The sequence below is a fragment of the Vulpes vulpes genome, chromosome 9 (genome assembly GCF_048418805.1).
Source record: "Vulpes vulpes isolate BD-2025 chromosome 9, VulVul3, whole genome shotgun sequence".
In the NCBI taxonomy this organism is placed as follows: Eukaryota; Metazoa; Chordata; class Mammalia; order Carnivora; family Canidae; genus Vulpes; species Vulpes vulpes.
In genome coordinates, this window is record NC_132788.1 from 108865586 (window position 1) to 108990122 (window position 124537).

The following is a 124537-nucleotide window of genomic DNA, read 5'->3' on the forward strand; positions in this document are numbered from 1 at the left end:
CACCCCGGGCATGTCCCCCGCGCAGAATGCCACAGCTCCGCCTACACCCTGGGCCACCTCTGCCTTTCCTACTGCCCTCCGAGGTACTGCAAGCACACCCAGCAGGCGGTGACCGGCGGGCCTGGGCGCCCGGCCACACCCGCGCTGCGCGTCTGCTCCAGCTGCCGCGCCTCCTGCTGCCCCTGCCGCGGCGGCTCGCCGCTCAACTGCACCGCCTGTCCCCCGTCGTACTCGCTGCGTGAGCGTCGGGGCTCCTGCTCAGGACCTGTGCCTCCCAACAGCCCCCCCCAGCCCACCGCAGTCGGCCACCCCAGGTGCCACCGTGGCCGCGCCCAGGCCGTGGTACTGACGCTGCTGGCCGTGGCCTTCGGGAGCCCCTTACTGTGCCGCCTCCTCTACAGGCTGCCCGCCGCCACGTGGGGGCCTCCCCGGCGCTGGGGCCACCCCCGCCACCCCCCCAGGTCCAGCTGCTGCCTGGAACCTAGAGACATCTGACTAGGAGGGAAACCAGTGCCTGGACCGGCACCGTTGTCCTGCTCCTTTGCTTCAGACTGGAACCGGGCTGGGGATCGGAGAACCTGCCCCGAGGAGGCCCGGCCGGTCACTGAGGCCCCCGGGCCGGGGGTGGCCGGCGTGGCATCCTAGACCCAAAATTGGCAGGTCCAGGGGAAACACAGAGAAAAGTCTCCTTACACAGTTTGGGGTGGGGTGGGGTGGGGTGGGCTGAGGTCGGGCGGTGACAGCCATCCCTTCCCAGCCCCAGAAGCGGGCCGGAGGAGCAGGGACAACAAACGACACCACCCAGGGTCTCAGGCACCACATCCGACCTCAGAGTTTGCAAATAAAGGTTGAATAGGAGGTGCCAAGTCTGTGGTCTCCTTTGGGGCAGGGGCAGTGCCCCGCCATGGCATGGTTGGGGGTTCCCGGGTGCCGGCTTGGGGACTGTCTTCTCCCTGACATCAGGCCCTGGAGGACCCAGTGGCCCACAGAGAAGGGGGCCAGCCCCGATGCCAGAGCCCAGCCGTGGTGGGGTTGGGGGCCAGGGAGACGGTTCCCAGGGCAGCCTGGCTCCTCGCAAGCCCCTGCCCGAGGCCGCCGGCATGGACATGTATGGATCCGTTCATCCATGGATGCAGTCCTCCCGCCGTCCTCCCCCCCCCGGCTGTTGTGGATCACACCGCTGCAGCCGTGTGTCCCGCAGGGCTTGGCCGCCTCCTTCCAGCCTCGGTGGCCTCATCCGTGCGATGACGCTGCATCTAGCACCTGCTTCAGTAAACGTGTGATCAGGAGAGCATCTCGCCCGCCCGGCTCACGGGGAGCACCCAGGTGTGCCTCCGCTCACAGCCTCCCCAACCCAGCCGCGGGGAGGAGGTTTCGGGGACCGGAGGGGCCACGCCGCCCAGCGTCCAGCGCCCCGGCCACCTCCCCGTGACCCGCACGGCCAGCCCGCCTGGCCACGGCAGCACGTGGGTTGTGTCCCCTTTCGGCAGGACGCCGGGAGTGGGTGCTTTGTGACGCGGCGAGGGCAGCCGGGACAGGACCCCGCGCCCACCCCGTGCTCTTCCAGGGACCCCGCAGCCAGCAGCGACACGAGGGCCTTGAGGGCGCGGCCCCTTTAAGAGGGGGCGTGGCCCCGCGGCGGGGGCGGGCAGGAGCCAGGGGAGGCAGGAAGTGTGCGTCACGTGCCCGGGGGCGGGGCTCCGCCGCGGCCGGAAGCGGAAGTGGCTCCTCGGCGGCGCCCGCGGTGCTGCAGGCGCGCCGGCGTGAGGAGGTAGCGGCGCAGGAGGCGTTAGCGGGGAAACTGAGGCAGAGGCGGCGCCAGGCGCCGGCCCCCGCTGGCCCCACGTTGTCGGTCCTTGGGCGGGCCGGGGGCGGAGCGAGCCCCGGGGGGCGGGGCGGGCTTCCCCGGGAACGGGGCTCCGGCGCCGTGTAGGAGTTCGCGGGGCGGGAGGCGGGGCCCGGGGGGGCAGAGCCGGTCAGCGCCCTCCCCTCTCGCCTCCAGAAATGGGCTCCAAGGCCAAGAAGCGCGTGGTGCTGCCCACCCGGCCCGCGCCGCCCGCGGTGGAGCAGATCCTGGAGGACGTGCGGGGCGCGCCCCCCGACGACCCCGTCTTCGTCGCGCTGGGCCTGGACGGTAGGAGCGGGGCAGGGGCGGGCCTGGGACCCGGCCCCGGCGGAGCGGCGGTCGGCGAAGCCCGCGAATTAGGAGCGACCCTAGTCCGAGCCCGGCTGTCTGCACGCGCGCCTCGGGGCGCCCGCCGGCCGCCGACAGTGCCGTCTTGGGGCGCCCCTGACCTCGGGCCGACGCTTCGAGGGTTCGGGCCCCGGGGGTGGGGGCTAAAGGGGAAAGACGGGTTCTTGGCTTGCAGCTGCGGGGTGAAGGTGGGGTCGCGGCGGGGTCCACCCCTTGTCCTGGAAGTCGGGCCGGGCGGTGTTGTCAGCCGGTTTTGTGTTCTGCTCCGAGCTGTTCGTTTCTCCGGTCCTTGGACCTTCCCGGAGGCCGCGTTCTGTCCCCGCAGGCTGCTGCTCAGCCCCCCCACCGGGCACACACTACCCCCGAAAGTGCCCGCCCTGAGGTCACTCTGGTGGAGGAGTGACCGTTAGTCTTGGGGGACCAGAGCTGGGGAGAAATGCGTTGGGGTTTTTTGGGGGGAAAATGAAATAATAGTAGGAATTTGGTGCTTTGCTCAACCTGTCTGTGTTTCGAGCGTCAAGAGCCCCTGGTATCAGAGCATCTGGAAGGTTCTGTTGGACGGAGCAGCCCCAGGACCACGCCCACCAGCGTTTCCAGGGAGGGGAGACTGAGGCCGGGCTGTGCGAGGACCCACGGAGGGGGAGCGCCTACCTGGACCTCATGTCCTGGCCGCCCCGAGCATCGTGTGGCCTGTGTCCCTCCTTAGTACCAACGCAGGTGATAGGGTGACTTCTCGTCAGGTCCTAGTTTCCCGGCCTGTCCCCAGAGCAGGGAAGCAGGCAGCGTGCATCCCGGCAAGTGCTGTTACGTGCAGCCTCCCGGACTGTCGGGTTTCACAAGGATGCATGGCCAGGGAGCAGGTGTAGGGAGGTGCAGTGTGGCATCTGGCCTGGAGAGGCTGGTAGGAGCCCGCCGGCCCTGTGACTCCGTCCGCCGCCCTCTGCGGCTTGGAGGCCGATACACACGGGGGCCTGGGGACGCAGGGGCGAGGCTTCTCTGTGATGTGTTTCCTCCAGTTTCCTGCTTTGCTGGGGCGACACACAGTGTCCTCTCCTTGCCCCTGCCTCACCGGTGTGCTGTGTCCTGTCCCCAGACTCCCCGGGCCTCTCCCAGCGGGCAGAGGACACGGAGGCCCAGCAGGAGCAGCTGTACCAGCAGAGCCGGGCCTACGTGGCCATGAATCAGCGGCTGCAGCAGGCGGGCGACGGGCTGAAGCAGAAGTGTGAGGACCTGTGGCGAGCTGGGGAGGAGCTGGAGCGGGATGTCGGCCAGGTGAAGCAGGTGGCACTGCCGGGAGCCACAGCTGCCTCCTTGGGCTGACTGGTTGGCCCGTGGGCTGAGCACACACACCGGGCAGGGTGCCCCCAGCTCCCAGACGCCTGACCCGGCTCAGCGGAGACCAGGCCCCCAGGGCCCCGAAGCACCCGGAGACCCAGGGGGACACAGCCTGCGTGGGGGGGACATGTGCACCAGCCTCAGCCCCGCCTGGCCCCCCTGAGGGTCAGGTCTGGACCATGTGGACACTGCTCCCCCCGGGGCCCGGGAGCCCACACTGGACGTCCACGGGCTCCCCAGCCCCCCAGAGCCAGGCCGTCCACGCGCCTCTCCCTGCCCCTGACGACCCTGCTTCCCCCATCGCCCCGGCCCCCTGGGCTGGTGGGACCCACTCTGCGGTCAGTGCCCGTGTCCGCCTGAACTGCAGGGCCCCGGGGTTCCGGAGGGGCCAGACGTGAGACGGGGCCTCTGGTGGGAGCCTCCCCCAGGAGGCCCTGGGCACCCTGATCCAAGGCCCGGGCGCTCCCCCAGGGCCGGGTAACGGGGTGCAGAACCGACCTGGGGGCTGTGGGGCTCTGTCATTGGTGGCCCTGTGAGGACAAGCTCACCCGTCTCCCACGTGAGCCCTTACTGGCTGCCCCCCACCCTGTGGGGGCATGTGGGCCCATGGAACAGGAGTGGCTCTTGAAAAGGGCTTTTCTCACCAGAAGACAAACTTTGGGAAGACCAGAGCCGCAGGGACTGCGAGAGGCATTGCAGAAGCCAGGCTGCTCGCCAGGGACCCCCAAGCCCCCCCTGCCTCCCCACCTGCCCATGCACAGTGCCTCCATGAGCTGCCCCTCTCCAGGGGTCCCCAGGGGCTCTGAAGCTGTCCCCAGGGCCTGGCACCATGACCCAAGCATCCCGGAGGTGTTTCTCTGAATAAGCTGAGCCTGCTTTAGCCTGAAAGACTCCGAAAACTGGAAACCGGAACGTGGCCTCCGGGGACACAGTGTACAGAGAACACAGGCCTGGCCCCCGTGAGGGCAGTGGACGCCGAGGCCACCCCGTCCAGGGCCCATTGCACACCCTGACCCCACTGCCGCCAGTTCACCTTTGGTGCTGGCACCTCACCCCTCCCTGCTTGGGCCCTGCGTGACCGCGGGGTGCTGTCTCCTCTCCGGGGCCCCCCCAGAGGACTTTTGGGAGCGGGTCAGAGTTGGAAGCCGGGCTCCCCAGGTGGAGGTCCCTCCCGGACCCTGGCCCGCCCTCAGCCCTGGAGACGGAGCCGGGGCAGGGCGCGATTCGACAGCTGTTGTTTATTAAAGGTGCGTGCGAGACGCCTGGGTCTGTGGCTTCCTCCCACTGGCGGCCGTGTGGTCAGTGGGGGGTGGGGCTGTATTTACACGTGTCCCATGGTGCTGCAGAGAGGCATGGGGACGGGCCCAGGCCACCAGGCTCAGGCCGGGTGACAGGTGGGAGCAGCGGGGGTGAGGTAATGCCATGCCAGTGGGTGGCCCCAAGGTCCACACCCGGCTAGTGGTGCCTCTGTCCGGCCTGGGGCCCAAAGTCACAGGCTTGGGGTGCCGGGCGTTCCCCTCGGCCTTGCCCCAGGAGCGCTCCAGAGGCACCTGGCTCCTTCACGGTCCCCCGGCAGGTGGCTGTGTTGGTCCTTTGGTCCTGAGACCTTAGGCCTCCTGCTCCCAACTCAGGTTGATTGTCCGGTAACCACCGCTCGCCACGGCCTCTAGAAAGCTCGTCCTGGGGCGTCTGTTGCCCGCCCGGGCTGGATGATGAGGTGTGGCTGTGCCCCCCGCGGCGGGGGGTGGGAAAGGCAAAAGTGGCTGCTGGGCATGGACGGGGCGGGCTCCGAGTGCTGCCGCGGTGGGGAGCCGCCTTGCGGCTCTGCCGGTGGAGAGGACGCCCGGGGCTGACCAGAGGCAGGCGGGAGGCGGCAGCGAGGGAGGGTCCCGCAGCACAGGTCCTTCCTCAGGCATGGTGGTCGCTCCGCTCGCCCAAGAGGTAGCTCTGGGAGTTCTCCCCACGGCCCACGTGGGGAAACCGAGGCACGGAGCGGCAGAAGCGCTGCCCAGGGTCTCACAGTGCACGGGTGCTCGAAGCCCTGGGTCCTGGCTGGGCGAGCCGGCGGTGGGGGGCCTGTCCTGTGGAGACGGGGCGTGGTGTCTGGGAGCCCCCAGGCCCAGGAAGGGGCTTGGAGGACCCCCGGTCCCAGCCCTTCAGGCTGCAGTGGGGACGGGGTTCTGGCGGCTTCTGAGGAGTGTCCGAGACAGCCCGGGTGTCCAAGGGGGGCTGCAGCCGGGTCATGCTGGCTCAGCCACCCTGCCTCCTGCCCGTGGGCCCTCCGGCCGGGCCCTGGCTCCTGTCGCAGGGGACGGGGTGTGGCGAGGGGCGCGTGACGCAGCGGGCGCAGCAGGTCGGCGGGGTGTGGGATGGCTGGGCGCCGGGCTTCCGAGGAGGTCAGCCGCAGGAAGCACCGGTGCGCGGGCGCGGGGGCCTTCCTCCGTGGGCTCCGGGCTGGGAGAGGCGCCCCTGCGAGGCTGTCCCGGCAGCCCCGCGCTCGGAGCAGCTTCTCCCCGAGCCTCCGCAGGAAAGAGGTCGTCGGCTCTTTCTGCAGGAGGCGCCCTTGGGGCTGAGGCTGGACGCACGCACACCCGCGGTCCCCGAGCAGGCTGGCAGGGAGGCTCGGGCTCGCCGTCCCTCCGTCTGTCCGCCCCTGGGGCAGCACCACCAGCACCCACTGGCCAGCGACCCCCGAGGGCCCGGCTCTGACTTGGCGCGGAGCCCAGTGCTTCCTGCGTTGGAATGAGGATGGAATCGAAAGGTGGGGCAGTAGCCTTCGGGGCCCCCCACACGCTCCCCCCAACCCCTGGGCACGCTCACAGCCCTGGGTCCCGCACCCCCACGCCCTCCCAGAGGGTCTCCCTGTGACACACCGGGGCCTCCTTCCCGTGGCCCCCGCCCGCCTCCAGGGCGCCCTCCCCGGCGGGCAGCCGTCCTGTCCCCCTGGCAGGGCCTCTGTCTACACCAGAGCGGCTCCGTGTCTGCGCACCGGCCTCCCTGCTCTTCGGGCCGCTGGGACAGCCCGCTCCGTGCGCTCTGCACCCGCTGGGCGGCGCGGCGCTGCGCTGCGTGGGGCAGGGGCTGCCGTGGGGCTCAGCCGCTCCCCGCCCTCACGCTCCCAGCTGGGGCTGGCAAGGCAAACAAACCCGCAAAGCCATCATTAACCAATTACCGGGCCTCCCAAATTACAGGCCTTGTCCCCGCGTAGGCCGGGACAGATGCGAGGCCCCCAGCTGCAGGCACGCGCTCCCCGGGCCGCCCTCCACAGCCCTGTCCCCCACCCGGGGCGGGCTGTCCCCTCCCCGCCACTCCCGAGAGAGGAGGGGCCTGCTGAGGCTGGGCCCCTGGAGCGCTGCTGGCGCGGCCCAGGCGGGGAGGGTGGTCTCTGCGTAGGGGTCGCCATGTGCTCCGGGCTGGGACCCGAGGTGCAGCCGGCAGCCCCCTCCCTCCTGAGCCCCCGCAGCATGGAAGCAAGCGTCTGTGCGTGAGATGTGAGGCCAATTCAGGCTGCAGTGGGGCTCCAGGGGCAGGAGCTCTGGTGGGTGGATGGACCCTGGGCCCCCGCCTCCCGGCAGCCAGACCAGCCCTTGGCCTGGAGAGGATGTTCTAGAAGGCCGGCCCTGGCCACTATTCCAGGAGGCTGGCAGGGGCAGCGGTGGGGGCTTTCTCTGCGGCCAAGTCAGTGGTGGCTGACACCATGGGGCTGGGCACGTAGTTGAAGGGGGGCACACGGGCCGAGCGGCTGGGGGAGCCGTGCCGGCTGGCGGGAAAGCCCCCCGCAGCCACCCCCAGGCCTTCGTGGATGAAGGGAACAGAGGTGGGCGCCTTGGTGGGACCAGGCCCGTCCACATCACTGCCCAGGAGGGCGGTGGGGCCGCTGACCGGGGCCTGGGGGGGGCCCCTGCTTTCCAGGCTCGGGGACGTGCTGGAGTTGGTCTTCGTGGCAGCGAAGTCCTCTGTCTGGACCACCGCGTCGCTGGTCTTGCGCTGCGGGGGGCCGCCGGGGCCCTCCTCGGGCGGGGCGCCCATCAGTGGCAGGGCGGTGGCGGGCAGTGTGCTCCGCAGGATGTGTGGGACGTCCTCGTCCCGGATGCGACGCCACGTGGTGCCCGGCGCCGCCACCCTTGGCAGTGGCCGCGCCTCCCCATCGCTGCTGCGGCGGGCGGCGTCGGCCGCGGGCCCTGGGGGGGCGGCGTCCGGCCTGCGGGCCACGCTGATGTGCGGCAGGGAGGCGTACCGCTTGACCGTCTCGGGCCGCGCGGCCGGCGTGCGCACGGGCAGGCGGGACGGGCTCTCGGAGCTGGGGCGCCGGGCGGGCCGCTCGCCGGGAGCGGGCCTGGCCGCGGGGGTCGGCTCGGGGACGGGCCCCTGCCGGGGGGCTGCCCGCAGCTCGTCGCAGCGCGAGGAGCAGAGGAAGACGGCAGGCAGCGCGGGGCGACCGCGCCGGGGGGAGCCGCCCTGGGCGGCGGGGGTCGCAGCCTCGGGGGTGGACAGTTCGGACCGGCGGCGGCGCAGCAGGCCCGGCGACTCCTTGATAAAGGTCAGCTGCCGCCGGAAGCCCGAGCGGTCGGAGGACTCGCTGCCGCTGGAGCGGGCGGACGCCACGCGCACCAGGCCCAGCCGGGCCCCCCGCGCGCCGGGGCTTCCCTCGGCTCCCGCCCGGCCCCTGGGGCCCGGCTCCGGGGCTGCCCTGGCCAACGGCGGTGGCCCCCGCCGGGCCGGCCTCTGCATGAAGGGGATCCGCACCGGTGACTTCTGCGTCTTGTGCTGCTTGGACAGCAGGGCCCGCGTGGGCGTCTGGGGCACCAGGGATGCCCCCGGGCCGGGTAGGGGTCCCGCGGCCTGGGGGCCCAGGGGCGGCCTCCTCGTGGGCGGCTGGGAGGCCGGGGAGGCGGGGGAGGAGCCGGAGGAGGGGGCCTTGGCCAGGCGGGCGGGCGGCGTGGTGCTCCTCTGCGGAGGGCTCAGCGCCGCCAGCTCCGAGATCTTGCCCGGTCGGTGCAGGCTCCGGGACCGGGGCTGCCCGGGGCTCGGGGTGTTGGCAGGCGCTGCAGGCTGCGCGGGACTCGGGGGGCCCATCTTCCTCAGGGCCGCGCGGGTGCCGGGGGCGCCTTTGGGCTGGGCCCGGGGGGCCGCGCTGGGCACGTAGATCACGGTCCGGCCCCGGAGCACGGCCGGGACCCTGCACGCGGGCTTCTGCGCGCCCCGCAGCTTCTCGGGGCCGCTCGTGCCGCGCTGCATCACCGCAGGGTCCCGGTTCTCCAGCCTCGCCGCCTGGCCCGCCTGGCCCCCCGCCTGCAGCCGCCGGCCCTTCCTGGGCAGGGTGGAGGCCCCCGACAGCCCCGACTCGGACGGGCCGGAGTCAGACCCGGACGAGGCCTCGGGGGTGGCCGCCGCGGCCGCCTGGTGCAGCCACGTGACGATGGAGTTGGCGCCCTCCTGGATGGCGCGCCACTCGACGCTGTCGAGGTCCGAGGCGTGGTCTGAGCCCGCGGCCTCGTCCGCCCGCTCCCGGGGCCCCTCCACCGGCCGCCTGTCCGGCTGGGCGGCCTGGGGCTTGCGGCGCCGCGGGGCTGACACCTGGAGCCGGCGCCGGGGCACCGCGGAACCGACACAGCGGCGCAGCGGCCCCGACTCGGCCCGCGGGCTCCGGAGGCTGTCGCTCGCGCCCGCAGCGCCGGGGGCCTTGGTGACAGCGGCCTTGGGAGCTCGGGCCCGGGCGGGCGGGTGCGCAGGGGGGTCCGGCTCGCTGAGCGAACTGGCGGAGGAGCTCAGGGAGTAGCAGGGCGGGGTCTCGTCGGCGATGAGGCTGGGCTGCGCGCGGGGGGCCTCCGCGGGCTGGGGCGCGGCCTGCACCCCCTTCCTGCCGGCCGGGGGCTCTCTCTTCACGGCCCGGGGGATGGCGGATGGTCGCCGCGGGGGCGCCACGGCCACGGGTGGATCCTCGTCGGAGTCGTCGTAGAAGCAGTACACGGCCTCCTCGGTGGGTGTCGTGAGGCACAGAGACTGCAGCGCCCCGTCCCCTCGGTCCCCTCGGTCCCCTCGCGCTGGGCTGGGGCGGCCGCTGTCCCGTTCAGTGCAGGCGCTCGCCGGCCGGCGAAGGGGCAGCTCCAGCCCCACCCGGCTGCGGCCAGTGCCCCACGCCCTGTGCCTGTGCCCGGTGGCCTGCCTGGCGGGGGCCTCCCGGCCGGCGGGCTTATGTCTGTCTGGCTCCTGGGGAGGCGCCTGCAGCGTCTCGTCGCTAAGTGAGGTGGCACTGGAGAAGGTGACGGGCGTGCCCTCGGCGGAGTCGTCCACCCGGGCGGGGGCGGGCACCAGCATGTAGACGGGCACGGGCAGCGCGCGGCGGCCGGGCACCAGCGCCGAGGCCACCTTGCGGAGCCGGGCGGGCACCGCCGCCCCCAGGCACTCACGCAGCAGCTCCAGCTCCTGGTCGCCGGCCGCCGGCCCCTCCAGGCAGCCGCCGGCCTCGTCCCGCCGCCGGTGCCCAGCAAAGTGCAGGCCGGGGCCGCCGCTGCCGCCGCCGCCCCCGCGCTCGGGGCAGGCGGGGGGCAGCAGCCGCAGTTCCACGTCCTTCTGCACGTAGTGCTCGTGCAGGGCCAGCGCGCTGAGGCTGGAAGCGCACGAGAAGTTCTCGTCCGGCTTCTCCACCGTGAAGCGCACGCTCCCGGCGTCCAGCTCCGACGGAAGCCGGCAGCGCTCGCGGCGGTCCGCGATGTCCAGGAAGCGCTTCACGTAGCTCTCCCACTGCAAGCTGAACTGGGTGCTCTCGCGCTCGCCAGGGGGCACGGGGGCCAGCGGCGGCGTCTTGCTACGGCTGGGTGGCATGGTCTGCCCGGGGCTGTCGGGCAGCTCGCTGGGGCTGACCGTGCCGCTGCCCAGCCCACTGCACGGCTCGCTGGCCACAGAGCTGGCGATGGACGGGCTCTCGAAACTGCTCAGGGAGCTCACCGAGCTGCAGCGGCTCAGCACCAGCGGCGTTTCCTGCACGCAGTTCTCCGAGGAGCTGGACGGCGTGGTGTCCTCAACGCCCAGGCCACGGCCCCGCTGGGGGGTGGGGATGGCCACGGGCAGGGAGACGGCCCCAGGCCCGAGCCAGGCCCCGTCCAAGTCTGCCTTGCTGGGTCCTGCCTCCTCTAGCCCCTCCAGGGAAGAGTCACTGTCCAGGTCCCCGGCCTCGCTAGGGCCTGGGCGGCCGGCCGAGGACAGCGAGGACAGGGAGCTGCAGCGGGACAGGCAGAGTGGCACCGCCTCTGCCGCCAGCTTCTCCGGCACCTTGCTCAGACCCTCTGCGGGCAGCCAGGCCTCCTTCCGGGCTCCGGGGGCCAGGGACCCCATGGTGGCCCTGGGGTTGCCCTCGAAGAGTGGGACGTGCTGGTAGGTGGGCGACAGCTTGATGGTACGCACACAGGCGTCGGCAGCAGAGCTGTCCCGGGACGCTGGCTCCTGGCCGCCTGGCAGATGGAGGTCGAGCCGGCTGGGCCGCGCCTGGCTGCACGGGGACCCCTCCCGGTGCTCCGCCAGCACGGCCAGCGGGCAGGGCCGAGTGTGCTCACGGGGACAGCGTCCGTCACCGGTGCTGCCGCTGTTGAGACTGTCATTGGAGAGGCTGGCCTGGGCGGCCTTGAGCCGCAGTAGCGGGTGGGCACGGCCGCCAGCCTCCTGCCGCCTGCCCTCGGGCCGCCGGCAAGGGGAGCAGGACTGGGCACGGCCCTCGCGCGGCGCCTCCTGCCCAGGGTCCCCGGAGCTGAGGCTGAAGCTGTCATCAGACGAGGTGTGCAGGGCTGAGATGTCCTCCACCAGCCTGTCGATCCGTGCCACCGCCAGCGCCAGCTTGGCCTTGGCCCTGGCCGCCACGGCCACCTCCCCGCCGGCCTCCTTCTCTGCCTCCGGGCCACCGCGGCGGGCCGGAGGGGCGCGGGCCAGCGCCTGCCCCTGCAGGAAGGGGCTCCCCAGGAAGAGGGACAGCACGGCGGGGCTGGCAGGCTCCGCGGTGGCAGCGGCGGCGGCCAGGGAGGGCGCCTCGTCGTCGTCGAAGCAGCCCGAGTCTGAGGCGTAGTCCCGGGCCAGCCCGTCCAGGTGCCGCAGGGGCGGCAGGGGCTTCTTGGAGGCGGCCTCAGCGTCGGCCTCGGCCTCGGGCAGGCCCTGCTTCTCCAGGTGGTCGAGCGCCTGCGCCAGGCGCCGCGTGTCCAGCTCGGCCTCCAGCGCCCGCTGCTTCCTCACGTACAGGCTGGGCGCGCAGGCGCCGGGGGACACGGCCGTGGTGGTGGTCTGGTACTTGGCAGGCCGGTGGGCCAGCAGGTTGCGCAGCGCGGCGGCGCTGCCCATGGCGATCATCTTGTGCTTGGAGTGCACCAGGTTGCGCAGCATGCCCACGGCCCCCAGGTCCCACAGCAGCTCCTGGTCGCGCGGGCTGCGGGCGGACAGGTTCCAGAGCGTGCCGCAGGCGTTGCTCACGATGGTCAGGCTGTGGGACGTCAGGTGCTGGAGCAGCGTCTGCAGGCAGTTATGGTCCCGGAGCACCTGTCTGTGGGCGCAGGGGTGGGGGGCGAGGGGTGTCAGGCCGTGCCAGGGCACCGCCCCTCCGTCCCTGCCGGGACGGGGCCAGACTTAGCAAACACAAAGGAGGTGCTCAGGTGGGCAGCCTGGGTGGCCCAGCGGTTTAGCACCGCCTTCAGCCCAGGGCATGATCCTAGAGACCCGGGATCGAGTCCTGCATCAGGCTCCCTGTGTGGAGCCTGCTTCTTCCTCTGCCTGTGTCTCTGCCTCTCTCTCTGTGTCTCGAATGAATGAATAAATAAATAAAATCTTAAAAAAAATTTTTTTAAAAAGGTGCTAAGGTAACTGAATTTCAGAAGATGAATAAATATTGAGTAAAATATGTATATTAAAATAATGAATTAGTAATGCTTTCTCTTAATGCAGAATTGACCTACATGTGCTGTGATAATTTGGGATATACTTATATTAAAGGTAAGTTTTACTATCTATTTTTTTTTAAAGGCTGAGTATTGTTAATTAGGATTATTTAGCAATAAGTGTTTCGTTGATTTTAATTAAAAAAAATCTTGGGCAGCCCTGGTGGCTCAGCGGTTTAGCGCCGCCTTCAGCCCAGGGCATGATCCTAGAGACCCGGGATCGAGTCCCACGTCGGGCTCCGTGCATGGAGCCTGCTTCTCCCTCTGCCTGTGTCTCTGCCTCTCTCTGTGTGTCTCTCATGAATAAATAAATAAAATATTTTAAAAAAATGAAAAAAAAAATCTTTAGCACAAGTATAGCCCATGCAATATTTGAGATATACTTACACTAAAAATAAACGTTAATGTATTTTCCTACATCAAAAGCATTACTATTATGTAATAAGTAGTACTTGATTTTGATAAAGAATGAGTACTTTTTAATACCACTTAGTAAAAAGTTTAATAAAAGAGTATTATGAATGGTATTTAGAAATACCAACACATATTTTTATTTTAATAACTTAGTTTCTGATTTAGTATAAGTATAGCCCCACAAAATTTGGGATATACTCACACTAAAATAATTTAGTCCTTCGGGACCAATCGGGAGCATCCAATCGCAGCACACACCAAGGCTTGTCCTGGGTTCACAGCCGAGTGGGCCCTGCCGTCCACAGCCCCAAACTGCGCCCGGGCGTCCACCTTCCCCCAGGGGCGCCCCCGCCCCGCCCCCCCGCGCTTCGTGGCCGTGGGGCGGGAGGGGCCGACCTGTAGTCCTCCCGCGTGGCGATGAGGCTGGACACGTTGCGCAGGATGCCGCCGCCGCTCTCGATGATGGCCAGGGAGTTGCTCTGGCACTTGTAGGTCAGCGTGCTCACCAGGAAGCCCAGCGCGCCGTCCACCTGGCAGATGGCTGCCTTGTTCTCCGTGCTGTGTGCCGACAGGTTCCACAGGGCGCTGAGCACGCTCTTCAGGGTGGACTCCTGGGCACAGGGGGCGGGAGGGGTCACCGGCTGGGGGAGGGCGCCGGCCCCGCCCAGGTGTGGACAAGGAGCCGGCGGGACAGGCCCCCAAGACGTTTTCCGGTGAAAGTAAAACGGAAGCCGGCGGCCGTCGCGGGGCCTGAGGGGCGTAGGGCTGGAGTCCCGGGTGCGGGCACCTGTGCGCAGCGCGCCGCTGGCTTGACCCCCGAGATGGGCCACTCGCCCTGCCGCACCTCCCTGCCCCGCGGCCGGCACTGGGCGGCCCGGCCGCTGCCTCTTCCCGGGCCTGGGCTGAGTGCCCCCCCCCATCCCCGTCCCCATCCCCGTCCCCAGCTGGCGCCCACCTTGGAGGCTCGCAGGACGCACTGCATCAGGGCGGTCATGCTCCCGACCTCCCTCAGCACCTTCTTGCTGTTGATGTCTGCCCGCCAGGACAGGTTGCGCAGGATGCTGGACACCACCTGGGCGGGGCGCACAAGGGGCGCGGTGGGCCTGGGGCCCGCACCCCCTCCTCAAGCCCTGCCCCAGGCGGGGCGGCGGAGACGCCGGAGGGGACGCCCGCCCGGGAGGCCCGCCGCAGCCAGGGGAGGGGGCCGTCGCGGGCAGGGAGGCTCAGGCAGCGGGACTCCCGCCGCTCTCCCCGTGCCGGGCCCACCCACCCGGTACCTGGTGCAGCTCCTCGCTCTCGGAAGCCAGCTGGGCCACGATGGCCTCCATGCAGCCCCGGCGGGCACACAGGGTGGCCTGTTGGTGTCACAGCGGAGCGTCACGGGGTGGGGCGGGGCGGGGCGGGGCCATGAGGGAGGCCACCTGCACCCCAGGGTCCCCACTTTGCTAACTGAGCGCCTACCCTGCCAGGGCTTGAGCCCGGCCTGCCCTCCCTGCCGCGTGCTACAGGGTGGGGAAACCGAGGCCCAGACCAGCACGGACACCCACCTCCCAGCCCAGAGGCCCCTTCTCTGCAGGGTGGGCCCCAGGGCAGCCAACGGGTGGTGGGTTGGCTGACGGCATCCGGACAGACGGCAGTCCCCTGGGCGCCCCCAGCCCTCCTGGGCCTCAGTCTACCCGCCCACAAGTCCGGGACAACTGTCTCCACCTCAGCGCTGCTTCAAGGCCAGCGGAGGTGCAGGCGGAGGTGGAGGGAGGCTCAGACCCGGGGAGTGCGACCTGCCCGCCCCACGCACCTTGTTGGCCACGTCGCCGAAGGTGAGGTTGGTGAGGGTCATGCCGGCGTATCGGCGCAGGGCGAGGTTGAGTGGGTCCCGCGTCATCTTGTGCATCTCGTAATCCACCTGCAGCAGCTCGGCCACGGCCTGCAGCCCACCTGCGGGGACACATGGGGGGGCTGTTCCCTCTGCCTGGAACGCCCCCCTGCTACTTGCCTGGGTGCTGGGCTCCTCCCAGCTCCAGTCGCTTGGTCAGGGAAGCCCCCCGAGTCCCACATAAGGGTCCCCTGCAGGCCCTGAGACCACGGCCCCCAGGCAGGGTCGGGCTGGCTCATGCTCCGCAGCTACGTGGGGGATTGTTGGCCACAGGGAAAGGAATCGGGGGAGGTGGGCGGCAGGAAGGGAGGGGAAGGGAAAGAAGTGGCAACGCGAGCACGAGAAGCCCTGCCTCCGTCTTCCCGGAGCAAAGATGACGGAGCCCATTCCAGCGTCCCCGCGGCAGGGCTGAGGTCCAGCACCCTCTGGGGAAGAGGTTAGCGGCACGTGGCCTGGAAGCTTCCAAAGTAAACCTGCCACATGTCCGGGCAGCACGGTTCACAGCAGCCAGAAACAACCCAAACGTCCCCTGGGGGACGTGGACGGAGGGGGGGACACGATGTGTCCGTCCACGTGCAACATTCCTCAGCCACAGAAAGGCGGGAAGCCCAGACACCTGCCCCACGTGGACGGACCCCGAGGACACGGGACTCAGGGAGGGGACCCAGACCCAAAAGGTCACCTCCTGCAGGACCCCACTCCCAGGAGGTCCCCAGAGGAGGCCCGTCCACACCCGGGACACGACCCAGCCCCAGGAAGGAAGGGGCCTGACACCTGCCCCACGTGGACAGACCCGGAGGACGCCTCCTGCAGGACCCCACTCCCAGGAGGTTCCCAGAGGAGGCCTGTCCACAGAGACAGAGAGGAGGGGGTGGGAGCTGGGGGCGGGTCAGGGTGCGGGGGGGTCAGTGTGGGGAGATGGAAGGTTCTGGAGATGGGGGGTGGGTGTGCAGCGGGGTGAGGGTGCTCCGTGCCCCGAGCTGTGCGCCTAGAGTCGGTCAAGACGCCAAATCTTTCACTTTATTCTACCACAATTCAATTTTTTTAAAAAGGAGGCTCCACACCCAGCGTGAGGCTTGAACGCACGACCTTCAGATCAAGGGTCACACACTCTAGTGACTGAGCCGGCCAGGTGCCCGCCAAGCGCCCCGAAAAATCCTTAATGTAAGTTTAAGTTATTTTGGGGGACGTTTCCAAGGCCTTTCATGCTCCCGAGCGCGGAAGCCCCGCTGCTGGAGACCCACAGGAAGGACCCAGACAAGGGTGGGGCCGTGCTGTGAACTCGGCCGCGGGGCTCTCGCTGGGCTAAGGGACCCCCGCGATGCTCCGCACGTTTCTGAGGACCCCAGAGAGATTCTGTTCCTGTGGGTGACGGCCGTCCGTGGGCACCCACTGGGCATGCGCAGGAAGAAGCCCTTGACCCCAGATCGTGCAGCCCAGTGGCCCCCCGGGCAGGAGTGTCTGGGAGAGCCCGCGGAGCCCACGGCCTGGAGAAGAGGGGGTGGGAAAGGCACATGACATCTCGTGTCCTTATCAAAGCAGTTGGGGCTGTGGGGACCTCGGAGGAGGGTCTCAGGACTCTCGGGGGCCCCGGGGCCCCACTTTGAGAACCAGTGTCATACGAAGTCGTATCTGTTCCTGCCACAAACGTTCAAGCTCAGTGCACGCCGAGCCGAGGTCCTTTCCTGCCTGGGGACGCGTCGCGTGCCTGCCTTCTGGGGCGCGGCGTGCAGGGAGCAGAGGACCTCCTCCCCCCGCGCCCGACGACAGGACTTAACAGGGCGAAATATGCCGCCGCCCGTGCCCGCCGCCTTACTACGGCCCCCGCGGGTTCCAGGTTTGGGGTTTTATCTGCGTCGCTTGCTTCCTTGTTTTCTGTGTCTTGCTCTGTAAACCCAGCCGGAGGGCAGATTCCTAGCTGGGGGCGAGGGCGGGGGGCGTTCAACACTGTGCACACCCGAAGTGCCCGCGGGAGCCAAGTGCCCTCCGGAAGTGCTGCAGCGGGGTGCTCTCCCCGGGGTACGGGCCCGCCTGCCCTCCGCTGCCCTGACCACCTGCCGGGTGAGCGGAGCCCTCGTCCCGTCATCACCAGAGTGAGGCTGAGCATAGTGAGCTTTGACCTCTGCTGCTGCCTTCCTCCGTTTGGGTTACTTCCCTCCGGAAGGGGGTATAGTGCCTGCAGCGCCCCCAACCCCAGATGTCACACGGTGGAGCCCCCACCGCCGCACTACCTGGTGGCTCCGGTTCCAAGAATTAAACTGGATCTTTCACCTTTGCTCTCGGCTTCCCGGGCAAAGCCTCGTCCCGGCGTCTGCGCCCCGGCAGCCCGGTGGCTAAGAGGCGGCGGGCAGGAGAGCAGCCCTCGGGCGGCGCGGGCACTCACCCAGCTCGTTCATGGCTCGGCGGTACTCCTCGTCGAAGGACAGCTTCATCACGGCGCAGGTGGCCTGGCAGATCTGGGGCTCGATGGGGACGGGGGCTGTGGGCCGGGGCGCAGGTCAGGGCCCTGCGGCTCCGGGGGGAGTGGGGGCCCCCGCCCTTCCCCACCCTTCCCCACCCACCCAGAGCAGGGCTGCTGCGCCGGCCGCAAAGGGAGAAGGGAGGGGAGGCAGCGCCTGCGGCTCAGTACCCTCGGCCGCGCTCTTGTCGTGTTAACTTTGCCACTGGCCGCAAAAGCCAGGCGCCCCCACTCTGCAGCCCGCCGGGAGGGTCCCCAGAAGGCCCGGCGCGCCCCCGCTCACCGCCGCCCGCGCCCCCGTCCGCGGCGTCCCGGGCCTGCAGCCAGTCCCAGCAGGTCTCACAGTAGGCGCGGATCTGCTCCAGCACGTGCAGGACGCGCATCTCCTTGCGCGCCAGGCCCTGGTCCGGCTGCGAGAAGACGATGTTGTGCAGCGCCGCGTTGGCCCGCATGCGCGCGTCCTTGGCCCCCGGCGCCCCGGGGGCTCCGTTGCGACCCCCCGCGCCAGCCTCGGCACCGTGCAGGATCTGCAGCAGCAGCGGCAGGCACCCCGAGCGGCGCATAGCCACGCAGCTCTCCGGGGAGCTGGACATCGCCAGCAGGGTGCGCGCCGTGTCCTCCTGGTCCCGCGTCGCCAGCATGGACAGCAGCCAGAAGACCACCTCCACCTGCGGGGCGGGGCATGGAGCGAAGGTGGGGAACCCCGCCCGGCTCTCGGGGTGGGCCAGGGGCAGCCCCGGACCCTGGGGTGGGGGGCGCCCAAGCACAGCGAGGCTGGTGGCCCCAGCCCAGGAGGCTCACCCGCTCACTCCTGCCCCCCTCGCCCTGCAGCCCCCTGGGGACGTGCCCAGGTCAGGAGGGCCGAATGCCCACCTTGTGGTTCCTCGCTGGTGACCTCCTAGTCTAAGGCTGGCGTGTCCCCCCATCACACAGCACAGCTCTCCCCACCCACCTTACAGGGCCCCAGACCACATGCTGGCCCTGCCGACCCTTCCACCCCTGGGGACACTAGGGAGATGGAGGAGAGAGGGGCCCCGCATCCGACAGAGACGCAGGACCCACTCCCCATGCACCTCAACCCCGCCGGCCCCCCCACACCTCTCTACCCACCCCCTGGCCCCCCACAAACCGGGATGCCCCCTCACCTTGCTGTTGCCCGGCTGAGGGACACCATCCTCAGGGTGCGTGGGGACCTCAGTGTCTGGGTCCTCGTCCACCGGCACTGACTTCACCGCCAGCAGGGCCTGTGCGGACAGCGCCAGGTGTGGGGGTTCGGCTGGGGTGCACCCCACTGAGCGCCCGGACTGATGCCGGCCACACCCCCATGACGATGTGGGTAGGGGCTGCGGGCCCACCCCGGCACCCCGGCCGCGGCCCTGGGGGCCTCCCCACCGCCAAGCCCCGTGGCCACCCCCCCCCAGTACCTGGGGCTCGGTCTGCTGCACCCGGTCCTGCGCCGACAGCAGCTCCTGATCAATCTGCTCCAGGCGCGAAGCTCGGATCTGAGCCCAGAGAAAGGTGCACGTCGGGCTGGCTGCCCGCCGCGTCCGACCCCCGCGCGCCCGCCTCCACCGGGCCCCACCCGCGCTCAACCCCGCCGTGTTCCGCCTCTGCCCACAGCCCGGACCCACCCGTGGTCCAACCCCAACCCACCCGGCCTGGCCCCGGTCTCGGCCTCTGCCCTCCAGCCCCTCCTGCGAAGGGCCCTCACTCTAGCTGTGCCCCGAGCCCGCCCGGCCCCACGGCACCCGCGGGGTAATGCCCGCGCGCACCTGCCCGGCCCGCCCACCGCCTCACCTGCGCGCGCTGCACCATCTCGTCCGAGGTGCCGAAGCGCTCCTCCATCAGCGAGCGGATGTGCTGGGCCTCGAACTCCAGCTGCTGCCGGATCAGGTCCATCTGCATCGAGAACTGCTGGGAGGGGGCACGGGCCGCGGTGAGGGTGCGGGCCCGGCCCCCCGCCCCCCTCCGCCCCCCCGTCCCCCACCCGCCGCTCACCGTCTCCACGTGCGGGAGCTCGTCCAGGCGCTTGGACAGGCCCTGCAGCTGCGAGTAATACCACAGCTTCTCCTTCTCCTCCTTCTCGATCTCGTTCAGCAGGAAACACCTGGGGGGGCAGGTCGGTGGGCGCAGGCTCGCAGAAGGGGGGCCGCGGGGCGTGCGGGTCTCGGGATGGTGGGGTCACTGCCCGGCAGCCTCAGCCCTGGCTCCGGGGCTGGGGCGGGCACAGGACTCGCGGGGGCGGCAGGGCGGCCGTGCGCCTCTCCCCGTCCCGCCTGCTCAGGCCCCTCTAGCCTGCAGACCAAGGCTGCTCCAGGCCCAGCGGTGGCCCCCCTAGCCCCGTGGGAGACACCGCTAGTCCCGTTTTACGCAGCCCCACTATTATGCTCTTTTCTCTTTAAATTAAAACTTATTGACTTTAAAGACGTTTGCCTGGTACCTATAATGACGGGGCGGAAGTGTGAGGCTGGGAGGGGTTAGGACACCGGCCCGAGGTCCCACAGCCCAGCGCGGACCTGACCCTGCGCCGCTGCTGAGCCGCCGCATCCGACCCCACGAGACCTGCTAGGCTGCGCGGGGCGCCCAGACCCTGCTCTCCTCCGCTGGCCACGGGCCCCTCACCCCACAAAGGCTGCCTTGAGTCCTCCTGGCCCCAGTCCTGACCCTGGCAACGGGCACAGCCCTGTCCCTGCAGAGGCCGGCATACTGGGGACCCTTGGGGACATCTCCCGGGAGCTTCCCTCTTTGCCAGGAACGCCCCCTCCCCTTTGTCCTCGGGAGGGCCACTGGACTGCGGGCACCGCACAGGCGGCGATGCAGGAGGCGGGCGGGCCACACGCCGTGGGCCAATCAGGGCTCAGAGACGGCTGGGGGCGGGGCCGCGCGGGAGGCGCTCGGCCAGCTCCGGGCCACCTGCCACCTGCCCACTCTCAGACTCTCACCGTTCCCGGTCCAGCTCCTCCAGCAGCCGGATGGTAGCCCGGCCCAGCTCCCCGAAGCTGTCCTTGGAGGGCCCCGAGCCGTGGACGGGGCTGCCTTCGGGAGTCCGGGCGGTGGGCTCCGGGTCCAGGGCCGGGGCGTGGAACTTGAGGTTGTACAGGCTGGTGATGTCCATCTGCAGGGCTGCAGGGGCGTGGCGGGGAGAGGGCAAGGTCAGTCCCCCCTCTGCCCCCCAGCTCCCTGGGCGGCAGGCTGGGGAGCACCCCAGCGTGTGACGGGGCCCCCAGCGGGGCTCCTCACCTTTCAGCTGCTCCAGCACCTCGGTCTGCCCCAGGGACACCAGCACTCCGGCCTCCTGCTCCAGCTTGCCTTGTAGGTGCTTGAGGACCTCCTGAAGCGGGGGGCAAACAGCGGCCCCAGCATCAGCCGGCCGCCCCGGGTGCCGCCACCCTGGGATGCCGCGGCCTGGCCTGCTGGCCTCCGGCCCTGTCCCCGGAACCCGTGTCCTCCCGCCGCCCCGCCCGCACCTTCATGCCAGATGTCTCCGTCTCCAGCTTGGACAGGTGGCTGGAATTGTCCCGCAGCTCCTGCCTCAGGTGGCTGTTCTCTGCCTTCAAGGCCTCCACCTGCCGCACCAGCTGCTCGTAGGGTGCCACGGAGCTCGCCATCCTCAGCTCCTGCAGCGCCTGCGGCCACAGGTCAGAAGGCTCACCCGAGGGGTGCCAGAGCGGACACGCCGCGTGGCCAACGGGGCGAGCGCCGGGCAGAGCCGTGGGACGGAGGTCCAGACGCGGCCCAGACACGCAGCTGACCGGCCCGCGCACGTGAGCGTCCGCACTGTCGGCTCCTGACCCGCGCGCTGACAGCGAGCCCCCCCAGCGCAGCTGCCGGAGGGTAGGCGACAGACCACCAGCTCGCCCCACCGACGGGCAAGAAAAATGCTGCGACGGCTGACAACGCGTCAGAGAGCGGTGGCCCGGCTGCTGGTGGGACCCCCACGGCTGGGCGGGCAGGCCCACCGCCATCCCCCGGGGGCCCCAAAACCTGGAGGCCCTGCCCCAGCCCGTCCACCAGCCGCTGGAGCGGAGCGGCTACCTGCCTGGCCCCATCCCGGCACCGCAGCGCCGCCGCCTCTTTGTGTGTGGCTGTGGCTGTCCTTTCTCGCAAGGGCCCTGCCCCCTGCGTGTCCAGCGCTGGCGGCTCCTCCCCCGCGAGGCCCTGCCCAGAGCTGCCCCCTCCTCCCCGCCCCCTTCCCTCTTTGTTCCCTTCCCAGCAGCACTCGCCCCCTCCCTCCGCCTTTGTCTGAGGCGCACCAATGGCAGCCCATGCTCCCGGCCGTCCCGGAGCCCCCTCCCCACGTCAGCCGCGGAGGTGCTCGCTCCCCCCCCCACCTGGCCACCTGCAAGCATCCACTTGCTCCTTCACTGTCCTCCTCGGCCCCGCCCCACAGCACCCGCCCCGCCCCCCCTGGGGTCAGCGAGGGCGCGGGGCCTGCAGTAGGGGTGCGGGGCTGGGGTCAGGCCATCCGCACCATCGGGAGGACCTACTGTACGCCTGACCCTGACGTCTGACTTGCTGGTCACTGTCCTGGCACCTGGGGACCTCCATGAGGCCGCACTCAGAGGAAGAAACTGAGGCCAGGGCGCCAGACGAGGCATGACAGGGACCCAGGAGTCCCGGCGGCGCTTCCTGGCCTCTGCGGGGCCTCGTTCGCCATCGGAGGCGAGAAAGACTCGCTGCGCGGCCCCTCCAGGCGGACAGAGGGACACGCATGGGAGTGGCCGCGCAGCGCAGCAGCCGGGCCAGGCAGAAGGGGTGGGAGGGTGTCAGGTAGGGGAGGCCAGCTGCCTCGGCCACAGCCTTCGCCTCCCGCCCCAACACCGATCCGCCCCAAGGCTCAGTCGGGGGTCCCCGGGCTGGAACTGGGGGTGCCTGCAGCAGGACCCCTGGGTCCTGGCTGAAGCCAACGCGGCCTGCCGATCCCTGCCCCCTGCCCCGGGCCTGAGCCCCACCTGGGGCTGGGCACCCCACCACCACCCCGTTCCCTTACAGCTGCCTTCTTAGGGGTTCTGGGATGGGCTTGGGATACCTTCACTCCACCTGCATCTGGTGGTCACTCCTGCATCGTCATCAGCCCGAGCTCGGCAGCAGGCCTACCCACCAGCCGCCGGTCATCCCGGCCCCAGTCCCCACCTCCACGCTCCCACCGGTCCCTCCCTCCCCCAGCTCCCACACCCCCCCTCATGCACGGTCAGAAGGAACCTCTGAAAGTCACTGGTGGCCTCCCTCCGACCCCTGCTCCCATACTTCCCATGGCCCCCCAGTGCCCTCAAGACCACCTGGTGGCCACACAGCAGCGCTCTTCCACCAGGCCTCTGCAAGTGCGGGCTTGCACCTGGACCACCTTTCCCTACTCCTGCCATCCCATTCCCAGCTTCCTCCAGGCAGCCCCCCGGCCTACCCCTCACCCCCTGATTGCACCGGGGCACTCTGGGGAGCCTCCCTGAGAGATTTCCATTGCAGAAAGGAAAGCATCAATATCTGGGGGCTGGTCTGATTGAGGGGTGAGTGGCCACATTCCAGGGCGGGTTGGCACAGATGTGGCCCAAAGGGGCCCCTCCTTCAACCCACACCCCACTTTACAGAGAGGGAAACTGAGGTCCAGGGAGGGAGGCGTAGGTGTAGGACTACCCCCAAGCACGCAGCAGGCCTGCCTGGGGACCGTGGGACATCCCAGTGTTGAACCCTGAGTGGGTGTGCGCGTGGGTCCGCGAGCGGCCATGCAGGCGCTCACCTCCCTGGTCCTCAGTTTCCCTCTTGGCTCCACCCTGGAGACACGGAGGCTCGGGAGGGTGCGCCCCCCGGCCCGCCCCCCGCCCCCCGCCCCGCCCCGGGGAAGCGCCGCTTACTGTACCTCCCTGGGCTGCGCTGGCGGGGCCGCGGGGCGGGGGCTCCGGTGCCGGCGGCGCGGGCGGAGGGCTGCGGGGCGGACAAAGCCCGGTCCCGGCCTGGCCAGGCGGCGCCGCCGCTCCCGAGCTGGGCGAGACCACCGCGAGCGGGGGAGGATGCGGGATGCGGGATGCGGGCGCGGCGGCCAATGGCGGCGCGGGAAGACGGGCTGGTGCCATGGCAACAGCCAATGGGGGCCCGGGGCGGGGACCGGCGGCGGCAGCGGGACGTCGGGCCTCGGGCGGGTTCAGGGACTGCGCGTGCCGGGGAGGGGGAGGGGGAGGTGACCCCCCTCCCGGGAAGGGGGCGCCCCGAGGTCTAGGACGCGGGGCCCCCGGCCGCTCCGGAGTAGAGCGGTCGTGGGAGCCCCCGGAGGCTGGATCCGGAGCCTCTGAGAGCGGACATCCAGTCTGGGATGTTACATCAGAACTGGGGGGGCAGGCCAGCCCCTCCCCACAGATGAGCGGGGCCTGGGGCAGACGGGGGAGGGCGGGCAGGGCTGAGGATGGCGGCTGGACCCCCCCCCCCCGCCACCAGGGAGGGGCACCGCCGGCTTGATTGAGTCCCCTGGGGGAAGGACGGCCCTGCTGAGGGGCACCTGGGACCCCGGCCGTCCTCGCTGTCCCCGGGGAGGGCTTCTCCGTGGGCACCTGCCGGGACGCCTGGCCACCCCCCGGTCGCTCGGTCTCTTTCAGTCTCTGTGTCCCTGTTTCTCTCATCACACCCCTCTCTCACCCTCCCAGCACATGAGGCAGAGGATGGAGGGGCCTGGGGTCCTGGGGTCAGGGCAGTCTCAGGTCCTCCAAGGGTCCCCAGAGCCAGAATTCTGCAGCCGCGGCCAGACCTTACTGCCTCAGGCCCACGCGTGCCTGGAGGGCGTGGGTTAGGGGCCCTGCCTCTGCCTTTCCTGGCAGGGAGGCCCGGGCACACTGTCTGCCCCAGGAGCCCGTGTCCCCCCACCGGGGACGCGGCTGCAGCCTTAGCGTGGGAGGGCTGGTGCAAGGAGCCCGGGATGGGCCGCCAAGGGCGCCGAGGGCACGGGGGCCACACTGCTTGCGGCGGGGTTCACTGCAGGGGGTCCCGGGTGCCCGCCGGGGCTGGTGATGCTGGGGGCCCCGACCGCACACAGGCCTGGCCCTCCTGGGCCTCCGGAGCCAGGCCCGGCAGCCCCCAGCCTGTGGGGCTTGAGGACGGGGTGCAACGGGCAAGGGGGCTCCTTCTGGAAGCTGGCAAGGCCGGCCAGGGAGACGGACACGAGCGCTTGGCCTCTTGAGGATGAATAGGGGTTGGCCCGGGAAGCGAGGAGGGGAAAGGCATCCCAGGCTGGGGGAACAGCATGTGCACCTTCGGACGGGAGACCAATGCCCTCAGGGGCTGCGGGTGTCCGGTGGGGCTGCTTCAGGTCCTGCCGGGGGTTTAGAGCGGTGGCCGTCCCCTGGAGGGGTCCTGGGCCGAGCTGGCCGGCTGGAGTGGGGGTGGGGAAAGGGCAGAGCCCTGGGCCCCAGCTTCAGCTCTACCTGGACACGCCTACGTGACCTTGGCCATCTCTCTCTCTGGCCTCAGTTTCCTGTTTTGCTGGCTGGGAGGCGGGCAGGAGAATCCTTGCCCCCATGGAACTGAGTCTGTCCGCCCCTCCCCGGGGTCAGACGCCACTGGTCCCCAGGCCCCTCTTGGCCCGAGTCTCAGGGTGGTCCAGTGGCCAGCCTCGTCCTCACACGCTCGGCCGGAGCCAGGGGCCACCCTGCCCAGTGCCCTGGGCTTCCCCCTCCGTGGGGCCTGCGGCGCTGGGACCCCAGGCAAGATGCCTCTGGAACGTCCTATCTCTGACGCCCCTGCCCCTCCTCCTCCTCGAGAATCCCTGACCCTGCAATTCTTGAGCCACAGACTCAGGCATCACGGGGAATTGGAGCACCAGAGAAGCCTGGGAAACCCCGCGGCAGCCCCGGACCCCAGCCCCAGGCTCTGCGGGGTGGTGGTGGTGGTGGTGGTGGTGGAAGACAGCGCCCATCCCACGTGCAGTTCCCAGGCCTAGTGGGGGGGCCTTCCCAGGGGCCCGGCCTGCGATCCTCCGCGCCCCCTGCCGCGGCTGGGCTCTCAAGGGCAAAGGTGAATCATGGGGCCGCGGTCCCCTTCGTCACCCTGAGGCCACCCCTGCCCCCACCCCCATCCCAGGGTCGCTCTCGGAGCGCCCTGGAGTCTTCGGAGCCTGACCTCAGCGTCAATTCCCACGTGACGCCCCGCCCTTCCTGCTGACCCTGGGCTGTGCTAGGGGCTGGGGTCCCCGGGGCGTCCCCCTGGGGCTGGGGTGGGGCGGAAGGAGGCAGGAAGGCTGCGGGCTGTCAGGCACCAGGGGTGGGGCGCAGGCTGCGTGACGGAGCAGGGCCCCGGCAGGCGGGGAAGGGCTGGCCCTGGAGACGGGGGAGCGGCGGGGCCGTGCCCCCGAAACCCGACGGGCGGTGGGCCGCCTGATTGGGTTCTGGGCCTCAGTTTCCCCGGGCGGGGCGGGGCGGGGCGGGGCGGGGGAGCGAGCGAGCCGTCAGCACCGCGGACAGCTCCCCGCCGGCCTCCAGGCCGGGCCTCCGGGGGCGCGTCCGGCCGCCCCGGCTCCAGCCCCGCTGGACGCGTGACCTTGGCCTCCGCGCGCCGCCCCGGCCTCAGTTTCCTCTGTCGGGCCGCGGCTTCGGAACGTCTGCGGAGGCCGGCGGGCGCTCAGCCGGTGGGACGCGGATTCCCAACCTCAGCCTGGGCGAACGTCGGGGTCGGCCCGACGCTGGAGCCCAGGGGGAAACTGAGGCCAGAAGAGGTGCAGGGCGTGGCCCCACCCTGGCCGCGCGTGCGGGGCGGTCCCCGTCGCAGTCCCACCGCCCCAGCCGCTCTGGGTGTCGGCGCAAAGGGGAGGGGTTCGGGGGACCCCGGAGCCGGGAGCCGGGCCGCGAGGCCGCGCGTGCGCACGCCGGGGTGGGGGCTCACTGCGACGCGGGGGAGGGGCGCCCAGCCCCCGGCAGCCGGGGCAGTCTCCCTGGCAACGGTCTCCACGGCGACTGCGCGAGCCCCCAGACCCATCGCGCCTCGTGCGCGTGCGGAGCGCCCCCACGCCCTACCTGGTCCCCGAAGAAGGCCGAGTGCAGCAGGCTCAGCAGCCCCCAGAGCCCCATGGAGCCGCGGCCGCCCCGACCCGCCGCGCCCCGCCCTCGGCCGCCGGGGAGGGGGAGGCACGGCCGGGACGCCGTGCGCCTGCGCGGAGGGCCTGCGGGGCGGGCTGGCTCCGCGGGGCGGGCGGGGCCGGGGGCGGGGGGCTCAGCCGGGCCGGGGACGCGGAGCGCGGGGTCCCGAGGAGGCTGCGGCTGTGGCGCGGGGCGGGCGGGGCCGGGCGGGGCCGGGGGGCTTGTAGGGCCGCGCAGCCACCCGCCGGCCGCCCCGAGCCAACGCCGACCAAGCCGCGCCTGTGCCGGGCCCGTGCAAGAGCAGACGAAGCCCCGCTCGTGGGAGACGGACGCGGGGAGGGGGAAGGGCGGGCCGCGAGTGGACAGTACGACGGCTGCGGCCGGCCCCGGAATCAGCGGGGGTGGGGGGGGGCTCAACAGACCCGACCCGACCGCCCGCGCCGGGCACGAGGAAGCCAGCGCGCGGGAGGGGGCAGGAGGCTGGGGCGCCGTGCGCGGGCTCCCGTGGACCTGGAGGGCTCGGTGCTCCGGGCGCCCCCCGGCGGCAGCGGGGAGAACGGGGCGGGGGGCGCCGGGGGGATCGCAGATGGGGGCGCTAAACGGCTCCTGCGGCAGCAAAGCTGAGCGGCGAGAGGAAGGGGCGCGGCCTCGGGGCTGGGGGCGCGGCGGGCCGGGCCTGGGGGGCCACTCGGGGACTCCAGGCACTATTCTGGGGCCCCCGCCGTGAGGGGGCGAACACCTACTTATTTCAAATTAAGGGACGGGTGAGAAACAGAGTGGTCAGAGGCGGGGCAGGCTCCGAAGGGGCTGGCCGGCTGGGCGCTGCCCCCGCGGTGGGGATGGCCAGCAGGGTGGGAGCCGCAGCCGGTGGAACCGGCCCTGAGGGCCATTCAGAGGGGCACAAAGGCAGTGGTGTGGCCGGGAGGCCCCAAGGCAGGGCCTGGGCCGGGTGAGGTTCCGGGGACCCTGCCCCACAGCCCGCCCAGAGGGCCCGTGCCTGCTGGCTGTGCGCCTCCGTCTGAGGACTTTCCTTTTGCTGGGAACACTAATGTGCGTTGTCCCCAAGCACACATAATATAAACTCAAACTGCAGAAAATTAAGAACAGTAACCACTGACCTCTCCCACCTTGAGGACAAGGTGGCCTGTGCTGGCCATGCTGGAAGCTTCCAGGGAGGCCCTCAAAGAGGGCAACACCAACACTTCATTGAGCACCAGAAACTGGCTAAATGAAGGTCCCGTGGATTTGGGTTGTGCTACCAAAGCTTTATTTGCAAACACACCCAGCACCGACCCTGTTGGGTTGGCACCCCGCCACCCCCACGACCCCCATGGGGAGAGCCTCAGACACCTGCCTGCACTGGTCTCTAGTCCTGCACACGGACCTCGTGGCTCAAACCAGTCTCATGTGCATCACACTTGGAGCAAAAAAACACTTTCCAGAGAAGGCGCATGTTCGCCCTGGGATGGTTGTCCCCCTTGCCAATCTTGTGTAGAAAACATTTATTCGGGCAAGCCCAGGTGGTTCAGCGGTTTAGCGCCACCTTCGGCCTGGGCCTGATTTTGGGGATCTGCAATTGAGTCCCACATGGGGCTCCCTGTGAGAAGCCTGCTTCTCCCTCTGCCTGTGTCTGTGCCTCTCTCTCATGAATAAATAAAATCTTTTTAAAAAATAAAGTCTAGGGATCCCTGGGTGGCGCAGTGGTTTGGCACCTGCCTTCGGCCCAGGGCGCGATCCTGGAGACCCAGGATTGAATCCCACGTCGGGCTCCGGGTGCATGGAGCCTGCTTCTCCCTCTGCCTGTGTCTCTGCCTCTCTCTCTGTGTGTGTGACTATCATAAATAAATTTTAAAAAATTTAAAAAAATAAAAATAAACTCTATTTAAAAAAATGCTTATTCTACTCAATTTCATTTTTTAATTATGGAAATTCTAAAACTAAGAAAAAATATAGATAAAAATAGGAAGGGGCAAATGGGGATCTGGGGTGGTCAGTTGGTGAAGCCTCTGCCTTCAGCTCAGGTCATCATCCCGCGGTTCTGGGATGGAGCTCCGGGTCAGGCTCCCTGCTCAGCAGGTAGTCAGTCTGCTTCTCCTCTCCCCTCAAATAAATAAAATCCATTAAAAAACAAAACAAAACAAAAAAACCCCGGGAGACAGAGGGTTGCTGGGAGGGGGAGAAGAGGAGGGACGGGGTCACCAGGTGATGGGCACTAAGGAGGGCACGTGATGGAACGAGCGGAGTGTTGTATCCAAGTGAAATTCTACCCCTGAAATGAGTAAAAACTTCAAAAATTGACAACTGAGACCACAGTGAGCCCTCACCTTCCTGGCTGGGCCGAGCGGGCCCTTCACTGGAGTCAAGGTCACACAAAGGGCAATAGGGCCGGTATCCACCAGGCTTTGCAGACAGCAGCTCGGACGATGGCCTTGAAACCACAAAGTGCTGGCCTGCCTCGGCCCAACTCCCAACACCTCGAGGCGTGGACTCAAAGTTTCTAGTTGGTCTCTCCACGGTCCAGCCAGGGTCCAGTAACTGTCCACAAGGGCCCCCAGTTCCTCACCTCTGCCGTGCCTCGGGTGCCCCTTATCAGCCTGCACAGCCTTCCCTGGCCCTCCTTCCTGCCGGGCCTCGACCCAATCCCTTGGGCACTGCGCTGTTGGGCACCTTAGAAACTCTCGAGTGGAAGAGTTTTGATTCCGCCTGTTGAGATACTCGGCCCCAGTTCCTTTTTTTTTTTTTTTTTTTTTCTCGGCCCCAGTTCCTACAGGGCTGTTCTCTCCCTTCGGGCTCCATAGGAGCTCGGGGTCCCAGGGTAGGAGACAGGCTGCACTCCGTTCCGGGACTCCACGCTGCGGTTCCTTTGCTGGAACTGGAGGAGCCTGTGCCATCCTGCTGCTGCTTTTACCACCTTCTACTAGAAACCATAAACTGCCCCAGCTTGCTGTTTTAGCAATTTAACCAACTCCAACCCAAGAGGTAACAGTGTGAGTGAATTATGCTGCTACCCAGAGATAAAGTCCAGGAAAAAGCAGCCGGAGGGGACAGCAGTCACCACCGGGTGAGGCAGGCTCCTTTGCATGCCGTCCCAAGTCCTTCCCCTCCTTGCCTCTGGGCCCCAGCTCAGCACCTGGCCATCCCTCCGCTCCCAGGGGTGCACACACCTTACCACTGTCGGGCGTACAGTAGGCACCTCACTTCCCACCTCCCTGCTGTCCCCAGGTCAGCTTCCTTGGGGCAAACCCAGAGCACCACCTCCTGTCACCCCACCTGTGATCCGTCAGTGAGTTACAGCCCCCACTGCCTGGACAGTTAGCACCCAGTCTGGGCCATCCACCACCTCGGGGTGCCCTGTGCCTGACACGGGGGGAGACACCTGAGCAGAAATACCCGCAATCATCGCTCCAGCTGTGGACCCACCCCGGGGAGGCAGAGGTGGGAGCGGCGGCCCCAGAAGGGCACGGCCCCAGGGCAGACACCTCCCTCGGCCCAGGGGATGCCAGGAGGCTGCCAACGACCGCAGCTAGGTGGGGCCAAGCCGGCGCCCGCGGCGGGAAACCAGGCGCCGCGCCCACCGGCAGAAGCAAGCTCAGACGCTGGACCACACGAGTCCGGGACTCGGTGCCTTTATTGGCCGACGGGCTACTTGAGGGGGATGAAGCGGGAGGAGTGCGTGGCCCCGATGCCGGGCCTGCCGTGCTTCACGGGCTTGTAGGTGATGGAGAACTCGCCCAGGTAGTGGCCGATCATCTCGGGCTGCGGAGGGCGAGCAGGGCAGGGCGTCACGGGGGCGCAGGCCGCCAGGTCGCCCCCCACCCACCCCCCGAGTGGCCCGGCAGCCCCGCGAACCTTGATCTCCACCTGGTTGAAGGTCTTGCCGTTGTAGACGCCCACCATGCTGCCCACCATCTCGGGCAGGATGATCATGTCCCGCAGGTGCGTCTTCACCACCTCGGGCTTCTCCATCGGGGGCGCCTCCTTCTTGGCCTTGCGCAGGCGCTTGAGCAGCGAGTGCTGCTTCCGCCGCAGACCCCGGTTCAGCCGGCGCCGCTGCCGCGCGCTGTACAGCTGCATGAGCTGCTCGCTGGGACGCGGGGACAGGCGGGGGCTGAGCCGGGGCGCCCCCCGCGCCCCTCCCGCCGCCCCCGCCCCCGCCCGCCCGCCCGCGCTTACTAGGACATGTCGAGCAGCTGGTCCAGGTCCACGCCGCGGTAGGTGAACTTGCGGAACGTGCGCTTCTTCTTCTGCTCCACCTCCGCCTGCGCGGGCCGGGCGCGGGGGCAGCGAGGTCAGGGGGGCAGCGCGGGTGGGAGCCGGCCCCACGGCCGCCGCGCCCACCCGGCCCGCAGCCCACGGGGCCTCGACGCGCCCGGCCCGGGAGCGCACACGCGGCTGCGGGCGGCTGGGGTCCGGCGGGGACCGGCCTCGCCCCGCGTCCTCCCGGCACGGACCGGGCCCGCCCCGCGCCCTCACGTCCGGGGCTCCCGCGGGCCTGGAGGCGGCTGCCGCATCCGGGCGGCCGGACCCGGGCGCTCACGGGGCGGCCAGGCCGCGGATGGCGTCGGATGGGCCGGGAAGCGTCGCGGAAGCCCAGGGTACTCACCATCTTGCCAGCTCCTCTGTGGGAAAGGCCGCCGCTCCGCGCCTGCGCGGTTATCACGTGCGCCCCGCGCGCCCCGCCCCCTCGCCGTCCGCGCGAACGCGCTTCCGCTTTCCGGGCGGAGGAGCGCGCCCCCTGCTGGCGGGAGGGCGGAGCGCAGGCGGGGGCGGGGCACCTGGGACCCTCGCTGGGCCCTGCGCATCCGCCTCCTCCTGCAGCCCTCCCCCAGCCCAGGTGCTGTGTGCGGGGTCAGGCTCAGCGCCGCGCGGGATGGGAGCTCCAGGGCGGGCGGCCGTGAGTCCCGAGCGCCCAGGAGAAGCCGGGGCGGGGGCGGGGCGAGAAGGCGCCCCGGATGGGGACCCGCCGGGCACCGCTCCGTTCCCTAACAGGTGTGCAGGTGACGTGTAACCGCGACTGGGCACAGGCACGGGCCGGAGCTGTGATGGAGCTGTGACCCGGGAGCCAAGGCTGGGGCTCCAACGGGCGCAGGTGCGCAGCAGCCTCACGGGGGGCAGGAGGGGAAGCACCCCGGTGTCCATCCAGGGGATACGGTCCAGCCCCGGGAAGGAAGGGGCCCGACACCTGCCCCACGTGGACAGACCCCGAGGACACTGGGCTCAGGGAGGGGACCCAGACCCAGAAGGACACCTCCTGCAGGACCCCCCTCCCAGGAGGTCCCCAGAGGAGGCCCGTCCACAGAGACAGAGAGGAGGTGGTGGGAGCCAGGGGTGGGGCAGGGGGGGCAGGGAGGTCAGTGCTTCCTGGGGACGGGGAAGGTTCTGGAGATGGTGGTGGAGATGGGTGCGCGGCAGGGTGAGCGTGCTCTGTGCCCTGAGGTGTTTACAGAGGGTTAGTATGATGAATCTTTTTTTTTTTTTTTTTAAGATTTTATTTATTTATTCATGAGACACCCAGAGAGGCAGAGACAGGCAGAGGGAGAAGCAGGCTCCCTGCGGGGACCCCGATGGGGACTGGATCACACCCTGAGCCGAAGGCAGACGCTCAACCGCTGAGCCACTCAGGCGTCCCACGATGGTGCATCTTAAGCTAGAGCAGCCTCTAAGAAAATGACTCAAAAGATATGAAAAAAAATCATTAAAAGAATTAAAATGCTACACTAGAAAATTCTCACGTAAAGCAAAAACCACAGAAGCGTACAGAAACAAGAACCAGCCGCACGCACGCAGAGAACAAGGTGAAGTGGCAGTGCTAACCCTGGGGGTAAGGGTCACAGCACTGAACACCGGTCAGGCGGGGTAGGAATGAGGCTGGTGCCTCTGCCCCACCCAGCTGACTGGGCTGGTCTCCGTGGGAACGGCAGCCTCCGGGCCTCCAGCCTCCTCCGGGCCTCAGGCCAGTTTGCTGGGTGGGGTTTGGCTTTGTGGGGAGCTGGGGCTGGCCTGGAGGGAACAGGAAATCCAAAGGAAGCGGGGACCCCCCCAAGTCATTTCCACAGTCCCGTGGGTAGGGCCAGTCAGACTCTACCAAAGAAGGGGATGTCCCTCCTTGTCCCCAGTGGAGAACAAGCACAGCTCTGGGGGCTGCAGGATGTGTCCTGGTGAGGGGAGGCTCGCCCACGCTCCAGAGCAAGGTGGGGTCCCGGGAGCCCAGGCCAGCTGCAAACCCCTGCATAGTTTGCACGATGCCTTTTTTGCCAGGGAATCTTAATTTTGCAGAGAATTTCACAAAAGAAAGGAGGTAACGTTTCACCCTGTGATGCCGTGCAGTATGGGCGGGCGGCAGGGCCTGAGGTTCCCTCCGGTGGCAGCAGCTCCAGGGGGCAGGGGAGGCCCTGGCAGGCTGAGGTGCACGGTGGGGTGTCGCCACAAGGGGGCATTTTGTGAACTGCAGAGGAGGCACCTCTTCTCTCTGGCTTGGAGCTGAACCCACCTTCCCCGCCCCAGAGCGAGAGCCGGTCTGGGCCGTGGGCGCCGATGGGGCTTTCTGGGTGTTTCGTCCATTACTTTATCTTCGGCACATTGGAAGTACCCGGTGCATTTTGGATGAATCATTTTCTTTTTTTTTTTTTTAGATTTTATTTATTCATGAGAGACAAAGGCAGAGACACAGGCAGAGGGAGAAGCAGGCTCCCTGCGGGGAGCCCCTCGTGGGACTCGATCCCAGAACCCCGGGGTCGCGTCCTGGGCCAAAGGCAGACGCTCAACCGCTGAGCCGCCCAGGCGTCCCTCCTTTTCTTTTTACATTTTAAAATCTTGTGGTCTTTCAAAGGACGGAATAATGGCCTCCAAAGACCAGGATCTGGGACATGTCACTTCCCACAGCAAAGGGGACTTTGTCAAGGCCCAGGGGGCCCAGTGTCCTGACCAGGTCCTCCCCAGAGGCAGACCCTGGGCTGCTGCTGGTGAGAACCCAGGAGGGGCCACGGGCCGGGGAGGGGGTGTTGCTGAAAGCACAAAAAGGCTAGAGCGGGTCTCCCTGGGGCCCCAGGGGGGGGTGACCAGCCCTGCCCACACCTGGGTTTTGGGACTTCTGAGCCCAGAACCATCAGAGCGTCAGTGTGAGCGGTTTAAGCCCTAAGTTAGGGCGCCTGGGTGGTCAGTGGTTGAGCATCTGCCTTTGGCTCAGGCCGTTGATCTGAGTCCTGGGATCGAATCCTGCAACAGGTTCCCTGCTCACGGGAAGCGTGCCACTTCCCTCTGCGTCCCTGTCGCTCATGAATAAATTCTTAAAAAGAAAAAAAAAAGCCCTAAGTTGGTGGCAGTTTGTGACCGCAGCCTTCAGGCCCCCATACAGTAGAACAAGGGAGGATTCACCCACTTGGTTCCTCGCTGAGTCCAGCCTCCCCTGGACCCAGGAGTCCTCCCGCACTTGCAGAGCCAGACCCCGTGTGTTGGGCAGGGGGGTGGCCACCGTGGGACGCTGCAGCTCAATCCCACCCCACGTCCCTGGCCGCAGGGTTCCTCCCTCCTGCCTCACCGGGGGTCCCCACCAAGTGCCCTTGAGGTGGCCAGCTTCAGCTGGGGGCTGCCCCCTACCGGCCCTCAACGTGCTGTCCTGGCGCCCACACCATCCGCGTGAACAGCCCGGTTTGCGGCAAGGTGAGTGGTCTGGGCGAGTCCTGGCCAGACCCCCAGATCCGCGCGGACCGGAGCTGCAGCTCCCACGGGGCCCCGGCCCTGGGCCACCTTACACTCACATCGGCTGCAATTTCCAGGACGCAGGCGCCCCGAGGCAGGGCCCTGGGCTCCCCGCTGGCTCTTCCAGGCTGGGGTGGGGGTCGGGGGGGGGGGGGGGACGCATAGCCGAGCAGGGAGGGAATAAAAGGACACAACGTGGGTTTCTAATCCAAACGCACTTCTCTTTATTCAAACCAGAGTCAAACTGGTCAGTGGGGACGCCCTGAAACCACGTGCGCGGGAGAGCGGCTGACGAGGCCCCGTCCCTGCTGCCGGGGCGGACGCGGGGCGGCGCCGGCAGAGGCTGGGCGGGCACGGCCCCCACAGCGCACCTGCACACAGAGCCGGGCAGGTCAGTCGACAAAAGCAAGGAATAAACAAAAAAACAAAACACGCTCAGTAGACTTCTGTAAGCTCCCAGAGTTTCTGGACCAACGAGCCCCAACCCTCAAAGCCAGGCGTGAGGCACCGAAAACGCCCCTCACTGCCACCAGTGCCGACGGAAACCCCGCTTTAAATTAAAAAATAAGCCAGTATACATCGTAGAAAATTTCTCTTAAAAATCTCACAATTTGTAAATGTATATTTTTTTCTTTAACATAAAAGTTTACAATATACGGTAAAACAAAAGGCTCAGGAAAATAATTTCAAAAAAAAAAAAAAGAAGAAAAAAGAAACCTGAAGTTTTGAATTAAAGCTGAAGACATTTTTTTTTAAACCCTGTTGTTGAACCAGTGACTTTTTTTTATTGTGCTGATGGGTTAGAGAAAGAAATATATTTAAAAACTTCAGTCCAGACACCCACAGCCGCCTCCAAAAGCCTCTTGCCCCCCCTCCCCCCACCGTCGAGTCGCTATTTTTCTGCCAAGTTTGTGATTGTCACGAGTTCACAAGTTCTAAATCCTGGGTCTCGGCCGCCCCGACGTCCGCAAGGCGCCGGCCAGCTAGCGTCGGTACGGGTGGAATCCTTGCACGTTGTGGTTCTGACCTCGTCCAAAGCCACTGCCGCCGGCGGGGGGGCCCCCCGAGCCTGGCACCGAGGGGCCCCCGTAGGAGGGGGGCTGCTGGCTGGGGTCTGAGAAGCCCTGTCCGAAGCCAGCCAAGTCCTGTCCGTAACCTGTAGGGAGAGAGCCCAGTCAGCCGGGGCGGACGGCAGCTGCGCGCGGAGGCCAAGGAGGGGTCACGCCCGCACAGCCCATCCTCGTCCCCGCAGGACCCCGACCGCCAGCTCCGCGCAGAAGGAAAAGCAGCTCAGAGACCTATAGGACCCCGCGGTCTGCCCCCTCTGTCCTCGGCCTCGCCTCCCCACCCGCTGCCAAGGATGTGGGGCTGGGCCCTGGCGGCACAGGAGCCACTGGACGCCCTTGAGCTTGGGGAGCCAAGGGCACCTGGCCTGGCTCGGTGGCCCGAGGGTTCCAGGAAGTTTACGTTTGAGTGGAATGCATGGGAGACTCAGACACAGTGCCCAGAATTTAAGAAAATGTCCGACTAGCGCCAGGCCTCCCTCCCGGATGACCGCCAGACCCCAGACGGTCCTCTCTGCAGAGCTGACCCAACCTGGCAGCTTCCATAAAACCGACGGCTGCGGGGAAAGACTGCGTGCCCGACGCCAGGGGTCAGCCACTCCCGGCGCCATGCCTGCAGAGGCTGCCTGGGTTGGGCAGGTCCCTCCTCCAAACAGGACCTAGACCCTGCACTGCTGACCTCAAAAGGCACGGGAGGCGCCTCTGGAAAGGGAACAGCACCAGACTGCACGCCTGGGATGAAGGCGTGTCCCTGGGCCCCTGGATCCCCAAGAGGGTGCACGAAAGCACGGGGGAACTATGTCTGCTGCCCTGCAGAAGCAGAGCTCCTGGGGCCATGGGGTTGTGGCCAGTCGAGATCCTCGCCCCAGCAAGGGCCCCGTCCCAAGGGCACCACCAGGTCCACCCCCGCCCAGGATGGCAGAGGAGGCGGTGTCCGTTGCCCAGGTGCAGGCAGAGTGGGGATTGTGGATGAGGAGGTGCCACCTACCTAGGCCACATCACTGCTCAGCCTGACCATAAGAGTGTAAACAAAGTATGGGCCCGAAGCCTGACGGGTCTTGAGAATAGGTACCCAGGCCTGGCAAGAGACGAGACCAGGGTGACTACCCCAGGGCAGCCTCAGCAGAGGGGCGGGGCGACGCTGGCGGTCAGCACACCCCCACCCAGGGCTAGGGCTGCTCACGCACGCCAGACACCTGTGCTGACCACCCATGCACTCAGCGACCGCTGCCTGGCACGGTGCCAAGGGGGGTAAGACTGTACGATGCCGGGCGGCTGGGAGCAGCTGGCCAGGGATGGCATTCGAGGGCAAAAACAGCTTCAACGTGCAGACACTGCAGTCTGAGCAATGAGGGAACAGCAGAGCCCCAGGTGAGGAAGGTGGGCTGAAGCCGCGGCTCCCACAGGAGCCCGAGGAGCCCGGGCGACAGGCAGCCCCACCTGCCTGGCCCAGCAGAGGCGGCGGGAGACCCTGAGCTGGGGGCCTGCTTGACCCAGGACAACGGGCCCAACCCTGTCCTCACATGGCTCCTCCCACACAGGCCACAGGACGCCACCCTACAGGGACCAGGCTCAGAAGCACCTACTCCATGACCAGCCCCGAGTGAAGCACAGGGGAACACCCAAGCCAGTGCCTGCCGCACGCCAGAGCCATGGACCCACGTGGCCCGCAGGTGCCAGCCCTGCACTCTGCACTCACGAGAAAATAAGACAACCGAGGAACAGGGCCTGTCGGGGTGCCCAAGAAGCCCTTGCGCCATCCTCCTAGGGGCCCCGTCACAGCTTCCAGTTCCCAAACCCACAGGCCCCAGCACGCCTGCTGCACAACCGATGCTCTTCTAAGACTAACTCCCTAGCAAAAACCCAAGAAACCAAAATCCTGCTTTTCATTTTACTTGACCCTCTCCAACAAGCCCCTGCATTGCAGGCCTCCCACCACACACACACACACACACACACACACGCGCACACACGCGCACGCACGCACGCACACACACACACACACACACACACACACGCGCGCGTGCCGGTGGGGAAGGCAGGAGATGGTGGCGCCGGGTCCTGGGCCCCAGGCCGCGCCTACAGGTCTCCAACTCACCGTACTGACTATAGGGGAAGTCTGGCTGGGCCGTTGGAGGCTTGCTCATGTCTGGGGCAGCCTGAGACGGAGGCGGAGGGAAGGCCAGAGGTGCTGCCCCTGGAGTAGCAGGTGGAGGAGGGACCCCTGGGGGGGCAAACTGATCCGGTGGTGGTGGTGGAGGCCCGTAGCCAAAGCCTGCAAACAAACAGGAGAAAAAGACACAGACACCACGCACGACCCTGGCCCAGCCCAGCAGAAGCTGTCCGCACCATCCCCTGCTGAAACCCACCAAGCTCCAGGCCTGGGGTGTCCCTCAGGGCGGGCTGGGGGTGGCCTGCCGTACCCCAACAGCAAGGGTCAAGACAGGAGCTGCCCGGGCATACTCTTGAAAACCACGAAACCCGACTAGCAAACAGCAGTCTGTGCTTCAGGCAGACAGAACTACGGCAGCAAGCCTTCCACGAGGACGGGGGGTCGTGCCCATCCACTGGGGCCCGGGGCTCCACGCACCCTGTTTCTATCCACCTGTCTTCTTGTTGGAAATCAAACTGGACGTGGTCCAGCCCAGGGAGGGGCACACCTTTGCCCTGAGCGGCCACACGGTCGTCACGTGGCCTGCTGCAGGCAAGGCCTCTGTAGCTGGGAGCCTGGCAACGTGACTGACCCAAGTCGGGGCGCACTCCGACAGCACAACAGAGCCGGACGCCCAAGCACTTCAGAGAGAGACCGTGGGCCGGTCAGTGCGGGCCGCGTGGCACGTGGAAACCGCAGCCGCCAGCCACGGTGGATGAGGATGAGGCGAGGGCTCCCCCTCGCTGCCGCAGACCCACACACCAGGAAGACCGCGCTCCCCCACCGAGGCCGAGCACGGCACCTCGCAGGCGAGCTGGAGGGCACGCCGAGGGCTGACACTGAAGTTCCCTGCACATGCAAGCCCCTCGCTGTGGAACTACAAGATCGGGTCCGGACGCCCCTGCGACGTGGCCCACTTCCCTCTGAGCAGAGGGAAGCGACTGGCAGCATCCCGGCCACGTCCAGGCGGGGGCCAGGCAGAGGCTGCAAGGATGCCTCTCAGGATGGGATTCAAGGGCCCCAGGCTGCCCCCGCCCGCTCCAGGGGCCCTCATGACTTACTGAACTGTGGGGGGGCACCGTAGCCCTGTGGGAAGCCCTGAGGAGGGGGGAACCCTCCGGGAGGGGTGGACACGATGTAAGAGGTGAATGGTGGGGGCGGTGGGGGAGCTCCTCTTCCTGCAGGGGGCGGTCCATAGCCACCTGGAACACAGGGCGCAGAGGTGAGGGGACAGCGTGTGGCGCACAGGGCCCCCAGCTGCCCAGGCCCACGGTGGGCCCACCCGCTATGAGTCTCTTTCTCAGACACCCGCAAATAAGGACTCACCAATTGCCTGTCCTGCTGGAACCCACATTCCTAAACAGGAAAACAAAGAGGGGGGTTGGTGTCCTGTCAATGTCCCAGACTAGCAGCTGAGCCCACCCCTGACACACACTTGAGAGGCCTGGCGTCCTGCTGCACCGTGGGGACAGGGAGGATGTCCCAGCCCTGAGCAAGGCATCAGAGGGGCTGGTGCTGGATCAGGAACATGGGCATGACCCCCAGAGCTTCTCCGGCACCTGGCTACGGGAGAAGGGCGGCCACCTGCATCCAGCTTCTACAGAGGAAGGCTGCCCAAGACAAGCCTGTCGGTCAGGCGGCCCCGGCTCTTTCATCAGAAAGGGTGAAGGGGGCACCCACAGCTGAGGGGCTCAGATACACAGGTGGGACCTTAGGCTGGCTGCCAGCCAAGTGCTAGTGGGTACCAGGGCATCTGGTCGCAGTAACTGGTTTCTTACGTCTGGATTTTATTTCACGATAAAATATTTTTAAAAAGACAACTCTGCAAGCTTCGGGCGGGGTGGGGTGGGGGTGCCAGGTGCCTCAGGGTGCATGCGGGCTGACCCACCTGGCCTCCCCCTGCCCCTCCCTGGACACCTTCTCTGCATGTGTAAAGGGGGTGGAGGCTACAGATCCTGGCCGGGCGGCCCCCGGGAACCTCAGCCCTTCTGCCAGGCTGCCCACACTGCTGACCCTTCAGAGGCCCTGCTACCCCAGCTGGCATCAGCCCAGAGCCAAGGGAGCAGGAGCAGATCCAGAGGGCGCAAGAGGCAGGACTGCCTCCGTCCAGCTGGACAAAGGTCTGAGTCTCCCTGAAAGCATCTGATCTGAGCCTCGGTGACCAGCTCACCGTCAGGGGCAGTGGCGGCAGGACAGACTCCAAGGTCCACCAGGTCCTCCTGGCCGCCCCCTACGGGCACCGCCCGGCACTGCTGCGGACCTCAGGGGCAGCACCTGGCCCTCCTGCGAAGCACGGCACTTGGGGTGAGGATGCTCGCTGGGGCTCTGCTGGCTACAGTGAGACCCCTCTGCCCAAACCACAGAGGGGGACCTTGACCATGGCCTGAGCATGTCGAGGGTCACTCCACTCCTCAGGGGCCGATAGGGCCCCCAGCACAGAGCCCATGTGCTCGCTCCCAGGAGGAGTGCACAGCTGTGCGTGTCAACCTTGGGTGGGGCTGGACAGGGAGGACCCCCCTGCCTTCACGTACTCCGTCAAGGCCCACGCACCTGCCCAGCCAGCAGCTGTCCCAGCACACTTGTCCCACCTCTGCAGTAAGTCCACAGGAAGGGGCGCACATGGCTGCGGGACCCTGTCCTCCAAGGGGGCCTCCCTTGAGGTGGCTGCCTGGGGGCCCGACCGGTTCTGGGTGCTGGAGCCTTACCTTGAGGGCCGTATCCTTGCTGCCACGTGGGTGGGGGCTGGCCTGCCCAGCCATTGGCGGCATTGGGCACGACACGGCTGCCCCACTGGCTGGCACCTGGCTGTCCTGGTGCTTGGCTTTTGCTGTCTCGCGGCTCGGCTCGCTTAACTTCCACCTAGACAAATGGAGCTCTGGTTTACGGAGATGCCGGGGGTCCTGGACCCCCTTCCCTTCAGACACACCCTCAAATAACTTATGACTACACTTAGCATCTTATTATGACTTAAAACTAAATACTTAACTATAAACCTTATTTAGGCCAGTATTTTTTTCTTTAAAAATTTATAATTTTTTTTTTCTTTCTTTCTTTCTTTTCTTTTTTTTTTCTTTTCTTTTTTTTTTTTTTTGGTTTAAAACATGTTTCTCAGGTACAACAGATGCAACCGTAAGACATGTTAAGCCCTACCCGCTGCAGAGCACGGACTGAAGACCAAGAACCCTGAGATTTGTGACAAGGGTCTTTCAGCCACGGTGAAGTGACAGCTCTCTCCTCCGATGGCCTCGTCATCCCAGGGACACAGAGACCAGGACCAACCGAACAATCACAGCCCTCTTCCTGGGCCTCTCCAGGGCCTCAGCATGGCAGGAGCCGGATGCTCTCCGAGCACCGTGGTGGAGGGACCTCCGCTGGGAGCAGCCAGGCCGACAGCACACAGGACCTTCCCAGAGCCCTCCCGCCCTGCCTGTGCTTTAAGCTCATACCTGAGAAACACAGTTGGTTTACTTAGGTTTTTTATTTAAAATGTCTAATGGAAGATAAAGACTTACCTTCCCCAGGCTAACGCTTAAAGAATCTCAATTAACTCAAAATAATGTCAGAGGGAATGGATGTGATAAAGAGAATCTTACATTACATCTAACAAAAAAAGTAAACAAACATGCAATAAAATGGACATTTGAATCAGTAAGCAATCTTCATACTGTGTTAGGTCAGCAGCCCAGGACCCTTCCTCTTTTAGGTGTTGTCAGGAGCCACAGCATTCGGAGGGGCTGGGCCAGCGGGGGCCAGGCGTGCGGGGGCCCTCCTCACACCAAGCACTGTGGCCCCCAGGAGGCTCCCTCCCTTATGCAGCTTTTAAGATGCGGGCAGATTGACAACTAAAAGATCCCCCGGTGACAGGGCTGCCTCAGCATTTGAGAGTCTTGATTTTTTTTTTTTTTTAATGATAAATTTTAATGAGAAGGAAGAGACTTGGAGTCATCCTTGGGGTCTCACAGTCTGGGGAGCTGAGCATGAGGCATTCAGAACTCCATCAGTTCTGCCCTAAGACCCCTTCCTGTTGGAAAACAAACAGGAAGCGGGACAGAGGCACAGACCCCAGCGTCTTGACGCCCCAAGGACACTCCATGGATAGGAACAAAACCCCGTTAGCTCAAGGCCATGTGACAGCAGGACCAAGGGACCAGTTTCAAAGAAATCAAGTTAATGAGTCTTCACACACTCTCCTTAAGGGAATTTGGTTCCTGCTTACAAAGCAAAGCAGCCCTTGTAAAAAAATTTTTTTTTTAACCCTCTTCCTATTAGAACATGGATGCAGCCACTGACACTCCAGTTTTGATTAGAAGTGGGACCCAAGCGTTTATGGAGGCGAAGCCCCACTGAGGAACCGAGGGGCTGCTGTGGCCTGCCCACCAGTGAAGGTGGCAACGGGAACGGGGCAAGGCCGGGGTTGCTGCCAGGAGCCAGGCTCCCACACATGTACACCTTACTTTAGAAGTCGAGCCCCACACCGAGAAGCCACCTCAGTCTCCGCTCTGTGCTCCGTGCAGACCAGACTCAGACACCGATGCATCCTACAAAACCCGGCCGGGGTGGCCGCCTGGAGGTGGGAGCAGATCCGTGCGCTTAGCCGCCTTTCTGCCCCTAAAGCAGGACTAGGCTTCCTCCAAGTTCTAAATGTCACAGTACCTTAAAATATGGAACGTGGACTCCTTTGAACTTGTGTTCATAACTGGCATGCATCCTTGAAATCTGTATGCTAATTTTAAACTAAAAGCTTCAATGAACGTCGGAGCGAGATTTGTGTCTGTTGCTTAGTCAGGTTCAAATGGAATTAATTATGCCTGCAACAGAACCTCAGCCACCTCTTCGTAAAAATAGCTCCACGCGCTGCTGTTTATCAACTTCCCGGGAGCGGGCTGCGGGCTGGGCGGGAGCGCTGGGAGGCAGCAAACGCGTGCTGCCCGCGTGCTGCCTTCGTTCCTCCCCCACATCCTAACAGACAGATCCAGCCGCGGTCTCTAAGAGGGCTGGGCATGTGGGAAGGAACTTGGGAATCCTGGCTGCGTGGTACCCACAGGGGCTGCTAGGGTGTGCACAGGTTTTAGAAGGACAGAGACAGGAATCCCACAAAAATGGGGACCCAGAGCCTCTTGCTAAGTCTAAGAGACCCCACACTGCAGAATCTCTACCAGTGATTTGTTTGAGCGAACTCCCCAAGAGCTCCGGGGGCCCAGTAAAATGAGAAGCAGGGGCCCCATTCTGAGCCAGCCCACCTCCGTGGCAGCAACACAGTATGAAGATGAAACCAGAGGTCACTTGACTGCATGGAGTTAAGTACTATCGAGAGCATGTGGTTGGGACCGGAGTTCCACAGTAAGTGACCCAATTAAAAAAAACCAATCCTTCAGGATGTTTATGTCTCTTTTAGTTTGACTCGGAACCTGTTGTCAAAGGTCCGCTGCGCACCCAGCAGGGGGTGGCAGGAGGCAATTGGAAAGCAGGACAGACATCTGAAGGAGTGGTCACAGAAACCAAGCCTGAGGCAACCTGCGATTTCACTGGAGGCCAGCCCAGGAGCCCCCCCGCCCCCCTAAAGACGGCGCCCCTCGGCCAGGGGGCCACTCCCCCCCGCCCCAGCTGATCCAGAGTGAGCGGCTCCGGGAGCAGAGCGGGCGAGCTGGGCACCGCCGCGCTGCAGGCAGATCCCCCGGGCGAGATGGGCCCCTTGCTTTGCAGGAGCAGGCCCGAGCCCACACGGCTAATCGCCCCGGCCCTCTTGCTACTCAGAGATTTTCTTTTCCAGTGAAATCCCTAAGTTGCTTAAGACTTGGTTTGGTCTTAAGGTAAAATAAAACTACAACTACACACTTTTTTGCCCATGATGTCGTGAAAATGCATGTTGACAGCCTGGTCCACTGATTGTTCGTCCTCGAAAGTAATAAATCCAAAACCTAGCCAACGACGAAGAGTGAATCAAGGTAGCAGGGCGTTGTGACACAAAACAGGATGATGAACAGTATCAGGGCCGGGCCGAGGGGTCGCCCAAGGGTTTCAGGGAAGCGGAGTGTGTGAGGCTACAGGGCGGGCCCCGAGCCGGCAATGCAGGCGGGGTTCCAAGTGGAGACACGGTGGGAACCACCAAGGGCTGGCCTCACGGAGTGGCAGCCCGGACAGCAGAAGGGCAAGGGCCTGGCCCACCAGCAGGCCCAGTGCGCCCAGTGTGGAGGGGACCGCGGAGCACCCCTGCAAGCAGGGGGGGCGGGCCGCGAGCTCCACCTCTGGCGAGTGTGTGCCGTGGGTGCGCTTCTGCTTTTCTGAAACCCAAGATTCTCCCCCTCGGCTTGCAATTTGCTTTGCAACTAGTGCTGACAGCAGCCATATATTGTTCTAGCGCGTTAAACAGAAGTACGGTCTCTACACAGTTAGTGCCTCGCTAAGCTTATCCAACGCTGTTGGGTAAGCCCAAGGAGTCCTGTCAAAGTAACATACGTATGTATACAGGTATCTATCTGTACGTATCTACATAAATAAAATACACAAAGATACAGGCCACAACGGGTTCCAGCAGGTCAAACTCTGCTGTCAGCAGCAAGAGCAAGAGGCACCATGTCATCAAAAAGAGAATTTCAAAGGGAAAAAAAATTTAGCATTTCCCAAACACAAGAAAGTGGCAGTATAAACGAAGTTTGGTTGGTCTGGGTGAGTGTGACCGCCCCGCTAATGTGGCATGTCTGGTCCTCAGTCGGCTGCACTGCCTCCCCCGGGGCCCATCTGTTCTGAGCACAAAGGGACGCGTGCGGCAGACAGCTGCCAGAAGACCCCGAAGAACAAAAGCCGGGTGAGCGGAAGGGCTGAAAGCCTGGACCGGCTGAAGAAGGGGATGGGGTGCGGAGGCTGGGGTGGGGAGGGGAGGGGACAGAGCTACAGAGCATCACAGCCGATGCCAAGAGCCCGAGTCAAGCCTGCGCCCGACAGGGCCTTTAAGGGCCGCAGAGTCGGAGCGGGCAGAGAGGAGGCCTCTCAAGCTGACGGGAGAGGGTTGCTGAGGCTGCAGGTGCTGGGCCATGTGGGAAGACTGCAGGCAAAACCTTGGTGGAGGATGGAACGGGGCGGGGGAGGGCAGCTCAGAAACTTGGAGAGGAAAGACTAGCAGGGAGGGAACACCTGGGACTCAGGAGGCTTCTGATGTGTCTCTGCACACGCGTGTGCACGAGCGTGACTATGCACACACTCACACAAGATTCTGCACACGGCGTGCAAGAAGGAGCGGAATCATGGCTGCAGAACGATGACGGCAAGACACACAGAAGGAAACAGAAGCTAGAGCGGGGAGTCACCGGAGAGGAAGGTGTGAGGCGAGCAAAGGCAGCTGCTAGGGTGAGGGGAGAGGGGACAATGGGCGAGGTCAGGGTGTCACTGTCCCCAGTGAGACACATGCAGAACCCTTAGGACAGACAGGGACAGGGACACTGCCTTAGATTGTCCAAGAAGGAGAAGGGAGGTAGAGCCCTGGAAAAGACCTGGGAAGGGGAGAAAGCAGGATGAGCTCTCTGGGACACTCCGTTAGCCCACCAGGGGCTCCTGCCGTCGCTCCCGCCCTCTGCTGGCCTCGAGCTCACAGGGACTCTCCAAGCCTGATGTGGAGGACAGTGTGAGCCCCCACAGGAACATGGGCCCCAAGGCCAAGCCCGAAGTGCTCTCCCCGCCAGCTCCTCCTGCCTGTACCCCCCCAGCCCACGGCGGCTCAGCGTGTTCCCCAGGCCCAGGGCGAGGCCTGGGGGTAGAGGGGGGGGCGACTGGGGTCAGGAATCTAAGAGCAGCCCTCAGGATTTCCCGTGTCCTGAAGTTTCACAAGACCGGAGGCAAATGGTGGAACACAGTATGGGTGATGAACAGCATGTTAAAAAGTTAACATTTTTTCAAAGTGCAGGAGGGTCTGCAACCACAGGGCTCGCGTGGTCCGTTATAGCGCAAGAGGCGGTGAGTCTTGGGTAAGGAGCCCCGGGGCGGGGCGTCTAGGGATGCATCTGTCAAGAGGCGACATCACCACTGAGGAAGCGGACAGAAACACACTGAAACTTCGTTTACACCCCACTGGAGCAAAGCCCGTTCCCTCCTCTGACTGCGGGACTGGCCTGTACCTGTGTGATATAATTTAGCACCTGGAGAAGAGAAATCTAAAGAGATATCGTTAATCACAAACAATTCACAGAGAGAAAAGGAAAAACAACTTACTTAACGTTACTGTACTTTACTATGAGACACTTAAGTACGTCACTAAGCATGTATGTCTACGTTAAAGTTAAGCTAAGACTTAACAGCTTAATCGACATGAAGTGAGGATACGTCACTTATCATGGAAGAAGAGAAGGATGGAAGTTCAAATGGCAAACTATTCTCCAGCATGGCGGGCGCATGCTGCGGCGGCGCCGGCTCTGTGCTAGGGGGGCCTCGGACAGGGCTGGGGCAGGGGCTGCGCGGCGCCCGCGGGCAGGGCAGCTCCCACGGCTGGCCCACAAGCGGTGGATGAACCAAAACAGACGGGCAGGCACAAACAGCGGCAGCCACAAAAAAAAAAAAAAAAAAAAAAAGAAAAAAAAGAAAAAGAAAAAGAAAAAAAAAAAAAGAAAAAGGAGAAGAAAAAAAAGAAAAAAGAAAAAAAAGAAAAGAATATTTTAAAAGGGGGGGGGGGGGGCACGGCAATCAGGTGCCCACTGTCCCAGCCTCACAAACCAATTTGGGCGTGCGAGCGTGGGCAGCTCATGGAACCTCACAGGGACGCGCTGAGGCGGCTCCTCACCCTCCTCCCACTGCCCCATGGTCTTAGGGGAACAAGAAACAAGAAAAACAGGAAAAAAGCATGGGATGGATAAAGGAAAGTCCACGTTCAAGCCGAGCTGGGGCAGACCTAGCCTGATGCCATGGAATGAGACCTGCCTGGGCAGGGACTCCAAGCAGGACGCGCCCCTCAATGACAAGTGCAGCACTGGAAAAAAGCACCCATCTTTCAGTACACGTTGGAAAACAGAGACCATATTGAAGTTCACGTCAAGTCGTAAAAACTTCAAAAGAATGAGCCAAAAAAACAGTGTGACGTCTGACCTTGGGAAGCAGACAGGTTGTGCTGCACAGGAAGGGCCTATGTTTTAATCATGTCTCCAAATCATCCTTCTCTGAGGCAATACTCGCTACCACCACCACCTAATTGTGAAATAGTTTGCCATCTGAAGGGGGAAAGTCAAGGACAAACTCCATCTCTTTTACCTCGAGGCCTCTGTTTCTCTGCGTCGTAGATCATGACCACTTCTGTGACCTGCAAGAGAGATGGCTGTTCGAGAACCTGGGTGCCACGAGCACATCTGGCTACCACAAAACTCCCGAGGCAAATGACAGCTTGGGAATGTCTTCCTCAGAGAAGTCCTGAGGCAAAAGGCTGACTTTATGGGGCTTGATGCCTGACACTCACACCTGAAGTAGGCCACGGGAAGTGCTTGCTGCCTCTGCCTCGAGTGTTCACGGGAGCCATCTGGACACTCGAGGCCCCAGCCCCACGCTCTAGCTGGGGAGGTGAGACCTGGGAGGACCATAGCACACCCTTCCGCTCAGATAAAAACCAAGGCTGGGCTGCTGGAGCTCTGGGGCTCAGCCGCACGCTTCAACAGCGTCCCGCTGGCCAGCACTCAGCCTGGCACTCCCTGACAGGTGTCCACCCAGCCAGCACCCCTCTTTCCCGGGCCCCTTGCTCACTGAGCACACACCATCATGTGCTCTGGCGCTCTTAACTCTTGGCCCAGGCCCTCGGCACACTCAGGCACCCTCTGACAAACAGGCGATAGTGAGGGCAACAAGGCTGTCCCACCAACAGGGTGTATGACCCAGTGAGAGCCTGGGGTGACCCCGTGCCTTTGCGCAGATGACTGGGACGGCCCCCCACATGCGCTTACTCGCCAGCCCCTGTCTTCTCTTCTGTCTGCCCTACTAGAACTCAGCTTCCAAATGAACCCAAGTAACGTTAAACCCCCGTAAGATTCTAAAAGATTTCAGCCTCTTCCGTAAACAACACCAGCCTTGGAAGAAACTCGGCTGTCACTGAGGAAACACCGAGCAGGTGACGAGTCAAAAAAATCTCACGGCACCTAGCCAGGGACTGAGTCCCCGGCAGCATGGAGGCCAGTGTGAGCTGCTGGAGCAGGGCAGCACAGGTCCAGGCCGGCCCCCTCCCAGGCGGTGGGGTCTATACTGCTCCTGTGAGGACCTGGCCTAGAACATTCCCTCCCGTGACAAGAGGCAGCAGGCGGGCTCCCACAGTCAAGCCAAACCCTGCTTCTCCCTAACACTATCTAGCGCTTTACACTCTGGCGCTTACAACAATCAGAAGGGCCTTCCAGGAGATCAGCCTGGCGAGCCTTCGACTGCCTGGAAAAGCAGTAAATCCTCTCCTGGGCTCTGGCTTGCTTTGGGGGAGGCACAGGCCTGGAGGAGGGACCTTCCAGGCTTAACGTCCACAGACATCTGGCTCCACCGCTCCCGCCCTGACCCGCCGTGCTCTGGTGCAGGGACAACTCACCACTCCGAATTTCTTGAAGTATTCCCTGAGCTCTGTCTCACCACAATTGTGAGGAATCCCACCGACAAATATCTTATTTGATTTACTGTTATCGCTCCTGGGTCCTTTCTGCTGTTTTAAGAAGGAAAAAATGGTTAGTCCATGTGGGGCACCCTGACAACACTCCCCACGGTATGTGACGTGCTCTGCATTGGTTTTAAGACCCAGCTAAAAGCCAGACCAAAACACTCCAAAAACCCACTAAAGAGAACCATAGTCAGCAAACCATCCTAAGTCTTTCATTTTCCTACAGAGTCCCAAGACCCCAGGGATCCAGCACCGGACGCACAGGCACGTGCACAGAGCACGTGGCAGGTCCTAGTCTACCTATCCTGGAGAGCAGCTATCGAAGAGAAAGCTCTACGATCTCAAAGGACGGACTCTGGGAGGGCAGGGTGGCCAGCACGATGAAAAACCAGAGTTTTTCCAGGTTTTCACCGGGTAGAAAAATAGGACTATGGGGCATTCCGGTAACTGGGCAGCCACACGCCTTACGTGATCCCACCCTCTGTGGGAGGGTCGCACCACTTGGGGGAAAACGTTTGCCGGAGGGAGATGGAAGACCAGCACCTCGGCTCCTGCTCCTGGGACGCTGCCTCCTCCCCACACCTTGTCCTTCCTGTCCAAGGGGCTCCGCAGCTACATCATCCCAACTGCTCTGGACAGATGCCACTGAACTCTGGGGGCGGGCGAGGGTCTCACAGGTACACACCGGGGTCAAACTCCACCAAGAGGTGCAGGTTACTCTACATGCCTGTGCCATCTCCGTAAAACTGCTAAGAGACTAAAGGACGTGAGCAACCACATGGAACATCAATGCGGCTGGGATTCCAGTCTGAAGAGAAGGGCTACGAAAGCCACCTGTGAAATGACCCCAGAGCTGCAAGTGCACCAGTCTGGACACAGGTGGTGCTGGGAGCCACTGCCGACACTTCCGCTGGGGGTGGGCATGTGGGAGGACATGTGTTTAGGAGACGCATGCTCCAGAATTTAGGAGTGACAGATATACAGAGAAGGGATATACATAACTAAGAAAATATTAACAATCGACGAATCTAAGCCATGCGTTTAGGTTTTTGATGTACTGCTCTTCTGATTTTTCTGTAAAGTTCCCCCAAAAGTTCCCAATAGAAAACTGGGAAAATAAAAACTGTATTAAGGGTCTGAAGCCCCTGTCGACCAGAAGCAAACGGATCCTCCTAGAAATGCAGGTTCTCAGGCCCGGGTTCAGATACGCCAATCGGACATCTGGCCTACCTCCAGCCCAGCTCTGACCAGGCCCTTCTGCTAGGACAAATGCATACTGGATAATGGTCTCCTCGGAGACCTTCTGTGTTGGGGAGGGGGGGGATGGGTTATAGTGGACAGAGGACGGGTCTGCTCCAACTGGCCAAGCAACAGAGGACACACACAGCTCACAGAGAATCCCTAAAGAGCCACCACACTGGTGGATTCTGAACCAGTAGTTTGAACAAGCAGCAACTGGGCTCTCAGACATAGCCAAGGGGGCCCCTGCCTATGAGCTGCAGCACCTGGACAGGAGTGGCCAGCAAGCAGCAATGTTGGGGGAGCAGGGGCAGAGGGTGCTAGGACACTGGGCTCCCCTCGGGCAGGCTGGCAGCCTCTGGTGAGGAGAAAATGGAACTCCTGATCACAAACAGGTGTGCAAGATCTTTTCCTTCTTTTCAAGGTAGAATACTCTTGGCTAAAACGTAAAAAACAGATACCACTGGTAAGTCTGAGCGATCCTCAGCAGCTCAAACACCAAAGCAGAAGACCTCTGTTATCTGAACGGTGATGAACAAAACCATCAGATCAAAGGCACATACTTCCTTCCTGCTGCGGCTGTGGCACACGTGGACAGGCAGCCCCACCCAGCCCAGCCCCTTACCCATCCTTCCTTCGGCCGTGTCCTCTCTGGTTGCATCCCTCGAGGTGTGCATGGCTTTGGGTCGATCTGCAGAAGTTTCAAATGAGTCTGTTGTGAATATGAAACTATTTTCCCTAGAAAAGGTGTCAGCACAGCAAACAAGCACATGACCCCAACACAGTACACCCCAAATCCATGTTCTACTCCAACATCCAGCCTAAGTCCAGAGCTGCAACCCTTAATGTCAACCCCCTAAAACGTTCCCTAACATGAACATACGTCAAGGACCAGCAGCAGTGGCAACCTGAAGAAGCAACAAGTGGCAGGGACAGGAGGGACAAGAGGGACAGGAGGAAGTGGACCCCAGGGAAGGACACTCACGTTTCGGCCGTCTAGTGTGTGTGGTCTGCTGGCCAGCACCGTCCCCACACAATTTGGGTCTTTAAATTTGACAAACCCAAAGCCTCGAGACTGGTTGGTGGTTTTATCTTTCATGATCACACAGTCTACGACTTCTCCATACTGGGAAAAGTAGCTGCGTAGAGTCTCTGCTCAGAGATTGGGACAAGAACACAAACACACACACCGGCGTGTTAAAGCTCTGTACACAGCTGGTGTGTAAAGCACACAGGCACACATGCTCCTAGGCCTTCAGCATGACCTGGAAATTGTGGAACCAGCAACCTTTAAACTGGCTAATCAACTGACTGGGCGGGGGTGGGGGGTGGAAGATGGTCAAGGACATGAGGGAGACCCCTGGGGAAGGACGGGGAATTCCAGACACAGACACATTATGTCTTCACATGAATTAGAAAGGGTGCAAGTGACAACGGCAGCGGCCAAAAGCGTTCCGAAAAGAAGTCTGAGGGAATGCGAGGTGACCTCTGGGAATGCCAGCTACCACCAGCTCCTTCCTGCTGGAGGCCGAGTTCAGTGACTGCACCAGCAAGCCTTCACGCTCCACAGCCCAACAGTCTCCTGCCTACATCCCTCTCCCAACCCTGGTGAGACCCCAAGACAACTCCCACTCAAGCACCCCTCAACCCCAGAATTCAAAACCAGTAAGTAAATCAAAAATTAAAGAAAACAAACAAAAACCCCAAGGCAATAACGAGAGATGAATTCACACAACTTGAAGACCAAGGTCACAGGCCTGCCTGCAGCTCCTGGCACGCAGGCCGGTCCCCACCACCTACCTTGGGTGGTGCTCCAGTCCAGACCGCCCACGAAGAGCTTCCTGCAATTCAACAAGAAAATACTGAGGGTCAAGACAGTTCTTGCCTTAAAGATGCCAGCCGTCCGCCCCATCCTCAGGCGGGAACCCACAAGAAGCTGGTGCAGACATGCGGACTCGTGTCGAGGTCCCAGCAATGACACATGTCCCCCTCAGCCAGGGCCCGCCTCGATAGCTACAGACACCAAAACCGACACCAAGACTTGCCAAGATGGTGGAGAGTGTTACAACGTGGAAGTGAAGACGACACGTCCAGAGCCACCCACACGTGCTTGCCGAGCCTGACAATGAGACCCTGAGAAAGGACCGATGGAGCCCTCGAACCCCAGGGGCTTTGGGGTGGAGTCGTGGCGCACACTTCCTCAGCGCTCTGGCAAACACTTGGGGGTTTAGCCACAATGTCTGAGAGCACAGGCAGCAAACCAGAACGTGGGGGGGCAGGGGGCCCAGGACAGAGCCTCGGGTACCTTCCACGTGGCCACGAGTAGGTGGAGCCCCGCCCACATCTCCCACCTCGGGGCAGACACACCAGAAGGTGAAGGTGCCCCACTGGTGCCCTCGGGCCGACCCGCCTCTCCTCCGCACAGCACACCCCCAGGATGGTTCCAGCACCGAGGGCCTCCTACTTCCCCCTGCCCCGGGGAGGGGCTCCCCACCAACAGGCCGCAGGGCGGTGCCCACCTTTCCTGCCGCCCCTGGGCTGGCGAGGCCTGGAGCGCACTGAGCGAGGGAGCAGGTCCACAGACCGGCCTGGGGGGGGCGGGGGGGCTATCCCAGCCTTACGGGCCAAGCTCCCTCGCATCTCCGACGTACACGGCTCCTCAGCCATCACGGAGGCCTCCCCCAACCGGGAAGGTGGGGATGGCAGAGAAGGCAGGAAAGAGGCTTTAGCTGCAGCAGTGGCAGCGCTCAGTCCCGCCTGCCTCCCTGGGGAGAGGGGACAGGGCCACCATTACTCGTAGAGGTCTTCAGATGCCAATACGTGGCCAAGGCTCAGTCCCCATCGGAGACTGAGGGTCCCGCAGTCCCCCTGCCTGCAGCCGACCACACCATGCTCAGCTCGAAGACAAGACCCCCACGAGGCTGATGGCAATCCCGCCGAGCAACCAAGAGAACTGCCAGACGGGGTGCCCTGTCCTCCGCCCGGGGACAGACCCCTTAGAGGCAGCCAGCGCACCTGTCACCCCTGCTCCATCCAGGGGCTCAAGCTCCCGTGAGCCAGCCCCTGACAAAACGGGCCCCAGGACTGTCAGGGGCTTGTTCCCACCCCAACCTCTCCTCTGAGGAGGGGCGATGTGACTATAGCGCGTGAGAAACAATCGCCCCCCACAGGTACCCACCGCCATCCTGTAAGCGGCCGCCGCCAGGCCCCCACGGACGGGCCCTGCGCACGGGCCGGCCCGGCGCATCTGGCGGAGGCCGCGCTTACAGCACCGCAGAAGGGAGCTCTGTGAGGGCAAGTCCCATGAACATGCTGATCAAGCAGCAAGGGAGGCTGACTTTTAGGCCTCATTAACTTAAACTCGTGTCTCCTACGCACCCCTTTCAGAATCAGGCCAGGCTTCCTCCTGCCTCCAGACAACCCCAGGGGAGTGGGGCTCCTCGGCCACGTAGGGCGCTGCCTGGAGCAAGCGGACTCAGGCCCCGCCCTGCCCTCACGGGGCCTGGCACCCGGCAGGGGCGCAGAGCGGCAGATGACCGGAGGCCCCAAGGCTGGCTGGCACCGCAGAGGAGCTGCGTGTTTGCCCACTCCTTCGACACGGGAACGAACAAGGCTTCGCTGTGGAAAAGCGAATTCATGCAAGAAAGAGAGATCTCCAGCGTTCTCAAAAAACAAGACCTAATTCACGGAGACAAATACGAGCCTCTATGCGGTGTGCATCCAACCAAAACAGTAAGGTCGCACACAGGTATCCTTCCAAGCAACCCAATCCTCCAGCACCCACCCACCTACGGAGGAAGGAACTCGTCTGACCAGTCCAGGTTCCAGCACTCATTTAAATTTCAAAATCTGGCATTAAGGAGAAAAGACCAGAAACACCATCATCCACACAACTGACAGCCCCAATCCTGCCCCATGGGTTGGGGGCTGAAAGGGTATCAACGCTCCGCCCTCGTTTTATCGTTGTGCTGCACTGATTGCAGAGAATGTTCTTCTCGGAAAACAGAACACACGCAAGCATCCACACAAAGGGTCGTGGGGCTGCCGCTCACTGGTTGATACTTCCCACGAGCCACACATGGCGTAGGGGAGGGGGCACACACAGACGGGGCCAGACGCCAGCGCTGGTGAGGCTGGCTGAGATAGTATCTAGGAACTCTGGTCACTACTTCGCCACGTTCCACGAGTCTGACGCCCTGTGGTCCTAGGCTACGAGAGGTTTCCATTAAGAAGAAACGCCAGGATCTGCTTCCCCGGCCCTAAGCTGAGATGCACAGCAAGGGACACCTTCGTGGGCCACACCCGTTCCTCGGGGAGGAGAGCCCCGGCCTCCGGGCAGTCCCATGAGCCTCTCTAGGCAGTGCCTCGTGAGGTTTACCTGTCTGCATGTCCTCTCCTCCTGCGCCAACGGCATACCTTCCCCGGTCCACCCATAGAAGGAGCCAAAAGGTTCCGAAGGTCCTAGGAGGGCCCCCCGACGGACCCCAGGGCAAAGGCCCAACCTCTGAGCCCCAGAGACTACAGGGCCGTAAGCAGGACTGGCCAGAAACAGCTCCAGAGCTGCCCAGGCAGCACAACTATCACCAGTCAACACAGACGTATGTGCACGCCTGGCACAGTGTGGGGCTGCTCACCCTGCCAGCTGCCCAGGGGCGGCCCAGACACACGCACTGGGCGCTGATGGGTGCTCTCATACGGGACTTCGCAGATTAAGGGGACAGCTGACTTTGTGTTTCCTTCTCCAGCCTTTCTCTGCTCTTACGGGTGCAGGACTCATGACTCAGCTAAAGCTGAGTCAGGGCCCCCCCCAGTCCCTGATCCCCACAATCCATCGAGGGGGACCTCCTGGCTCCATCAGGCCCTCCCAGGTGAACCAGAGTCAGGTTCCTGAGGGGGAACAGGTGTTACCACGACCAGGGGGGCCCAGGAGAGGTGGCTCCCAGGACCTGCACCTCAACACCAGGTGCTGGTGACCTCCCCTCGGTAAGGGAATCTGCAGAAGTGACCTGGACACCAAGCTCTGGGTAACGCTCCCCCTCCCCCACCTGCTGAGATTGAAACCTGCACTGGAGGACTGCGCCGCTCTTGCTCTGTGTACTTTAGGGCAGCCACAAGGTATTCATGCCAGAAAATAAACCTCCAGTGGCTTCCCCTGGCCCAGGCCAAGCGCTGCAGGCTCGCCTGGAGAGGTGGCCACCAGTGCGGACGCAGCGGGGCAGAGCCTGGCTCTGAGGGCAAGGAACAAAGGGCCTGGGACCAATCACATTTGTTCAGCAAACGGCCCTTTCTGTTTAAAGAGCACACAATGCAGAGCCTCTGTTTGCCCCTTCCTGCCCCTCCAGGGAGGTCACCCGGGGACCTTGTCTTCCTAAGCAGGTCTTCATTTCCCTGCAGGGAAGGAAGCAGCCCCAGGAGCCAGGGAGCCAGCCCGCTTCGGGGCCCTTACGCGGCAACACACACAAGATCCTGGGACGCAGCTGCTGCCCATGTGGACCCTGCCCTCTGGCAGCTCAGGCTTCGCTCTGGCCAGACCACTACCGGGGTCGACCGACACAGGCAGAAGAAAACCCCATGATGTCCCAGTGCCTGACGTTAACTCCCGACACCCAAAGCCTCCTACCGTGAGCTCCTCCACCAGCCCGCCCCCAGACAGGACCCCTGTCCCCCACCACTCCCTAGGAGCAGGCAAGAGCCTCAATCAAACAGCTGACTGCTGGCTGAAGACATTACTCATAGCTCAGAGAGGGACACCGTGCCACGCTACAGTCACCCTGTGAACACAGGACACCTTCTCAAAGGTGGTGGAATGTACACGTTTGGGCCTGGCCCTCATCCCTGCCATTCCCTACCGGGACTGTTCTGGCTCACCAGGAGCCCGGGACTCTCAGCTCTGGCTCCTCCTAGGGGTGACCTTGGGCAAGTCTCCTGCCCTGCTAAGCCTCAGTCTGTCCTGCAGAGAGAAGGGTTTGACTTGGGGCATGAAGTTCCAGCCCAGCTCCCAGCAGGTGCTCTAGGAAGGGTATCAGCAGTGAGCTACCCGGGGTGAGTTTCCTCAAGTGGGGAGGGCACATCACCTGGTCCAGGTGCTCGACCCGCTGCCAACGTTGAGAACAGAAGGAAGTCAACCAGCGTGCCTCCCAGCACCATGGTCAACTTTACAGGTGTCAAACTAGCTCCCGCTACAGCAAACAAATCCTAAACCACAGGTGCAAGTGGCAGGGACACCTTGGGAACCAGGCCAAAAAGAGGAGATGTTCCCAAACAGGTGTCTCATCTGGGGTGGTCCTAGCCCCAGAGGGTTCTGGGCGGTATCCGGGGACATCTGTGATTTTCACAACTGGGGGTGCTCCTGGCACCAAGTGGATGGGGCCCAGAAATGCTGCTCAGCCTCCACAGGGCCCAGGACTCCCCCAAGTGTCAGCACTGCTGGGGACACTGCCCCCAAACACCTCCAAAACACAAAAGAGAAGCATCTCTACCTTCTACCTCCAGAGTTCACCACTGTCTACCCTGCAAAAGATGGCCTCTTCCCCAACCAGGACCTCTCTGAACCTAACAGTCGGGACCTCTCCCGCCTCGGGGCCGCTCAGTGAAGACACGCGTTTAACAAGTGTCCACTCCTCCAGGCCTAGGCCTCTGGCCTCGCCCTGTCGGCACTTGGGGGGCTGCGGGGCTGCTGGGATAGGTGGGGTCACCTGCCTCCCATGCTTCGGGCTCCGGCAGCCTTGGACTCCTGCTGCCTCCCCGCACCTCCTCTCAGAGTGACCTGAAAGCTGCTTCACCTTGTCTCCGCGGAGTTCCTCCTCTCCCCAGGACTCTCCCCTGGAGGGTGTCCAGTTGGCCCTGCCTTCCCAGCAGAACATGTGCCAGATGATATCTTCCTCAGACCTTTCTCCAGTTCCACAACACAAGCCGGCTGCCCCAGAGGTGGGTGGAACAAAACGCCTCTGTCCTAAAGGGAACCAGCCCTCCTCCAGCACTTGTGAGCACTGACAAGATGCCAGGTGCCCTCAGAGGCCTAGGAGCCCGGGGGGGCCTGGATCTCTGTAAGGCTCATGCTGGCACCAGCTCCGAGTCGGAATCCAGAGACCCTTCTTGAAGTCAACTTTCTCATGTTATGGCATGTTATGGCAGGGAAAGAGGACGCTGCCCTCAGCAAAGCGAGCGCCTGTCCCCCTGGTTGCTGGCTCTGAAGGGAGCATATCAGCCCATCACACATCTGCTACGTGGGGCCACACGTGGCACTGCCGCTCCTATCATCCCTCTGCTCTCAAGACCCAACCCTCCCTCTGCTCTGGCTGATTGGGACAATCAGGACTATGAAAACACTAACTAAAACCACTGGTCTCAGCCACCTTCCCCTCCCGCCAGACCTCAAGGGGACCTCTGAGCTGGCTCGGGTACAGCCAACACTTGGTGAAGCTCTTCCTTTGAAAGCTCCCAACTCAGAAGCAGATACGTGCACTGGATCGGGCCCCACGCATCCACACGCTTCCTGAGGCCTTACGTCTTGTACCCATACATGCAGTTTCCTCTTAGGTATAGGGGAGCAGCCCTTCTCGCCTGTCAAGCCCTCCCTCGGGAGCTACTTGGACCAAGCTGACCAAAGACCAGAGCCCCAAGCAAAGGAGACTGAAGATGAAGATGCGTGTCATCAGAGATCATTCAGACCGGCCGCATCCTGCTAACATCTGCCTGCACCTGGATCTGAGCACAGCGCTCACTCCCACGTGGTAACCACCCCAAAGTAGGCAACTGCGGTCCGATCACAGGAAACTGCAAGAGGGCCCTTCGACCGGGAGCCCAGCGGAGTCAACCATCTGTACGAGGACAGCCACTGGGCCCTGGACTCCCACGCCAATAACAGAAACAAGGATCCTATTTAAATCGGAAATTGGTCAATATTTTTAGCACCAGATTCCTACCCACAAAGCAACGAAAGGTTTCCGGGACACCTGTCATTTACAACTTTAAAACTCAAGTGATCTGGGTGAATGGGCAAGAGCCGGGAGGGGAACGTGGCCAGGCAGGGTGCCTAAGCCCAGTCCTCCTACTGGCTCCTCGGCACCCCCGAGCTGGCACTGCAGACCAGGCTCAGATCCCTGCGGCACACCTCAGGGGCCTCCAGGCGCCCTTCCCTCCCGACCTTTGTCTGCTCTCCTTGCCCAGGCCTGAAGACCCCTGCCCCTTAGCGCGGCAAGGCAGGACGGGAGCAGGGGATGGTGCGGGCCTGGCCCCGCTTCTGGACCACTCTCTCCCTACACCCCGGTTTCCCGTCAGAAGTGCTGCAACTTTTCGGCTGCGTAACACAAAGAACACGCTGCCTGCCAGTGCTAGGCTCGCTCTGCAGAGCACACCCGGCTGGGAGTGACGGGTCCTCCTCCCAGTCGCGGTCGGGGTGCGGCGTGGGGACCCAGAGCCCACAAAACGCATTTTGTGTCCACAGGTGGAGCGGGAGGCCCGGGGGAGGCCAGTCATCCCCGGCAAACAATGACTTACCAAAGCAGGCGCTTCAGCAGACACAGGGCGTCCCTGCAAAGCTCAAGGCACTGACGAGGATGCACAAGGCCACGGACACCCGCCCCGCGCCCCGCAGAAAAGGCTAACCCTGAACGCCACCCTGAGAGGGGGCCGCTCCCGGCCGAGAACTAGACCAGAGCCTCAACTAGGGCAGAGACGGGCTTCCCGGCTCCTCCGGGACCGCCGGCTCGGTCCGGGGCTCCCTCCGCGGGCAACGAGGCTATAATTAAGGAGGGGAACTGGGGAGCTCAAGGCCGACCCGCCTCCTAATGGCCGGTCGAGGAGAACGCGGGGGAAGCGGCCTTCCTTCTCCATCCTCGGGTGCCTCCGGGGGGCTCCGCGGCAGACCCCGGCCGGCGGTGCGGGCCCGACCCGGGCGCCCCACGTGACCTGCCCGCGGGCGCCCGGTCCGCGAGCCTCCCCCGTCCCCGCGCCCCGGGAGGGGCCGAGCGGGAGCCGGGCCGCCGCCGCCGCCGCCGGAACAAGTTGCGCGGCCGCACTCCGGCGTCCCGGGGCCACGTGCGCCGCCCGCCAAGTTGCTGCGCGGGCCGGGGAGCCCCGGGAAGCCGCCCCCCCGCGGGAGCCCCGGCGCCCAGGCGGCAGCAGGCCCGCGCGGGGACCCCGCACACACCCGGGCGCGGGCGGCTGCACGCCGCGGACCCCAGGCTCGCGGCTCCCGGGCGCGGCGGCGGCGGCGGCGGCGGCGGGGCCCCCGGACCCCCCCGGCCGGGCGCCCGCCCCCGCCCCCCTCGGCCGCCCGGCCCGGAAGCGGCGGGACGCGCACTCCCGCCCCCCGCTCGCCGCCCGAGACCCCAGGCCCGGCCCGAGCGCGGCCCGCCGGCGTGACCTTGACGGGGCCGGGGCGGCGTCTGGGCGGCGGCGGCGCAGGCCGGCGCGTCCTCACCCGATCTCGTCGGCGCCCGAGTTGTTCATGGCGGCGGCGCTCGGCGTCCCGGGCCCCCTGGCTCGCTCCCGCCTCCGGAAGGTCACCGGCCCCGGCGCCCTCCGCACAGCCGCGGCCCGGATCTGCGCAACGGCGGCGGCCGCGCTGCCTCCTCCCCTCAGCGCCAACGGTCACCGCGCGCCCCCGCGCCCGCGCCGCCGCCCTGCGCACGCCCGGGCGCGCTCCCGCACGGGGCCTCCGGGGGCGGGGCCAGGGGTGCGCCCGCCGGACTGCGTGCCTGCGTGCGTGCCTGCGTGCGTGCCTGCGTGCGTGCCTGCGTGCGGCGGCCCCGGCCTTGCTCCTCCGCAGCTACCGGCGGCGCCGCAGAGCGCGCTGGGAAGTGGAGTCCCGGGCGCCGGCCCTGCCTGGGGAGAGGAGCGCGGGGGGTTGGACCACGTGCGTGCGTGCGTGCGTGCGTGCGTGCGCGCTCGCGCTCGGGCCCTCCGAGCTAGGCACCGCGGGGCGCAGGCGCGGTCGGGCTTCCTTGTTTGGGCTCAGGTCGGAAGTGGCGCGCGGGGTCAACGGCGAGCGGAGGCCACGCCCCGCGCAGGGTCACGCGGGGCGGCCGGGCCCGTGGGGTTGGTCGCGCGGGCGGCGGCGGCGGCGGAGACGCCCGGGAGGCGCCGCCAGATCCAGGGGCCGGAAGGTGCGGAGGACCCAGGTCGCGGGCACACGGCGCGAGACAAGCCCCAGGTCCTAGCGGGCGGGCGGGCGTCCGCGGCAGCGACAGCAACAGCGACAGCCGACCTGGGCGGACGGGCGGCGCGACGTGGCGCAGTGAAAACACCCGCGCGGGGAGCAGGGGTGGCGGCAGGTGGCGCGGAGCTCAGCGCCCCGCGTCGCACGTGGGCCCGGGTCGCGGGGGATGTGACACGACCCACACGCCCGGCCCTTGGCATCTGATAAATACACCACGAAGCACCGCATGAAGCCCGCAGGATGTGGTCAAACGGAGGAAGTCGGGCACAAACGGCTTAGAATAATGTTCAAAAAAAATAATGGCCCTGGGGCGCCCGGCTGGCCTGGTCAGAACATGCGCCTCTTGATGTCAGGGCCGTGAGTTCAAGCTCCACTTGGGCGTCCCGCCTGCATTGCAAGATCCGTTAAAATACAGACACCCCCCCCCCCCTCCGTAAGATAAGTCTGTACCTGCCACTGGGACACACATTTCCTGGTGTTTTGTTACATTTACTACTTACCTGTTTAAAAACTGAAAGCAGGCAGTTGATTCTCTCCTTCCTAACTCACAACCTCCCGCCCCAGAGCAAATGCTGTGACAAGAGGGTATGTGGACACTTCGGAATTGAGTCCTAAGGTGAGATGAGCATACCCGATGCACAAAGTATGGGTTTGGCCTCTTTTTTATTGTTGTAAAATACACGTAGACTTTAGCATAGTCACTACCTCTAGGCGCCCAGCACGGCAGCCTGGAGCATACTCACCCCGCTGTGCGCCCACCCCACAGTCCGTGTGCAGAACCTGCCATCTCGGGACACCTGGGGGGCTCAGTGGTTGAGCATCTGCCTCTGGCTCAGGGCGTGACGCCAGGGTCCTGGGATCGAGTCCCACATCGGGGTCCCCGCAGGGAGCCTGCTTCTCCCTCTGCCTGTGTCTCTGCATCTCTCATAAATAAATAAATTAAATTAAAAAAAAAAAACTTCCATCTCCCCACACGGAGACCCTGTCCCCAGGAACCACTGACCCCCCTGCCTCCCGCCCCGCCCCCCCACCAGCTCCCACCAGCTCCCACCACCCATGTCTCTGTGGACCAGCCTCCTCTGGGGACCTCCTGGGAGTGGGGTCCTGCAGGAGGCGTCCTTCTGGGTCTGGGGTCCGTCCACATGGGGGCAAGTGTCAGGGTCCCTTCCTTTTTAAGGATGAGTAATATTCCATTGTGTGCAGTCACAGGAAAGGCTGTTTATCCTTTACTGATGGACATTTGGGTTGTTTCCACCTTTTGGCTGCTGTGAGCAGTGCTGCTGTGAACACGATGTACAAATATCTGTCCGATCCGTCCTAATTTCAGTTATAATTCTGGATATGATAGTATATAAGTGTACACATATGTGTGTACACATATATGTGTACTACACATAAGTGTAGTAAGAAACACTTTGCCTGGTGAAGCAGCTAGGCAAGGGGCAGAAACCACAAGACTGTGTCCTGTCATAGCTGCCATGTGGCTTGTAGTTATCTCATTCACTTAGTTTTTTATTTAAAATTAATTTTGGAGGGATCCCTGGGTGGCGCAGTGGTTTAGCGCCTGCCTGCCTTTGGCCCAGGGTGCGATCCTGGAGACCCGGGATCGAATCCCACATCGGGCTCCCGGTGCATGGAGCCTGCTTCTCCCTCTGCCTGTGTCTCTGCCTCTCTCTCTCTCACTGTGTGCCTATCATTAAAAAAAAAAAAAAAAAAAAAAAAAAAATCCTTTAAAAAAAGAAATAAAATTAATTTTGGAAAAAAAATAAAAATAAAATAAAATTAATTTTGGGGGGCAGCGGGGGTGGCTCAGCAGTTTAGCGCCACCTTCAGCTCAGGGTGTGATCCTGGAGACCCGGAATCGAGTCTCACGTTGGGCTCCCTGCGTGGAGCCTCCTTCTCCCTCTGCCTGTGTCTCTCATGAATAAATAAATAACATCTTTAAAAAATTAATTTTGGAAAATAAAATAAATTTTGGGGGACGCCTGGGCGGCTCAGCGGTTAAGCCTGCCTTCAGCTCAGTGTGTGACCCCGGGGTCCTAGGATAGAGCCCCACATCGGGCTCCCTGCAGGGAGCCTGCTTCTCCCTCTGCCCATGTCTCTGCTGCTCTCTGTGTTTCTTATGAATAAATAAACAGAAATAAAATAAACTTAATTTTTTAAAGCAGGCTCCATCCCCAGCCTGGTGCTTAAACTCATGATCCTGAGATCTCATGATTCCACAGACTGAGCCAGCAGGTGCCCCACTTATCACTTATTCTTGTTCATCTCCCCCACCCACTAGGCTATGAGCTCCAGGGGAGTCAGGATGGGACCCCCCAAAGTCAAGTACTCCATATATGTGTGATGAATGAATGAATGTCACCTCCCATGACCCATTGCTCTACAACGGGGCTGGCAAACCTTTTTGTGTACAGAGCTAACTAGTGTAAATTTTTGGTTTTGTTGGCCATAAGGTTTCATAGTGATGACTCACCTGTACTATTCTAGCCAGAAAGCACCAGAGTCCTGATGTTAACAAGTGAAAGCGCGGAGGCCCTCCTGGCAGCAGCCAGCGAACAGGCTCCTTTTACCCACACGCAAAAGGGAATGTCATGTAATTTTCACGTATCATAAAATTGTCTTTTGCTTTTTGGTTTTTCAACTATTTAAAAATGTAGGGGATGCCCGGGTGGCTCCGCGGTTTAGCGCCTGCCTTTGGCCCCGGGATTGAGTCCCTCATCCGGCTCCCTGCATGGAGCCTGCTTCTCCCTCTACCTGTGTCTCTGCCTCTCTCTCTCTCTCTCTCATGAATAAGTAAAATCTTAAAAAATAAAAATGTAGGGCACCCCTGGTGGTGCAACGGTTTAGCGCCGCCTGCAGCCCGGGGTCTGATCCTGCAGACCCGGGATCGAGTCCTGCGTCAGGCTCCCCGCATGGAGCCTGCTTCTCCCTCTGCCTGTGTCTCTGCCTCTCAGTCTCTCTCTCTGAATAAATAAATTAAAAAAAAATAAAATAAAAATGTAAAACCACTGTAAACTGTACCAAAACAACAGCAGGAGGAGTGATCTGCAGGCTGATGCCAATTCTGTAAGATCTGAATGTTTTGATCAAATGTATCACCTTCCTAATCAAATTGCATATTTGTACTTTATATATATACACGTACACAGGATCTTTTAAAACTGTGCTGTGGGGTCAGACACATCCCTCCTTGTATCCCCTGTGCCACCCACTTGCCACGCACCCCGAGGAAGTCCCCGCCCCGATTCCAGGCCTGTAGGCTGTGCAGCGCGGGCAGTCACGGCTCACAGAGGGGCCTCCCCTGGGGGACCCACCCGCGGGCGAGCACAGTCGGTCGCCCTCCACCAGGAGCGGGCGCAGGGGTTAGGCCGCCCGAGGGGAGGACGAGCTGAAGCTGGCGCAGACACGGTTTGTCTATAGTGCCACCAGGCTGAACTGTGCCCGTAGCTAAGTTTTGGGATGGAGCCCACGGGGCAGGCAGGTGACAGGGGGGGGTCCCTGCTGTCTGGGGACCCCGAAGCCCCGGGGAGGCGCGGAGCTGGTCCCCCCATCACTTTTGCTCAGGATCCGAGTGGGCAGCGGCCTCCAGGGTCCCCCGTGATCCCGGCGTGATCCGCACCCCGGTGTGGGGCTTCTAACCCGCAGAATTCGAAGGAGCGCGGGGGTCGCCCAGTGGGTCCGGCCCTGCAGGTTCTCCTGCCTGGGAGCCCCGGGAAGCCCCACAGCGGAGGCCCCCCGACAACGAGACACGGGCCGCTGCGGGAGGGCGGTACCTTGGGCTCCCGTTAGGCGGCAGACGGGCCCGCCCCCGACCCTGGGCTCCCGCCGCCCGGTGCCCTGCGCCCGCCCGGCCCCGCCCCGCCCCGCCCCCGGCCCAGAAGGCCTCGCAGGGCCCGCCGCTCGCCAGCCCGGTGCAGCCGCAGCATGAGCGCCCCCGCCGCGCCCCCCATCTTCGCCCCCGGCGAGAACTGCAGCCCCGCGTGGCAGGCGGCGCCCGCGGCCTACGACGCGGCCGACATGCACCTGCAGATCCTGGGCAAGCCGGTGATGGAGCGCTGGGAGGCGCCCTACATGCACGCGCTGGCCGCCGCCGCCGCCTCCAGGGGTAAACTGAGGCCGGGGCGCGCCGAGCTGGGGCCCTCGGGCCGCGGAAGGCGGCGGGCGGGGGCGCGGCTGGGGTCGGGGAGGCGGCGGCGGAGCGGGCAGGCCGGGCCCAGGCCGCGCTAAGAATAGCTCCGGGAACGGGAGGCCGGGAGCCAGCTGTCGCGGCCGGCGGCGCCCAGGGCCTCCCCGGGCGGGCACACCAGGGGTCCCCTCTCTCCCCCCAGCGGTTCCAGGCCCCAGGCCTCAAGCCCGCCCCCCTCCTTGCAGCCAGGCTGGGAGGGCAGAGAAAAGTAACCACATCAAGAGATAAGCGCCTCCAGGGCTCAAGGTCCAGGGTCTGACCCCCCCATGAGGCCGGGCCTGCCACCCGCTGCCCACGCTGTGCCCTCTCAGGGCCGCCGTGTTCCACCCTCCGCCTCTGCCCCACTTGTGCCCTCACATCCTTGCGGCAAACGGGTCTCTCCACAAAGGCCCTGCCCCCGTGCCCCCTCCTCCCGGCCGCTGCCCGGCCCCAGCCTGGCGTGTGACACTGGGCTCTTTGTGTGACCAGGGGGCCGGGTGCTGGAGGTGGGCTTCGGCATGGCCATCGCGGCCTCCAGGATCCAGGAGGCCCCCATCCGCGAGCACTGGATCATCGAGTGCAACGACGGCGTCTTCCAGCGGCTGCAGGCCTGGGCGCAGCGGCAGCCACACAAGGTGCCCGCCTCCACCCGCTCTCGGGGGGCTGGGGCCTGCTGGACGCAGTGGGCTTCTCCCCCAGCACCTCTGCCCTCTCCCTTACGGCGGGGGGCATCCGGACACCTGGGACCCTCACTCCTGTTTTTCTCTCCACCCCAAGGTGGTTCCCCTGAAGGGCCTGTGGGAGGACGTGGCACCTACCCTGCCAGATGGCCACTTTGATGGTGAGGGGGCTTGGGAGCCGGGGAGGGGGAGCCCCTCTGCTTGGCTTGCAGAGGGACCTTCTAAGGGGCACTTGGGGTGCCCGATGAACCACTGCTGGACGCTGCCCCGGAGGAGGAGGCAGCATGCCGTGAGCTGGGGCTGAAGCGCCCGGGTCCTGGGCACACGCTGCCTGACCTGTGGCCGCCCACTTCCCGCACAGGGATCCTGTACGACACGTACCCACTGTCCGAGGAGACCTGGCACACGCACCAGTTCAACTTCATCAAGGTAGGGCGCGCTTGCTGGGACGGTTCCCAGGGCCAGCGGGGCTGGCAGCTGTTCACACAAGGACACCCCTCCCCCGGGAGTCGGGAGGCCGCCTGGGCAATGCCTGCTGCCCGCAGCCCAGACCTCCTTCCTGACCACGGTCCCCTGCCCAGGGCCATGCCTTTCGCCTGCTGAAGCCTGGGGGCATCCTCACCTACTGCAACCTCACGTCCTGGGGGGAGCTGATGAAGTCCAAGTACTCAGACATCACCACCATGTTCGAGGTGAGGCAGCCTGCGAGGCAGCACCCCTGGGGGCGGCAGCGGGAGTACCCTGTGACCTGGGGAGGGCCCCTGGCCTTAGGGGCTGATCTCCCTGGTGGATGGTGGCCCCCACTTACAGGTCAGGTAAGGTTTCTCAGCAAAACGACTGTGCCCTCGGGATACAGTGATACAGCCGGGCCCCCAGCCAGGCATCCCCCTCGTCCACCCAACAGGTCTGTATTGGTTTAGGCACCTGGCCCTGCTGCCTGGGAGGATGTGCAGGGGGTGGGCAGCCTGCCGCACCCCACGGTACCAGGAATTGCTACCCGAGGTTAGACACCTGGGGGACACCCTCCCAGACCTGGGCTTCCTGGTTCTGTGGGTCTGCAGTCGGGCTGCGGTGCCCGCCGGCTCCCAGGGGCCCTGGTAGTTGTAAACGCCGTCCTGGGGGGAGCGGGCACCCTGGGTGTCCTCCGAGGCCCCACGGCCCCAGAATGACCGGGCGCCTCCCTCCCGCCAGGAGACCCAGGTGCCAGCGCTGCTGGAGGCAGGCTTCAGGCGCGAGGATATCCGCACGGAGCTGATGGAGCTGGCCCCGCCGGCCGAGTGCCGCTACTACGCCTTCCCACGGATGATCACGCCCCTGGTCACCAAGCACTGAGCCCGGCCGGGCCTCAGGCCTGTCCTGTGCCCAGCGCAGTGCCTTACCGCTGGGAGTGTGGGCCTGGGCTCTCACATCCGTGGGCGCCAGCCCGGGCCACACCTGCAGGGGGACGGGGGCTCCCGCCCTTCGCTGCAATGGAAACACCCCTTCCTCCCAGGGTCGTTCAGGATAAAATAAATGCTAATGCCGGCCTCGCCCTAACAGCAATGCAGCGTGAACACGCACTTTCGTGGACGCCTCCTGCCCCTCCAAATACACAAAAACCCAGGATCTGTGCAGGGCACCTGGGGAGACGGGGCTACTGTGCAGCAGTACTTGAGGCGGCACGTGAGCTTCCCTGTGCCCAAGGCCGAGCGGCCAGGACCTGTGGGTCGTGGCAGACGCACAGCTTGCCGCCAGCACACACACACACACACACACACACACACACACACACACACACACACACCCCCCCCCCGCCGCGGTTGGCAGCTGAGGTCCCGAGGGGGCGGGGGGAGGAGCTGCGTAGGCTTCACCAGGTGGCGGCCCAAGGCCCAGAGCCTCACCTGTCAGGCTGAGCCTTGAAACAAGGCCAGACCTTTGGACCCAGCTGTGCTCCCCAGGACCCTCGGCTTCCCCCTAGATGCGGTGCGGCCACAGGCACCGCCCCAGCTCCGTCACCCTCCAGCGCCCAGCCGGTCACCCTGGGGCCATCCGCTTCTCTCTCCACAGCCTCCGGGACCCGTCCACTCCCCTCCTTCGTGGGCCTGGGGTGACCGCGTGCAGGGTCAGCTCTCCAGCCACAGGACAGCCTGCCCACGCAGCGCTCACCACCTGCATAGCACGTCACCCCTCCCAGAGCCCCCACTTCCGCACACGTCACGCAGGGAGGGAGGCGGCGCCAGGGTGGGTGTATCGGGTTTATTGACCATCCTAAGGATGCTGCAGGGGCCAGGGGCACTGGCACTACCTGCGGTACCAGATTCTGAGCTTCTTCTCCCGCTTGATCTTCCTCTGCAGCTGCAGGATGCCGTACAGCAGGGCCTCAGCGGTGGGGGGGCAGCCTGTGGGGGGGGGGGGGCCTCAGTCTCCCTGCTCACAGGGAGTGGGTGGAGCACCCAGGCTGGGAGGGCAGCCACGGTGCCCCCAGACCAATGACTGGATCCTGGGACCTCCCTGCTGGGATCCGACCGACCCCCCTGCCACTTGGCAAAGGGCAGCACCCACAGGCTGGACAGGGCACTGGGAAGAGGGGGCAGAAGGGCCATGTCAGGTGGGGGAGCCATGGGGCCCCCAGGCTGGCACCCCCCCAGCCTGTCCTGCCCAGGTTGGGGGTCAGCCCTTCACAGGGGAGGAGCCCATTCCAGACCCTGCAGTCAAGCCACAGCAATGGGGAGGACCAGGCTGCCCACACAGGCCCAGCTGCCCTATCCAGCCCCCACCCCCCATGACCTGGCTCAGGACCTCCACGAGGACAAGCCTGGGTGATCTCCTGACCCTGGCTCACACGAGCCCCAAGTGGGGAGGGGAGACTCAAGGGGGCAGAGCAGCCGGAACGGCAGGAGGCCCAATGGAGGAGGGGAAGCCCTGGGGACACGCTCCCCTACAGTCCCTGTCCCCAACAGCCCACCACAAGGGGCAGAGGCACGGGTCACCACCCACAAGACCTGCCTGGGACCTGAGGGTCCTGAAGGACAGCACCCGGTCCTCACTCCTGGCCTGCCCTGGGCCCAGCATCTGCAGAACCACCACAAGGGCACCCGTGACGGGGCATGGAGGCTCCGTGTGGGGACATGTCCCAGGGCACACGTCCAGCAAGTAGCAGCTGACCAGGGCTTGGCCTCTGGTCTACAGGGTGGAGTCCCCTGTGCCCTCCCCTACCAGATGGGCTGTCCCTCCACCACGGGGGCTCCCCTGGGGCCTGGTGGGGCAAAGGCCCTCACGTATCCGCAGGACACTAAACAAATCACCACCATCCAACGTCCTTTTGAGCGATGCCAGAATGTGACCTAAACTTCTTGGGGATCGTGGATCACAGGCCTTGAGTGTCCTCTGCCCTCCAGAGACGGGGGTCGGGCTCTCCAAGTGTGCACTGAGCCCAGGGACACGGGGCCTCTGTGGGCAGGCGAAGCACCGCGCTGACCCGACCCGACACTGTCGGGGCAGATGCGGGGGGCCACGTGTGGCCGGGAAGATGCCCAGTCGCGCGTGACCTTCAGACAAACCACTAGTCCTTTTCTGGTAAAAATGTATCGTAAGCATCGTACGGGACACACGTTGAAACGTTACCATTTCCCGTTACTCTGACTGACGTACCTGGGGCCCTGCACATCACCTGCACGTCACCCGCGCCTCCCGGCACCCGGCACCGGGTCCAAAGGAGTCCCGCGGTCCCTCGTGAGAATGAGAACCTGTGGCCACCGTTCCGGGCTCCAGGAACCATTCTCTGTGTTTTAACCCTGTTCCTTTGGTTCTGCTTCTATCAGCTGGAACCACGGGACGCGCGGTCTAGAGAGGACTGCTGCCCCGCGCCGCCCCGCCCCGCCCCGCCCTGGCTAAGCCTCCGGCACCAGCCTGGGCCCCACTCTGGGCGAAACCTAAGACTTTGCTGTCGAGGGGACCTTTGAGGGACAAGGGAGGAGAAGGCTGAGGCTTCACTCTTCTGCTTGGGCCCACATCTGTTCGTCCTTAAACGAGGGCAAGGCACCGCCTCTGCAGGGGGGTGGGGGCCCCGGGACGCGGCAGGGGTGGGCTTACCGGGCACGTAGATGTCCACGGGCACGATCCGGTCACAGCCCCTCACGACAGAGTACGAGTAGTGGTAGTAACCTCCTCCGTTGGCACAGCTGGCGGGGAGGGGCACCGTAAGGGCCACGCTGGCCACCCCACAGCCCCGCCCCACGCACCCCTGCCTTCAGGTACAAACAGGTGCCAGGAATGGGCAGGAATGGATGTAGAGTCAGAAAAGAGAAGGGCTACCTGAGGCCTGCTGTGGGACCAGGGGGAGCAGGAGCAAATGGACAGACCCTGAGCCCCCGATGCTCAGGGAGCGGACCAGACACAGGAGGCCCCACGGGGTGTGAGTCCACGTGTGACACATCCAGGACAGGCTCGTCCACGGACAGGGAGGGGCTCGGGGCTGGGGGCTAGGAGGTAAGGTGGGGGAGGTGACAGCTGATGGGGACGAGGTTTCCTTTGAAGGTGATAGAATGTTCTGGAAGTAGGGGCAACAGCTGATAGCACCGTCAATGCATGGACCTCACAGAACTGCGCACTTTAACAGGGTGGGCTTTAGGGGTCAAGTTCTACCTCAGCAGAACGGCCAGGTGAGGAAGCAGCTGCTGGCGGCACGGGGAAGGGCAGGGAGAGGGCGGCGGGCGGGCGGGCAGGCGGGGAGCATGCAGACGGCCCACGGAGCGGGGACGGGCGAGAGTGCGCCAGCCTGGGGCGGGCACTCACCTCCCCATGGACACCACGTAGCGCGGCTCCGGCATCTGGTCGTACACCTGGAAGAGAGGGCCGGGTGCGGGTGTGGGTGTGGGTGCGGCTGCAGGCCGGGCGGCAGGTGGCGGGCCCGGGGCCAGGCCTACCTTGCGGAGCGCCGGGGCCATCTTGTTGGTGAGCGTGCCGGCCACGATCATCACGTCCGACTGGCGCGGGCTGGCGCGGAACACCACGCCGAAGCGGTCCATGTCGTAGCGCGGCGCCGCCATGTGCATCATCTCCACGGCGCAGCACGCCAGGCCGAAGGTCATGGGCCACAGGGAGCTCTGTGGGGGCAGGGGCTCAGCCAGGGGGTGCCTGGGCCCCGAAGCTCAAAGCCCATCGGCCAGGCCCCGAGGGGCCCTCAGACACGCGTTGCCCACCCAGTGTGCTCCGCGGGACGGTAAAGGGAGCTACGCTCGTGTGCCGACACCGTCCAGCACGCACCGTACCCAACACCCCGGCCCAGGTGAAAGTAGCTTCAAGGACGTAGTTCACATCACCCAACACGTCCTAAATCCCATCCTTCTGCGACAGGGACGGCTGCTCCGAGGGCCTGGAAAGCCACAGAGGGCGCAGCTCCAGACCCCGGGGCTCAGCCCCTGCCAGTGACTTGCTGGTACCCTTTCCCGGTGTCCCAGGACTCCAAATGCCTATTCCTCCAGGAAGGCCTCTTGGATGCCTGTGGAGGACACTCACTCTCCGTCCAGGGTCTCCTCTCCCCCTGCTGCACTCCTCGGCCAGAGCCTTCTCTGCGGTCTCTGCCTAGGCGGAGACACCTGCTCCACTTTGTCTTAACGCGGGTGACAGAGCTTGGGCTACACCCAAGGCCAACCCGGACAGCACGTCAGGCTGGCGTGGTTAGGACCAACAGTGCAGGGGACACCTGTGTGCTGGCGCCGTGGACCCCGGCGGAACACCCCCCGTGGCCCCATCTGTGACACACGGAGACGGCCGGGCACCCCCCGCACACAGGGGAGCACTAGTGGGACACGCACACGTGTGCACAATCCTGGGGGACGCCGCCCAAACTGTCCCGGGTGGAGGGTGGGGGCGGGCAGCGTGTGGGGTCCAGGCAGGCACTACTTTCCCAGGTCCTAGAAAGCCACTACTGCGTCGGAGGAGAAACTAGAGGAATCCACCGAAATCTGCAGAAGGGGGCAGGTCACCTTCCCCGGGGCCCAGGGAGGGCCCAGGAAGCAGGGCAGGGGCGCATGTGGCCAGAGGCCCGAGGGCGGGCGAGGGGTCGGGGGCTCACCCGGCGGGCCCAGTTGATGAGGTCATCCAGCTTGGCCACCACATACTCGCCCCGGCTGCTGGGAAGTGCAGAGGACTTGGGGACCACAGCTCCAGCCGAGGACACAGCGGGCTGGGTGCTGGACATGGAACACACGGCCGGGAGGGGGACGTTAGCCAGGCGGGGACCCTGCCCCCCCGTCCCACGGTTTAGCCCAGAGCACGCCTCAGAGGGCAGCACCTGGCTGGGGCCACGGCCTGCTCTGGGGCCCACGGCACCCCGCACTCAGGCCCAGGGACGGCTGCCCTGCTGGGGCCCCTGCTGGCCTCTGTGCCCTGGGGAACCTGGCTCCCCCGACACACTGTCGAGGGCCCTGTGGTTTGGGGACGTGCAGCCATGGCCTTGGACGGAGGTGAAAACCCTGGGGGCCGGGGCAGGGACCCACACCGCATCGCCCCGGTGGGTGGAGGGGGGGTCCCGGAGTCACCGAGGGCTGCTGCTGCGCCAAACGGAGGCTTTAGGGTGCGCAGGCCACCGGAAGGCCGGCCTCACCTGCTGGGGCTGTCCACGGCCACGCTCGAGTGGACACCACGCACCTGTGTCGCCACGCCCACGCTGGAGCTGCGGGGAGAAGGGGTGCCCGTGAAGAGGGCCCTGGGTGCCCCTGCTCCACCCGGCAGGGGGAGGGAAACAGCCCGGGGCCCACCTGCCCCATCGCCCTTTGTGTAAGTACAGCTTGGTGGACTCCCCAGCCCACGGCCGCCTCCGCCCGGGCACAGCACCCACGGCCCCGTGGGAGGTCGGCTGAGCCCCCCGATCGCTCTGCTTTCCTCTCGGGCCTCCGTTTCCGGGTGGGTCTCCCCGTCTAATTTACAGGGGATGTGACTCCTGGGGAACAGGCCAGGTCTGGGCACGTGAGCCCCCTGGAGCTGCCCCAGGCTCTGAGGCCACCCGCGCCTTCCTGCAGCAGGGAACAGGGGAGCGGCGCGGCCTGGTCACCCCCTGGGCCACCCCCCGCGCCCCACGACCCTCCCGACCGCACACTCACCGCAGAGCAAGGGTCCGGCGCAGCAGGCCCGGAGCTGCAGAGAGAGGCCGGGGCGCAGGCGGTGAGCTGCAGGCACCAGCCCGGGGGCCCGCGCCCGGCTCGTCCTTCCCGGACCCCGGGTCTAAGCGCCACTCGCCAGGCGCTGGGCGAGGACGGGCCTTCCTGAACGTGACCCGCCCGGCGCCCCCGGGGAAAGGGCCCCCGCCCTGCAGCGGCGCCGCTCGGGCCCCAGGGCCTTTGCACGTGCAGCTGGCGCCGCCCCGGGTCCGGCCGCACCGAGCGCAGGCAGCCGCTCTCCGGGGGCGGGTCTCGGGCCGCACCAGCTCCCCCGCCCGCGGCCTCGGTCGCCGGCCCCGTCACCGCCGCGCCCCGCGCTCACCCGCCAGCGCCGCCATGTCCGCCTCGGCCTTCAAACAACCTCTGCGGTCCGTCCGCTTCCGCGCTCCGGGTGCCCGGGGCCGCCTCCCACAGCGGCTCGGCCGCCGCGCGGAAACCGGAACCCGCGCCTGGGACGTTCCGCCCGCGGGGCCTCCGCCGGCCGCGCCCCGCCCCGCCCCCGCCGCGGCCCCGGGCAGGGGGTTGGGGGCTCGGGGGCCGCGGGGGCGTCTCCGCAAAAGCCGGGCGCGGCCTCGCCCTCCCCTCGTCCCGGCGGCAAAAGCTCAAAAGAGCGTCCCTGGGTGGGCTCGAACCACCAACCTTTCGGTTAACAGCCGAACGCGCTAACCGATTGCGCCACAGAGACGGCGCTGCCGCCCGGCGCCCCCCGCGGGCCTAAGAGGCGCGCGCAGCCCGGAAGTCGGGGCGGCGGGGGCGGGGCTGGGGCAGCAGCGGCCCCTGCCGCCCGGCCGAGATAGCCCAGTTGGGAGAGCGTTAGACTGAAGATCTACAGGTCCCTGGTTCGATCCTGGGTTTCGGCATCCGTTTTGGCGCCTTCCCAGAGCGCCGCCGCCTCTGCCCGGCGGAGGGGAGGGGCAGGCCGCGGGCTCGGGCCAACGTGGGGCCCGCACCCCCAGGACCCTGGCTCCCGCCCCCATTCCCCCTGATTTTTAACTGGCGGGATGGGAACGCTGCTCAACGTCCAGACCCGCATAGTGGGCAGCGCAAGGTGGTCGCCGCTTGGAGGCCACTCAACTCTCGCAGTCCTGCTGGAGTTTACCCTTGGGGGAAACTGAGGCTCACACAGGCAAGCGCAGGCCCGCGGCAGGCCCCGAGCCCCGCGCAGCCCGCCGGGCCTGGCTCTGCGGGAGCTCCCGGAGCCCTTCTGCGTTCCTTCCCGCCACCCGCTGGCCTGTGCCGCCGATTCTCTAACTCAGACTGAGCCTTTTAGGGCAGCCGAGTCACGGAGCACGGGTGGACGTCGGAGAGCTCCCTGGACCCAACGCCCAGCGCTGCTGTTAGCTCACACGCAGGACGCGGCTGCGGTGTTCTTGAACCAAACTGGGTCCCTTAGCGAAGTCTGAGCTTTATGCAAGTGCTCGGAGTTCCCGAAACATCCCTGCGGGGAGAGTGAGGGACCCTGGGAACCCAGACCCCAGCCCCAGCCGCACGTTCAGAGGATGCGGCCCCGGGCCACCTCTGCCTGCCACCTCCTGACACCTGAGTCACCCAGCCAAGCTGCTCAGGGCGTTTCCAGTCCCACTGGAACCACGAGCGAGCGTCTTCGGGCTGCCAGGTCACAAGAGGGAACGCTGGGGGTCGGGGGACCATGCCCGGCAGGCCGCTCCAGCGAGGGGAGGCCAGGTGGGCAGGGAGGCCGGGGGGCAGGAGCCAGCCCGGGGGCAGCAGGGCCGTGAGTCGGGGGCTGTTCCTTGTGTGCGTGGGCTTCCGAGGTTTCAGATTCTTCCCCTGTACGTGAATTATTTTTTTTAAGATTTTGAGAGAGAGGACGCACGTGAGCAAGTGCACGTGCCCAAGTGGGCAGAGCACGGTGGGGGTGCAGGGGAAGACGGAGCAGCAGACGCCCGCTGACCAGGGAGCCCGACCCCAGAACCCTGGGATCCCAACCTGAGCCGAAGGCAGACACCCAACCGACTGAGCCACCCGGGCACCCTGTGAATTGGTTGTATTTTTCTTTGAAGGTTTTAAGTAATCTCTGTGCCCACCGGGGGCGTCTAACTTACACTCCTGAGAGCAGACTGAGCCAGCTGGGCGCCACCCCCCACTACCAGGACTTTTTTAGAATTTGTTTTTCTAGATAAACAAAGACTTGGAGAGGAGCCAAGGTGTGTGCAAGGGCAGCTCCCCGGGTCAGGAAGCAGGGACGCTGGTGTGTGGTGACCAAGCCAACTTTAGGAGGAGCTTCTGCAGGGCCTTGGGGTCTGGAGAGGAAGCAGTTCGGAGAAGGAGTGGGCCCGGGGTGGTGGGACTCAGGGCGGAGGGGCCCCAAGGGGGCAGCAGGGAGGCCACACAGAGGCTGGCGTGCTGGAGTCTAGAGGGAAGGGGCAGGGGAGAGACAAGACTCTCATCACTTTGTCGTGGCGGGGGCTCCTGGCATCAAGGAATGGGGTCAGCCCCCCACAGCACCAGGATGCCAGTCGAAAGACCCACCCCAGTGCGTGCAGCGCCCAGTGGGAGAGCCGGGTAGGAGCCGGGAGTGAGGGGCGGGCCGATGGGAGCCTCGCGGTGGACGGGGCACTGTGCTGGGGGCAGTGTGTCCTCCTGAGGCTGCAGAGGCAGCCCGGCTGCACCTGCTTCTCCAGGGCCCCCTCGGGTATGCCCAGCTGACCCCACACTGCCATGCGTGCCCCACGGCCTGAGGGTGAGCCCACCAGGATCCACAGTGGGCCGGCTTGGCCAGGGAAGCGAGTGGGGCTCCAGCAGCAGAGCTGGGGTCCCGCCAGAGCCAAGGGAGGCCGCAGGATGAGCGCAGGCTGGGGCCGTGAGCACAGTAGGGTGGGCCCACCTCAGGCGGAACCTGCCACGGGCTCTCCCAGGAAGGGGCCGGGCCCACGCTGGACACTGGTGGGCTGTCCCCTGTGCAGGAAGAGACCCAACGGCCTGGCTTTGGACTCCGTGGAGGATGGAAACCATTGTCGCTCTCTGGTCTCACCTGCAAGCCTGAGGCACGGTGGCTGCAGGGCCCCCAAGGACAGTGCTCCAGCCCAGGAGCCCCCAGCCTGCCCTCCTGAGCCAGGCCCAGGCCAGGTGCCCCCAGATGACTCTGGGGTTCTCGGCCCTCCATGGAGCCCGGGCCTCTGCTGGCCAGCACCTCCTCAGGGCTCTGCCAGCCAACCTCTCCAAGTCCTTGCTGTGGTGGCTGCTGTGGGGGAGGAGCTGCTGGGGAGGGGGAGGGAGCCCCCAGGTAGCTGACCCGGGGGTCTGGGAATGAACCTCTGCCCCACGAACTTCCTGGACACTGTCCCATCAGCTTACAAGAAAGAATTCATTTGATGGAGGCTCTGACAGGCCCCAGAGTTCCCGGCTCTCCAAAGGCCAGGGTCCTGTGCTGCGGACCCCTGGGCACCGGGGTGACCCACCAGCTGCCTCCCGCCTCCTTTGGGCCCAGGCAGGAACATGAATGCGGCCTCCAGACAAAGGCCTCGCTTCTGCAGGAGCCAGCCCGTGTGACACAGTCCTGTCCCTGACGTTGTGACCTGCAGCTGCACGCACAACGATCGCGGCCACTGTGGGTGGGAGGTCGCAGCCCCCGGGCCGAGCAGGAGCCGCAGAGGCTGGCCAGGGAGACCGCGCTCAGTGCCAGGCCAGACGCAGCCACACACGAACATCCCCACGACGGGCAGGGTGCGCTCGCACGAGACTCGCTGCCCCAGGGGGCCGGGCAGACGCCGTTCTCCCGCATAGGGAGGGGACCTCGGTGCACCGCGAGACATTGAGCAGCCTCGTCCGGCCTCAGGAGCACAGGCACAGGCGAGGGGGCAAACAGAAAACACGCTGTCCTGCAGGAACGCATCCGACAGACTTTCTTAAAACTTCTGTTTAATAGTGGATACAGCGCTTTTTAACATAAAAAACCAAGTGTGCACCTTATATTCAACGATACAGTACAGTCACAGGTAATGATATGCAGCAAATAAAACACGTTTTTGTTTCAAAAACCTTTCAGAAACAATACCTTCCAAAAAAGCCAGGAAAACAGCACCCCCGGATGAGAAGCGAGCACATCCCAGGACCGGCCCTGCAGGCAGCGCTCTCCCGCCACCGACCGCCGCGGCCCTCCAGCGTCAGCACCGCTGACTCCTTTCTTCTAGGAGCTGTTTATCGAATATTTCTTTTTCCCTTCAAAAAATATAAGGAGATAACGTCATTTTAGTAACTCATCACGCCTTAAAATATGAAACAGACCAGCCAGTGCTTCCTGGGGACGGGGTCTCTGTGTGGGGAGACGGAAGGTTCTGGAGATGGTGGTGGGGGTGGTGCGCGGCGGGGTGCGGGTGCTCCGTGCCCTGTGCTGTGCGCTCAGAGACGGTTACGGTGCTGAATTTCACGGTATGTGCTTTTTACCACAGTTAAAAAAAAAAAAAAAAAACTTTTTTAAAGAGAATAAATTATGACATTATCCTCATGGCTACCGGGGAGACACCAAGGGACCCCCAGTAAGAGGAACGGCATTCGCGGCGCTTGGGGAGCCACGGCGACAGGAAGGCGACGGTAACCAAGACCGCGGATTCCGACAGCGGCAAGGCCGCACGGCGCAAGGCTCCGCGGAGACAAGGGAGCAGGCGAGCTCGGTGGGGCCGCAGCGGCCGCCCGCACCGGGGAAGGGCACACCCCTGGCGTCAGGGCAGGCGGCCGCCACCCCGCAGCGAGGAGCAGCGGCAGCGCCCGAGCACAGGAGCGCAGGAGCACCTGCGGGACAGTCCGGCCCGTCCCCGGAGAGCGCGGCGGGGGCCGAGCACGGCGCCAACCCCGCTCCCCCACCAACCACCAACACCGTCCCGAAGCCGTGTCGAGGGACCACCGCGACAGCCGTGGGACGCCCGGGGGCCGCCTGGGAGCCGCTGCCCGGGACCCGTGACAGACAGCGTGCCCGGCGGGCCCCGGAGACCCGGCCTGCAGCCCTAGTTGAGTCTTCAGCCTGTCACTGGCACGCGGGCCCGGCCTGTTCCCAGCGCGGCTGGCAGCGAGCCCAGAGACGGGATTAGGGGCGCGGGGGCGCGGGCCCGGGGCTGACCGCCGGCCGAGACGTCTTGATCACGGCATTCTTCTCCCCGGCTCCCAGCGGCCCGGGCGACTGCGGCGTGTGATCTGTTTTCTCAAACGGCCTCGGCGCTGAGGCGTGGGGCGAAGGCCCGAGACGCAATCGGCGGCGCCGGCTGAGGGTGACCGGCGCGGCGGGCCCGGCACGCGCCCGGGGGCACCTGGAGGACGGCACGTCGGCCGTGGCGCGCCCGGGCTGCGGTCCAGCTGCACCTGCTCGGGTGGCAGGGGGCTCTCCAGGCCCGTCCCCGCCGGCCTCACTGGGTCCTCGGCAAGTGCCGGCCGACAGCTCCCGGCGCCCTCGAGCGCGTGCGGCGCGTCCACCTGCAGCCACCTGGGCCGGCGTGTCGGGGAGGGACCTCCACCGCGGCCACGGGCGCGAGGGAACGCCAGCCCCTCCGCACACACCGCCGCCGCCTTGGGAGCGGCGCCCTGAGCAGCCTACCGGTAGCCGAGGGACGGTCCCCTGAGGTACTTCTCCTCGGCCGTCTTGTAATCCACGGCGTCCACCGCCGCTATCGCGCAGATGATGGCCTGCAAGGGGGCAGAGGGCGCTCAGCCGAGGGCACGGGCCGGGCCACACGGGGAGCTCAGGGCTGCGCGAGGGCCCAGGACGGCTCTGCCTGAAGGGACACTGCCCGTGTCAGTGACCCAGGCTTTTGGATGACACGTGAGAATTCATGTCCCCAGAACCAGAAAAAGGCACAGGACGGAAACCAACAAGCCCACTCGTGAGCATTCCTGAGTTCACTGTTCAAACCACCGGAAAAATACATCATCCGAGCACAGAGCACATCTGACGTTGAGGAACCCTTGTTCGTTTCTTCAGAAGCAGCAGCAGAACCCGGGTCACTTCCGATATGATTTTTTATTTTCTGAATATTTATTCATTTGAGAAGAGGGAGGAGGGGGAGAGTGTACAGGAGGCGCAGAGGCAGAGCGGGAGCCCAACGTGGGGCTTGATCCAGGACCCCGAGACCGTGACATGAGCTATAAAGGCAGATACTTCATGGTTGGAGCCTCCCAGGCACCCCTGGCAAGTGCTTTTAAAGCCCCCCCATGTGGGGACACCCAGGGGCTCAGCGGTAGACGGTCTGCCTTTGGCCCAGGGCATGACCCCAGGGTCCCGGGATCGAGTCCCGCATGGGGCTCCCTGCAGGGAGCCTGCTTCTCCCTCTGCCTGTGTCTCTGCCCCGCCCCCGTCTTTCATTAATAAATAAAATCTTTAAAAAAAATAAAAGCTTAAAAACAAAGAAACAGAGACTTCACGGTCTAGAACAGAGCTCACCCCCTGCCCCCTCCCCGGCACTGCTGACATCAGGCAGGTCAGTTAGGAGGTGACCCGGCACCGTGGGGATCCAGTGGCCTCTGCCCACCCCCGCAAGAACCACAGCCATCCCCACACGGGACCACCCCTTCCTTGAAGACATACACTGGAGCACCCAAGCACGAAAAAAGTGTTTGGGAATTCCCCCCCCAGTTATCTGGGGGAGGGAGCAGGAGATACAGACAGAGGTCACCGATCCAAACGGGCGTCGGGCACAGAGGCTTCCAGACAATACTTTCCCTTTGTACGTATTCGAAAGCTTCTTGTCACAAAAGGAGAGTTTTTGAGTCGGGTAACTCCTCCCGCACACGCTCCTGCCCCCTCGGACCCTGAAAACCAGGGATCCCGTTGTGCTCCCGCCAGCCGAAGCCCGGCTGGGCCTCCGGGGGATCATGACTCCCTTGCCGCTGCCCCATCTGTTCTGCAAAGGTTTCCATGTGCACATGGCTCTCGTGCCCCCGGCCTGAGGTCTCAATACCGAGGCCCCGTCACCCTGCAATAGCCTCGCGGGCGGCCCGGGGCCCTGGCCGCAGCCCCCACCCCACCTGCGGATGGGCTCTGGCCACCACTCACTTCGGGGAGCAGGACATCCAGGATGAACCGGATCCTGTCGCCGTTGACCCGAGCCAGCGTCCTGCTGCCCGTCTCCTGGTAGACGCCCTGCAGGTACTTCACCACCAGGTCCAGCTGCTCCTCGTCCTCCAGGTACGTCTCTACGCATGTCATGTACTGACCCGAACTCAGGAACGTGTTCAACCACCGGGACGGCTTCCTGTTCTTCAGGATGGCCCGCAGGTGGCCCTCGGCGCCCCTGGCTTTCACGATGTATTCCACCAGCTTCTGGTTGGCGCGGTCCCGGGCGGCCCGGGAGCGGTCGGGGAGGACCTTCCTGCAGGGCTGCCTCCTCCCCTGGGGGCTCCCCGCCACAGGCTCCTCGGGGTCCTCCTTGCTCAACTGGGGGAACCTGGTCCCCAAGACGTCCTGCTGAATGGACTTGCGGACGGGATAACCTGCGGGGGAGCGACAGGTCCGTGGACGGCCAGCCTGTGGGGGGGCTCCCTGCGGCCTTCCTTTGCTGCATCACTGGGGGTGGCCCAGGGAGCACCGACACCCCCACCTCCACTCCTTGATGACACAGGGCAACAGGCTACGGGGTGACCATCAGTTCACCCAAAGCTCGGGCGGCAGAGGGCAGTCAGGGCATCCCCAGGGGTCTAGCGTCAGGCTGGGGACAAGGGGCAGCCTACACCCAGGCGCACCCCCTCCCGAGCGTCCCACCCCCAAGAGGACTTGCCGGACTCACTGATGTCGGCAGCGTAGTATTCTAGGAAAGAGCCAGCAAAAGAGCCACAGCCTGCAGAGAAGGCACGAGGACAGCCGTGTCACAGTGTCAGACGTGGCGCCGGAACGGCCCCGCGGGACGCTGGGTCACATGTCTGCCTCGTGTCTGCCCCACCCGGACCCCTGCCCACGAGGGCCGACGGCACACCTACACCAGCGCCGCTGTCCGTGCCACATCCTGGGGGCGGCTACACACCAGCTCGGGCTCACAGCGAAGTCTGCCTTCCGTTCACACGCTGCGTTTCAGCCCTCGCCTGCGTGTCTGCCCACCTCCCTTGCTGGGGCAAGCCTGTCGCGGGCCACAGGCCCACGCTCTGCCCCAACCCAGTCCCCGTGTCCAAGGCCGCACAGCCCCACGTACCGAGCCGGACCCTGTAGTCGGTGATCAAGGAGACGCACCAGCCGATGGCCTGATCGAAGTCCTCCTTGGCCTCGTTCTACAACAAGACGCAGACAGCAGGTGTCAGCAGGAAGCCAGGGGGGCTCTTCCAACCCTTCCTGGTTCCTCGGGTCCTGCGTCCAGACGGCAAGCCCAGGAGACGCCCCCGTGCGGGGCTGCCGCCGCCGCACGTGCAGATGCACACGGAGGCCCAGGGCTGCGGCCGGCGCTGCTCACAGAGCCGTCACGGGGGAGCTGAGCGCTGTGGGGCAGCAGAGCGGGGACCCTAAACAGGAAGGAGGCAAGCATCCCAACGTGGCTGACGGTGCCCGGAGAAGACTTCAAAGTCGTACCAAACAAACCCTTCTAAGAAGAGTCTTTGTGTCCTTGGTTTAGAACGGCGTCGGCTCGGTCGGAAGTACTGTCCTAGGATGGAAGGACGCTACCGGGGGGCAGGCCCAGCTGGGCCTCAAGGTCCTCACCTGCCAACGGAGGACAAGCCCCCGCCGGCCCCGTGAGGACCGGAGCTGGGACGATGGCCCACTGGCCCGATGGATCCCCCCCGCGTCACCACCACCCCAGCCCAGCCCTCCTCCTGTTGTCCAGCACTAGTCCAGCACGCGGCAGGTGCGAGTCGGGGACAGCAGCTGGTGCCGCTCCTCGCTCAGGAAGGCAGAGCTCAGAGCCATGACCCCGACGGCCCTGCCGCCCATCAACACCACCCAGGACAGTCCAAACGGCGGCTCCAGGGGGAGGCGCTCTTGCCACCTCCACGGCCCCTCAGTGACCTAGTGCACCCCACTTCACAGAGGGACCTGACTCTTCTCAGGGAGCAGGAAGTCGGGCAATAGGCATGGTCCCAGTGTCTGGATTACACGAGGCCACACGCCGTCGTTGTCGTAGAACAGAGTTCTTTGTGTGCTTGGAACACAGACCTCAGAGCAAGATTCCTGCCGTCCTGACAAGCCCCCACCCCCACTCTGGGAAAGCTATCCAGATCCCCGAGAACGGCCATGGGGTCAGGGCCGGCCACCGGCTGGAAGGGCGGGCGCCCAGCTGGCGGGCTTGTGCTTGCCACGGCCGGCCCTCTTGCAGAACCGGGCTCTGCTCACGGGCACCCTGATGGGGACAGGGTGCCCAGCGCAGGTGGCTGCTTGGAAGCTGCTGTGAACAGACTCACAGGCGGGGAGCAGGACCGCGTCACAGGGACACGCACGCCAGGGGAAGGAAACAAAGGCCGGGGTCCGATGTGGGTGCCCGCCGTGCTCAGGGCCTTCCCATCAGTCCACCAAGAAGGCTGCCCCATGACTCGAAGCCTGGGGCCCGCTCACCCGGCTGGGACAAGAACGCCCCCGCGCCCCCGCCCCGGGCTGGGTCTGCGGCCTGAGAGCTGTTACACACACACAGCACCTCAGGGCTGAACAGACAGCCGACGAGCGGACACGTGCCTTGTGCCTCATGGGCTCGGCCACTGGCCAGCGGGAAGCCCTCGTGGGGCGCCATCGTGGCCCACGCGGCCGAGCATCTGGGCCCCCCCACACGCGTGCAGGCCTGCTGTGCCCACGCCCTGTGCAGGGGCAGCCTCCGAGCCACCGCGCGCTTCGAGGAGCGGGCCTGCACCCGGGCAAATCATCCTCTGCATTAAAGCCCGACTCCCCGCCTCTGCAATGGGGGTGGCAGGCAACTTCCCAGAAGAAAGAGCTGGAAGCCGGGCCAGCAGACCACAGCCACCCAGGCGGCCGCTTCGCACGGGCACCGACAGTCCACGTACCAGAAGTTCTTGTTTCTCTTTACAGTCAAAGTGCTTCAATCTTTTGAGAGACACGGTGATGCTGGAAGCAGAAAGGGAAGGTTAACGTGAGACAACTACATCTCGTGACCCAAGACGACGTTTTCCTTTCCTCTGATGGAACTAGGAGGGGTGGCGGGGGCCTCTGCCCCACCAGCTGCCGTGGAAACCCCCGAGACGGGGCTGGGGCCACCATGTGACTCACGCACACCCCTGGCCACGTGTGGGAGGTGGAGGCAGCACCCCAGGGCCAGAGGCTCTGAGCTGTGTTTGCAAAGCACCCTTTGAGCAGACAGGCACGTGCGTGTGCATATTCACCCCGGGATTAAGTGGTTAGAACTAACCAAATGGCAAAACAGGTGGAGGCAGGGTCGCCGCTCACAGCACCTGCGACCACCAGAGTGTAGCAGAATTCGTGGAGAACGGGCGGGATCCACTGAGCGTCTGACTGGGCTGCCTTTCAAAGGCAGCAGATAAAGTTTTGAAAACTGGATGGTCTGGGCAGTCCGTTTCAACACAGCCCTGTGTGGATTCCTCCTCCAGGGAGCGGGATCACAGGGGCACGTGAGCCCGACCAGGCCCTGGACCCCAGCCCCCTCCCGACCGTCCCAGCACCCCCGAGCCAGCAGGCCTTCCCCCGGGAGGCATTTGCAGAGAGCAGATGGCTGGGTTACCCTCTTCCTTTTGGGTCCATGTGCCCCTCAATAAAGAGCACGCTGGCTTTCTTATCTCTCCGCCTGACGCTCTTGACCTGTTGGCAAATCCAACAAAATAAAGCATTAAAAACCCCAGAAGAGGTGAGGCTTTTGAAATACCTCCCTGACAAGGTGGCACAAGGCTGGCGTGTGATAAGGAACGCTGCTGGCTGGGGGTGACCAAGGCAAAGCCCACGGGTCAGATACTCTGACACCTCCCTCGTCTGCTTCATGCCCCACTCTCACTGCTCACGTGTGAGCAAGACCAGGCAAGATTTCGCTGTGTTTAATAGAGAACCACACTTACTGCTACCTCTGCACACCTGCGACTCTCCCCTGGCCCGCCCTCATTTTCAATATCAACGTCCTCTATATCAATATTTAGTACGGTACCCACTCGAGTGGTGCTACAATAACCACTTAACACTAGCCCTGAGCAAAGTGAGCTCGGGCAGGTGGGACAAGCCAAGGATAGAGAGGCAGAAGTGCCTGACTCAGAGCAACCTCCTCCCTGCCCGGTGCCCATGTCCCTGCTCAGCTGTAAACCAAGAGTTTGCCCTAGGAACATGCGACCTTGGAGATCCCTTACCGAGCAGGGCCCCCAGGGGAACTGGTAAAAGTAAGGAATGAGGAGAGGTCCAGGAAAAGGGTGACAAACGTGGGTGGACACGAGCGCCCGCCACGAACGAGTACTGAAGGCCGGCCAAGGGACCCCCCGAGTGGTGCTGAGACACTACACAGAGACGCCCACTTCATCTGCACGTCTGCTCAAGCTACACATTATGCCCAGCAACACTGCACAGGTATCAACCCCACCGTCGCTACAGCCAATCTGTCCCATCCAAGGAGGCCAGGCTGCCCTGCTGAGGGTCGGCCTCACGGCGACAAGAGCAGCGTCTCTGGATCCTACTGGTACCGTCCCAATTTTAACATCACTGTCTCTCACTACAAGGTGAAGGCCCACAGCTGGAGCCAGGTTGGAGGGGGATAGAGGAAGACACTGGGTTGAAGAGGGGAAGAGCTGGCCTGCTGCCTTGGCCTAAAAAACAGACAGCCTGCACCGTCCGGGCACACCAAGAAGGCAGAGCCAGGAACCATACGGCGCTGTGGCCCACCCACCGCACACACACGACCAATCCCTACTATACAATCTGAACAATTTAAAAGCTCCCTCAGGAGAAAGTCTGAAGTGCCCGGTATCAGAAGCCAGCAAGGTGCAGACAAGTTCTTAGGCGGGTTTTCCTGAGCCTGCTTGCTCAGGATCGGACCTCGGAGCCTTAGGCTCAACTACACCAAAATGATTGAACTCCCCTTACTCAAGTCAACGTCTCCAAAAACCCTGCTTAGAATGTTCATCCCAGCACTGGTTTTTCCCAGTAAAGAAATTTCCTGGGGTCCAGCTGACCCGAACGGGGGGCGAGTGAGCAGAAGTGCGGGGCCTGCAGCCAGGTGCCGGAGGCCACCGGTGCTTACCACTGCCGGCCAGAACGGATATTTCTGGTGTTTAAGCCAGACCAGCATTCCAACTTCAAAGGAGCGTGGTTCTAGAATTAAAAAGAAAGACAAAAAGACGAACAGCAAGTCAGATCTGCATCACGCACCAAATGCAACAACTGAAGAAACTGCAACCGTCAGACGGCATTTAAACCTAATGCTCTCATCAGAAGCCCCGACTTTTGAAAGGTAGCCTGGCAACAACGCTGGCACCTGAGTGCCGGGCCTGTGCGTGCTGCTGAGCGGACACAAGCAGCCCTGGTCAACTGCATACCACCATTGCCCCTATGGTGTAAATCTCAAATTATTCCAGATTAAAGTATTTAAAAAAGTAAAATATTTTTTAAAAAGAGTGTAGCGCAGGGGCGCCTGGGTGGCTCCTTTGGTGAAGCATCTGCCTTTGGCTCAGGTCATGACCCCAGGGTCCCGGGACGGAGCCCGGCATCGGGCTCCCTGCGCAGCGAGGAGCCTGCTTCTCCCTCTCCTCCTGCTTGTGCTTTCTGTTTAAAAAAAAAAAAAAAAAAAAAAAAGTGTGGCACAAAAGCCCCAACAAAAGAACCAACTTCCCAGGAAATTCAGTCTGAAAAACTGGGCTTTATCTTAAAAGGGGGAAAAAAAAAACACCCATTACTAAAATCATCTGGTAATGAATTTATGAAAAAAATTTAACAAGATTTCCAACCAAACACAAAACTCCAAAACAGATCACTTAAATGTTGAAACAATCAGCTAACAAAACCTCGCAGACATGAGGCTGCTTTTCCAAGCAGAACCAAGACGAGCCCTGTTCCAGCAGTGCCCCGGCGGCCGGCGAGGCGAGGCAGGTCTGCAGACGGGCGAGCGCCCGCAGAGTGAGCAAAGGACCATCATCCATCTGGTGAGAAGCGTTTGGTTTTTAAGAGAAGCGTCAGGGCCCCGTGAGGACAAAGAGGTCACGGGTAAGGCCTCCACAGACATCAGGCTGCGGGGGGGGGGGGGGGCAAGACAAAATCAAACGGGAAGCAAAACACCAGGGGGATTCGAAGATTCGAATGCACACCTTGGTTTCACCTGCCCCTCCAGCCCTGCCGGCAGCAGCTGGGAGGAAAATCCCCTTCCGGGAGAAGCTGGGGGACCCTTCTCCAGCCGAGCAAGTCCAGCTACTGGGAACTGAGCCTGCAGAGCTTTCCCAAAGGTACACACCAGGCACACCGGGGCCCTACAAGGCGTGCATCACTCTAGGTACCTGATGGCCAGGGAGGGCTCGGTAAGGAATAAGCAGTCCCGCAAAGAAATAAGACCGTGAGCCAGTGTAAACCGTGTCGGGGTTATCACTGAGGCACAAAGAGGCCAACGCACAAGTGTGAGCACGCTGATAGACCAGCCCGCAGTCGGCGGAGGGACGAGTCCCAGGGGCACGCCCTGCTCACAGTGCCGGCATCGGCCCCCTGAGGCACAGGGGTTCACCCTTGGAGATGAGGCCCCCTTTCCATGCACTGTTTTTGCCACATCTTGTGAATCTATAATTATTTCATGATGAAAATGCTAAAAAAACGCCACACTGGGATGCCTGGGTGGCTCAGTGGTTAAGTGTCTGCCCTCAGCTCAGGGAACGACCCCGGGGTCCCAGGACTGAGTCCCCCATTGGGTTCCCAGCAGGAAGTCTGCTTCTCCCTCTGCTTGTGTCTCTGCCTCTCTCTTGGTGCCTTTCATGGATAAATAAATCAAATCTTAAAAAAAAAAAAAAAAAAAACACCACCAGACTATGTTAAAAACAAATGGTCAGGGACACCCAGGTGGATCAGTGGTTGAGCGTCTGCCTTTGACTCAGGGCGTGACCCTGGGGTCCCAGGATTGAGTCCCGCATTGGGGTCCCCACAGGGAGCCTGCTTCTCCCTCTGCCTGCATCTCTGCCTCTCATGAATAAATAAAATCTTAAAAAAAAAAAAATAGTCAATGGGAAAGTCTAAAGACAAAATTCATTCTCAGTGATGTAGCCCATGACACAGAATAACTTGCTGCCGGCTGTTGGTCCGGGATCTGGGTCATCCTCCTGCAAAGAGGGCCGGGGGGCTCGGACTGCACATGTGGGAGGGGGTCCCAGAGCCCCGATGCCCCGGGCCCGACAGCCGTCCCCAAAGATGCGGAGGTAGCACCAAGCCACACCCGAATGGTGGCGACAGGACCCAGCTCTCCACCCGGCTGTCCTGCCTTCCCACGGAGGGGACAGGACAACACATAATGGGGGCAGCGTGCTGGCAGGGAGGGCTGGCCACTCTCCTCCCAGGGAGGCCCTCTTCCCTTTGTGTGATTACCCTTTAGACGAAGGACAGAAAACACAGCACTTCTGAAGTTGTCTGTTCAGCAGAAGGAAAATGAAGCGGCGACAGGCCTTTAGCTGAAGCCGCCTCTGCCCAGGGCTCACCACAGGCGGACGCACACGCTCCTCGGGCTGCTTCTCGAGACTTACCGTGATATAAGAGGATTCTGGGTGGCTCCTCATCATCCTCATCTTCCTCCAGGATGGAGTGAATGGGATTAAACTCCATGGAGTCTCCGGAGGACTGTCGGTCTGCCAATGATGGTAGGTTAGACTTTCACTATCACCATCTCGGGAGCTCAGCCCAAGGAATGTTTATTCCATGATACGGGGCCGTTAACAAAGATAAAAGATCCCGAGTCACAGACTCACACCGCCAGATTCTTATCAGGTACAGTCTGATTAAAGTGCCCTCTGCTCGAGAGACAACTAAAGGAGGGGCAAAGAGGGCGAGGGACCCAGGCTGCCGCGTCTAGACGCGAGGCGAGTGCACAAAGCAGCGACCTAAGCAAGCCGAGGGGACAAGGGTGGGGAGAACAACTTCTAGGGCCCACGCAGCGCTGGGGACACGGGGACAGGGTGCGACTCATTCCCCGCAGCCTCTGCACCTGCTGGGACACGGAGTTCAAACACATGAAGCTTAAACTCCGGGCAGAAGCCCGAGCCCGCGTGTGGCCAGCCCGTCTGGAGGAACCGAACCCCACAGAAACGAACAGCCCTCAGTCAGCATCCCGAGTAGGGGGGAGATGGCGTCGTGCAAATGCAAAGAGCCACAGGGCAGGACTTCAACCACAAAAGTAGGTCTCCACGGGCACCTCGAAAAAGTCGGGAGCCTTCTGAGCGAGTTAATCACTCCCAAGACTCCTGCCCGCTCAGGGGGAGGCTGCCGTGCTGCTGCGCCGCTCCCCATCAGAGCCGTCCTGGGGCCGCGGCCCCCAGGCTCATGCCCCACGGCCTCTCTCGTTCAGAACAAAAAACGACATGAGGATTCGGGACTAGTTGGAAGTAATCACGGTGGGAGACCCGAGAGGAAAGGAACCAGGCAACCTCTGCTCTGCCAGTATTTTGATACGATCTCATTAAGAGCAGGTCGAAAAACACGAGTGCCTGACCCGCGGCGGCCACGGGAACCCAAATCCACCCCGCCAGCACAAGCGACTCTCGGCCACAGACCTTTACCTTCCTCCACCAGGATGTGAAGATTTGTCTCCTCTGTGGAAGCACAGGGGGCAGGCAGGCCGAGTTTGGCAGCGCTGCGCAGAGTCATGCGTCCCCGGGGCCCCTGCCTGGGGCATGGTGCTGCCCCCGGCTCCAGCTGTGTGGCGGGCAGCCTCTGGCTGCCATCTGGGCAGGGCCGCTTGGCAGGGCGGCCTCGGGCATCTGGGCAGGCTGGGCGCCCCGGGGCCGGGAGCACCGCAGGGCCACACCATGGCAAACCCGGGTCTTCCCCTTTGGCGCACAAACCCTTCTCCCTAACTCTGGGAGGTGAGCCCGAGGTTGGCAGGCTCTTGCTCTCTTTTTTGCCATCTCCCTCCGAGAGCGAAGGTGCTCTCTGACACAGGCTGGGCTCCTGCGCTAGATTTCTTCCCCTTTTACTTGGGGTTGTCCGACTTCTGCAGCACGTTCTCGATCCACCACCATCCTGAGAACCACCTCTGGCTGAGGGGACCACCAAGGCTTGGAGGCTTCCACTTTTCCCGAGCTCCTTCTTGTGGTCCACTTTGCCCTTGGGGTCCTTTCGGCAGGTGGGTGAACCCGACAGCCTTGGGTGTACACGGTCCCTCCTCTGAGGTCCAGAACTGCTCGGCACATCTTCCCGGAGACAAGAAGAGCCGGGGTCACAGAGTGAGGAGGCCAGTTCTGTGGGCTTCTCTCGTGAGGACAGAGCAGTTCTTTCTTCCCTTGAAGAGCTTTCTGGAGGCAAACCGGTTCTCTGGTTCAAAACATCCAAAGCCACTCGGAGTGAGCGTCTGTAGGCCAGCTCCTCCAGGGGTTCAGCAGGAACCTCACCCTGGGACGCTGCAAGGATGGGAAGCAAACAAAGCCTGGTGAGACCAGACGCTGCCGTCAGGGCATGGCCACCTAGGGCTGACTCGGTCTTTCGCACCTGAAGGGAGGACTGACCCCTCTCAGCTACAGCTTTCCCAAAGGGGGACAAGGCCACAAAACAACAGCTATTGTCCAAAGCTGCGGGGCTCCGCTTTTCTAAAAACAAACTGACTGACCCCAACCTGATCGGGTTAGAGATAAATCCCTCCAGGTCACAAAAAAATACTGCCAGCAAAATGTACTCAGACGCTTCCTAAATCCTCCCAGCCTCGCAGCTTCAACTTCAATCAGGCTCAATAAAAAGCCTTGCCAACTCCATAAAGAACTCTGCCGGCAACGTGTTCTTGGGTGGCGGCGGGGGCGAGGGCCAGACGATGAAAGGGACCCATTGTGGGCTGCTGGATTTTCCGTACTTCTGTGCAAGGGCGTTTCGGAGCCAGAAAAGAGCATCACGGGCCTGGAGATTGCAGCCTGACCTCCTGGCTGCCACGGCCGTGTTTACTCATCCGACACACAGACCCGGCACCGTTTATGTGAAGGAGGTGACGGGTGCACTATCGCAACTCAGCGGGTAGGGCACCTCCATCAGCAGCCTTTTCCCTGCTTACTGGTAAAGGCCCTACGGACCAGCAGCCCCCGATGCGACCCGGGCAGAGGACGTGGAGCGTCCGAGAGGCGGCGGCTGACGCTGCCTAAGGTGCCCGCTGGATGCCACGTGCACCAAAAGCGGTTTTTCCAAACATGTAGGAAAACGGACTCTGGTTTAGGAACGCCACGGAAAGACTCCTGGTCGATCTTTCCACGAAACTAACAGCTCACGGCACAGGGAGTATGTGTCCCCGCTGGAGCGCAAGGTCCTCCTGCTTAGTTAGGTCTGTCAGGCTGCCACCAGGTAAGGGCACAGCCAGCCCTGGCTGCGCAGAGCTCGGCCCTCCCTCCAACCGAGGAAAAGCAAAGGAGCTGGGGGGCAGTGTTCCATCTCCAACCAGCCTCACCCCACGGGGGGAGCGCCGGCAGACGATGGGCACCCGCCAACAAAGCTGGTCACGTAGCCCTTTCTCCCCGGAGCTCAGCTATGGAATTTAAACATAGAACTCGCTGCTCAAACCCTGGGCAGAGAACGAACCAAATCCAAAACCCACTTTTACAGCCTTACTGTGGGACCGGGGGCGGGGGGGGGGGGTGGACAGCATCTTCCGCCCTCGCCTCACGGAGGCAAATACACACTGGAGGCCACGAGTGTGACCAGAGGTCCCAATGCTTGCGAGTGACCACAATGGCAGTCGACAACAGGATCAGTTCTGGGGTAAATTCTGCAAAGGTCTAAGAAAATAGATCCCTTTCCTTCTCCTTCGGCTCAGGGTCACCTGCAGAGCAGGGTCTTTCCGTCTCCCACACCATCCCTTTGTCGCTTAGGGATGTGCTCTTACCCAGGGAGGAAGCGATCCGTTCGATGTGTGCCGTCTTCAGGATTTCCACTTCTGTGCTTCTCACCTCAATTCTGCAGGGACAGAAACACCCGTTATCCGCTGCCAGCCAAGGCCACAGAGACGTTTTCAAACATGTTTTTCTTTAGATAACAAAAGAATTAGATTCATTTTCTTCCTTCTCAACCTTCTACTTTAACCAAAAGTCACAGCTTGAGGTTAGAGGCAGCAAGGACCCTGGTGAATGTGGCTTTTTACCCCCCCTTTTAAGACAGAAAAGGTTGGTTGGATTTAAGAATAAAAATGAATTCAAATTGTGACTTTTATGAGGCAAATCCTACTTTCAACTGTACAAATAACTCCTTTGTTAGATTTTCAGAGTAGATGATAATGTCACTAAAACCTGTTTACAGCCCAGCAGGTGTGTTTTAGTTTAAAAGGATGTGCTTTCCTTTTAAACTCGAGCATTCAATTACCTTCCCAGCCGCAGGGAAAGTGTGAGCTGGGAACTAAGTGAGTTTAGGAGGCCGCTCTGAAGAGGGACGGGGACCTGGGGAGGCTGGAAGTGGAGCTGACGAGGTTTTACTCTTTTTGAATTGGGAATTCTTCCCTTAGACACAGCAATACCACAATCATACGTGATCTGGGCATTTTAATCATCCCGAGTAATATTATGTCCTTCCATCTCCGGGTAAGCAAGAGCGAGAGAGTAATGCGCTTCCACACGATCATGTGTTTGCCTTTTGAATGCTAAACAGTAGCATCTTACTAGATGGACAGGCTGAAACATCAAACATTTCAAAATTGATGGCCTGTCACTCAAGTTTCTGAGAAAAAGACACACAAACCCGTGGGAAGGAAACATCCCTACGTGAACCCCCAACAAGTTTCCCCTGAGTATAACTTATATGTATTCAATTCCTATACCGATCTCTCACACTGAGTATACATCATACAGACCTTCAACTTCCAAACAGACGTTAAAAAAAAAAAAAAATCCATTTTCCTTTTAAGGTTATCATGAGCACAACTCTGTTACAGTAACTGAAAAATTAATAAGACCTTAAAAGCAAATTCACCTTCGGGGGAGGTGTGTGCAGTATCAGAAATCCGACTCAGAAAAAAAAAAAAAAATAATAATATCAAGAAACCCCACAACACTTAACTTTTCATCTAGGGAGAGTATCTGAACGCTTAGGAAAACTCCTTTTTTTCTCTTATTTTTGGTGGACGTCTCAGTTCTGGCCAACACCTACATTAAAGGGGAAAAAAATTGTTACTGAGACGGAACGGTTAACAGAAAAAAAAAAAAAAAAACAAATCTATGAGCCTACGGATGCAAACGCAGCAGGTGATTCTTAAAACCTACAACCCCGGGGGACTCCAGCAACCTCCTGTCCAAACCTGTACTTGGAAGATGGGGAAACCGAGGCACAAGAGGTCAGAGGCGGGCCGGGCAGCAGGCCCGGCTGTGCCTTGCAGTTGGGCACGCTCCCCCACTGCTTGCTGGAAGGTGTCCCCAAGGCACTGCCCTGATTTACTGTCGCAGGGCTGCCTTCCAGATACTCCCTCGAGCGACACGTGCCCGCGCCTTAAGGCCGAGCCTGCTGTCTACTTTCTGTGCACGGGCCAGACCAGGCGCTACTTCTGGAAGCCAAGCCCTGCAAGCACCAGGCCAGACACCCGGCTAAGCGGGGGCAGAGGAGCGGTGCAAGTGCCGGGGCTCCTAGGTCTCCCCGGATGCAGTGTCCGTGTCCCCCCGGGTCGCAATCGCGGCGGGACGGCTGTCACCTTGGCAGGCCACAGGCGCTGCTCCCACCTGCACAGCACATACTGGGCGTCCGTCATGACGGGGACGCATGTGGCACTAGCGGGCGCCGGCAGCTCCGACGCGGGGTGCCCTGCAACACAAGGGCACGGGGTGCACGGGGTCAGGGGTCAGGCGGGGCGGTGGGGCCCCCGCAGGCCCGACGCCCGCAAACGGCTCCTCCGCGGCCCCAACGCCCGGCTCGCACCGCCCCCCGCGAGGGCTGGACCGCGGGGCCCTCGAAGGACGGGGACAGCTGCACGCCCGAGCTCCGGGCCGCCGCCCACAGGCACCACGGGGGGGTCCAGGCCCGGGGGGTGCACGCGGCGGGGCCCGGCGGGGGGGCGCCCGCGGCAGGCTCGGCTCGGCTCGCGCCCGGGGCCTCCGCGGCTCGCCCCTCCCCCCAGGCCCGGCGCCGCCGCCTCGGCCCCCGCCCCCGGCCCGCGGGGCGCAGCCCACAGGGCTCCCGGGCGCCCGGCCTCCGCAGCGCGGCGTCCCCGAGCCCCGCGCGGAGGCCGAGGAGGCCGCGGGGGCCTAACGGCGTCTGCACCCGCGCCCTCCCCGCCGCCGCCGCCCGCGCTCACCGCCTCCGCCGCCGCCGCCGCCGCCCCCCGCGGCCCGGGGGCGGGGCCAGCCTCGCGGCGCCCTCAAGCCCCACCCCCGCCGCCGACCAATGGGGCGCGCGGACCCGGCCCGGCCCCGCCCCTTCCGCCCGGGCGGCCGTGCGCGGGCTTGACTGACAGGCGCTGGGCGGGCGGGCGCGCGGCTGATTGACGGGCGCCGGGCGGGCGCGAAGCCGGGGGGCGCCTCGGGGCGCTGGCACCCCGCCTCCGGGCGGCGCGGCCGGGAGAACCTTCCAGGCCTCCCAGGACCTCGGGGGCCCGAGGCGCCACGTGTTGCCGCGGTGCCCACGCGGAGCCGCTGCGCGCAGCCCGGAGGCAGGTAGCGGCGCCCGGGCTCGCGGCTCCGCGGGCGCCTCGCCTCTCCCCGGCCTACGGCCCGGCGGGCGTCGGCGGCCCCAGCCCCTCGGCCAGGCGCGGGGGGGCCCTGACGGCGGGGGGAGGGGGCTCGGAGGGCGGGGGGGCTCGGAGGGCGGGGGGAGGGGGGCTCGGAGGGCGCGGGGGGGCTCGGAGGGCGGGGGGAGGGGGGCTCGCAGGGCGCGGGGGGGGCTCGGAGGGCGGGGGGAGGGGGGCGCGGGGAGGGCGCGGGGGGCTCGGCGGGCGGGGGGAGGGGGGCGCGGGGAGGGCGCGGCGGCGAGCCCAGGGCAGGGGCGGGGCAGAGCGGAGGGCCAGGGCCAGAGAGGGGGCCCGGGGGGCGGGCAGTCGGCGTCCCCGGAACCGCGCTGCCCGCAGGGGGGCGCTGGGCCGTTCAGCCTCTGGCTCGCGGGTGTAGACGCCGTTTGCGGGTGTGGGCCGCGGGGCGCCGCCGGCTTCGGACCGGCGCGCTCTGAGTTGGGGGAGCTTGCAGGACGGCGGTGAGCGCGCCTTGGGGCGGCCCTGGGGGCTGCGGGTCCGGCGGCGGCCCCTCAGCGGGCAGGTGCACCCAGCGCAGCCCTGGATGGGGCGTTTGTGACAGCAGCGCGACCTCCTCGGTGCCCGCCCCCGGGTGCCCGGCCTCCCCTGGCGGAAGTGCCGCGCTCGAGTCCCCGAGTCCCGAGTGCCCGTGGGCGGGCCGGGGTCGCCCAGCTGCCCGGAGGCCGGTGTGGGCGCGGGTGAGCACTGCCAGCGCGGGGAGGGCTCCACCTGCGGCCGCCCCCGAGGTCCCCGGAGGTCCCGCCGGATCCGCGCTGCTGCCCAAGTGAGCCTCCAGGTCGGTGTGGCCTCGGGGCTCTGGGCCTGCTCACGCTGCCCCACCACTGCTTCAGGGGCTGCGGGGACCCGAGGACGCCTGCTGCGGGAGCTCAGTCCGAAGGAGGTGGAGGATCCAGTAGCAACAGCAAGCCTCGGGCGCTTCACGGTTAGCTTCTCAGATGGCAGGAACCGTGGCAGGTGGGTGTCCCCTTACCAGTCACCTTGGTCATCTCCCTCCCTGCGTCAAAGCACAAGCCTGTTACCCAAAGCGGTTGTTGGTTCACAGCTCTGCAGCCTGGCCTGGGGTCACCCCGGTCCTTCCGCCTTCCCCCAGCTGCCACCTGGTGCTGGACTGCGCTGGCGTCCGCTGGCTGGCGGGTCTGCTGGAGCTCGTGCACTCAGGGCTCCTCCGGCCTCCCCGGGGTGGCTCCACACGCTTGCTTCCACGGGGTCGCCGGCTTCTGACGTGGCTGCTTAGGGTTCCCAAGAGCACAGCCCGTTCTACAGACGTGGAACCTGGGAGAGAAGAGCGTGGATTCGCTTGTCCAAGGCAGAGCTGGGATTTCTTTTTAAGGCTTTATGTTTATTTGACAAAGAGGAGCATGAGCAGGGAGAAGGGCAGAGGAAGAAGCTGACTCCCCGATGAGCAGGGGGCCCCACTCAGGGCTTGGTCCTAGGACCCCGAGCCTAGCACGTGAGGTGAAAGCAGGCCTGAGACCGACTGAGCCACCCAGGCACCCCCGGAACTGAGATTTGAAACAGGAAGTCTAGCTCCAGAGTCCAGACTGTTAACAATTGTAGAACACGGGTTCTGACAAAGCTATTACAGGAGAAGTTCAGGAAACCACAACGGTAATAGGCCGTTTTGTTTGTGGCTGGGACTACGGGGTGGTGGGGTTCAAGGAAATGACATTTAGCCTGAAAACCCAGTATCTGGATAGCCTGGGGACTGGGAGAGAATTTTCTGAGCTTAGGAGGCCGTGGAAAGGCCCTGGGGTGGAAGGCCCTACTTGTCACAGAAGTTAAGTGATGCCTGGTGAGGCCGGGAGCAAGGGGGCAGGGAGCACACCTTGAGGCTTAACTGTTCTCTAGGAGGAGTTTTTGCTTCTAATTTATTGTTTTACCTTAGAGTAATTACAGATTCACAGAAGTTTGCAGAAGTGGTCCAGAGAGGAATGTCGTAGCTGTTCCTCTGTTTACCCCCGTGGTTTATTTTGTGCATCTGAGATCCGGCGTCAAAACCAAGATGCTGACATGATTCGGTGGCATGTGGAGCTACGTACCCACCAGCCTAGTCAAGATACAGGGCATCCCCATGTCCACAGAGCACTCCCTCAGCTACCCCCGGTAGACACCCCCGGCGCCCCTGCCATCCCTCATCCCTGGGGGCCGCAGATCCCTGCTCCGTCTCTGATTCCGAGAAGGCTCCCCGATTGCAACCGTATAGCACGTAGCCTTCGGAGCCCTCTTCCTACTCACGAAACTCCAGGGAGGCGTTGGGATTCTCACATGCACTGGGAGTGCCTTCCTCCTTGTCCAAGTAGCGTGCCACACTCTGCTTGTGCCAGATAACCGGCCTTTTCTAAGGTCCCTAATATAGCTTCCTGGCACGAGAGTGTGGGCATTTTGGGTATTCTTGTGGCCCATGCAGGGGATCAAGGAAGACGGGAGGACGTGGCCTAAACGCTGGCAAAGCGCGACTGCCCTACGTTCCCAGATCCAGACATTCCCACGCAGCTATTCCTAGCTGCAGGCAGGCTGGGAAAGTTGTCTTTATTCTAGGAGCCACCTTCCCACTCACAGGGGAGGTTCTGCTACTCGGAAGAGAAGGGACATGGGAGGACAGCTAGACCCTGCCAGCAGAAGCTGTCCCCATCTCACCCCACAGGCGGCTGAGGATTCACTGGGCCCTTGCCTGAGTGTCTTATATGGTGCCTGGCACCCCCCAGCTGGGGCCCTGGTGGGCACAGAGGCGGGTACTGTGGGGTGGACAGAAGACCTAAATCCTGGGGCTGGCTCTGCTCCTTAGGCACATCGCCGGCATCTCAGTTGACCCACTGTGAATTGGGGAGACCACGTTGGGTATCTCTCCTGCGATCCTGCTCCTCTTACCTGTGAGCACTGTGGCAGAGGAGGGTGGTTTGTTCTCCACCCAGCCTGGGGGAGAAGCCTGGCCTTCCATCCAGTGTCTGTGGTGCGCGGAGCCAGGTGGGGGGGCTCCGAGGGGTGAGGGTGACTGAGGTGGGCAGATGCCTCCCTGTGGGGCTGCCTAGTGGACTGTGCCGGGAAGCCCTGTGCAGACCAGAGCAGGGTCTGTTCTCAGGACTCTTACCCCAAGGCATGGGGAAGGCTGCTGCTATGACTCTGGGGGGCTGAATAAACCCCAGAGAAGGGCCCCCGCACATCTTGGTCTCTCCTGCCAAGACTTCAGGTGTCGCGGCCACACCACCGGCTCTCATTCTACCTGCGTCCTGGCGCAGGCTCTCACCTGCTCCGTGTCTTTGACATTGCAGGGGGCAGAAGGCATAGACAGTCCCCGAAGGCTCACAACCTTGGGCTATGCCCTCCCCTTGAGCGTGAGTAGAACTTATGCCGGGGTCAGTGTCACGTCTCTGGTTATGTGTGGTGGAGGTGAAAGGGTTTTTTGGTTGGAAGTAAGGTTGCTAATCAGTTGATCTTTAGTTCATGAAAAAAGAAATTATCTTGATGGACCTGACTTATTCCAGGGAGCCCTTTAGAAGAGGGACTGGGGTCCTCCTGAGGTCACAGGGACTGACCTATGGCCACGGAGAAGTGGGACATCGCGGAAAGGAATTGTGCCAAGTACCCTGTGAGCTTGGAGGGGCCCCCCCGAGGGGCAGCACGAGCCCAGCCAGCACCTGGATCGCCACCCAGCCGCGTGCTCCCTGGCTCCCAGCCCACAGAAAGCGGGACACGAGGGGTGTCGTGCTAAGCCTGTAAGTTGGCGATCACTTACTACGTTGCAGTAGAAAAGCAGCATGGTGCCCCTCCGTCCGCCACGGCGGAGTCCCCGCATCCTCTGTCCACACTCTTCTCGGGCCCCCCTGCCTTCCAGAGGCCCAGTTCCAGGTTCAGCTCCCACATGGAACCCTCCCTGGGAGCCGGTGGCTGGTCCCCACCTACAGCGTGGTGGTCCCTGGTGCGGTTGCTGGCAGTTTAGTTGTCCCTCCCACCAGGACACAGGGTGACTTGCACTTCCTGCCACGCAGCGCGCACATAGCCATGACATCGGGAGCCCGGGTGCAGTGGCCAGTGGCCATTTGCCCTCCTCTCCTTCCTGCCCCCCCCCCCCCCCCGCCCAAGGCCAGGCCCAAGAGCAAGAGGACGGTGACACAGTGGAGCCCCGCCAACCACGGGGACGAGGGGACGATCGGTGTAGGAGGTCCTAGGGCTGCTGTAACAAAGTGGCGTAACCTGGTGGCTGAAAACAATAGGCAGTTAGGATCCCGTGCTTCTGGAGACGTTGGGACCAGGCGCGGCGGGACTGGTCCCTGCAGGGGCCCTGAGGGAACGGCTGTCCACGCCCGTGCCCCGCTCCTGGGGGCGCTGGCAGCCCTGGGCTTGCGGACACAGCCCTGCTCTCTGCCTCCAGCGTCACATGGACGCCTTTCCTCCTGTGTCCAGCTCCTCTCGTAGGGACACCCGTCATCGGCGTCGCAGCCCACCGTACGCCAGTATAGTCTCGCTGAACCGTTGGCAAACTTCTGCTGGGTTCCGAGGTTCTCGGTGCACCTGATGTTAGGGGGGACGCTGTACAGTGCCGTCCCCGTGGGGCGGGAGGAATGACCCTGTGTCGCTCACCGATGCCGAGCTGCGGGGTGTTCCTTACGTCATGTCACGTTGCTGACTTACCCCGTGCGTGCCTGTCCTCGCCCAGGCACGGCCCTGCCGGCAGGAGATGGCATGGCGCTCGTACGGGCTGCAGAATGGACTTTACCAGCTGCACCAGGGCACGTCTTAGGGACGCACGCGGCCTTGTTTACAAAAATCCCCTAATTAGTACCAGGGAGCGGTCGGGGAGGCACTTAGGGTGTGAGGCGAAAGGCCACGTGGGGAAGCCGCCGAGCTCAGCATGAGGACAGGACAGGAGCCACGAGAGGAGGGGTCACCCGGGAAGGCAGACAGCAGGTGGACGTCACCACCCACCAGCACCCCGCTCGGGGGCCCCTGAGCCGTCGAACGGAAGTTGGCCAGACCCTCCCTGGGCAGAGCTGCCCCACTGAGGCAGCGGACAAGCTGCAGGCCAGCTGCCGGGTGTGCCGTGGAGCCAGGCCGCGTGGACATGGACGTGGGGGCCGGAAGGCGCCTGCGTGCGAGGAGCCGAGGAGCACACGCTCCCAGGTAGAGCAGCCCGCGGCCTGTAGTCCTGACCATGCCTGACACTGGCCGGTGGGCGCAGGGCCGCCCCGGAGGACTCCATCACGTTCCCGGGCCTCGCTGGGTTACCTTGGGCCGGCGTCACTTCATTATTGTCTTAGAAAAAAGATGACCAGGGGATCCCTGGGTGGCGCAGCGGTTTGGCACCTGCCTTTGGCCCAGGGCGGGATCCTGGAGACCTGGGATCGAATCCCACGTCGGGCTCCCTGCATGGAGCCTGCTTCTCCCTCTGTGTCTCTGCTCTTCTTTCTTTCTCTCTCTCTCTCTATCATGAATAAATAAATAAATAAAATTTTAAAAAAGAAAGAAAGACAAAAGGTGACCAAAAGGTAAAATACTTCTAAAGCATCGACGTGATGCTTCCATGATCTGGGACTGGCCCCCGCCGGCCCCTGGGGCTCATGTAGCGCCGCTGAGCCGACAGCCGCGTGCCACAGCGCTGACCCCCTGCCAGGGGCGGGCTGCCCCACGTCAGCTGGCGGGGCCCAGGCGGCAGACGCGGCCTGCAGGGCCTGCTGCTGGCGCCGCCGATGGCTCTGAAGAAGCCGCGTGCCCCTCGGCACTGATGGCAGTTGTGGCGCTAGGTGGCTCTGATGCCACAGAGAGGACCCCCACACACTGCCACCGTCTGTGGCCTTCCCAGGCAGCATCGCTCGTCCCCACCCACTCGATGCCGGGAGCACCCCGATCGTGGTGATCACAGCCGACCCCGGATGTTGCCCAGCGTTGCCTGGAGGCCAGGTCACCCCCGGCGAGGCCCGTGGCCACAGACCATGGCATCCCTGCCATCCTTCCTGGAGGTAGCGTCAGATGGGTTGGGGTGTCCCCAGGGGTGTCCTCGGGACAGGCGTGGCCCTGGCACCCGGCCCCGGCTGGTGTGTGAAAAATGAAAGCCCTTGCAGCAGGCGGCGTCTCCAGACGTGCCCCTGCCCCTGATGGTGGCTGGTGCGCCACGCGGGAGGAGCCCAGGGCCCCGCCGTCCCCCCTCTCCTGACTTTCTGAATCTGGTTTTGGCGACCAGCGTGGTTTACCTTCCCTCCCGCGGCCCCTGCACCTCCGGAACCAGCCGTGGGCGTTTAGCGTGTTCGTGGCCAGTCCCCCCGGGGCTGGGGACACGGGGCCATCGCAGGGGCTGTCCTCTGGGATGTGTGTGGGACGACCGCGTCGAGGTGAGATGGGAATGGCCAGCTTGGGGCGCCGGCCCGACTCTGCACAGAACGAGGATCGGGTCACGTCTCTGTTGCTTCCCTGGGGCTGTTGTAACAAAAATCCCACCAACTTACCGTCTCCTAGTTCGGGAAGCAGGAGTCCAAACTGAGGGTGACGGGGCCGTGCTCCCTCCGGAGGCCCCTGGGGAGGATCTTTCCTGCTCTTGCAGCCTCTCCTGGCTTTGGTGTCTCCTGGTTTAGACGCCGTCGTTGCTCCGTGTGTCCGTATCCAGATCCCCTTCATCTGCGAGGCACACCCCTCGGGTCTAGGGCCGTCCCAGTCCGGCACACCCGGCCTGAGCTAAGGACATCTGCAGAGACCCCGTTCCAAGTACGGCCCATCCGCAGGGCTTCCACGTCGAGGGAGGCACGGCCACCCAATAAAAACATCACAGTTGGGGATCCCTGGGTGGCGCAGCGATTTGGCGCCTGCCTTTGGCTCAGGGCGCGATCCTGGAGACCCGGGATCGAGTCCCACATCAGGCTCCCGGTGCATGGAGCCTGCTTCTCCCTCTGCCTGTGTCTCTGCCTCTCTCTCTCTCTCTCTGTGTGACCATCATAAATAATAAATTAAAAAAAAAATTAAAAAAAAAAAAACATCACAGTTAAGGTCCTCACCGCACTACCTGGGGGTCGGTGGTGTTAGCAGCACCCTCCGACCTTACGTTTCCCAGGGGAAAATACGGGATGGAATTGTTAGATAACGTAAGAGGGGCAGATTCCCGGGGACGTACGACGTACGGAGCAAGTGCTCCTTAGATCATGAGCTTCGTCGGTCGTTTAGTCTGATTTAGTCCGACTGTTACATCCTAGGAATATATTTGTTATATATATAAATTTCAACAGCAACTAGGTGCTGTGTATTTTCATCTAGTAAATTTAGCACCCCTGTTCAGTAACTGGATTTCTAGAGTTTTCTCCAAAGGGGCAAATGGAACTTCTGGGAACGTTATGTTGATTTCGCTCTTGCTGCAAGAACTTTCCATAGGCACCAGTTGGGGCCTGTGGTGATTGATGAGGATCCGTTCAACAGCGCGTGTATGAGTGTGTGCACACAGGGCTCCAGGAACTGAAGAAAACTGGTTGTGAGTTCCGTATTTTGTTTATTTTTTATTTTTTTAAGATTTTATTCATTTATTCATGATAGAGGGAGAGAGGCAGAGGCAGAAGCAGGCTCCATGCAGGGAGCCCGATGCAGGACTCGATCCCGGGACCCCAGGATCACGCCCTGAGCCGAAGGCAGGCACTAAACCGCTGAGCCGCCCAGGGATCCCCATGACTTCCATATTTTAAAATATGATAAGGCTCCTTGGGTGGCTCAGTCGGTTGAGTGTCTGACTCTTGATTTCGGCTCAGGGCGTGATCTCAGGGTTTTGGGATCGAGCCCCACGTGGGGCTCTGCTCGGTGAGGAGTCCGCTGGAGGATTCTCTACCTCTTCCCCCCACCCCACCCCCCTGCTCACACGTGTGCACTGTCTCTAAAAATAAATAAAATATTTTTTAAAAAACATACTGGCTCTCCTTTTTTGTAGTCAAACATTTAGAACTAATTTTATTGTAGGTTTATGCTGGTGACATTCACATATGACACAACGCGCCCGTTTAAAGTATGCAGTTCAGTGATACTTATTTTTCACTATGTTGTGTAGCCACTACTGTGTCTACTTCTAGAACATTCCATCACCCAAAAAGAAGCCCCGTCCCCATCAATATTCACTGCCCCCCCCACCTGTTCCCCAGCCCCCACGGGCCCCCTCCCCATCCTTGGAGGAGCCTGTTACGCACGTGTCACACACGTGGACTCACACCTTGTGGGGCCTCCTGTGTCTGGCTCCCTCCCCGAGCATCATGGGCTCGGGGTCGGTCCCCGGGGCAGCGGGTGTCAGTGCTCCGGTGCTTTTCATAGCCCAGTAATGGCCTTGGGTGTGGTGTGAGAAGCTAAAATGGTCGTGAAAAGCTACCCATATCCCAATTCCTGGAACCTATGAATGTTTAGCAGAAAAGGAATTTTTAGATGTGGTTAAATTAAGGATCTTGATGGGAGGTGATCCTGGATCATCTGAGTGGCCCAGCATCGCAGGGGCCCAGATAAGAGGGAGGCAGGACTTTGACACACGTAAGGGAGAAGCCACATGAAGCTGGAGGACAAGGCTGGAGCAATGAGGCCGCAGGCCAAGGGACACCCGGGCCCCCAGGAGCTGAGACAGGCAGGACGGCCCTCCCCGGAGCCTGCGGAGGGACTGTGGCCCTGCGCTCTTGACCCAGTGAAAGTGGCTCGGGCCTTCTGACCTTAGTATGCCGCGTAAATCTGTTCTAACCACCGGCCGCGTGTGCACTTAAACCTGTTGGCACCGCCGTTTCGCGCTGCCTGTGTTCTCCAAACCTATATGCCGAGGTCCTAATTCGCAGAATGTGACTGTATGTGGGTATAGGTATTTAAAGAGATTATTTAGAACGAGGTCCCACATGACTGGTGTCCTTGTAAGATTAGGACGTGGGAGGCCCCGTGAGGACACGGGCAGGAGATGGCAGTGTGCACGCTGAGGGGCGAGGCCTCGGGGAACCTCGATGTCAGACTCCTGGTCCCCGGAGCTGGGAGAGGAGGAGCCTCAGGTCCCTCGGTTCGGGCGGGTGAGCAGACTCGTGCGGCGGCGGCCCGGGCGCCTGGGTCCAGCCGGTCTCCGATCTCCGGGCCGCCGCAAGGGCTTCGAGCCGGCTCCTGGCCCCACGCCCGCTGGGCTGGCTGCGGCTGGGCTGCAGGCGCCGAGGTAAAATGCAGCGGCGGCCGTGGAATCTAGCGTGGCGGGTCCTCAGCAAGTTAGAAATAAAATGACCGTGTGACCCAGCAATCCCACTCTGGGTGTCTACCCAAAAACACTGAAAGCACTGAAATATCAAAAAGATAATCTGCACACCGTGCTCCCAGCACCGCCTGCAATATTGGAAGCGCGCACGGGTCCGTTGACAAATGAAGGATACACAGCGCGGCCGGTCCACACCCGGGATGCGACCCGCCCCACACGGATGGACCCCGAGGACACGGGGCTCAGGGAGGGGACCCAGACCCACTCCCGGGAGGTCCCCGGAGGAGGCCCGTCCACAGAGACAGGAGGTGGTGGGAGCCAGGGGTGAGGCGGGGGCGGGGGCGGGGGGGTCCGTGTGGGGAGATGGAAGGTTCTGGAGACAGTGGGGGGTGGTGCGCGGCGGGGTGAGTGTGCTCCGTGCCCTGAGCTGCGCTCAGAGACGGTTACAATATTAACTTCATGTGTATTATACAACATGAGACAGAATTTTTTCTAAGCCCCATCCCTACAATCCTGTGTTCAGTGTTGGGGTCAGAGGGTGACAGACACCCCGGGAGGAACATGACCCCGCCGCCACCCCCTTCGGGGGTTCTCCAGGGAGACACCTGCATTCCCAGACCAGGAAAGGGCGGTGCGCTGCAGTGTCTCTTCCAACAAAGAGTCAAGGATTAGGCCCCGTTGAGTTCCCATCCTGTTTGCCTTTGATTTTTTTAAAAAAGCCTTTCATTTCAACTATTAGGCATTTCAGGGCAGGCTGCGCAGTGTCATCTGCATTTCAAACAAGTGCCGCTGGGGAGATTTGTTTCCTTCCTCTCTTCTGTTTCCTCGTTCTTCTCCCAGACGTGTCATCTACAGCCGCTTTTATTTGTTTTCTTCAAGGTCCTCCATCACATTGTCTCACATTGTTCCCGGACGGTCACACGGTCACACGGACGCAGCGGCGACCCCAGCCGCCGCCCGCCCGGCCCCACCCAGCGTCCCCCCGCGTGCTCCCTCGCACCCGGAGCCTGGATTTCTCAGGGTCCCCCGCCCTGTGTCATTTCCACCCGAGACACCGAGTAGAAATACAGATTTTACTTTCTTTTTTTTTTTTTAACTGCAGCGGGCAGAGCCGGCCCGCGGTGTCCGGGGCGGCAGGGGTGCGGCCGTGGTCGGCCGGGGCTGTGGGCTGCGCTGGGCTCGGCCGCACCCTGCACCCCGCGGACTGCGCCTGCCACGGTGCCTTGCACCCCTGTGAGGGGATTGTGCCCCCCTGAACCCCCAGAGCCTGGGCTCCCGCCGAGTCCCTGGAGCACCGAGGCGCGGCCCTGCGCTGGGCCCATGGCCTGGGCCGGTGCCCCCGTCGCCCGTCGCCCGTCCCCCGGCAGGGGCGCTCCAGCCTGCGCTCTGGATGCAGAGTGGCCTCCAAGGAACCCGCGGGGCTTCTGTGCCAATTCCCACACGGGCCATTTTTTTTTTTTAATTGTGATAAAATACATGTAACATGAAATAGACGGTCGTCACACTCCCTGTCACGCACCCACCCCCCCATCCGTCCCCAGAACTTGCTCGTCTCCTGGGTGGATGGAGACTGTGTCCGCAGGAAGCACTAAGACGCACCACCCCAATCCCAGGGGCGGTTTTGAAACTTGGGCTCTACTTTGCGTGCACGTCTGTCTGTCTGTCATCTGCACGGGACAGTCCCGTCACGGGTCTGGGCAGGAAATTAAAACCTCAGGCACTTATTTGAGTTGAACTCCTATTTTAAGGGTGCCACAGCTTGGGGGTGAGCTCATGATACGAACTGTAGTGTATTTAGGCTTTTTAATTCTTTTAACAGGGACCAGATTGAGTCCGCTTTACAATCTTCCTAGAATGAAGTGGAACACGTGGTCAGGAAGTGGACTCCCCTTATCCAAAATTTCACATCCTCCGAACGCGAGACTGATCAATAAAAATGTTTAGAAACCGTATCTCCGGGGGTGCCTGGGTGTCCCACAAGTTGAACCTCTAACTCTGGATTTCTTTTTTTTTTTTAATTATCCAATTTTTATTTATTTTTTTATAAAGATTTTATTTATTCACGAGAGACACAGAGAGAGGGGCAGACGGAGAAGCAGGCTCCATGCAGGGAGCCCGACGTGGGACTCGATCCCGGGACTCCAGGACCAGGCCCTGGGCCGAAGGCAGGCGCCAAACCGCTGTGCCACCCAGGGATCCCTGACTCTGGATTTCTGCTCACATCATGACCTTGGGGTCCTGGGATCGAGCCCCACATCAGGCTCCTGGCTCGGCTTGTGCGCACGCTCCCTCTCCCTCTCCCTCTCCCTTTCCCTTTCCCTCTCCCCCTCCCTCTCCCTCTCCTCTCTCTCTCTCTCTCTCTCTCTCTCTCTCTCTCTCTCTCAAATACATCCTGGAGCCCGGAACTCCACGTCACAGCGATAGAAGGCAAAGAAACTGAGATTTCCAAAATGACCGCGAGGACATTGGGAAGAGAAGTGGGGTGTCTGCGTCCCTGTCATGTGCGGTGGGCACGGCCTCCGAGCCATCCGATTGCTGACCGGCCGCCGTGTCACTCGGGGCCCTCCATCCGCGGGACGTGTGCAGTGCTCCGCCCGCTGCCGGTGCCTGCGTGTCGCCCTCCCCGGCTCGCCTCCCTCTGCTGCCACAAGCTCGCCGGCAACGATTCCGTCCTTGGTTGCACGGACACCCGGGACTCTGACACCTGCTTCCAACAGCACCACACAGCAGAATATACGGAGCAAGGGAAATGCAAGAAAAAAAATAAGAAGAATCCTCTCTGGGCACACAGCATGCATTTGCTCTGTCCCCAAACCGGGGCTGCGCTGACGCTGTGAGCTAGCTCGGGGATTGGCCTTGTCCCCTGAGCACTCGTGGCACAAGTGGCTCCTGCGTCTCTCAGGATGAAGGGACGGCCTCCTGGGGAGGCTGGCATCCTGGAACCTGACCGGAGGAGGTGCCCGTCCCCGGGGCACGCGAGCTGCAAGGGCCAGAGACCAGCGCTCATGAGCTCGTAAAGCTAGAGGTTCCGGCTGGTCCATGTGGACACACAGGGTCCTGGATCCGGGGAGCTCTGGGGGCTCTACTGGGCACGTAACTGCTTAGGGCGGGCGGGCGGGGTGTGCACCAGGACCCCTGTGCCAGGCTCTCAGTAACTGTTTCAAAATAAGCAGTTAAAAAATACATTAAAAAATAAATAAAAAGGAAATGTCCTAGAAATCCGTTGCCTTCCCCAGACTGGCAGGGCCGCCGCGTGGACAGAGACGGGCAGGCCCCGTGAGGCCACGGCCGGGGCAGCGGCAGGGTGGGGTGGAGACCCCTGTCCTGGGTCCCCCTCCACGCGGCCCGTCGGAGTCCACACGAACTCCTGTCGGGGGGTTGGGGAGGACTTGGAGCAGCGAGGCTACCCCGCGGGGCGCCCCCCACCACTCCCAGGACGTCTGCCGAGCTCCCGCCCACCGACGGGTGGACCCCCAGCCTGGCAGTGTGTCTGGACACCCCACTGAGGGGTGCCTGGCGGCTCAGCCGGGGCGGGGGGGCGGGCCCTGATCTCGGGCTTGTAAGTTCAAGCCCCGCCATGGGTGTAGGGATCACTAAAAAAAATAAAATAAACTTAAGAAAAACCGCAAATCCACAAAACATTGTGTTTCTGCAAATCTGTGCCAAGGCCAGAGTCCCCTACGTGGGAGACAGACTCCCTGTGTCCCCGTTAGAAAGGAGGAGGGTTTAATGTTCCGCTGGACAGCCAAAGCTTCCGGAAGCATCGGGAAAATGCAGTTTGTTCTGAAACGCAGACTCGATGGAAGCCACGGCCCTCGGGAGAGAGGGGGCAACGGCTGAGAGGCACCGTGGCTTCGCGCGAGGTCGCTCTTGCTCACGGCGCCCCCGAGCCAGGGCCTGCAACTGCCACACCCCACGCTCCTTTCGGGGCCTGGCAATCGCGAAGCATCGGGCGGCGGCGGCGTGGCTCCCTGGAGGAGCCCCCCGTCAGCACGCCGCCCCCGGCACCAGGACGGTGCCCTCCGAGAGCCCCAGACCCTTCCTGGCTCCTGAAACGCTGCCGTCCCCAGGCTGCGGGTGCTGAACTGAGCCCCGTTCCCGCCCCCAAGCGAGTGGCCACCCCCCAGACTCGCACGGGGAGAGGGGACCCGGCTCTCAAAGACCTGCACACGGAGACGCGCTGGGCTCAGAGGCAGGGCCGGTCCCGCCAAGAGAAGGTGGGTTCGGGGCTCGGGCTTGGACCCCCGTGTTCAAGGTCGGACCCCTAGAACTCAGAATGGGACATCATTTGGGAATAGGGTCGCTGCAGGTGTCATTAGCTCAGAGGAATTCACACTGGAGCAGGGGGGCCCCTCATCCAATGATAGTATTTTTATAAAAAGGGGAAATTTGGGCAGCCCCAGTGGCCCAGCAGTTAGCGCCGCCTGCAGCCCAGGGTGTGATCCTGGGAACCCGGGATCGAGTCCCTCATCAGGCTCCCTGCATGGAGCCTGCTTCTCCCTCTGCCTGTGTCTCTGCCTCTCTCTCTCTCTCTCTCTCTCTCTCTCTCTGTGACTATCATAAATAAATTTAAAAAAAAAAAGGAATGACCAGAACATTTGAGTACTTTTTTTTTAAGGACACAAAGATGTTACTTTTTGTTTTCAGATTCTGGGATCCGAGGTTTTCCTTTGTTTTTTTTTTTCAGAGTATGATTCCCTTTATTTGAAGATGAAAACCGGGGCAAAGTCAACGTTTCATTTAGGATTACAGACACAGGCGGCACATCCTTTAATTTTTAAAGGTCATCAATATGAGAGCACAAAACTCCAAAACCGAATAACTCTAGAAAACCAAAGAGCCTCAGTTATCAGCAACGCAAAATACGCACGGAGTGCGGGTGTGTCCTCTCTGCCTCCCGCCCCGGGACCTAAATCCAGGACAGCAACCTGTGCGCCCTGAGAAGCTCCCAGGAGAACCCACAGAGGCGCGCGGCCCCCACCACGGTGCACGCAATGGAAGCAGCGGCCGAGCCCAGCAGGCAGGCGACCTGCGGACCCCCATCCCGCACCTGCTGGCCCCCCGCACCTGCCCGGCCCGAAGCCAGGACACAGAAGGACGGGTGACAGCTGAGGGGCACGGGATGGCGGACAGGACATGAGCAGGGAACCCACCTGGGCTGAGCCCACCTCCGTGCCCGAGTGCCGATGTTGGTGTGAAGCATGGCACGCGTGGCACGCCGGGGCCAGGTGTCGGGCGCAGGGGGCGGGGGGGCACTCGGGAGGACGCCCTGCCGTCGGCGTGGTCTCCGTCCCCGCAGAACCCCTCCTTGACTCAACATTTACCACAAGGCCGCAAGGAAAGGGGGCGAGGGCAGCTGCGCCCCATGCTGCTGATTGGCCTGACCCGGGGTGGCGGCCTGAGTGTGCGGGCGTGGCTCAGTCCCGCGTGACGACGTCGCGCACCGACAGCCTGTGCCCTCAGCCACGGCGGCCCTGCCAGGACGGCCCAGCCGGCTCCCGGCCCCAGAGCCCGACGCCTGAGACCAGGGTGTCGCAGGGCTGCTTGCTGCCGAGGGACAACCTGCCCCAGGCTCCCCAGCTTCCCTGCAGGGTCACCGGCAGGTGACAGCCCCACATTGTCAACTATCTTAAGTCCCAGAAGCGGTGCTGCTGCGTTGCTGGCGGATGCTCACTGTGCACGCAAGAGGCTGTCGGACGGGCTGGGTGCTGGGTGACACCCGGGCGGGGTCGAGTACTCAGAGCCGCGCGCCAGACAGCGAGTCAAATGGCACGTTCCCCGTTATGTATGTTCTTCTTTTTTTTTTTAAGATTTTATTTATTTAAAAAACAGATTTTATTTATTTATTCCTGAGAGACCCACAGAGAGCAGGGGAGCCCGATGCAGGACTCGATCCCCGAACCCCGGGGTCATGCCCTGGACCCAAGGCAGATGCTCAACCGCTGAGCCACCGAGGCACCTGCATGGTCTACCACGGTTTTTAAAAAAATGATATAACGTTCTAAAAACAATCTAATTGTATACGCGTAACGTGTGAATTATATCTCAAAGATGTTTCAAGAAAAACCCCAGGATTACGATAGTCTTAATTTTTTAAGTATATATTTTATTTTTGAAAATATGTGCGTGTGCGTGTGTGTGTGTGCAGGGGCGCCTGCGGGGAGGGAGCCATTGGTTGTTTCACTTCAGGTCCTGATCTCGGGGTCGTGGGATCGAGCCCCACTTGGGGGCTGCGCTCAGCAGGGAATGTGCTGGAGATTTTCTCTCTCCCTCTCCCCCTCCTGCTCATAGGCGAGCCTACACTCCCTCGCTCTCCGTCTCTCAAACAAATCTTTATATATGTATGCAAAAACCTGTGTGTGTGTGTGTGCATTGTTTGCACATTTTAGATGAGTGATTTAGTGGATATTTTCTCTTTTCTGAATTTAATTCAGAAAATTCTTTAAAATTCTTAAAAAATGTCCTCCATTTAAGGATTTTGTAATTTGGGGGCACCTGCGTGGCTCAGCAGTGAAGCGTCTGCCTTCGGCTCAGGCCGTGACCCCGGGGTCCCAGAATCGAGTCCCACGTTGGGATCCCCCCAGGGAGCCTGCTTTTCCCTCTGCCTGTGTCTCTCTTTCTCTGTGTGTGTGTGTCTCTTGTGAATAAATAAATAAAGTCTTTAGGGATCCCTGGGTGGCGCAGCGGTTTGGCGCCTGCCTTTGGCCCAGGGCGCGATCCTGGAGACCCGGGATCGAATCCCACGTCGGGCTCCCTGCATGGAGCCTGCTTCTCCCTCTGCCTGTGTCTCAGCCTCTCTCTCTCTCTCTGTGACTATCATGAATAAATAAATAAAATCTTTAAAATAAATAAATAAATAAAGTCTTTAAAATAAATAAATGAATGAAAAATAAAAGCCTGGCATTCTGTGGCCTGTGAGCTGGGGGGGGGGGGGGGTGGTCCTGTTGGTCCCTGGGGGCCCCTGACGGGTCACCTTTGGATGAGCTGAGGGCTCACACCGACGGCTGGTCCCCCGGACCACAAGCCACCAGCTTTCACTGCCGGCCTCTGCAGGTGACCAGAGGCCGCCCCAACCTGGGTTGGGATTGTGCCCCTGGGTCTGTCCTGGGGGGCGTGGAACCCCTCCGGGTCCCGGGCCGGGCAGCACACGGATGGGCGGACGGGCGTCTCCCTGTCGCCCCCGATTCTGAGTGTTTACATTTCCACCTCCAGGCAGATGATGCGTTTCCCTCAGCATTTGCTTTGGGAAGCAGGTTTCTCTGCCGCCCTTTGTGTCCCCGGGTCAGTCCTGGGTGGGCCAGGGGCCTGGTTCCTCCCACACGTGTGCTGTGCGTGGGGCACTCACTCACCCCAGCAGCTGGGGCTCCCGCGGGGCCGGTGCCCGCCTTCCACGGGCCAGGGTCTCCGCAGGCGGTGCCCCCCCAGGCACACAGGGAGCGGCCGGCCCCGCTCACACCCGCACCTTCGCAGACCGAGTCCGGGGGAGCAGGAGTAGCCCCCCAGCAGGAAGGGCCTCGGGTCTCCAGGTGAACAGAGGCCGGGCCCCGGGAGCAGGTGGGCCCCAGCCCTGTCCGGACAGGACACCCAGCGGAAGGTGAGCTTCCGATGGAAACAACAAACTACGGTCCTGGAAGTGTCGCGCAGCGTCTGGGACCTACTTAGGCCAAGAAACTGTTCGCGACCACGCGGTGTGTGTGATTCCAGGGATGTGAAGTGTCTGGAACAGGCTGGTCTGCAGAGACAGAAAGTGGGTTAGTGTGTGCCCGAGGCTGGGGAGGGGGTGGGGAGGGGCTGCTAATGCGGCCGGGATCTTCTTTCAGGGCGATGGAATGTTCTGGAACTATAGAGGTGGTGGTGGCAGCACCGACCTACCGTTGTGCTAAATGCCACAGAATTGTTCACTTTAAAATGATTGTTACGGGGCAGCCTGGGTGGCTTAGTGGTTTGGTGCTGCCTTCGGCCCAGGGCGTGACCCTGGGGACCCGGGATCGGTCCCCCGTCGGGCTCCCCGCATGGAGCCTGCTTCTCCCTCTGCCTGGGTCTCTGCCTCTCTCTGTGTTTCATGAATAAATAAATAAAATCTTTAAAATAAATAAATAATAAAAAAAAAAAACATAAAACAAAACTTGAGGAATGCGGTTAGAGGGGACGTTGCCCCTGGAGCCGGGGCACGGGGAGCCGGGTCCCTACTGTAGGGGCAGAGCCCTGCTCCTGTCCACCCTCCCGAGTGAGGCCAGGCTGCGGGGACCCACGATCACTGATGGCTGCGGGGGGCGCGGCTGCCGTGGAGGCGCGGGTTTGCTCTGATTATGCGTCACCGTGGGAGAGGCGGTGCCCTGTGCAGCCTCGTGTTTTATTCGTGGCTCCGGGCTCCGGGTGACTGTCACGGGCCGTTAGCCGGGAAGCCCCAAGTCGGGAAAGCCTCTGAGACCAGCAGGGACCCGCGGTCACTGCGCTTTCGGGCCTCCTGGAGGCCAGGCGGGGTCGGCCCAGGGCGCACCTCCAGGGCACGGATGCCCCCGCCCCCGCCCGCCCACTCCGGCTGAAAAGCCTGCAATCCCGGGTGATTTCTGGAACAGCCTGCGGGGGCGGGGGGCACGGCCTGCCTCTGTTTTGGACAAGACCCTCGCTCTGGTTTGTGTCGCTTGTGAGTCTTCACCCCGGACGTCCTGCCAGCTGGGTGTGCCAGCCGGCCCAACGCCGCCTTCTCCCCAGTGTTGCATCCGGGGGCTCCAGGGGCCCGCGCGCGCAGGGCTGCTGCGCTCCGGCTCCCCGAGCCCCTCTCCCGCCCGACGCCCGTGCGCCCAGCCGGTCTGAGGCTCGCGGCCACTTGCCCGCGTTTCCACCCCTCGCCACTGTCTCCTGCGTCCAGCTGCTCTCATGGCCGGGCAGTGCCTAGCCCGGGCAGTGGTCGCCTGGCACGGAGGGAGACCCCGTAACCCCAAGGGGACACGGTTCAGGAATTGCCGGGCAGGACAGCGGCCGTGGGACGGAGTGAGTGCAAGGAGAGCCAGCCCCTCCTTGTCCCCAGAGAGCCCTCAAGTGCCCAGATGCAAGAGGTCCCCCCGTGACGGCCATCGGGCGAGGGCGCTTAGCAGGCCTTGTCCAGAGGGTGGAAAGGAAAGTGTCCCCCATTGTCTCCCCAGAGGGACGCACAAAATATGGACAAAGACAGGCTGCCTGCAAGGGCTCTCGGGCCCTCATTTCCACAGTGGCCCTGGGGACAGCAGACAACAGGCAGGACCAGCAGAAAACGTACAGTGACAGCCGGCTTTGTGCACCATTGCCTCGCCGCGACAGAGGCCGGGGCTTTCTGCAGCCGTGTCCATCCAATTTCAGGAGACCCGGAACCGTGGGGGACTCAGCTGGCCCATTGTGCCCCTGCCTGGGCCCCCCGGCACCCCGGGACTCCTGGGGCCCAGCAACCCCCGCGGGCACTCAGCACAGCTTCTGGGGGAATGTCCCCCCGAGCACTGGGCCCTGCGGCTGGGACAGGGTCAGAGCTGGGGCCCGGGTCACCTTCCGTCCCCGCCCGTGGGCACCCTGGGTCAATGTGGGGGCCTGGGCCTTGCCCTCGCCTGCACTCTCGTCGGGTCTCACCACCCCCCTCCTGACCCGAGCCCACCCAGCCCACCGGCCTCCCTCCCCGGCAGGGACCGCAGCGTGCCCTCCGGTCGGCACCAGCCCAGAAGGCTCTGTCCACTTCTTGTGGGGCTGTGGAGGCCGTTTGCTGGGACTTTGGGGTGTGGGTTTTCAGTGTCTTTGGCGGGGGGAGAGTTTCTAGAAGGGCCAAGAAAGCATTTAGAGCCAGAGGGGAGAAAGTCAGAAGGACACACAGCGTCTCCCGCCTGTGGGAGGGGTGGGCAGGTGGCTCTGTGGCCTGGGGGCCTCCCGGCAAGAGACAGGGTGGCCCACTCGCACCCACGCCCCGCGGCCTGCCCCTCCACTGGCGGACACAGGCCAGGGCAGTCCTGGGGCCACCGGGGCAGGATGGGAGCCTCGTGCCTCCCGCACCCCCGTGGTTGCACGCAGAATGGCTGCGCCTCACTCTCACCGTCCCCATCCCCGTCCCTGCGGGCACCAGAGACCCCAGCCCGGCCCAGGACAGAGGAGACAAAGAGCCCAGGTGGAAAGGAAGCGGAGCACGGGCAAGGTGGTGGTGACAGAGGAAGCGCCGCAGGAGCTAGAAGACCTGGGGACGAGAGCGCGGACGTGAGACGACCATCACTGGGCGCTCAGAGCATCAGCCTGCCTTGAAGACTTTTTTTAATTTTCTTTTTATTTTTTAATTTTATCTATTTATTCATGAGAGACACAGAGAGAGGCAGAGACCCAGGCAGAGGGAGAAGCAGGCTCCACACAGGGAGCCCGACGTGGGACTCGATCCTGGGTCTCCAGGGTCAGGCCCTGGGCCGAAGGCAGGTGCCAAACCGCTGAGCCACCCGGGCGTCCCTGCCTTGCGGACTTTTAAATCAGCCCTGATGGCGAAAGAATCCCCCGAGGCCTTGCCCAGCGCGGCTCCACGTCCACGCCGTCGTCCTCCGGGAGGGGCAGCGAGGGGACATCTGTCCAGAGCTCGCCCCAAGGGAGCTGGGGGGGCTGCTCTGCCCCAGAGAACGAATGAACGCACTGACACCGCGGCCCCCGAGTGGGAGGAGGACAGGGCCCCAGAGGCCCCGTCTACCCGGGGAAGGGCGGGACCGTCACCCGGCCCAGTGACAACCAGGGTGTAGGTGCACCTGAGCGGGCGAGGACCGCATCCGGGAGACAGAAGTGGGTGAGTGTGTCACACGGGCTCGCCCACTCAGGGCGGCACCCGGGGAGGAAGGTGCACCTGCTCGGCGCGGACGCGGGGTCAGAGGGGTCAGAGGAGGCCGCGCGGCGCGGCTGGGGGGCGGGTGTTTGCCGGCTCTGTCATGTTTCCGGGGATGCTCGTCACGGGCGGGAAGATGGGGCGCGCGCTGCGAGGAGCAGCCGGGCCGGCGGGGACGTGGGCGGCGCGGGGGGGCCTGCAGGGCAGGTGTCCAGCAGCCAGCCCCGGCCCGGGCCCGCTCCGACACTAATTCCCTGTCAGAGCAGGGGTTAGCACTGCCCTTCCGTGACCCTCCGGTGAGAAACGGTGACAACTGTAAAATCACAGACCGTCCGGGCCGGGGGACCGCAGATAACGACGCGACCATTCATCCATTCAGCGCGCTGGGAAACTGACAGTCTTCCAGAATGTAGGCATATGCCTTCCAAAAATGTTAAATTGCCTGTTTTGGTTTTTTTTTTTTTTTTTTTTGTATTGTAAAAATATGTCCTTCTTTAAAAAAAAATTTTTTTTTGGAATTTTTTTAAGCCCTCTCTGTGCCTGACGTGGGCCTCAAACTCACGACCCCGAGATCAAGAGTCACACATTCCCCCGACGGGGCCGGCCGGGTACCCCGGAAAATTTGTTTTTAATTCAGGAAATGGACAAAGGAGAGAGGAAAAGAGACGTGGCCCCGGAGCGGGGACCAGGGTCAGCATCCGGCAAACATCCTCGGGGAGTTTGTGTTTTCATACAAATAGCATCCTTTTTTTTTTTTTATTTTGCTTTTTATTTTTTATTTCTTCTCTTTTATTTTTTTTTAAGATTTTACTCTTTCTGTGGGAATAATGGCAGGTTCACAGGAACCTGCAAAGATAGTCCAGGGAAGCCCTTGTGCCCATCACCCGGCTTGGCTCTGGGCTGCACCCTGGTCACAGCCCGGGCATCCCGACGCCGCCACGGAGGGCGCCCCCTGCCCCACTGCCGGCCCTCACTCGTCCGTCTGCCCTTGTGGGAATGTTGTCTCCATGTCTATGGAGACGAGGGTCCAGCCAGTGCGTTGACCGCTCCATGGTTTGTCCCTTTGTCTTGCCATGTAATATTCCGTGGCACGTGTCCCCGCTGGTTTCCTGAGGGGCTCGCGGGCCGTTCCCGGGTGGGGCTGTTGCCGATGAAGTTGCCGTGCGCGATCATGCACAGGTTCTTTTTATTTTTTAAAAATATTTTATTTATTTATTTCTGAGAGACAGAGACAGAGAGAGAGGCAGAGACACAGGCTTTCTCTCCCTGCGGGGAGCCCGATGCAGGACTCGATCCTGGGTCCCCGGGGTCACGGCCTGGGCTGAAGGCAGATGCTCAATCACTGAGCCCCCCGGGTCCCCTCGTGCACAGGTTCTGAGTGGACGTGAACCTTCATCTCTCTGGGGTGAACACCAGGGACACACGCGGCCGCCGCCGGGTCAGGTCCTGAGTCGTTCCCACTCCGCCCAGCGTGGACGCGTGTCCCCCTCTGTGGTACCTTCTCGAGATTCCTCCGTGCGGAGTGTGATCCCGAGGGCGGGGACGCAGCGCATCCTTGAACGGGAGACCCTCGGACCGTGTGTCCCCGAAGCGGAGCCCCTGGGCCCTGGGACTCGGGGACGCAGGTGCCCCACGCGGCCACGTGCCCTCCAGTGCGTCCCGCCTCTCCTAGCTCTTGCCCGGCTGCGAATCGACAGACACCCGGCCTGGAGCGCATATTCGGTTCCCGCGTGAACACAGAGACGGGGCATTTGTTGTGAAAGGGTCTCGGGGGTCTGGTCAGCGCCCCGACCCCGCGCACTCACACCTTCCCCGTGCGGGGCCTGGGGGATGCGCAGCGGTCTCAGGGGCGGTCCCGCACACCCGCCCAGGGCTTCCTGTCGGTTTGGCTGGACGTTGGCCCCGTCCCCCCGCGCCCGCCTCTGGCACCACCGGTCGGCCCCCTGGACCGTAGCTCGGGTTCCGGTCCATTCCGTGCAGGAGCGAGCTCGCGTTCCGCTCTCCCCCTGACCGATTTCGCTCCTCACGGTGTCGGGCTTGTGCAAACAGATCGCGAGGCCTCGGTAAGGAGCGGGGGTCCCTCGTCGGCGTCTGTCCCCTGATGTGATGCACGAAGGCCCCGGGCTCTGCGGCCGCCACCTCGCAACCACCGCTCCCCGCAGCGCGCAGCACCGCCCGATCCGGGAATTCTCTGGTCACCGATGCCCAGTGTCGCCTCCCGCCAGTCACCCTGCAGAGAGCTGCGTTCCCAGGGACTCGGCTGCGCTTTCCAATCGGGGCTGCGGCCCTTTGTTGGTTCCCAAGAGGAGCTTCGTGAGGACGGTCCTGCGTCCGCCTTAGACCGCAGCGCCCTCCTCCCGCCTGCCCACCTGCCCGCCTGCCCGCCCGCCTTCCCTCCTTCCCTCCTTCCTTCCTTCCCTCCTTCCTTCCTTCCTTCCTTCCCTCCTTCCTTCCCTCCTTCCTTCCCTCCTTCCTTCCCTCCTTCCTTCCCTCCTTCCTTCCTTCCTCCCAGAGCGTGCTCAGAAAGCGTCCCCTCGCCCCAGCATTTAAATATACGTATACGTGGAATTCCTTCTAGGACTTTACGGATCAAGAATCACCCTGGGATATATTTTTTTTAAGATTTTATTTATTTAGGAGAGAGAGCGTGTGCACGAGCAGGGGGACGGGTAGAGGGAGAAGCAGGCTCCCCGCGGAGCAGGGACCCCCCACGCCTGCTCTACCCCAGGACCCGACCTGAGCCCGAGGCGGCCGCTCCACCGACGGAGCCCCCCAGGCGCCCCTGGAGCATATTTTTTAAGTGAACCTATTACTCTGGGGCCGATCTGCTCTTTAACGGGAAGGTTGCCGACATGGGGTTCACAAACACCCAGCGTCCCCGACCCGGGTTCCACATGCGACCTCCCCACCCAGGTCGCCAGCTGAGGACGCTGCGGATGCCCGGCCTGGAAGGGCCCGTCCCTCTGCTTCCCTGCGGGCCCTGCTCGCCGCCCTCTACTTGCCCGGTGCCCGCAGGACCCAAGAAGCTCTCTCGAAGCGGAGACCAGGAAGGGCACCGTCCGAGTTTCCTCCCCCGGTAACATCTAAACAGAAGCGGAAAAAATAAAATAAAATAAAATAAAATAAAATAAAATAAAATAAAATAAACAGAAGCGGATCCCAAACGTGTCCCGGAACAGTAGGTGCCGACAAACCTGGGTCCCCGCAGCTGCCATCAACACCCTCCCTACGGGGTTTGTGGAATTAACACCTACTGTTCACCCGAGGCCCGGACACCCCGACACCCGCCTTAGGTCAGACCCTGGGCTCCGGGAGGAACACGAGCACGTGAAGCCTCAGCCGCCAGCAAGGACGAGACCCCTCTCCTGTCCCTCCCTCTCGCTGCTCTCACTTCTTCCCACCTGGAGCTGGATTCTGATCCCCACGAAGGCTACGACCCTCTCTGCCGGTCCTGCGGGCACTCCCGCCGCGCCCCCAACCCCACCCCGTCCCTGAACCCAGCCTGCCCCCGTCATACGGAAATCCCAGCCTTCCGGTAACGGCTGTCACTCATTTTCGTCCAGGATTTCATGTTGCATATTCAGTCGTTGTCGCGGTCGTCGTCGTCATCGTGTCCCCAGGCTCCTCTGGCCAGAACGTGTTGTTGTAGAATCTGCTTGATTTCCTTCTCACGGGGCGTTTACATAAATTATTGCTAAACCTCTGGGTTTTTTCATCCCTTGGTGTTGTGGGTTCTGTTGTGTCCCTCCCAGAAAGATACACATAGACCCGGGTCCCCATGTGTCTCAACACCCGGGACCTGCGAATGGGGCTTTATCTGGAGACACTCTTGGCAGATGTCATTAGTGGGGACCGGGTCACACTGCAGTGGGGCGGCCCTGAGTCCCCCGTGGGGTCCTCACGGGAACAGGGGGACCGACAGAGACATGCAGAGAAACTACGTGTCCCTGGAGATGCATGATCCTAGGTGAGCCCACGAGCCTAGGGAGGCCAGGGATTGTCCCTAAGCCTCCAGCTGCTGGAAGAGGCACAGAGGATCCAGCCCCGCAGCCTTTGGAGGGAGGGCGACCCCATGACACCTTGAATGTGAACTTCTGGCCCCCGGAGCGCGGAGGACGGACTGTATTTCTGTTGTTTGAAGCCCCCCTGCATGTGGTCATTGGCTCCAGCAGCCCCAGGGGTTGGGGACACCACCCAGCAGCATCATGCAGGAGGAGGCCGCCTCGAGGGGCCCCCACGCAGGTATCTGTCCTAATGAGGGATGCCACGGCGGGCCCGGGTCTACGCTATCACAGGAAGAGTCGCTGCGGGCTCAGCAGCCAAGCATGGCATCTCTCCGACCACGGCAGCGGGACTGGCAGGGCAGGTGGGTCAGGAGGGAAGCCGACCTCGTCATAGCTGGGGGTGGGGGGTGGGCCGCACTGCACGCAGCTCTGGGCGGCTCCTCGGGCACACAGAATCACCGTGCCCCCCGGCAGTTCCCATTCTGCGTCTACACCCAACAAACTAGAAGCTAAGACTCAAAGAGGTATTTGCACCCCCGTCTTCACAGCAGCACAAGTCACGGCAGCCAGGAGGGGGAAGTACCTGGTGGCCACCCTCGGCTCGGCCCGTCCACACCCGGGATACCACCCAGCCCCGGAAGGAAGGGCCCTGACACCTGCCCCCACGTGGACCGACCCCGAGGACACCGGGCTCAGGGAGGGGACCCAGACCCAGGAGGACGCCTCCTGCAGGACCCCACTCCCAGGAGGTCCCCATAGGCGGCCTGTCCACAGAGACAGAGGAGGTGGTGGGAGCCGGGGTCGGGGGGCGGGGGTTAGTGCTTCCTGGGGACGGGGTCTTCGTGTGGGGAGATGGAAGATTCTGGAGACGGTGGTGGGGGTGGGTGCAGGGTGGGGTGAGGGTGCTTCGTGCCCCGAGCTGTGCGCTGAGCCGTGCATGGTGACGATGGCAAGTAGAATGGGCCACGCAACAGCAGCTGGTGCTCCACCCCCGGTCCAGGGTCGGGGGGCTGCTCAGCAGGGCTGAGGCGTCCTGTGTCCCCAGGCACCCAGTCGGCCAGCGTGGACCCACGAACACACAGCGTCCTCGTCCTCTGGTCCCACAGGCCACGTGCAGGATCCCGGGAGCTGTGGACACAGCAGCGCCGCAGCAGAGCCCGGTGACACGGTTTGAGCTTGCTTATAAAACGGTTTTGCAGACGTTGTGAGGGTCTCAGGGTGAGATCATCCCGATTGGGGTGGGTCCCAAATCCAGCGTCAGGTGTTTTTCCAGGACCAGGAGGAGGCTGCCCCGTGACAGCAGAGGCCGGACTGAGCGTCACGGCCCCAGGCCAAGGAGCAGGGGAGCCCCCAGGAGCCGGGAGACGCAGGAAGGACCCTCCCTGGAGCCTCTGGCGGGAGCTCGTCCCCACCGCCCGATTCCCGGGAACCAGGCACAGGGCCCCACGCGGGGTAGGAGCCCAGCGAGCATCTGGAAGCCAGCGCGGCGGCCTGAATGCACCTGCTGGCCCACAAGCCGCAGCCTCGGCCACCGAGACGGCCCCCAGCAGGGCGGGCACCCCCGGACAGCCTGGGGCAGTGCCCCCGACCCCTGTGGCCGCCAACAGCACGGCTGGCGCCCTCGGGCCTTCCTCGTCCCCCCAGGCCGCGAGTCCCGGCCACCTCGGAGCCCTGTCCCAGCACCGGCTTTCCAAAAATGTGACCTTGCAAGGGCGCCCGGGAGGCTCAGCCGGCTAAGCGACCGACTCTTGATTCCAGCTTGGGTCATGATCTTGGGGTCGTGGGGTCGCTCACACATGGGGCTCCTCACTCAGTGCTGAGTCTGCTGGAGACGCTCCCCCCTTACCCCGCCACGTGCTCTCTCTCTTTCCCTAAAATAAATAAAATCTTTAAAAAAAATTTGCTTTCCAGGATGGGCTTGTCCACGCATGGGGAGGGACTTGGGGGCCCGGGGAGTGGGGGCTGATGGGGATGGGGTTTCCTCTTGAGGTGATGGAATGTTCTGGAATTGGATAGAGGCAGTGGTTGCAGGGCTCTGTGAAGGTACTAAGTGCCGCTGAATTGAACCCCTGGAAATGATTAGTTGTATGTTGTGTGAATCCCGTTTCAATGAAGCAGTTACCTTCCCAATTCTGCTCTTTATTTTTTTTTCTTTTTTTTTTTTTTTAAAGATTTTTTTTTATTTATTCATGAGAGAGGCAGAGACACAGGCAGAGGGAGAAGCAGGCCCCATACGGGGAGCCCGACATGGGTCTCGATCCCGGGTCCCCAGGATCACGCCCTGGGCTGCAGGCGGCGCTAAACCCCTGCACCACCCGGGCTGCCCCCAATCCTGCTCTTTACATGGACAGGACAGTGTGGTCACTGTCCACGCCGGTAAGAGGGACGCTGTGGCCTGCGGTGAACGATGCGCCGCTGTCGGGTTTGCCCTCCAGGGAGAGGTGTAGACGATGCTGCTCTCGTCCGCCCCATGCGATGCCGGCAGAGGCCCGGGGTCCCCAGGGCCGGCCATGAAGCCCCAGGCCCAGCCCGTCCCTCCCGGGGCTCCTCCCCGCGATCACTGCCCCCCCTGCCCCCCCCACTGTCTGCAGATCTGAGCCTGGGCTGTGGTGAGGCCCAGAGCGGCTGCTGGGTCCCGGCCTGGCTCCGGGGGCACACAGGGGACCCGCACGGGTGCTGCGGGCTGTGAGCCGGGGACTGTGGCCCAGCCCCCAGGGAGGCCCAGGGCTCCACGGGGAGTCGCTGCTCCCATCGCACACCAGGAACGCTGGGGCTCAGTGGCCGCAGCGGGGCGACCCGGCAGGGCCAGGAGCCAGCGGCCCGCGCGGCGTGGGGGAGGGAACCGCGCTCCTGACGCCTCCATCTTCAAGCCCGCTGTTGCCTTGGCAACGGTCTGTGGCTGACCTTTGTGCAGAAAAAGAGGGTGACCTTCCCGTTGCATCCCGCCTCCCATCGCTGTCCACCCCCCCACCCCCACCCCAACCCCCCCACCCCACCCCACCCCCGCCGCGGGGCGGTTTAAGGCATCTGTGGAAACGATGCACATGGATTTCTCCGCTGGCCCCGCACAGCCCAGAGTTTCAATCCAGACAGCTCCGGCTCCAGGTTCCTAAACGTCGGGAGTGGGGCGTGGAAATGCAGATTCCGGGCCGAGGCGTGGCCGATGCTGCTCCCTGATTCATGGGGAAGGCGAGCGCCCCAGGCTCAGTTTCCCCGTGTGTCGGGCGGGGGTGACGGGCTCAGCCCAGAGCCACTGCCAGGCCCCTGGGGACCGCACTGCACTCGCCTGCCCCACGAGGGGAGGGAGCAGCCCAGGCAGCCTGCCTGGCAGGGCCCCCCCACTCCCAGCAGGCATCACTGCGCCCACCCGGCCAGGACGACAGAGGGCGTGGCTGGCTCCTCGGCCTGGGTCACGGTGGGGTCCCCCCAAGAGGCGGGCTGAGGGCACTGGGGCCCCCCCACCTGTCAATCTCCCTCCCTCTCCCTCCCAGTCCTTGCCTCTCCTTGGCCAACCAGGTGGAGACAGGACAGGAAGACAGAAGGAAACTTCCTCCCCAACCTTCCCCGCGGCGTGTCCAGCCCGCAGCCCTTGCCCTGCCTCGAGGCAGCCCTCCTTGCCGGGCCCTTCTGACGGGCACAGCCCCCGCCTGTCATGTCCGTCCCCTGCGATCCCCTTTGCTGGGGCTCCCCAGTGCCCGGGGGAGGACAGCCTGACTCCTCCCTCTGCCTCCCGCCTGCTCCCGTGACACTTGGCCACCAGCAGCCTCAGGACCTTTGCATGTGCTGTTCCTGGTGCCTACACGCTCGGCCTCACCAGATGTGCAGCTCTCTTCAGGTCTCAGCTCAAACGACACCTCCTCTGAGAAACCCTCCTGTCCCTTCCCTTCGAACCTGCCACGTCCGAGGGTGAGGAGGACAGAGACGGCGCCTTCAGGCTCATCGACTACCAGCTTCCTGAGAACAGACACTGGTTTCACCTTTTTGGATTCCACGTCCCCTTCACACACAACGGTGTGTTTATTTTGTGCCACCGACCGTCCCAGGCACTGGACAGATATGAATTCATCAGGGCCACGGCGGCCGGTTACCCTCAAGTCTGGAGGTGGCCACGAGGCCCGGGGGGCGGTGTCTTGCTGCTGCCCCCCGTGCCCAGCCCCCAGGCCCCCAGCATGCGTGGACGGATTTTGCACCATCACGTGGCCGTGGGGGGAGGGCTCACCCCAAGGAGCTCGTGTCAACCTGACCACAGCAGGGACTCTGGTTCCCGACAGGGCCCCACTCGGGGCCAGGACTTGGGCACCTCTCTAGGGGACACGTTCCCACCCGCGGGGCCAAGTCTGGGCCGCCCTTGCCCCCTACATTACCCGGGCCCCTCTCTGCCCCCGTAGGGTTGTCGGGTCAGGGAGATGCCATCGCCTCCGGGGGCAGGGACTGAGGCTCCCCCCTCTGAGCCCCAGGGTCGGGTGGCCCTGCCTGGGGTCCTGGGGCGCTCGCCCAGGCCTGGTGGATCCAGGGGGCCCGGCACCCCTCCCAAGTCTCCGTGGCCCACACCACGTACACAGCAGGTGCTTCCTGAGGGAGCCCGGAGCTTAGGATGCTGGGAGCCGCGTGAGGCGGCCCCCGGGCCCCAGGGTCCTGACCTGGCCGCTCATGCTCACCCTCGAACCCAGAACTCAAGGAGCCTCAGCAGGCCACAGAGCGGATCAGGGTCAGCATGGAAGTTGGGGTTCGGGGGGGTGGGCTCGGGGGGACCCAGAACACCGGGTCTGAGGCCACTGGCCCCGGGACCTCGGACATGCCCTTGGGCTGCCTCCTGCCCACCCCCCCATGTCTGTCTCTGTGTGTCCACCCCCCATGCCCAGTGAGGTCTCTGTTCCACCTCAGAGGTCTCCTTGAGGAGAGGAAGGCGGTGGACCCATGCTGGGGTGCCCCTGCCACCTGCCTGTGCCCCCCCAGCCAGTGCACGAGGGGCTTCGGCACCACCCATCGCTGCAGGCCTTTGTGCGCCGTCCGCCCTCACCCTCCCTGCCGTGGGGACTGGCCCCGAAGTCCTGGGGGACCCCAGAGGACAGTTGTCTCCTGCGGGTCTGTTTGGAGACAGGAGGGGTGTGGACATGGCGTCTTTGCACCCCTGGTTTCCTGTCCCTCCAACAGGGGGAGGGACCCTGTGTCTGGGCGCGGGCGCCCCTTGGCAGCTGCCTTTGCAGGAGAGCGGGCCGGTGCACACGCGCTGTCCTGTCGTGAGGGTGGGCGCTGTGAGCCGCCCTGCCTGTGGACACGCGGGGGTGGGAGCCGAGGGGCGGCCTGCCCGAGCGCCCCGCAGGGGGACCCGCCCCCAGGCCCCGATGCCCTGAGCTCTGCATGGGCTCCACTCCGCTCTTGGCCTCGGGGGGGTCCTGACCCTGGGGGAGGGTTTCATGCCCACAATGAGGGCAGATTAAAGCGTTCAGGACACGACCCAGCTGCCTGCAACAGGTGAACGGACGACGTGCGGCGTGTCCCCCCCGCCCCCAGGGCACGTCGCAGCTGTGAATGGACGAGGCGCCCACACACTGCCCCGGGGACAGACCCCAAGCCCCCGACGCTCAGGGAGAAAACTGGACACAGGAGGCCCCATGGGGTGTGAGTCCACGCGTGTGACACGTCCATGACAGGGAGGGGGCTCCGGGGGCCAGGGGCTGGGTGTACACATGATGGGGACGGGGCTTCCTTCTGGGGAAGATGGAAAGTTCTAGAAGCAGTTGTGTTGATGGATACATAACTTTGTGAACACGCTAAAACAGACGAATTGTACACTGAGCGAGGGGACTGCCACGTGAATACCTCAGTGAAGCTGTTTAAGGGACGCCCGGGGGCTCAGCGGTGGAGCGTCTGCCTTCGGCCCAGGCCGTGACCCCGGGGTCCCGAGATCGAGTCCCACATCGGGCTCCCCTCAGGGAGCCTGCTTCTCCCTCTGCCTGGGTCTCTGCCTCTCTCTCTCTCTGTATCTCTCATGAATAAATAAATAATATGTTTAAAAATTTTTTTTAAATTAAAATCACTTTCCTTCCTGCCCGGTGTCACCTTTCCTCCCTGACCTCAGGGGTCCACTCCCAGGTAAGGTAAGCTCACCCTCACCTGGGGCCACATGCAAGGAAGCCTGGTCTGGAAGCCTTGGGAGGTGGTGAGGTTCCCGTCTCCAGAGGCATGCAAGGGGACTGCAGCAAGCCCTGCGTAGGGTGCCCTGCCCTGGCCCCTGCCAGGCGTGGGGGGCCGTGGGCGGGCACTGCGCTGCTTGGCACGCGGGGCGGAGCCCTGGGGCTGCCGGGGCCCCTGCCAGGGCTGGAGCCCGGGGGACGCCCGTATGTTCGCACGCACGTCTCTAACTGGGGATTTTTCCCCTTTTCTTCCAGTAAAGGGGCCCGTCATGGTCGCGGGGCATCGGTGACACCGTGGATTTCATGGTGCTTTCATCACCACCCGCCCGGCGCACAAAGGCGCCTCTAAGCCCGGCTCGGATTCTCCGTGCGGGAGCCTCCCTGCTCCCGAGGAACTTCAAACGTCCGGATCCCATTGTGGTGGGGGATGGACGAGGTGGCCTTTATCCCCGCCCCGGGCTGGACAGGGGCCCCGGGGACCCTCGTCAGGTGCCCGCGATCCTGCGGGTCCTCCCAGGGTCCCTGACGACGTCCCGCCGGGAGCAGCAGCGCGGGGCCGCCCTCAAGGGGTCCTCCCTCCAGCCGGGATGCGGCGCTCGCAGTGGGGGGCGCGGGGGGCCCCTGACGTGGCTTCACGCGGCTGAGGACACGGCTCACTGGAGCCCGCACTTCATCGTGTCCCCCCAGCCTGACCCTAACTCGGAAGGTGGGGCCGGTCCCACGTCTCATTTCCCAGCCCCCCGCCCCGGCCCCGCGGGGCCTCTGAAGCCTGTCCAGGCCCTGCCCGCGGTGTGGCCAGCAGGGGCGACTCACCCCCACCCCGACCTCGGACACGCATCCAGGGCACCCGGAGCCCAGGCGGAGCGGCAGGGGAAGGGCGCGTCGGGCTTTGGGTTTTGCCCCAGGAGGGAGCGAGCTGGGGACAGCGGGGCAGCGGGCCGGGCCGGTGTGCTCAGGGTGGGACACGGGGGGAGCGGCGTTGGAGGGGCCCCTGTGCCAGCCTCGCCCCGGGGTGCGGCCCAGAGGCCCAAGGGCTCGGGCTCCGGGCCTGCGTGCGGCGCTCACACTTGAATCTCATCAGGACCCCGACCGGTGTGGACAAAAGGACAGCAGGACAGCAGTGGGAACACCCACGGGCACATCCCTGGGCCGCCAGCAGGAGCGAGGCCCCCCCACGCCGACCCGGGGACGGACCCCAACCCATGATGCTCAGGGAGGGAACCAGACACAGGAGGCCCCTGGGGGTATGAGTCCACGTGTGTGACACATGCAGGACGGGCTCATCCACGGGCAGAAAGGGGGCTCGTGGTGGCGGGGCCTGGGGGGCTGGGAGCACTGGGCAGGGGGACAGGGTGACACTAATGGGCACAGGGCTGTTCTTTTGGGTGTTAGAATGTTGTGGAATTGCACAGAGATGACGGTCAACAACACTGTGATGCCCTGGAAACACCTGAACCCCAATTAAGAAAACAAGAACCAGGGATCCCTGGGTGGCTCAGGGGTTTGGCGCCTGCCTTTGGCCCGGGGTGCGATCCTAGAGACCCGGGATCGAGTCCCACGTTGGGCTCCCTGCATGGAGCCTGCTTCTCCCTCTGCCTGTGTCTCTGCCTCTCTCTCTCTCTCTCTCTCTCTGTGACTATCATGGATAAATAAATAAAAAATCTTTAAAAAAAAAAAGAAAAGAGGGATCCCTGGGTGGCGCAGCGGTTTGGCGCCTGCCTTTGGCCCAGGGCGCGATCCTGGAGACCCGGGATCGAATCCCACATCAGGCTCCCGGTGCATGGAGCCTGCTTCTCCCTCCGCCTGTGTCTCTGCCTCTCTCTCTCTCTCTCTCTCTGTGACTATCATAAATAAATAAAAAATTAAAAAAAATAAAAAATAAAAAATAAAAAAGAAAGAAAAGAAAAGAAAACAAGAACCATTGGCCCTTCAGGAGATGTGATTTGTCCATTCTGTTCATGCTAAATGCGTGTTTTTTTTTTTTTTTTAGAGAAATTATTTTTTTTTTTAATTTTTTATTTATTTATGATAGTCACAGAAAGAGAGAGAGAGGCAGAGACACAGGCAGAGGGAGAAGCAGGCTCCATGCACCGGGAGCCTGATGTGGGATTCGATCCCGGGTCTCCAGGATCGCGCCCTGGGCCAAAGGCAGGCGCCAAACCGCTGCGCTACCCAGGGATCCCTAAATGCGTGTTTTTTAAACATGGTTGTGTCTTCAGGCGCCTGGGGGGCTCCGAGGTTTAGCGCCGGCCTTCGGCTCAGGGCGTGACCCCGGGGTCCTGGGATCGAGTCCCACATCGGGCTCCCACGGGAGCCTGCTTCTCCCTCTGCCCCTCTCTGTGTCTCTCAGGAATAAATAAATAAAATAGTTTTTAAAAATTAAATAAATAAATCAACCAGCACTGAGAGTGGCTGCCAACAGGTGGGGAGGCCGCACCTGAGCACAGGTGGGTGGCTGGGGAGCGGTGCTGCTGGCTGCCTGGCTGGTCAAGGGTGGACCCGCAGGGAAGGGAGCAGCCCATGCAAAGGCCC

At 63.3% G+C, this 124537-nt stretch overlaps 8 protein-coding genes, 2 long non-coding RNA genes and 2 other non-coding genes across 39 annotated transcripts in view; 6 read left to right on the top strand and 6 right to left on the bottom strand.

Annotated features, from left to right (window-relative positions):
* Window positions 1-858, top strand: part of PCSK4 (proprotein convertase subtilisin/kexin type 4) — a 6442-nt gene extending 5584 nt beyond the window's left edge. For 11 of the 15 annotated variants that reach the window (XM_072721973.1, XM_026019360.2, XM_026019364.2 and 8 more), the window contains one exon: window positions 26-625. In XM_072721973.1, coding sequence (XP_072578074.1) covers window positions 26-495 — 470 coding nt within the window. In that variant the 3' untranslated portion in view covers window positions 496-625. Of the gene's footprint in view, window positions 1-25 lie in introns of all 15 variants that reach the window. The other 4 variants (XM_072721981.1, XM_026019370.2, XM_072721979.1 and 1 more) reach the window with 3 other exon arrangements.
* An 826-nt stretch (window positions 859-1684) lies between these two features.
* Window positions 1685-4788, top strand: C9H19orf25 (chromosome 9 C19orf25 homolog). Its single transcript, XM_026019336.2, has 3 exons — window positions 1685-1771; window positions 2003-2134; window positions 3288-4788. Exons 2-3 carry the CDS (start codon window positions 2005-2007, stop codon window positions 3512-3514), a joined length of 357 nt encoding a protein of 118 aa, XP_025875121.1. The 5' UTR covers window positions 1685-1771; window positions 2003-2004; the 3' UTR covers window positions 3515-4788.
* A 1871-nt stretch (window positions 4789-6659) lies between these two features.
* On the bottom strand, window positions 6660-26283 carry APC2 (APC regulator of WNT signaling pathway 2). Of its 5 annotated transcripts, none has more exons than XM_072721967.1 (15): window positions 26180-26283; window positions 20657-20815; window positions 20430-20520; window positions 20132-20312; window positions 19188-19296; window positions 18987-19103; window positions 18614-18691; window positions 18335-18433; window positions 17473-17857; window positions 17115-17210; window positions 14654-14793; window positions 14136-14213; window positions 13814-13930; window positions 13255-13469; window positions 6660-12053 (listed from the first exon to the last, which is right to left on the bottom strand). In XM_072721967.1, exons 1-15 carry the CDS (start codon window positions 26231-26233, stop codon window positions 7157-7159), a joined length of 6816 nt encoding a protein of 2271 aa, XP_072578068.1. In that variant the 5' UTR covers window positions 26234-26283; the 3' UTR covers window positions 6660-7156. The 5 variants fall into 5 exon arrangements, with proteins under 5 accessions (XP_072578068.1, XP_072578069.1, XP_072578070.1 ...); XM_072721968.1 differs by lacking the exon at window positions 26180-26283 and adding an exon at window positions 23044-23158; XM_072721969.1 differs by lacking the exon at window positions 26180-26283 and adding an exon at window positions 21225-21301.
* A 3569-nt stretch (window positions 26284-29852) lies between these two features.
* RPS15 (ribosomal protein S15) lies at window positions 29853-30946 on the bottom strand. Its single transcript, XM_072721986.1, has 4 exons — window positions 30846-30946; window positions 30416-30501; window positions 30092-30326; window positions 29853-29998 (listed from the first exon to the last, which is right to left on the bottom strand). Exons 1-4 carry the CDS (start codon window positions 30846-30848, stop codon window positions 29885-29887), a joined length of 438 nt encoding a protein of 145 aa, XP_072578087.1. The 5' UTR covers window positions 30849-30946; the 3' UTR covers window positions 29853-29884.
* A 3194-nt stretch (window positions 30947-34140) lies between these two features.
* On the bottom strand, window positions 34141-58620 carry DAZAP1 (DAZ associated protein 1). 3 transcript variants are annotated; one of them, XM_072721985.1, is made up of 12 exons: window positions 58420-58620; window positions 50796-50836; window positions 49981-50147; window positions 49621-49686; window positions 47691-47798; window positions 46388-46436; window positions 42992-43074; window positions 39862-40015; window positions 38483-38512; window positions 38218-38358; window positions 37103-37279; window positions 34141-35096 (listed from the first exon to the last, which is right to left on the bottom strand). In XM_072721985.1, exons 1-12 carry the CDS (start codon window positions 58446-58448, stop codon window positions 34924-34926), a joined length of 1218 nt encoding a protein of 405 aa, XP_072578086.1. In that variant the 5' UTR covers window positions 58449-58620; the 3' UTR covers window positions 34141-34923. The 3 variants fall into 3 exon arrangements, with proteins under 3 accessions (XP_072578086.1, XP_072578085.1, XP_025875105.1); XM_072721984.1 differs by having other exon boundaries at window positions 47691-47801; window positions 58420-58619; XM_026019320.2 differs by lacking the exon at window positions 58420-58620 and adding an exon at window positions 57495-58066 and having other exon boundaries at window positions 47691-47801.
* On the top strand, window positions 38355-41914 carry LOC112935563 (uncharacterized). The gene is made up of 2 exons (XR_003238183.2): window positions 38355-39460; window positions 40269-41914. It is a non-coding gene; the product is annotated as an uncharacterized lncRNA (long non-coding RNA).
* Window positions 58621-63022: 4402 nt separating the features above from the next.
* Window positions 63023-65547, top strand: GAMT (guanidinoacetate N-methyltransferase). Its single transcript, XM_072721988.1, has 6 exons — window positions 63023-63265; window positions 63815-63960; window positions 64103-64166; window positions 64367-64434; window positions 64587-64697; window positions 65197-65547. The coding sequence occupies exons 1-6, from the start codon at window positions 63085-63087 to the stop codon at window positions 65335-65337; spliced, it is 711 nt and encodes a 236-aa protein (XP_072578089.1). The 5' UTR covers window positions 63023-63084; the 3' UTR covers window positions 65338-65547.
* Window positions 65548-66226: 679 nt separating this feature from the next.
* Window positions 66227-71619, bottom strand: NDUFS7 (NADH:ubiquinone oxidoreductase core subunit S7). The gene is made up of 8 exons (XM_072721989.1): window positions 71467-71619; window positions 71088-71121; window positions 70592-70660; window positions 70061-70178; window positions 68910-69089; window positions 68779-68825; window positions 68077-68165; window positions 66227-66383 (listed from the first exon to the last, which is right to left on the bottom strand). The coding sequence occupies exons 1-8, from the start codon at window positions 71480-71482 to the stop codon at window positions 66286-66288; spliced, it is 651 nt and encodes a 216-aa protein (XP_072578090.1). The 5' UTR covers window positions 71483-71619; the 3' UTR covers window positions 66227-66285.
* Window positions 71620-71755: 136 nt separating this feature from the next.
* On the bottom strand, window positions 71756-71829 carry TRNAN-GUU (transfer RNA asparagine (anticodon GUU)). The gene has a single exon. It is a non-coding gene; the product is annotated as a tRNA-Asn (tRNA).
* A 102-nt stretch (window positions 71830-71931) lies between these two features.
* Window positions 71932-72004, top strand: TRNAF-GAA (transfer RNA phenylalanine (anticodon GAA)). The gene has a single exon. It is a non-coding gene; the product is annotated as a tRNA-Phe (tRNA).
* Window positions 72005-75006: 3002 nt separating this feature from the next.
* On the bottom strand, window positions 75007-91487 carry PWWP3A (PWWP domain containing 3A, DNA repair factor). 2 transcript variants are annotated; one of them, XM_072721991.1, is made up of 14 exons: window positions 91436-91487; window positions 90836-90945; window positions 90211-90296; window positions 89048-89118; window positions 86742-87587; window positions 85719-85820; window positions 83249-83319; window positions 81755-81831; window positions 81063-81123; window positions 79274-79349; window positions 78875-78925; window positions 78145-78581; window positions 76690-76778; window positions 75007-75323 (listed from the first exon to the last, which is right to left on the bottom strand). In XM_072721991.1, the coding sequence occupies exons 2-14, from the start codon at window positions 90890-90892 to the stop codon at window positions 75269-75271; spliced, it is 2079 nt and encodes a 692-aa protein (XP_072578092.1). In that variant the 5' UTR covers window positions 90893-90945; window positions 91436-91487; the 3' UTR covers window positions 75007-75268. The 2 variants fall into 2 exon arrangements, with proteins under 2 accessions (XP_072578092.1, XP_072578091.1); XM_072721990.1 differs by having other exon boundaries at window positions 86748-87587; window positions 91436-91486.
* A 124-nt stretch (window positions 91488-91611) lies between these two features.
* LOC112935520 (uncharacterized) lies at window positions 91612-99757 on the top strand. Of its 7 annotated transcripts, none has more exons than XR_011994547.1 (3): window positions 91612-91793; window positions 92716-92839; window positions 92928-99757. It is a non-coding gene; the product is annotated as an uncharacterized lncRNA (long non-coding RNA). The 7 variants fall into 7 exon arrangements; XR_011994548.1 differs by having other exon boundaries at window positions 91612-91789; window positions 92716-95598; window positions 95966-99757; XR_011994545.1 differs by having other exon boundaries at window positions 91612-91789.
* Window positions 99758-124537: the final 24780 nt, after the last annotated feature.

Bases quoted from the DNA above. Each gene is read 5' to 3' on its own strand.
- NDUFS7 (XM_072721989.1), bottom strand. The intron at 70,179-70,591 runs GTGAGGCCGGCC...TTCCATGTCCAG, and splicing joins GCCGTGGACAGCCCCAGCAG to CACCCAGCCCGCTGTGTCCT. The intron at 69,090-70,060 runs GTGAGCCCCCGA...CTGCCCCCACAG, and splicing joins TCATCAACTGGGCCCGCCGG to AGCTCCCTGTGGCCCATGAC.
- DAZAP1 (XM_072721984.1), bottom strand. From the start codon at position 58,448: ATGAACAACTCGGGCGCCGACGAGATCGG. The intron at 47,802-49,620 runs GTAAGGGGCTGG...TTCTTAAAACAG, and splicing joins CACGGCCGAAGGAAGGATGG to CAGAAAGGACCCAGGAGCGA. The intron at 37,280-38,217 runs GTAAGTCATGAG...GTTTGTTTGCAG, and splicing joins CGGTGCCCCCCCACAGTTCA to GCTTTGGCTACGGGCCTCCA.
- RPS15 (XM_072721986.1), bottom strand. The intron at 30,327-30,415 runs GTAAGCGCGGGC...CCCGCGTCCCAG, and splicing joins CAGCTGCTCGACATGTCCTA to CGAGCAGCTCATGCAGCTGT. The intron at 29,999-30,091 runs GTTCGCGGGGCT...CGCCCTCCGCAG, and splicing joins TCAACCAGGTGGAGATCAAG to CCCGAGATGATCGGCCACTA.
- C9H19orf25 (XM_026019336.2), top strand. From the start codon at position 2,005: ATGGGCTCCAAGGCCAAGAAGCGCGTGGTGCTGCCCACCCGGCCCGCG. The intron at 2,135-3,287 runs GTAGGAGCGGGG...TCCTGTCCCCAG, and splicing joins CGTCGCGCTGGGCCTGGACG to ACTCCCCGGGCCTCTCCCAG.
- GAMT (XM_072721988.1), top strand. From the start codon at position 63,085: ATGAGCGCCCCCGCCGCGCCCCCCATCTTCGCCCCCGGCGAGAACTGC. The intron at 63,961-64,102 runs GTGCCCGCCTCC...CTCCACCCCAAG, and splicing joins CGCAGCGGCAGCCACACAAG to GTGGTTCCCCTGAAGGGCCT. The intron at 64,698-65,196 runs GTGAGGCAGCCT...CCCTCCCGCCAG, and splicing joins ACATCACCACCATGTTCGAG to GAGACCCAGGTGCCAGCGCT.
- APC2 (XM_072721964.1), bottom strand. From the start codon at position 21,154: ATGGCGGTGGGCCTGCCCGCCCAGCCGTGGGGGTCCCACCAGCAGCCG. The intron at 20,313-20,429 runs GTGAGGAGCCCC...ACGCCCCTGCAG, and splicing joins GGTGCTGGAGCAGCTGAAAG to CCCTGCAGATGGACATCACC. The intron at 18,692-18,986 runs GTGAGGCGGTGG...CTCTGGGCTCAG, and splicing joins AGATGGTGCAGCGCGCGCAG to ATCCGAGCTTCGCGCCTGGA.
- PWWP3A (XM_072721991.1), bottom strand. From the start codon at position 90,892: ATGACGGACGCCCAGTATGTGCTGTGCAGGTGGGAGCAGCGCCTGTGG. The intron at 90,297-90,835 runs GTGACAGCCGTC...CCTTTAATGTAG, and splicing joins AGCGCCTGTGGCCTGCCAAG to GTGTTGGCCAGAACTGAGAC. The intron at 87,588-89,047 runs GTAAGAGCACAT...CCATCCTTGCAG, and splicing joins ACGGATCGCTTCCTCCCTGG to CGTCCCAGGGTGAGGTTCCT.